The sequence below is a fragment of the Amblyomma mixtum genome, chromosome 2 (assembly GCF_055824585.1).
Source record: "Amblyomma mixtum isolate Tamu chromosome 2, ASM5582458v1, whole genome shotgun sequence".
NCBI lineage: Eukaryota > Metazoa > Arthropoda > Arachnida > Ixodida > Ixodidae > Amblyomma > Amblyomma mixtum.
Genome location: NC_143013.1, coordinates 68,024,363 through 68,168,541, shown reverse-complemented (window position 1 = coordinate 68,168,541; position 144,179 = coordinate 68,024,363). Strand labels below are relative to the sequence as shown.

At 45.0% G+C, this 144,179-nt stretch overlaps 2 protein-coding genes across 3 annotated transcripts; both read left to right on the top strand.

Moving 5' to 3' along the window:
* The first annotated feature begins 47,013 nt into the window (after positions 1-47,013).
* On the top strand, positions 47,014-63,446 carry LOC149359646 (uncharacterized). Its single transcript, XM_089571791.1, has 5 exons — positions 47,014-47,160; positions 51,423-51,484; positions 59,103-59,210; positions 59,695-59,721; positions 63,372-63,446. Exons 1-5 carry the CDS (start codon positions 47,046-47,048, stop codon positions 63,444-63,446), a joined length of 387 nt encoding a protein of 128 aa, XP_089427917.1. The 5' UTR covers positions 47,014-47,045.
* A 10,012-nt stretch (positions 63,447-73,458) lies between these two features.
* On the top strand, positions 73,459-141,992 carry LOC149359645 (hepatocyte growth factor receptor-like). 2 transcript variants are annotated; one of them, XM_089571790.1, is made up of 17 exons: positions 73,459-73,662; positions 91,775-92,974; positions 94,640-94,825; positions 98,901-99,032; positions 100,569-100,742; positions 109,334-109,482; positions 113,662-113,800; positions 117,416-117,552; positions 119,262-119,453; positions 121,240-121,351; positions 122,579-122,821; positions 123,816-123,952; positions 124,971-125,162; positions 127,520-127,628; positions 129,988-130,215; positions 133,417-133,633; positions 141,502-141,992. In XM_089571790.1, exons 2-17 carry the CDS (start codon positions 91,823-91,825, stop codon positions 141,648-141,650), a joined length of 3,648 nt encoding a protein of 1,215 aa, XP_089427916.1. In that variant the 5' UTR covers positions 73,459-73,662; positions 91,775-91,822; the 3' UTR covers positions 141,651-141,992. The 2 variants fall into 2 exon arrangements, with proteins under 2 accessions (XP_089427916.1, XP_089427915.1); XM_089571789.1 differs by lacking the exon at positions 73,459-73,662 and adding an exon at positions 80,023-80,062.
* The last annotated feature ends 2,187 nt before the right edge of the window (positions 141,993-144,179 follow it).

The following is a 144,179-nucleotide window of genomic DNA, read 5'->3' as shown; positions in this document are numbered from 1 at the left end:
AGTAACTTTCCACGCATTATCTCGAACGTTTGCTGTCAGCTTTGAATTGAGCCCGGCCGAGAGCGGCTAGCATACGATTCGACGACCGCCGACCACGCTTGTTGCTACGCCGCCACCGAGTGATCCAGTCCATTGTGGGGTCAAGTGACCTCAAATAAAGAGTTTTGTCTAGAAGCCATTTTCGCTTTATTCCTGCTCTCCGGACTGCAGTCACCACTATGCGACAATATAATGGGCATAGTAGCGCGGCGATTCATACGTCTCACGTGATGCCATGAAAAGTTCATCAGAGAACGTGGGTCAGTGCTCTGACTCATCTTCTGCACTTTGATCTTTGTGCCTATTCAGACGAGGTTAAGTGGGCCTACATTTTACCCTTATCACCGACCGAGATAACCGTTCTAAGAAGGGCAATGCCTGTTAAGCAAAGAGGGACGATGGCAAAAGTTGCTGCAATAAGTCAGTCTATTCATTCTCATAGGTCATCAGATAACGTGTTTTGGGGTTATCTTCGAATGTGATCGGCCCTCTCTTGATTCCAGGGCACATATCATGCCTGGGAAAGATATTGATAAAACGTCCAACACTTTCGCACGCTCTATATTTAGAGAACACGCACCACTGAGTGCCAGAAAGGCTCTTAGCAGAACCTTGATGACACTCAGCGGTGCGTTTTCGTTGGGAAGTTAAGGTAATTCGGCTTTGATTTCTACAGCAACCTGCTGAGTGCCTGCGGTGCAAAGAAGGCAAAGTTTCGTTACCTCGCCCTTACTGATGTAATACTTTAACAACAAGTGTGGTCGCAGAACTTTGCGTCCACAAAAGATGGAACTGATCACTTCACGCAGCCAGAAGCGTCGAAACACTTTGCTAAAATTGTTTTTCGCTGCGTGAAATTTGTTCTCTGAAGGACATTTTTAATACTGGAGCCTTCATGAGTCTCGGAGTCTCCTCTGGCTGGAGTTATGAAACGTCGACGCATCTTTCGCTAATTTATATTGCTATTCTGGTAGGAACGGCCACAGTCCGCGGTGGGCGCGTTAACGGCATAACATCCGGAACAAAGGCCATTAAGCGTAATTAGCGATCAACTTTTCGCGCTCTTTCACACCTTCTTGTATGGTAGAGAACTGTTCTGGCAAAACAACAGACAGCGCTCTTCTCTAGCTCCTTAGCCGAGAGGGCAAGATAAGTGCGGGGGCGATGGCCCCGGAACAGCTGTTTCAGCGCGCACAGCTTGAAAGAAAGAAAACAACTGATTATTCCCCGGTACAGTCTCCTCTTTCGCATTGCCCGCTGCTGTTTCTCTTCTCTTTTGACCTCTTGCAGGACTACGAACGCAGTGGCCACACAAGTGATTGTCGTGCTTCCGAGAGGAGCGCTCTAAATTTGCCCGAACACTGGCCTCACCGGAATCAAAGGGCCGGAGGTGTGGTCTATAGTCGAAGACAAAAGGAGTGCTTTAATCGCAGCCGAGATGCATGACTGCCACCAGTAAAGGGCAGGGAATAAGGATGGCACGCGACGGGAGCAGCAAACGCTTCAGAACCCTTGCAAGACTCGGGTGGTTTGGATGCAGTCCTGCATTTCAGGTTTCCCGGATGTCGTGGTGGAAGATATGTAGCGTCTGCTTTTTTCTGTTTTTGACACTCCTCAAGAGCGTTATTATCTAAAGCAGACGATAAATTTGAGGGTAATTTAGTTCATTGCTCCGATCACAGCATGCAGGGTCAAGAATGCGTGTGCACAGCTTCCTTTCTACTGAGTGTCTACGAAAAAAAAAAACAGTACTTAAAACACTTCGAAAAATGAACATTCGTGAAAAGTTTATGCGGAAAGTCCCACGTATGGTTAATAAAAATAATAAAGTAATGGATCATCTCAGAATATTTCGGGGGTATCAAGTTAACTCTTACTGGATGTTTTTTGCATGCTCATAACACCTGTCTGTCTCATACACCAATTTTTAATTCGAATGTACATCACCAATTTTTTCCTTTCAAACTAGATCCTTAAAACGCGCGCCATGTAGGGCACCCATGGCCCAATAAGTAATTAAAAACTAAGAAAGCACTACCCTCGAAATATATCTGTATATTTACCTACGTTGAAGGCTACTGGGAAAGCGTGGACAATACCCGTGTAAATTTCGAGGAACTGACTTGCGTTGTGAGGATATCATAAGCCGTATTGCTGCTTAGTAAGGCCATTTCATATACCATAAGACATGAGAGGCAGGAGTGACGAGCCCTCAGATATAGGAAGTAGGCACTATAACTTCTTATCTGCGGGTAATGACCTACATAGCAGAAAATGTTACCCGGGTAATAATGCTAAACCAACTACACTATTTGAAGAGCTACGTTCCAAGAGAACGAAAGGATAGCACGGGGCAGCAGAGTGTCAGGTGGGGGAATCATTTCAGAACGTTTGAGGGGATAATGTGGTCGAAAATGGCGCATTAGAGGTTTCATTGGTGGGGTATGGGAGATGCCTTTAATTACCTTACGGAGAACTTCGCTGGATTAACGATGATGACGATGAAATACTCAACTGAAAGGAGCCAAAAAAAGTGCCCCTGAGTGGTACACTGAACAACATAGTAATTCGTACGACTGGAGAAAAACGTATCTTTATTACAGTGTGCATTGCCAGTATCCCAAATGTTCATTAGTTTATCTATATTGCTCATAACAGTCCTCAAAAGGAAGTTAATATTTCAAATCAAATGTAGAGGGAAGTGTTCGTTCAGAGTGTTAAGCCCGATGCTCAAAGGCCAAGAAAAATATTTATTGAAGAACAAATGAAACAAAGATACTACAATAACAGAGCATGAAACACACAATAAAACTGATTCTACGACACATTAACCTGCTGCATTGCTTTCAGTGATTAGAATTAAAAAGTCGCTTTTTCCTGCGAAGTTAGATGTCAGCCACAAACACTGAAGGACAAAAATATACCTAGCCGCTGGGCTAGACGGCTTCCTTAATCTTTGTTCCGAGGATTGTGCGTAGGCTTGATTCACCTGAGTCGGCACTGATGGGAAGACGATATGAAAGTTCACAGACACAAAACAAGATTATTTTGAGTGATATGGGAGAGGCCTTTGTCTTGTATTGGGCGTTGTCAGCCTGATGATGATGACGTGTATCCTTAAAATGCACGCATCCCCTTTCATCTTTTTGTTGTTTTGAAAGCAACTAAGACAAGTACAACAACACAAGCGCTCAACACATGTGTCAACAATGCTAACCGTGCTGGCAGCTTCCATGGTACAGCAGGCTGCTTAACGCTTTTTTACCTGATGAATGCCTTATAAGGAGGTACATTTTCCGAAGAGTGTAAGCATTATTTTTTCATTTTTTTCCCCTCGTGTCACTTATAACAGCGTGATGTCAACTTGACGTGCGCCATTGACATTTGGCTCTGGTTTGTTTTACGCCAAGTACAATTCTCTTTTTCATACCTTGTTTTCAGTCTTTCCACACTTACGGTCGCCACTAGGGAAGTTCACAAGGGGTACCCAATCTCCTGCTCGAAGATTGAAAAATGCCATCTTGAAATAAGCCGCTCAGAAGGCATTCCTGCACTCCCTCATGAACGTGTTCTGATCAGTTGCACAAGTGACCAGGCGCTACTTTCCTTTGTCTGGTTATGCGGGATTAACGCTAAAAACAATTCGTCCAACGACACGAACAATGTCTTTTAGAGCGTTAGCTAACCTTAGTTTGTTTTTCAGTTCCGCTCGGTTGTTTTTCAGTTCCGCCCCGCCGTCGTCCGCGTCCGCGGCGCTGTCGGCAGCTAAAGTTGAAGAGAAGACGATGATGATGATGGTGAAGCGCCAACCACGCTTCTTCGTCATCGCTGATCGCCCGCGCTTGAATCTCCCCTGTCGCTGCGCCGTCCAATCTGTCAGCCTAAACCCTATTACTACTCCTTTTCCTCTAAAAATGCTCCTCTTTCCAGCAGTTCACCGCCTGTGTCCCGGCCACTCCCCCGTAGTGGGTATGTGCCATTTTATTTGAGGCCAACCAACTAATCTTCTGCTTCAGCTCTTCGCACCAGTTAGTGATTCCCTCCCGAGCTGCCTTAGCCGCTTCGTGTGCTTGTGGTGTCTTCACCATTAGTAAATCGCCTCTTAAAGTAGAATAATGTTTTCAGTGCTTTAGCTCTAGTTATCTCGTTCTTCAGTTTCGCGCCGTCGGTGTCAGCGCCGTCTGCAGCGCACACCTTGGCATCGCTTCAAGATGTTGGGCACCAGTTACCACACGTCTTGATTTGCATTGCCATGAACTGCTTTGAGATACACTAGCCATGAAACAAGGCAGTTGTATGGAGGCTGTAGTCGAGCACATAGAAGTCAGGCCTCTCATAGCTCCCTCATATTATGATATCGCTTGAGCCCAAAATACACTCTGGCAGTTTTGTGGGACAGCACGTGCTTGCGATCCGGCCGACGCCCGGAGAGAGCGAGAACAGCCGTAGGGTGGGGCGATGCCACGCGCTTATCTGCTAGCACTTCAGAAACATGCGTAAAGCGCTGAGCTCCCAAACAGAAGATGTGTTCCGTATTATTCGGTGCGCGACCTGTGCAGATGAAGCAATTAGTGTCGTGCCGCCAGCCAGCCTCGGGCGTCTCGGCGCACCGAGAACTGCTCAAGGAGGCGGCGGACTGAAACTGCCTATCTCCATCCATTTCGTTCGAAGCACACGAGGCGGGGCTGGTCGCTGGCAGAGGACCACGCGGAAAGCGACCGAAGGCGATGACAAGGACCGCCATAAACGTAATGGTAATGGGCCTAGCGCACAACCCTTTGATATGGCACTGTGCGGGCAGTAGAATGTGGCCTTTTCCTCGATGACAAAGTGGAGCTGCTGGCTCCCGATTGTGGACCACCTTTCAGGAGCCTCCTGATGACAGCACCCGTTAAGTGAACAGGTCATGCATTATGCGACCAAATAGGTGCTGTTTTCGGCCGTGGCGACAGTAATGACCGCAGAACTGGTATTCCAAGCGTGATTTATGAAGAAAGAAGCCTCCGGCGGTAACGCTTCGCGTAAACCATGCCAATATGGTTGGGAAAAAGCAAGCAGAAGATATGCTTCTAACGTAACCCCCACCGGCACGTATATGGTATCACTTATCTCTTTTTCATTTTAACTTATTACATGAAGTAATTCCAAAATATATACTGCCATCAATTATTTTACACCAGGGTAAAATAGTCAAAGACTAAAACTAGACCGAACCCAAGATTAATTGTCACTAAACGAAGGCAACGCATAAAAGAAAGCAAGAGCAAATGAAATTTAATATGAAAAACGAAACAACCACTAAATATTAAATACATATAAAAATCATGGACACAACAGCAGAGAGACAGATTACAGCATATTAAAAATCAAGCTTTATATAAGTCCTGAGGGCATCTCTCAGCCGAAGCACCTTTGCGTGGAGCTGCGAATCTTTAAGGACTGCTCCATCGAAGCAACGAGGAAAAACGGATGTGCCAGTGACAAGAACGCTGGGATATAAATATAAGAACTTATTAAACAACAACAAAAGTGATGAGAGAAAAAAAATGCAAATATATATCAGAGCATACGCAGCACGCAATAAAAAATAAAAACAACAACAAAAATAACTATATAAAAAGGCAGATTAGCTCGATACGGAGAAGTATTTGAGGTCAGGTTTGAATATGTGCGTGAATGATATTGCTTTCAGAATATTAGCTATTTCATTTCTTAAATCTATATCAAGAAGTGAACGCGCCATTTTTTTTATAGTTTGGGATTTAGAATATCGGCAGTTCTCATGAGCTTTTTTTAAATCTCTTATTACCTTACGATCTTTGGCGATCTGAATGAATTTGTGACAATGCAATCGTTGTTTATAAAGCAAACTAGCCAGCTAATTTGGCTATTGGCATAAAAAAAATCTGTCAGTTCAAACGTTAAATTGAAGATGAACGTGCGTAATGTTATGCCTTGTTCTCTATTCGTTAACAGATGAAAAGGGAAGACTGCTGCCACATCTCAGTTACGACGGTTAAGTGTTGGAACGGGTGGGAATTCTGCAGTATTTCTTGCAACTCTTGGATCGTCTGTATATCCATCCCAAAACCGCGGTTGAGTCGTTTCAAGCTCAAGGGAAACTGAAGCTGTCTCCGTCGAATTAGTGTTCTTATAAAATAATCAATTCTCTGGCTATTTAGGAGTGTGTTATCGTTTTTCCACGAGCAAAAAAAAAACATTCATGGTTGAGAAAAGTGATATTAAACATTTGCCCAACACTCGAATCAAAATTCTGAGACCCACACCGAGAAAGTCAGGTTGCTAACATTTTGAAGTAAATGGTGGTGCAGCATAGCCTCTGAGATCCGCGTTTAAGATTAGTGTTGACGCATGCGGGTTTTGCCCAGCCCTGTGGTTCTCGTTTCATTCGAGTGGCAGTACTCCCATAGCCAACACTGATACCTCCTGTCCATGAAAGTGTGCATGTAACTGTCACAGATCATTTCACCAAATCTGCGGCCTCCAAAAACTCTCAGGAACTGAAACAATACTCCTATTTTTTCATAAAACAGAAGTAGGACATCCTGCACATCATAATGATCATCATGCGCTGGAATGCGACGTTCATACCAGTTTCTTTTTGGGGCTTCTTCGCATCAGTGCCGCGCCCATGTGAAGGAGTAGTTCATACACACGGGCACGCGCCCTGATCACGCAGGAGCAAAATACAAAGTCGAGATGATTGAGTCATTACCTCGCGACGGACGTCGAGTACCCCACCTCTTATTTATGTCGAGTACAGAGTAGCCAATCAAGGATATACAAATGCTTTGGCACATGTCGAATTAGCGGCGGTCAGCCGCCTGCACAATAACTCCCAACTGGGCGGTAGCCGGTCTGTGCCCCTTAGGCTGCCTGCTTTGAGTGCCGTTAGTGTTGGGAGTCGTGGCTCTGCATGCTAATTCGTTTGCATTGCCACAGGGAGAGACAGAACGCAGTGCCAATTTCTAAGCGCGTGGCCAAGCATTGCACCTGCATTCCCAACACGCACAGGGCGCTCATGTCAATGCTGTTTCGATTCATATGAGCACCAGTACTTATTCGTTGCTAACTGCAGTGCCACACTCGTCTCCAGTATGATGCCTCAATAATGCTGTGTTCATGTCTCAATAGAGATAATTGCATAATTAGATCCGCATCTAAATGGATGCGATGGCCAGTAACTGGAAGTGGGATGAGCCACATACTGACAGCACAAAAATAAAGGAAGCGGTATTATTTAGCGCTCGTAACCTTCCCATGATGATTTGCTACGCATAATGGCTCCTTCTTGAGCTTCTTGAGCGTCTGCTGGAGAATCGAACGAACCTCCGAAATCGTGTCTAAACCGGCGTGCATAACAAAAACAAAACATTGTCTTTCGTGCTCTAACCAGCGTGTCCAAGCGCTGTCGTCTATAGCGTTGCGAGAGGTAATAAAACTATCACGTACACCGGTAGACTCAACTGACTCCAGGTAACCAATGTAATACACGCCGTCGGTGTGGCTGTTTTTGTACTTGCATGGATTTTCTTTGCACGGCAGCATGCACAAATTAGTATATAAAGGTCGATTATCACCATTCGTTTGGAGTTTATATTTGGAATTTTAATGGAGGCGGAATTCTAGAGGCTCGTGTACTGTGCGATGTCAGTGCACGTTAGAGAACCCCAGGTGGTCGAAATTTCTGGAACCCTTCACTACGGCGTCCCTGATAGCCTGAGTTGCTTTGGGACGTTAAACGCCAATAAACAAAACTAATGCTTATGTGCTACATTTTTTACAACATATTGCAACAAGTGTTGCGACTTTGAAAACGTGAACTTGGTGTGAAACACTGGTGTAACATGGTATTTTCTTTCGATAGGGAGACAGCGTTTGAGCTGGAGAGCAATCGCGCTCGCGAGGACGTCGGCACATGCAAGCTAGAGGCAGCTGCATTTGACTAGCCACTAGTTACGCTCTATGCATTTCACCGCGACGGCAGAACGGAATGTCATATTTAGTTGGCTTGGCCTTGGTCCCCTCGGAGCGCTAACACTGAAGTATGGCGCTTTGCGTCACTTCGTGTTTGCAAGGTCCTCGTATTTCCACCTGCGTGTACGTCGAGACACAGTTCAGTTCATCTGTTGATGCATTCAAAAGGAAACTTAAAAAAAAAAGGCCGAAGAAAACGTCGGAAAACAACTGCAGGTGATATTACTAACAATGGAGTGCATATTGCAACCGCGCAAAACGACGCAGGACGAAGAGAGGAAAGCACAAGACAGGACGTCCTGCGTCGTTTTGCGCGGTTGCAATATGCACTCCATTGTCAACCACCAACTAGCCCGCCTTCACTTGTTACAGGTATTACTAACGACTGCAGTGGTAGCCTTCTGGTAGAGCATCCGCGTCGCTTTCGAGGGGGCTGGGTTCGTTGCCTAGTGCCGCCGGATACCCATCTTTTTTTCTAATGGGTCGAAGATTTCCCCGCCTTGGTGCCGGGCTCTTCGGGGGTGAAATTCATGGAAAAGGGCCACAGTGACCTTTATCGTATAAGGCGGCTTTCAGTCCTTCGGAAGCAGATATTCCATCTAGGAAGATAAAGAGAAAAGTGGTAGAGGAGGCAGAGAGGTTAACCAGAAGAATGTTCCGGTTGGCTACCCTGAACTGTGGGAGAGGGATGAAGGGGGGAGTAAAAGGATAAGAGGAAGTAGAGCAATGCGGTCCGTAGCAAGCATGACAAGCAATGACACACTCGCTGAAAGTCACAGGCCGGCGGAGCTGTAGCCGGCAGACCTCGAGGGCTAACGACCGCTGAGACCTGAGCAGAACAGATCGACAGCCCTCCATCACTATTATCAGGCGCTCACGCATCGCATATATTCCACAGTGAAGAATGAACGCAATGGCTACTTTCCGTTGCGGCTGATAATGTGAATAACGACGTAATGGAATGTGAAGTGACTTCAAAACAGGGACAGGAAGAGGGCAGAGTGGGTAGGACACAAACGGGAATTAATGGCGTCCTAGCCGAAATCAAGAGGAAAAAATGATTTTTGGCAAGGCACGTAATGCGAAGGCACGATAACCGATGGTCTGTAAGAGTGGCGGACTGGATTCCAAGAGAAGGCAAGCGCAGCAGGGGTTGGCAGAAAGTTAGGTGGGCGGATTATATTTGAGAAGTTAGCGGGGACAGGATGGCCCCAGCTGACACATGGCAGGCAATTGGTAAGATGACTCTATAGATGATGACTCTATAGATCAAGAAAGTCGAACTAGCTCATTGTTGTTTGTGTGTACTGAAGTTATGATAACAAAAGATTCATGAAAAATAACGTAATAGGAATCCATTACTTCTCTATAACAGTTTAGTCACTTTTCACTGCTACAATTGACCGCTGAAATCTGTTACATTTCATATGAAGTAATTGTAATTCGTTACTTATTTTCGGTCACGCATGCAAGACTGGTTTGCTCAGAGAAGTTGCATTTGTTTTTACGAAGTGGCGCCATAAGCGCAGAGAAACAACAGCGCTTAGCCATGCTATTAACTAAAAATGGTCGCTTCCGGCCTGCTCCGCTTGTGCTACGCGTGTCGGCGTTGGCGGAGCAGACCATTGAAGTACTGAGAAAATTATATGTTCCTTCAAATTTTTGCCTTTAATTAATCAAATTTAGGTCTAGGATTTCGCTGCGTGCAGTTTTCTATGAAAGCATTCTAACATCACGACGACAAACGTGGTGACAAAGCACAAGTCACCATTTCCGCGTTTAGACATAATAAGCTAAACACAATCGCGAAATCACAATGCACGCGAGACGCCGATGAGTTAAAGTGGGGGAAAGGCGCTGTGCACATCTTGTAATAATTATATCATTATAGATGAAACTAAACTCTATCTCTTTGTAGACATAACAATCCCGTGCCAACTGCTCCCTGGATCAAAACAGGTTTTCAATGGTCTTCGTTCTTTTTTTTATTTTCGCATAATCAATTGAATCGTCAGTAACTCATTCCACCTGATGGAAAGAAAGTTTTCTCTTGATCACTTGCGAACGACAAATTGACTGCTTGACCTCGCAAAGAGCCTACGTTAGAGCAATTGCGGTGTCTTCGTTAGGAGCGTAACCATCTTTTCGTCCCTGCTACTTGTCTACTTTACTTTTTTTTTCAGCAAACTGCACAGAACTACATGCTTTGGGAGGAATCATTCCCCTCGCTGGGCTCCTTTTTCTGCTGAAAGCTTATCTGTCAGCAAAGTCCTACTCAGGGCAATTTCACGAAGTCGCTTAAGCACACACAAAAAAAGGCAGAATCGAGACGAGAGAACTAAGCTTGACTAAGAAACGGGCATGAATACTCATAGTGCCCTTAAATGTCATGTTTAAAGCTGCAAGCGAGTATCTCCAAAGACGTAGACAAAGATGGACGTTATGCAGGTTTACGCTTAATCATCATCACCATCACTATTAGCCTGACTACACCCACTGTAGGGCAGTGCGCGTCCATATTATCTATGCAGCCTACTCCTATCTTTGTATTATGCCTTCATACACAGTCGCATCACTTATGGGATTATTGCATGGGGAATATTTATCATTGCCATTTATCGTCTCTGCAACACTTACCAAACCAGGCCATCCGCATTATTACCCGTAGCCCTTTCTCAACTAATGCTCGTTCTTTATTGCATGAGCACAATATTTTACCAGTTCACCAGCTTTTCCAGTATCACCTTGCAATTATTCTTCAGGCTACTGCATGGCACCCTACATTTTCAGTTTGTACACCCCATCCTGCTGATCAATCACAACCCTACCAGATTTGCAGCAAGAAACAATTTTCTGCTCCCCAAAGTCCATACCAGTTATGGCAAATTAACGTCGTCTTTTCAGGCAATTTCATTTTGGAATACGTTGCCACCCACTCTAAAAACATCATTTTCCTTCCCTGCATTCAAAAATAAGCTGCAGTTATTTTTGTTGGAGTGCTGATGTGTTATTCTCTTTTTGTGTATATTACCTGCGTTATTGTGATTTTTTACTCTGTTTTTGTGGTGAAGTATTGATTTGATATTTTCTATATTTATAATTTCTGCTAACTATGCTGTAATAATCTCTTGTATTATTGATTTATCGAGCGTCCCAGTGCAGTATTTGACTTAGGGACCCTCGTCTGTACATTTATGATCTTCTGTATACTTTTTGGACCAATAAATCATTATTTCAACAAAAAAAAAGATCATTGATCAAATGATCAAACAATTCAACAAAAACCTGTCACAGACATTCATGCTCTGCGTTGCTTTTTTTCTAGTAACAAACATGATTATGAATGCTATCTAGGAATGAGATGAGAACACATAACTGCCTTCTTAAGCCCTTTCAGCCCCAAATTCAGACTAAGTGATACAAAAAGTTGACACATTGGCTAACCTGTCTTGCAAGCTCAATTAATATTTCTCTTTAAACACTATTATTTTCAGTGCCGTCTTAAGCCTTCAATATACTTGCAGCCTTGACCATCTGGAATCAAAAGACATTATCAGGCTCCTGAATTATCTTCGCTACTCGCCCGCACAACTTTAAATGTTCTTTCCTCCTTGCTATGGCTATAGACGAATAGAAGAATCTACCATCTCATGTGTTTGCGTCCGATTTGTCACAATTTGTTTTCTGTCCTTGCTTCTTCTGTGTTTTGTCATCCTTTGTACAGAACCGTACATTTAGGATTGTGTAAGCGTGGTCCACGGTATGGTATCCCGCTCCCGCGTGAGCCTTTACGGCCAGGAGTATTGTACAAGTCAATAAAATAAAAAGGATTATTCGACACGAACACAAATCAAAGGTCAGTGCTATCTCTGTGGATATTCTTGTATATTAAGCAGCGGAATCAGTAGACCTTGGCGGGTAGGCAAATGAGTTCTCTGAAACTTGAACTCTCTCATAAACTGCCAGCTATTCTAATACAAACAAAATTAAATAACAATCTCGTGGCAACAAGTTCATAAATTCTGAGTGTAGTACGCGAGAGAATGGGGGAAAAGAGACGGAAGATTAGTCCGAAATAAATAAAACGACGCCAAAATAACGTTCATAAAAATGCAATAAAATGGACGTTACCTTGCAAACTGTTATGGACCTGTTTGTGCTTTAGTAAGGCACCCACAATAGAAGCAAGCGTTACCCAGCCTGAGATTTTTATCGCGAGGCAAACTGACACACATTACTAGGCTGCCTTCCATCTCATTGTTGCTAGCTGTTCCTTCCGGTGTAGCGAATGCAGCGCCTCGCCCGCCCCCTAGCTTGGAGGTGCGCCGTGCGCAATTACGCGCATTATCGCCGCATTAGCATTTTGCTACAACGGCCGGCAATCATCCGCACTTCATCACCCTCACGGATATACTTGGGGAAACGCGAAAGCGAACTCGGGCCCTGGCTGAGAAGCGTGTCAGACAATCAGGCGCAAAAGGCGTGATTTATGGCCGCCTTAGTGGCGAATGTTAGCGGCCTAAGTGCCACCGTTGCCTGCCGGCCGCTGGGTTGCGGCGACACGCACATGCCATTAATGCACGCTGCGCGCCAAGGCATTAATGGGCTCGAATCGCCACGAGCAGCGAAGAAACAAGAACCGGCCATGCGTCTTCTCGCCTTGCTGCAGTGAGCGAAACATTGTCGATAGGTATGCAACGACAGCTCTGAGATATCAGTGAGCATCTTGACCGGAAGAAACACAGCAGTGCAACGGGCAAGGTAAAGACGAATGCTTCGCTCAATCATTTTTTTATGGCCGGTGCTATTTAAAACTGTTCCTATCTTTTGTGTAAGGCACAAAATTTTATAAACGTCCATGTTATAACAAGGTCAGCGGGGAACCACACGAAGCCAATCCTTATAAAGAAAGGTCTATAGACAGTCTATACAGGGTCTATAGACAGGAAGATAGCTTCTGTCTGTAAAGTCTGTAGACCTTATATCGACAAATTCTAGTGATTAGTCATTAGATAACATAAACAGGCAATGCAGTACAATCTATACATTTATAGCCATACAGTTTAGTAGAATTTTGCCTCTAGATAGTCTATAGACTATTGCCACTGCCACCTAGTATTGCCAGGTGGCGCATACGAAGTAGGGCGACGACGACGAAGTAGGGCTCGCGCCGTGTGGAATATGTCGCTTTTGTTGCCCCAGCTTGCCTGCCTTCCCTTCCGTGCCTGCTAATAAAGCCCCCTTCGTCAGCAAGTACGCTACACTATCATTAAACAAAAAGAAATATCTATGGAAGGCAATGAGTTTTATAGACTATTGCCTTCTATACTTATATATTTTTGTCACCTGATAGCCTGCAGACTGTCTATAGACAAAGGTCTACTAAAAGTGAATATCCATAAATATATAGATTCTTTATAGGATTTGTATTGACTATAAACTATTCTCTAGGATTTTTCTATAGGTAGTCGATAGACTTTATAGGCAGATGGCTATGAATAGTCAAAAGAAAATTCTAGATAGTCTAAAGAAAATTTTGTAAGAGAATACTCACTCGAGAAAAACTAAAGGGCTAGATTGGCAACTAACGCTGGTATGCCGCTCTGGCGCTAAATACAGTGCCGAGGCAAGAGGCTGAGCCGGTCTCAGGGCTGTCCCTCTCTCCATCTCTCCGCCTCTTCGATCTCTGCCCTACATTGCACTTCTTATGCCCCACCAGAACAGGCCCCGTAAAGCTGCTTATCCCGGCCTCGCAAATCTTCCCGCCCTGTCTGCGTGGCGGGAGAGAGGCGCCCCAGGGAAGCGTCAACAAATAAAGCTTGCCTTCTCTGCCTTCAATACTCTCCACCCTGCGTCAGCAACCAGCGGTCGGTCGAGGCGACTGCGTTCGCGGAAGTGGCAAGTCGTGTGAGCGCGCGACTCTGCTGCCTGACTGTTGTTTAGGAAGGCGGCATGCATCCCTGTAGGAAAGCGTGTGCATGGTTTGCTCTTCTCCTTTTTTTACGTGTACATAGGTCGGCAGTTACTAAATTTTCCGTGGGCCGTCTTGGTTCTGGTTCATGGAGAAAGTGAACTTCAACGCTGTAAGCTGTTCATAGCGAATTTCTTTCACGCGGTGTTCTCGAAGTTTAGCTTTCGTTTTTGCAGGGTCATTCACGGTTCATCAGAGTGGTCTTATGCGCACTTTTATCTCTTCAACCTTTTTCAGATCTGATCGCGAGAAGCACTTAACTCGCGCTTACTCCCCTGTTGTCAAGAACGACTGGCGAAAACGCAAAATTCAAAGCAACAGTGAAAGAAACGCCCCTTCCAAGCTGTCTAGAGAAGTGCTCGCGACGAAGTGAGAAACTTAAATTTAGGATTGAACAGCGCACACAGAACGAGGACACAGAAAAGAAGCGTCAGGACACGATCGCTGTCTATCAACTGAATGATTCTTTGCATTAACATATATATGTACAAAATAGCAATCTGACAGGTGCACAAATTGAGGTCAGCAGGCTTCCCTGACGATGTGATCTTGCTCGCGTGCAGTAAGGTCCTGAAGAAAGTTAAGGCTTCTACCAAGCGACAGGCATCTGTCACAACCTGTCAAAAGGAAAAGAAGAATATCGCGGTCATACCGTATGTCCGTGGTATGTCGCATCGCCTACGACAAGTTGGACGTAGGTATGGAGTAGAAGTTATGTTTTCTGCGTCCATTAAGCTAGGCAGCATTTGTGCTAAAGAAAAACAGAAAAATAGCTGACAAGAAAAGCTGTGCACATAATGGAAATTGTCAAGTTAAGCATGAAGTATTCTTTCTTCCGTGCGCAAAAGGGGTTGTGTGCAGAGTTCCATTCACATGTGGCAAGAATTATATCGGTCAAACAGGAAGGTGTCTCAACATTAGGGTACTTCAACGTGAAAAGTCCTTGAGAAAAGCTCCCTCCTAAAAACTAGCACTACATCACAAGGAATGCAGCCACAAGCCCGTTTTAAACTCTCCTTGCATGTCTTTGTTCAGTGATGCTTCAGCTTTGTACAAGCACAGAGAAAAATTAACTAGAGAATTAAAGAAGCCTACCTCATTCACAAGAATTCTGATACGTGCGTAAGCACCCCTTCGGTCATCATTCATCCCCATGAAATCGCATATCTGGACAAAGCTGTCTGTAGTCAGTGATCTTATCTGCAAACCTGCGCACTTGCTTGTCAGATTGCTATTTTGTACATATATATGTTACTGCAATAAATCATTCAGTTGATAGTCAGCGCTCGTGTCCTGTCGCTTCTTTTCTGTGTCCTCTTCCTGTGTGGGGTGTTCAATCCTGCCATGCACCAGCTAGCTCAACTCTCTGCACTTCTAACTTTAGGAAATGGGTTACATTCGTTTTCTTTAAGCACATGTTTTAGGTTTATTTGGTAGACGCACGACTGCGCTCCGATAGATTTTAATGTAATCAGGTAATTTATTCCGCGTACGGAAAAGTACGGAAAGCGTGACATGAAAATTTGCATTCAGGCAGCTTGAGGTGCTCTCCCATCTTCCTTACATGATAATTAGTGATTGGGGCAAAAAAAAAAAGGTTTGCAGAATTTGAGTTAAAAAATATTTCAACAGGTGATTTACAATGTATCTCGCACTGTCAGCACGCACATGACTGATTTTTGCACCAAAAAAAAATCGCGGAATGTGAACTGATAATTGTACCAAAATCTCAGAACTAAATAGCAAGAATCTGAGCCCACAAAGAAAGCTTGAAAATCAATAGCACCGGAAGGGAGCTACTTCGGTCAGTCAAATTAAAAGCAAAAGAAATTGAGCAAACCACACACTGTAAACATTAGGGTCGAAGTACTATGCATGGCATAGCGAAAGAAACAAGGCACGAAAATGAAGCATTTGAAATTTGAGATTTCAATAAAAAGAGAACACTACACAAACAACTACTTAACTTAGCGCTGCAAACATATAGCATTTTTTACAGATATATTTTCTTTGAAACAGAGCCCAGAGTTGAAGAATTGTACGACGCAGCCTTCATTTTTCGTAATATGTTGGGTAAAAAGTCCAGCACAGTATTCAGTGCGTCTTGTAGCATGAGACCGGAGGTTAACGTGGCCTAGCGCACTATCCCAATCAAGTTTTGTCACTACATCTGCGCAAGGAATCTTAAAACTTCAGTTAGACGGCAAAAATTTCAAGCATTTGCCGAGCTTCTATTTACGTGCGTAGGTCAACAGGCTTACCCTTCTATAACTACAGTGTATATAAGAGTATGCAATGTATGTTGGGAGCCAGTTTACGCTGTGTGAAGTTTCCTTTTCTCACGGTGTCAAATTCCTGCCATAGAATCAGCCCGACAGTAATTCTGGCAGCATAGATTTATCCCCATAGAGAAATTTATCTGGCACTGAAACTTATGCTTTTAACCCCTCTATCAAATGAAAACAATCCTGGTCGCTTCGGTGTTGATATTTCATTAAAGTGAAAAAATTTAGTGCCGCGCTAAATTTTATGACAGCTATGCACGCTTACCTGGCCTCACTTTGACAACCTCGTCCCTATGGTGTTCATCATCATGAAAAGCTTCCCCTCGGCTGTGAAATTCTTGGAAAACAATTTGAAATTCTCTGCAACAGCCTCTGTTCAGTTTGACGAAAAGAGCTCTGTGCTTCTTCACCGGTTTACGACTCCCTACGAAGTATGCAATAAATACTATGCTCTTGCTTTGGGCTGGTATCAGGAGAACTAAAATAAAGCTGATTCTACGCTGACCCAGAAAAACAGAGACGGCGCTGATAAACAGTTTGTAAAACTGACGGATCGAGCATAACAATAATAAAATTTATTGCTTCGCTCATAAAGGTTTGCTTTAACTGTGCCTTTGTTTACAATTTTCTTTTTATATTGCACTAGTTAGAACAGAGAACAGCTATTTCGAACTACATTTACTGATCTCTGTCATAAAAAGAAGTCGCAAATAAACCAACCCCGCGCGGTTTACTTACTTCCCATTTGCTGGTTGGCTGGCGCGGCGTGCCTTTATTGCTCGAAACGTTAAATAGGTTCTCTATACAAATACTTGGAGAGGAGCGCCGTTACGATATATTGTGTCGGGCTTACTGAATGCACTCAGGAATATCTTAGAAAGTGCCGCATGCAAAAGTACCAAGAACTTTACGTGATCCACGAAATTATTTATAAAGCGCCTCACTTATTGGATGACCCCGCAGCGGTGGCTCAGTGGTTACGGCGCTCGGCTGCTGACCCGAAAGGCGCGGGTTCAATCCCGGCCGCGGTGGCCAAATTTCAATGAAGGCGAAATTCTAGAGCCCCGTGTGCTGTGCGACGTCAGTGCACGTTAAAGAACCCCAGGTGGTCGAAATTTCCGGAGCTCTTCCCTACGGCGTCCCTCATAGCCTGAGTTGCTTTGGGACGTTAAACCCCAATAAACCAAACGAATCACTTATTGGATGAACGTGTCATATTGCCTTTTATACCGGTACGCTTAAATTAAACGAATAATCTTTTAATGGCAGTAGTGGAAGCTGCAGAAGTAGGTGTTGAAGAAGAGCATAGAGAAGGGAACAAAATTGTGTTTGAAACTTTAAAAATCCCCGTGTTTCTCTTTGAATTATCGTGCTTCGTTTTGGTTATGCAAGTAATTTTCCACAGCGGCGTCCACCGATGTGCAGCAATACAGCACCTGGAGACCGTATCTTTCCTTGGACCTCGACATACCTGCGGCAGCTCATTTCCTATCAGCCTGCCCTTCCTGCAGAGAAACGTTCATGCGTGTTTCCTGCGACAAAAATTTATGCCAAGAAACTGTCGCACTAGAATTGACCATCACAGTTTCGCTAAGGAAGATGAGAGTTTTGCGGTAACCTCTGTTTCTGCAAGACAGCTGTGACTTCTTTGAGCACCGGTTATGCACTCCGTATAGCGCACTGCACGGTGATTGAGATGTCATGGTACAGCAACCGAGAAGTTGAGAGAAAAATAAATGCACTATAACAGCCAGAAGGCATACATCCTGTCGCCTGGCCTCATTACCACTGCGCACGGCTGCTGCCTGCGCATTGCATATATGACTGAGGCCGCTCGCCACTGAGTTCCGCGTGATCACCGGAAGGCACAGAGACCTGGCTGAACACTGCGAACGAGCACTCCATATAGGAGCACCGCCTTGCCGCCCTGGAGGGTTCCCACGAGAAAATGCATGGAGTATAGGCTCATAACTACCAAGGAGAAACACGCGATGGTGATGCCGAGAAGCAGGATTTGAGGATTGTAGCGGTCACTCCGCTGTCCGTCGCCGCATAGCTAAAGGCTGCCAACCTTCCGTCCATCGCCTTCAGTTATTGGTCGCAGCAGGAAGCGTGAGCATTTAGCTGTTTTGACCTAACTTCCCAAAGTCCATATCATTTATGGTAAATCTACGTCGTCTTTTCAAGCCATTTCAATTTGGAACACATTGCGACCCAATCTAAAAACATCAATTTCCTTGCCTGAATTCAAAAACAAGCTCAAAGTATTTTTATTGAAATGCTGATGTGTTATTCTCTTTTTGTGTATATTACCAGCGTTATTGTGATTTTTGACCTTGTTTTTGTGAAGTATTGATTTGATATTTTTATATTTTGTATTTATCCACTAACTATGCTGTAACCATTCCTGTATTATTGATTTATCGAGAGTTCCGGTGCAGTCTTTGACTCTGGGACCCTCGTCTGTACATTTATGATGTTTTGTATATTTTTTGGGGACCAATAAAGCCTAACTTTCTTCAACTGTAGAATGAATTCTGTAAAACGTAAAATTAACCTTTCTGAGTATTAGACCTGTGAAATGAAAACAGTATTGGTATTTATTGCAAACTGGTACATTCACTAAAGAAGCGAATTTACTTTAATAGCACCATTGATTCAACTTCAGTTAAGGGAAAGCGGGAGCGTAAGGCCATCAAGTGCTAAGCACTCGAAGGATCAAAAAACGGACTGGATGCACAGACCACACGGTACCGGTCAGGCAAGGCATGCCTGCCATGTTTCTCTTTTCAGAAAATGAGTTTTCGGACCTCTTTATTTTTTTTTACAACAATCCTCATGAGCAAACCAGTGCCGATGCTGGGTCATCTGACACATCTCCTGCAAGCTCATCTCTTTTTAGGTTAGCTCTTTACTGAGTCGTTGTTGACTAAGTGTTGTGGTGATTCTAACGAAGAGGCAAGAGTAGACCATTCTTAAGGCGTGAAACCTTCTCAAGCATCACCTAGCTGGCGGTTGGTGGCGACAATTAGAAGCCTGAATTCATCGCTTCTTGTTTAAGAATAGATACGTCATTACGAACATATATACATGTGAAAACTTCGTTTCGCAAGCAGGCACGGTTTACAGAAGCAACGCCAATTAATTCATGTCTTGTGACCATGTACTCTTCTTTTGTGTTAACAACCTTGTTTCACCCGTTCTATATTAGTGCACACATTGCACATTTTCGCTAGGGCTACATGTTATCGTTTGAGCTGTCTAAAGTGCCAGACTTGGATCACGTAGCTTCCCAGTAGCAATGTCAAGCTAAGTTTTTGATAACACTTAATATATGCCTTGTTCATATGGCAACGATATTTGGTCTTACCATGAAGTCTAGCGAATTTGCGTCCAACATCACGCACCGCTGCATTTTGCGGCTGACGACGTTTCCTCGCACGCTCACGCGTGCTCCGAAAATCGGCTGCTGGCTGCGACTTATCGGACTGCCTCGCGTCTGCCAAAGCGGAGGAGCACGGCCTGCGTAGCCTTCGTTCCGAGCCAGAGGGAACATGAAGCGGCCACTGCGAGGAACGTACGCACGGCCTAGTGACGTGGTATTGCCTTAGCACCACGGCCGGCACTTCCGTTCAGCCGGCAAATGAACAGTTAAGAGCCCAGCCCGACGCGACCTTCACTTTCACGCCTAAAAAAGATGAAGCCGACACGGATGCGCGCAATGCTCTCGGGCTTGTGCTGAATGTGCCATTGTATGAGGATAACAACCAGAACAACAACAACAAAAGACGGTCTGCTCAAGCCCTCCGTGGTTGAGCTCCAAATAATAGCTTTAAGTTCGTTGTAAAATTCTTTTTCTTCCAGTTGTAGTTGTCCGCAACCGACACACATGCATGCACGCATACGCGTGTGTGCATAGCTAAACAACGACCGTTAAAAACGACTCCCAGACTTTCCGTAGCATCCAGATGCGATATACCATTAACAGCTATAGCGCAACCCCCAACAGCGCGCAGTCCGCCCGAAAGCGTAATCGCATAACGTAATCAAAAGCATTCACTCCCGTATCTGCATAGTTAATATGGTTCATGGCCCTCTTCATAAGCCACATGGCCATACATGGCACCTTCTCAAGCACGGCCCACTCCCTTATCTACATAGCCCCAGCTCTTTTTAATCATACCAGATTCGAAATGGCGCTTCAAACCACGACCATTCTGTGTGACCACATCACGGAGGAACGGCAAATAAAAAATGTCATCATTGAAGAAATCTACAAGGCCGGAAGTGCATTGCTTGTTTCAGCTTTTAAATTATCCAACGTAAAATTCTATGGATGCACTTAGGTTACTGCGGTTATTTCATTCAATTTGTTTCTACTCACCGCTTCGGTTATCAACCACCTCGAGGTTGGTAACTTGTAAACAGTTTATTTTATTGCCCACGGGTGCCGCGACAAGCAGATAACCTCCGAGTTTTGGCTTGATGAGGCCACCAGGTGAGAGTCTGCAACTTCTAAGGCGTAACAGGTTTCGCGTGGCCTTTATATAATAGGCCAAGCCCCGAAAGAATTATCAATGTGCAGCAAGAAAACGTGAGAGTATTTGGTTGCTTCACTCTAGAACGATCAACATCTGTTATACACTAAGAGATGTGAGACTACTAAGCAGCAATGAGTCAAAAGATCAGCGTACAGAGCTTTTCATAACGATGACAAGAAATGCTTCGTGGTAGCTTCAACGCAAAGACAGCCGGCTCCTTCAATTGCGGTGACATTTCTGGCAGCCACTGCGGACAGCTGGGAGCTCGTTAATTTTTTTAGTGCTGCCAGTATTACTCTCGCTCATGCCCTCTCTCATTCCGCACCTCCTCCGCACCGCTCATTATCCTTCGGCGACAGGCTCGAGGATGGTCTTCAATTAGCCGCAGCGGCGCCGGCGGCTTCGAAGTGAGCTGGCTTTCGTGTGGACGCGGACTCGCGCACACATAATTGCCGACTCACGAGACAGAACAGCTCTGATGCGAGAGATGCGAGGCTCTCCCATTGCGTGCCAGCAACGAAGCCTCAGGGAGAACTCAAGTCAAGCCAAGTCAAAGCCGTATCAGCCTGCTTGTCATTAGACTGACCGTAGCCGACAAATTGGCACGTGAGACGAGTAAAAGACGTCTGCATACCTTAAGATGCCCGCTCCGAATCACGCAACCGTAGTCAGCTTTCTGCAGAAAACGCACGCGAGCGCCGTCTTCGCCATCGAGAAGGGCGCCGTAATGAGTCCGAGAAGAAATAAATAAAGAAAAAAGGTAGCAAGGGGTGCGATAACGGATCACGCCTGCTGCCGAAGGTTAGGCGTCTGGCCCTCTCTTAATTGGAGATCATTCGCCGTTTGTATCTTAAGGGAGGGCTCGAGTGTATGGGCTGGTTCGGGTGATCTTTCCTGATTACACTTGGGTGCTGGTTACCCGGGTGTGTTTACCGAGTAGGTTTTTTTTTCTCTCGCTTTGTTAGGACTTGTTTGTATAGATTGGGTAACAGTTAGGTCACGGACGAGCGGCATGGACTGCACGCGATACTTGGAACGCATACGGTTAACGACGTAAAATCTTCGTGCTGATAAACACACAAAAACGTTTTGCACGCGAGCATACTGTGGTGTAGTTTATGTTTTATGAACGTGATTTGCAGTTTAGTTGCTGCCTCTTTCAGATATGCATTGGCACATTAACTTCTAGGGATTGGTGAAGCTGCAAGTGCTTGCTGATGTAGACGGGAAAAATTGGAAGCCGGCGAAGTGGGCATGAGAAGAAAGGCGCATTGCTCTCAGCCAATGTGGGACGTGGTCCGCGCCGTGAAGTAAGGAATTAAGAAGCGGTGAAATGAGGGACGAAGGAAAAGACCGCATAGTGTGGGGGGCTCCGGAATGATGTCGACCATGTTGCGTTCTTTTTACGTGTGCTCATAGTCTTTGATATTAGAAACACCCATATGCAGACAGTTTAAAAGGAGCGCAAAACTCCCGTTCTGGAATAATTGGAGCAATCTCTGTTGACGCACCTTTGAGGCGTCAAAGTCTGCTTGAAGGACTGTGGTTTATGGGGGGTATAACGTCCCAAAGCGACTCAGGCTATGAGGGACGCTGTAGCGAAGGGCTCCGGAAATTTTGACCACCTAGGGTTCTTCAGTGTTGGATATCGCCATTGTAATTTGCAATTCTAGTCACAAGAAAGCAGAGTAATACTTTTCTCATATAACTGCCATCAGGCACGAATAAAAAAACTGCCAAGCGTTGCGCGAAGAGTTTCACATAGAGTTTCTCACGGTCATAAAATGATTTCACAAGTTTGGCTAATTCAACTCTCAAAGAAAACAGTTAAAAATGCAAACTCATTCTGTCAATTAACTACTCATACTTTGAGTATACTGATCCATGCAGTTGCAGAGCACTTGGTATGTAATTTTGCTTTTTCCTTTACCTGTCTTCGTAAGTAGCTGACGCCTACGAAAAAATCCGGTCACTAGTCGCCATATATGCCAGCCAACTATTCACTCATAGTTTCAGAGGTGCTTCCGAAAACTTAAGTTACTTTACGCTTCAAAATCCGCTACTTCAAGCTTAGTATTATAAATAAAACACGCAACACGGGAGGGCATCGGCGATGAAACATGTACAATATACGATGAGCGGTGCTTCGGCTGTGATTATACAGGGTCTGTTCTGAAAGTAGCACGACTCATTTTTTTAAATAAAGTTTATTCATGCGAGTAGAAAAAACGATTAGAATTTTTCAAAGTAGCACCCTTCCGCAACTACACGCTGCTGCTAATAAGTTTTCCAGTTTTCGTACGCCTCCAGGAACGCCTGGAGGCGTACGCCAGGAACGCCTGTTGAACCACCTCTACCGATCCGTGATGTTTCCCCTTGGGCGTCGATTTTATTCTCGGGAATAGAAAAAAGTCTGGCGGGGTCTAGTCGAGGCTGTAGGGGAGCGGAGGAAGCGTTGCCGCCTTTTGCTGGGCAAAAAATCGGGGTCCTCATTCACATGATGAAGAAGATCCTGGCAGATCACTTTCCAGTTGCCCTTTTGCTCCTCTGACAACACTCCCGGCACCAACTTCGCGCACACTTTCCTCATGGCTAAGTTTTCTGTCACGATCTGAAAAACTTGGGTTTGCGGGATGTTCAAGTCATAAGCAATCATTATGATACTCATCCTACAATCACTGTTCAGTAAATGTTTCACTCGCTACACATTTTCGTTGGTCTTGCTGGTCGAAGAGCGCCCTGGGCGGTCGTCGTCTTCCACTCTTTCCTTACCTTCTCGGCGCAGCTTGCGCCACTCAGAAAACACCTGGTCTACCCATGGCGGCGTCACCATAGGCCTCCTTAATCACGTCGTGAGCCTCTTTGCCCGTTTTATTAAGATTTACACAAAATTTGATCATGTATAGCTGATCCGGTAAACGCTCCAGATTCTGCATGACGAGTCGTTTCGACAGGGGTTCCCAGTAAAAGCGACCTCCTCTCTTCAACGGCCGAGAGCCGACTGCCGATTTTCCCCAGCATTCCCAATATCCCCCTTCAACGATCCTGCACACGCAGACCACCTCTCGTCCGCCCGTTCGCCCAGGAAAAAACCAGTCCTACTACTTTCAGAACAGAACCTGTATGCTGGATCGTGAACGGCGCAGCTGCTGGTGCCGGGTAAGTGCATATCAGGTTGGGCGCAATGCTTTCGCTGCAACCAGATATCTCATCTTGTCCACCTCCGCTTAGCGGGTGGAGTCTTTAAGGCACACCCTGCTGATCAGACATACGAGATGGCGGATGCCAATGGAGACAGAAGTACAGAAGAGCAGTTTAGGCTTACGTGCGCGTTGACACTGCTGGGATCGCAAGCAGCCGGTTAATGGGCGAGAGATTCGTTCTACGAGATGTCGTCAGTGTAAGCATTAGTTCGTAGTATGTGTAGCAAGTCTGCCAAGGTCAAACGCATTTTACTCCTACTGCACAATGATCGTCTGGCGCGGCTTGAAATTTAAACACACGCTCTCTCCGATCCTCCTTTCTTGCTCCCAGAGCATAGTACATTTTTCACAAGGTCCGAAATTATGCGAAACGAACAGTTGAGGGTGTTCGTACTGGCTTTTGATGTTTTCCAAAAAGCGTCACAGCCCAGTTGCCGGGGCCATTTCTTTCAAAGCTGCTGTAATATAAACGGTAGTCCAAGGCGGTGAGAAATTCTGGGATTCAATGGCGGTTGGTCGACTTGACGGTATTTCTAATTATAGTCTATGTCTGCACCCTTTTGCTGTTTATGTTCATCAGTATTTTCCGCCTTTAGGACTCAAGCTTCTTCGTTTTCTTGTTGTAGTCGATGCAGTCGAGGCGGTGCAGTCGAAGCATAAATATTTTTCCTTTCTTTCTTGATTCTAATGGAGAAGGAGTTGGCGGCCCGCAGGGTTCGTTGTTTTGTTCTTTGTGTATTTTACTGTAGCATTTTCTGTGATATTAGAGCCAAATATTCGTGTATACATTTACCTTATCCATTAAGATCTACCACGTTTGACTGAATCTTCTATAAAATGCAGAACGTGTCAGTTTCGGGTACAATTTTTTATGGAGGTCGAGCACGATAATGTTTTTTTTTTTAACATGCAAGAAATACGGAGTTGAAAACATTTGATTTGTGAACTTCACAAAGCATTTGCACTGACTGCCATATGAGCGCTCGACGAAGCGAATGGCCGAATCGCGCCGGAGTTTTCAGTCATACTTCTGGATAGAAATTTGATGGCGGTAGTATTTACTACACCGATTAAGTTGTAAGACCCAAGGCCCCATGTTTTCAAGAGCAGAGACTTTTGGGCTAGTTGGTGCTTAGCGCACAAATACAAGCGCAAAAAAAAAACACGGACTGAGAAATACTTTAAAAAAGCGCTCGTCAAAAGCGCTCGTGTTTTCCAAGTCTGTCTCTGTCCGTGCTTTTTTTTTTGCGCTTGTACGTGTCTCCCATGTTATCATTTAAAAAAAAAGATTAAGTAGAGTGTCCAATGTTGTGGATTGCAGCTTCTGAGATCTACTCACAGGCGTGCTCTAAATATCTTATGACCAAGCAGATAGAGTATGGGATAACATTTAAAAAAACACAAACTTTGTTCACTCGGGATGTATTGTGACCGTAACGATCGAAAGAGACGGAGGCATTTGTGCTGAATACATGTCGTTCATATGGCCCCATGGAGAAGGTCGGGATCCTGTATGTAAAGCAGTCTTCAATTACGAGCTGTTTGTGTGCGCCTAACCTCGCGCGTTTTATGTAGTACTTTCACCAGCCAAGCAATGAAGGAACCTCGTTCGTTAAGAAAGTCAGCGAGCCGTGGTATCGCCCGACAAATAGCGCACCACGAGCAGCAGACAAAAAATAATTTATTACGGGCAAACACAACAATACTAAAGTGTTCAACAAAATAAATGCGGTCGCAAAACTCTTGCAATAGTACAGCGCTAAAAAAAGCACTGAAACGTTCGAACGCCTCCGCGATACACTCAACTCCAGAACGGAGGAAGTATCGCCGTGGTTCTAAGCAGTTTTTTTTTTGTTTTTAAGCAGCTGTCCTCGAGCCACTGTTCAAAACAACACTGTACACTGCGAATATGCACACACAAAAATACTAAAACGATTACGTGAAGGTTCTCCTGTAAGAGAGCTTTTAAAGCTACAGGAAAGCATATTAAAGCAATAAAACGCTCCGCGAACGCGTTCGGACGAAAAAGCAGGCCACCATCCTGTAGCAACAGAGCGTAGTGGACTAATTGGTGATATATACAAAACAACGGTAACCGCTAGTATCTGTTTCTTTTCTGTGCCTTTCCTTTTTTTCCTTCGCACTTTTACATTGTATTAATACGCTATTCTACGCCGACACGGTACCAGTGACGGTTGATGTAGTCGTCGCAGTAGAGTCTGGAAGCGAGCAGCTCCTGCTTGCACCATCCACGAAAACCTCTTGGGGGGGGGGGGGGGGGGGGGGGGGGGGGGGGGGGGGGGGGGGGGGGGGGGGGGGGGGGGGGGGGGGGGGGGGGGGGGGGTCCTGGCAGGAACAGCTCACTCGCACTGATCATTCTCGGGGGCCGCTTATTGGCAGTTATCCATCCACCGCCGAGATCCCTCGGATGCTCATTGCGCTACCGGCGAAGAAGTCATGATTTTGCTCACAGCGCAACAAGAACGGGACATGAGACGAAAGAGTAACACAAACAAGCGCTGACTATCAGCTGGTTTTTATTGAAGATCAAAAGGCGTATATATACAAACATTAAAACACTTATCAACAACACAGAAGTTATCTGGAAGGCACGTGGAAGGTCAGATAACTCAATTCCCTCTCAGATAATGCAATGGAAGGGCTGGTGATAGACATCGTGCCCTTGTGGTGAATATAGAAGGCCTACATTACCTTGCGTGTTAGTTCATCGCTGTGTCGGAACAGGATGCGCGTGTTCTTGTAATCAGGAACGCATCTGCACTCCTTGCATTGAAGCGTAGACTGGGAAAGGGGTCACCTTTTGCTCTCTTTTCTGCGTAATATTTCTCATGCTTGAATTGGCAGTTCCTGCAGTAGTTGCCTGTGTGGGAAAGGGGATCATTTATTTTGTGCTCTCATGCTCCATTAGACGCTTATTGACACACCTGCCAGTTTGGCCTATGTACATGGCACCGCATGAGAAGGGGACCTGATATACCACCCTCACCTCGCAGGGTATCGACGGCGACACATGACGCACCTGGCAAGGTGTCTTTCGTTATACGCCTTTCCTTCTTCAATAAAAGCCAGTTGATAGTCAGCGCTTGTTTGTGTCACTCTTTCGTCTGGTGTCCCGTTCTTGCTGCGCTGTGAGCAAAATCATGAATACTTACCAACTCCCCCAAACTTCCGCCTTTCTCGCGAAGAAATCACCGGACATACGCGATAGCATTGCACCTGGGCGCACCCATTCACACGAAAACAATGACAGACGCGCGTTCGTATCGCACAACGTTAGGCGCAGTGCCTCATAACATTGACCGGCACGCAGCCTGCCACCCAGCAGCTTTCGGGGCACAGTTCTGCGCCACGCTGCATGATATTAGAGCTATGCTTCATGAGCAGCTTGTGGCACAATGAAGCCATTTAAACAACAGCAACAAAAAAAACGGGCTTTCTTTTGGTCGTCACATTAAAAGTGACCTATAATAGCCACTGGTGCATGGTAGACCCGCTGAGTATTTCTAATGATGGGCTTCAAAACATGCCGTGTTTGACACCCATGTAGCCGTGCAGGTGCACATGTCACGCCTGCCAATTCACAAGCGCAGGTCCGCGTCTCAGCAGAGTCTTTTTTAACTGGTCGTGCTAAGAGAGGTGCAGAGAAAACTAGTTTGACGACTCATGTCCAAATCACGTCGGCCGTGCGGTGTAATTTCGGCATTGTTTGTTCCTCTTTCGTGCTAGTTCATATCTCAAGGTACGTTCTAAATTGACCAGCAGTCAAACCTTCCTGTGTTCCTATAGTGGTGCCACCTCTGGTCTATGGAAATAAATAGTGACAAATCTGTTCTTCTCTACTTCACATTATAAAAAAAGTATTATATAGTTTTATAAAATTAATAGTCGTCCACTGGTGCACGCGAGCGAAATAAATATCTTGGTGTCACCCTTGCTAATCGCCTTTCACGGTCAGATTGCATAACCAATATTTGCTCGTGTGGTTTAAGAACTCTTTTGTCTTCTAAAACAGAAATTAAAACAAGTTCCGTCTGATCTTAACCTGCTTTTTTTTTCGACTCCTCAATTCGTCCGGAACTAGAGTATGCTTGTGTGGCATGGGCTCCTTTCATAGAAAGAATAAAAAGAAACTCTAGATAGTCCAGACAACAGCCGTCCACTTCATCTTTAACGCCTATTATAGCTCTATAGATCCCTCATTTCTGATGGCTATCAATAACATATCCACTTTAGAAAAAGAGAAGAGCTCTTGGAAGACTTAAATTCCTATACTCACTGTATTTAAGCCAATCTAATATAAGCCCTGCTCCCTACCTATGTTCCCGATCCCCACGCCAGACTCGCTATAGCAACAGACATGGCAACACCAACGCACCAGCACGTTCAAATACATTTTTTTTTCTCGAGAACAATCAGAGCGTGGAACGCTCTGCCTTTAGTTGTCTTTTCGGCCCGTGGTCTTGCTGTTTTTCAAAAAAATGTTTTATGTTAGGTGCCAAGTTAGTTTTAGCTGCGCGTGTTATTCATGTTTCTTTCCATTGATTGTAATATCAAAGTGTTGGATTTCCGATTTTAAAATTTTACTCCCCCCCCCGCTTGGTCTATTCGACTGCAGTAGGTGTAAATAAGTAAATAAATGGATGTGTGAAGTTTTGGGAGGTCGCACCGTGGTTTGCAGTGCCGTCGGCGCAGTTCCCCATGTTCGCCATGCTGGGAAGATTGGTATAGAGGACGCTATACTGATGGAGAAATGAGTGAGTAATTGCGCCCACGGCATTTTCAGTGCGTGTGATCGTAGTACGCGAACTTCTCGTAGATCTGGTAGTGTGAGTGTTCCGGATGCTTCGTTTGTTGATGGATTACCGCAATATGTCGCATGACAAGGAATGTCGTTGATACTTTGCGGGGTTTAACATCCTGAAGCGACACGTGGGCTATAGAGACGGCCGTAATGGAGGGCTGCAGAATAGTTTAGAAAGGCTGGGTTTCTTAACGTGCGCTGGCATCGTAAAGCAAACGAGCGTTTTCTGTATTTTGCTTCCATCAAGACACGGTCGCCGCATCGGCATCGCATCCGCTAGCTTGGGGTCATCACCGCAGCGAAAAAGCCGCCAAATCTAAGCTGCTGATGACATATAATGGGTCCAATCTTGGCTAATGCAGATGGAGTCACGTTGATAATGAGTGCAAGAAAAGCTGGATAGCTGGCAGCAATGTGCACGACACTGCAGGGAGTCTCTGCTGTATGTAAACTCCGTTGGTTTCTGCGAATGGTGTACCATAGACTTCAAGCACAGGCTTGACGGTTGCTCGGTGGCTGCGTACTGCCAGAGAAAATGTGTTTGTTTTCTTCAATACACTGATGGCCTAGAATCCATGAGAGAAGAACCAGTAGTTACTTGTGCTGGTGCATGTCGCGGTTTAGGAATCCAGTCATGTGTGTAAGGACTAGATTATCTTCTACTCTATACGCGCGCTGCAGCTTCTATTTTCCTCACGATCAAGTGGTTCAGAAGAACGTGTTCAAGGTAGTGAGACAGGCACCTTACTGGCTTTGGAGTTTTTTTGTGCGGTTTAGTAATCTGAAATTTTATCCGTTTCATTACAATTGCACTTTCGGCTGGCGGGCCAAAGTCACTTAAACCTGAGTTTTGACGTCATCAGTGTTGGAGTTGGGTTAACAGAACCTCAATTTAAAGAAAGTTTGTCAGTAGTTACCTTTCCGACAGGTCGTGCGGTCGAAATTTTCGGGGCAGGTACTGGAGTTTTTGGTTTGGTTTGGTTAATGGGTTTTAAGGTCCCAAAGCAATTCAGGCTATATTAGCCGCTGTAGTGAAGGACTGCGGTAATTCCGACCAATTGGGGTCCTTTACTGTGCACTGACATCGCACAGTAAACGGGCCTCTATAATTTTGCCTCCATCGAAACTTAACTACCGCGGCCGGGATCGAACCCACATCTTCCGGGTCAGCAGCCGAGCACTACAGCCACTGAGCAACTGTTGCGTCTGTATTGGAGTTTTTGAGCAGGTTAAATAAGCCCATTTAGCCGTTATAACTACGGCATGTCTCGTTGTCGTTGCCTAAGCCTGGGTACATAAAATGACGTTGTTCCGCAGGCATCAGCATGCAGCAGGTCCCGCCACCCCCCCCCCCCCCCCCCCCACACACACACACACACAAAATATGGCAGGGGTTTAGGGATGTGGAAGGGGTTGAAAAGGAGGAACACCAGGTAGGACATCTTTGGCTCTTCAGAACGCTAAGGATATTGTTTTTTTTATGTTTATCTTCTTTAAAAAAAAGCAGGAAGCTGAGCCAAGACGCCGTGAACCTGATCTGGCATCTGTTCCTTAGTGAATACAGCATTATACACCCCTTGTGCACATGAAACACAGAAGCAAGCATGTATTAAATACCTAAATACTATGGAGATCTACACAGAACTTTCAAACCAAACACAGCGTAGAAAATACTTGTCTACACATATAAAAACAGACAAGGGAATGGGATGAGGGGCTCGTTATAAATATGACAGAAGCCAACAGCCACAGAAACCAAGGGGCACAGGGGATTTTTTTTTTATTTTGGGGTGCTGATCAATTTATAATATTACTGAATATGTTATTCAGTAATATTATAAATTGATCAGCACCACAAAATAAATAAATGATTAAAAAAAATCCCATTCAGAGGGGATTTTTTTTTTATTTTGGGGTGCTGATCAATTTATAATATTACTGAATATGTTATTCAGTAATATTATAAATTGATCAGCACCACAAAATAAATAAATGATTAAAAAAAATCCCCTGTGCCCCTTGGTTTCTGTGGCTGTTGGCTTCTGTCATATTTATAACGAGCCCCTCATTCCCCTTCCCTTGTTTGCTTAATTGCTTAGCGAGGGCCTCGGTTCTGGCAGCCTTGATGCCATAGGAAGCATAAGAGGGTTCTCACGCAGCTTTCACCCGCTCCGTTCGATGACGTTCTACGTCACACCTGCGGTAACTCAGGACGTTCTACGTCCGCCACTTATGAACGTGGGTGGCGCTGGTGAACACTCTGAAGGTTAGGTTACTTGTAAACATAAATACCCCCGAAAGCAGAAGATTTGACAGCCGTCGCCGTAACTCAGAGGTAGAGCACCGGACGCGTAATTCAGAGGTCGTGGGTTCGGATCCCACCGGCGGCATGTGGTTGTTTTTTCTTCTGCTTTTCTAATCAATTACCTTTAAGCGATAACATATTCAGTAATATTGATACAGCTCAGAAGTGGACGAAGAAGAAGTGCTTCGCCATCTCGCTGGTGACGAGGAAGAAGAAGTGGTTCGTCTTCTTGCTGGTGACCGCTCGGCAGACTGGAGCAGTTCTTGTGTCTCTGTGTGCTTTGTAATATTCGTGACAAATCTGGTGGAGGTGCTGGGTACGCTTCCAGACCCGCGTAGGCTACCGACCAATACGGATCTCACCCCAGTTCACCAGCGCCGCGGCCGCCGCCTCCGTGGAGCGTCCCCTGAATTTGGACTCCTTCCGGCTGCAACCAGGGCGACGCAACCCCGGCCTTCGGAGGCACCAGCTGCCATGGCAACTGAGACCACGCTCCCGGCGCACATCCTCTGTCATCAGCCACGAACACCCCCGTCGTTTCATGGCGACGTGTTCGAGGACGCCGAGGATTGGCTCGATATATTCGAACGGGTTGCCCGTTACAACGGCTGGAGTGACAACCGTAAGCTCCACAATGTCTATTTTGCACTTGAAGAGTCGGCTCGGACATGGTTCGAAAATCATGAAGCTTCGTTTACGTCCTGGGAAGCTTTCTGCCGCAATCTTAAAGCCACTTTTCCGAATGCAGACCGTCGAGAGCGAGCAGAAGCTGCGTTACACTCGCGCAACCAGCGCCACAACGAGAGTGTACGCATGTACTACGAGGACATGACTCGCCTTTTTAAGCGCGCGGATCCCAACATGACAGAAGACAAGAAGCTTCGCCACCTCATGCGGGGTGTCAAGCAAGAGCTCTTCGCAGGACTCGTGCGCAGCCCACCAAGCACTGTGGCAGAGTTCCTCACCGAGGCGGCAACTATGGAGAAGACGCTGGAACAGCGAGCCCGCCAGTACAATCGCGACGTCAACACCTTCGGGCCTGATCCCATCTCCATGCCTCCCGGTATCGACGCAGCCTTTCTACGCGAGCTGGTCCGATTCGTCGTCAGAGAGGAACTGCAGGCCTTCCGTACGCCGTCCGAGACCCCATCTTTCACGCCACTGAGCGAAGTCATCCGGGACGAGGTGCGCCTGGCAGCACAACAGCACCAGATTTCCGAGGTTCCTCGCCAGCCTGATGCAAGGCCCACGTATGCGTCCGTCCTGCGCCAGGCCCCTGGGTACGACGTCACTGCCGCGACTCCAGCAGTGCTCTCGTCGAGCTCCCCTCGTGGTGACGCTCCGCCAGCCTATCAGCGGCCGCGAAGAGTGAAGTGTGGCGTGCCCCGGATCGTCGGCCCCTCTGCTATCACTGTGGCGAGGCGGGTCACCTCTACAGGGCGTGCCCATACCGCCGCGTGGGCCTGCGTGGTTTCGCACCGGACGACCCGTGCCCTCAGAACGGTGAACGACCGCAGGAGATAGCATTCCATCTGTCGTCGCGCCAGAACCGCATCACGTCAGGCCACCAGGAGGCTCGATCACCGTCGCCGCGACGCTACCGTTCTCCAAGCCCCCGTCAAGCCGCAGGCTACTCCGGACGCCGTTCTCCCAGTCCACGCCGGGAAAACTGATTCCAGCGGCCTCTGGAGGCAAGGCCGCTGATGCCGGGACTTGTGAAGATCCTCCTGCGCCACTACCACGCGACGATGTTTCTCCGGGAGCGAGTAGCGACAGCATCCGACGCGCTACCTCCGATTTGTGCGTCAAAATTGACGGAATCGACGTGACCGCTTTGCTGGATACTGGTGCGGACTATTCTGTCATGTGCCTGGCCCTTGCCGTACAACTGAAGAAAGTATTGACGGGGTGGTCGGGGCCTAGCATTCGCACTGCTGGGGGTCACCTGATTATCCCTGCCGGCAGGTGCACAGCCCGTGTCGATATCCGTGGTTTTGTGTACGTCGGCGAGTTTGTAGTCCTCCGTGAGTGTTCGAGGGACTTGATCCTCGGTCTTGACTTTCTCCACACGAACGGTGCTGTCATTGACCTCCACGAATCACGGGTCACGTTCTCGACGAAACGGGCCGTGGCACGCACTGACACAGACGATTCACGGTTCACTGCTCTGCGACTTGTTGACGACGACGTAATGGTGCCACCCCGGTCCAGTGAGCTAGTTCTCGTGAGGAATGATTTATTCCACGACTACGAAGGTGTCGCTGATAGCCACGTACCCCTGCTGCTCGAGAAAGGAGTAGCCATCGCTCGCGGGCTCGTCCAACTACAAGACGGTTGTGCTAGTGTGCTCCTTACAAATTTTGCCAACGAGTTGCAGCACCTCGCCAAGGGCACGGCTGTCGCCTTCCTGCATGACTTCGCTGTGGTGCCTCAAGTGTGCGCCCTGGAGACAAGCCCTGAAGACCAGGCCCCACCATGCCCTGTCCTTCCGTCCGTCAGAATCAATCCCGATTTGGCGCCTGAGCAGAAGGCTCTTCTCTCGGCGCTTCTAACCAACTTCGCGGGTTGTTTTGCCACAAGCTCCAGGGTCGGTCGTACGCCTGTCGCAAAGCATCGCATTATCACCGACGAGACTACACCACCCGTATGCCAGCGCCCATACCGCGTTTCTTCGACGGAACGCGAAGCCATTAAAAGGCAAGTGGACGAAATGCTCGCCGACGATGTCATTCAACCGTCGACAAGTCCATGGGCGTCACCGGTAGTCCTCGTGAAAAAGAAAGACAACACCCTGAGATTTTGTGTCGATTACCGCAAACTGAACAACGTGAAGAAAAAGGACGTTTACCCGCTCCCCAGGATTGATGATGCACTCGACAGACTACGTGATGCCAGGTTCTTTTCCTCCTTGGATCTCAAAAGCGGCTACTGGCAGATAGAGGTGGACGAGCGAGACCGCGAGAAAACTGCTTTTGTGACGCCTGATGGTCTATACGAATTTAAGGTGCTCCCGTTTGGACTATGCTCAGCGCCGGCCACTTTCCAACGCATGATGGACACTGTCTTGTCTGGGCTCAAGTGGCAGACGTGCCTCGTATACCTGGACGATGTCGTCATTTTCTCGCCCACCTTCGAGCAACACTTGGAGCGGCTGCGCACAGTGCTCCGGGCGCTCCAATGTGCGCAACTTACGATCAAGCCCGAGAAATGCTATTTCGGTTTTGAGGAGCTTCGTTTCCTCGGCCATGTTGTCAGCGCGCGCGGTGTTCTCCCAGATCCCGACAAGACCGCTGCTGTCTCCAGTTTCCCGCGTCCCACTGACAAAAAGACCCTTCGCCGTTTTTTGGGACTGTGCTCTTACTATCGACGATTCGTCCAAGATTTTTCCAAAATAGCTGAACCCTTAACAGCACTGACCAGAGACGACACACCCTTCTTGTGGGGAAGCGACCAAGAGGATGCTTTCGTGGAGCTCCGCCACCGCCTGCAACGTCCACCGATACTCGCCCATTTCGATGACGCCGCAGCAACTGACATACACACTGATGCTAGCAACGTAGGCCTTGGGGCGGTCCTGGTACAGTGGCAGGATGGCGCCGAACGAGTCATCGCATACGCAAGCCGTACACTTTCGCGCTCGGAATGCAACTATTCAACGACTGAGAAAGAATGTCTTGCGGTAGTCTGGGCCATCAGTAAGTTCCGCCCATACCTATACGGAAGACCATTTCGCGTTGTCAGTGATCACCACTCGTTATGCTGGCTGGCCAGCCTCAAAGATCCATCTGGGCGGCTGGCGAGGTGGAGCCTCCGTTTGCAGGAGTACGACGTAACGGTCGTGTACAAGTCGGGGCGGAAGCACCAAGATGCGGATTGTTTATCACGCGCCCCAGTGGACCTTGCTTCCCCGGAAATCACTGAAGACTTCTCTTTCCTTGGTGCTGTTAGCGCAACCGATATGGCGCAGTTTCAAAGGGAAGACCCAGAGTTAGCGCCGCTCATCGCGTACCTGGAAGGCTGCGACGGTCCCCGCATTCCTCGTGTTTTTCTTCGTGGACTCAAATCCTTCACTCTGCAGAACGGCGTCCTCTACAAGCGCAACTTTGAGAGCAACACTGCAACATTTCTGCTCGTAGTCCCGTCCGAGTTGCGACCTGATATCTTGAGCGCTTGCCACGACGAACCATCTGCCGGCCACCTGGGGGTCAGTCGTACCTTAGCGAGGATTCGGCAGAGGTACTACTGGCCAAAATTACTTCCATCAGTGCGGACATACGTCAAAACCTGTCGCGACTGCCAGCGCCATAAGTCTCCTCCCTTCAAACCCGCAGGATTTCTTCATCCCATAGCGCCTCCGAAGACGCCTTTCCAACAAGTGGGAATGGACCTACTCGGCCCTTTCCCGAAGTCATCCACTGGAAAACGTTGGATTGCTGTCGCGACGGATTATTTGACGCGGTACGCTGAGACAACGGCGCTTGCAAACGGAACTGCTGTCGAAGTGGCTACGTTTTTTGTACACAACATCGTGCTGCGTCATGGCGCTCCTGCGGTTATAATTACTGACCGTGGAGCTGCTTTCACAGCCCGCTTGACTCAGGCAGTCCTAGATCTGACCCACACCAGCCATAGGCGTACAACAGCGTACCACCCACAGACAAATGGTTTGGTAGAGCGCCTTAACAGAACCCTGGCCGACATGCTCTCCATGTATGTGGATGTGGAGCATAAAACATGGGACCAAATTCTCCCATACGTAACGTTCGCTTACAATACGGCCCTGCAAGAGACAACGCGGCTCACGCCCTTCCAGCTTGTCTTCGGTCGTCCAGTTGTTACTTCTTTGGATGCCATGTTACCCGTCGACCCTCAGTGTGACCTAGAGCCAGATCTTGACGTCGCCACTTTCGTTCAGCGGGCTGAAGAAGCACGTCAACTGGCCAGGCAGCGAATACACTGTCAACAGCACGCCGACGCTGACCGCTACAATCTCGGACGGCGATTTGTTACGTACGAACCAGGCGACCATGTGTGGGTTTGGACACCAGTTGGTCGCCGTGGGTTGTCCGAAAAATTACTGCGCCGATACTTCGGACCTTACCGAGTTCTCCGCCGCATTAGCGACGTGACGTACGAAGTTTCACCGGCAACCCCAGGCCGCCCTTCGCGCAGACCACCGCATCCGGATGTTGTGCACGTCGTTCGTATGAAGCCGTACCACGACCGTCCTGCTGATTGTACTTGACGCTGAGTGCCGCCGGTTGTGTCGTGATAGCTGTGTCTCACTTTCCGTGTCTAACCCATTTTCCCCTCTGTAAAAGCGGCCCGCCTCGAGGCGATGCTGCAGGGGAGGGAGCAATGATACAGCTCAGAAGTGGACGAAGAAGAAGTGCTTCGCCATCTCGCTGGTGACGAGGAAGAAGAAGTGGTTCGTCTTCTTGCTGGTGACCGCTCGGCAGACTGGAGCAGTTCTTGTCTCTCTGTGTGCTTTGTAATATTCGTGACAATATTATAAATTCATCAGCACCACAAAATAAATAAATGATTAAAAAAAAGAAAAAAAAATCCCCTGTGCCCCTTGGTTTCTGTGCCTGTTGGCTTCTGTCATATTTATAACGAGCCCCTCATTCCCCTTCCCTTGTTTGCTTAATTGCTTAGCGAGGGCCTCGGTTCTGGCAGCCTTGATGCCATAGGAAGCATAAGAGGGTTCTCACGCAGCTTTCACCCGCTCCGTTCGATGACGTTCTACGTCACACCTGTGGTAACTCAGGACGTTCTACGTCCGCCACTTATGAACGTGGGTAGCGCTGGTGAACACTCTCAAGGTTAGGTTACTTGTAAACATATATACCCCCGAAAGCAGAAGATTTGACAGCCGTCGCCGTAGCTCAGAGGTAGAGCACCGGACGCGTAATTCGCAGGTCGTGGGTTCGGATCCCACCGGCGGCATGTGGTTGTTTTTTCTTCTGCTTTTCTAATCAATTACCTTTAAGCGATAACATATTCAGTAATATTATAAATTGATCAGCACCACAAAATAAATAAATGATTAAAAAAAATCCCCTGTGCCCCTTGGTTTCTGTGGCTGTTGGCTTCTGTCATATAAAAACAGGTCACATTAAGAAGAAATTTAAATTTTATGCTACAGTTATTTAAACACAGACAAAAGATCCAGAATTCAGCGAAACGAAACTTCCAGGGATGATGCCCCACGAAGCTATGCAGATCTTTTAGACAAAAAAAATGTTTTCATTGCTTTTTAAATAAGTTAACTCAACATTAGAGTTGCAATGTAGTGAAGCTTATGTAGTCAATCTGTTCGGAGAGCCCACTTCGGCGCTCTACAGGAATGCGGAAAGGCCTCAATCCCCCAACACAAACAAAATAGCATGTAAGGCTGTGCATCGGAGGCAGAATATCGTCGGGAGCGCAATGCTGACATCTTCTTACGGAAGAGCCCTGTTTGTTTCCCGTTCAAAACGATGATTAAGAGGGTCAATTATGAGTTCCTAGTTGCGGCATTCTACACGGTAGGTATTACGTTCCGTAATAAACTTGTCTCGCTCTCCACAGTGCATGATCGAAGAGGACACCTCCCGCGAAGAAAACATCGTTTTTCATCTACTTTCAAAGCAAACATAAGAAGCAACACCATAAGGTGGCCAGTGTGATGGTGCAAGAATGCCATGACGACAATTTTGGCACAGCGTAGTGCTGCGGTCTCACCTGGAGCGTAAATTGAAAATGAGAGAACTTGGCAGGAAGTGATTGAACGGGCGTCGTTAAATAAAAAAGAAAAAAATACTTGTGCGACCTCGTGAGGCCGGAATTCCACGTTATAACACGACAAGTTTATTTAGGCATGTTCGTGAAAGCTGAATGCTTCAATGTGGAGGAGCCTGGTAAGGACTTATAAACCCAGCGAAGGAACAAAATATGATGAATTTGAAAATAAAAATAAAACTTAATTTCCTAGGCTTCGGCAGATGCGTAATTTTCTGCAGCAATTAACTTGCGTCTGCGTTGCTACAGCTTTTAACACTATTCTTTTATGTGCTGGATTTCTCCTTTATTGTGCAACGCGGAGCTGACGTGAAACCTCAATCTACCGTTGTTTCGTTACTCTTTACTCTTTTTCATTTTCTTTTTGTCTTTGTGGATCCTGGATAAGTGATGAATCGTTTTCTGGCCTTCATTTATAGCACATATAATCACTTTCAATAATTTTCCATGGAAGACATGGGAGGTGTTAAGAGTACCATCGTGTTCGAAGTTTTGGCAAGGTGCGAAAAGAAAGATGGTATCGGCGAGAAATTGGGGAGGATGGGGGGCGGAATATCAGAGCAGCAGGAGGGTTTGGATCAGCGTGGTAACTTGTATAACGCGCTGCGGGTTTTCTTAATTACCTTGACCTTAGGATGCTAGATAAGACTTGAGATGCTAGCAGAGCTCACCGCCTGAGGCGTAGCCTGATGGTTGGTGCGATCACTGTGCACTGGCCGAAACGCTGGCGTCGGTCTAAGGAGTCGCAACATGACGTACTGACAGAGCCATAAGAGATGCTGCGCTCTAATTATCTCCTAGTTTTAGCGTTACACTTTCGCACAGTTATTTCGCAGGAAACTCCCATGTATTAATGTTCTTAGGCTCGCACAACTTTTCTTACCCTCTACTTGAGGCAAAACGGAGATCTATCGAACACCTTCATCCTCTACAGCAAATTCTACAACGATGGGCACTTGCCCTTCCAAGCCACAAAAGTATACGCTAACAAACTGCTAAGTGTTTCCTTCTGCACAGCACAACTACTCGGTATTGTCCGGCAAGCTGACTTCAACGGTTTTTTCATGACAACTGCGCACCCCATGACTGTTACGGACTTGCGGTATATGCATTCTTTAAAAGAATTTTACGGATGTTGTTAACACTTTTGTAGGTACCTCAGTAGAACTGATCCCGTGTAGTCAGTGATTGACTCCATAACTGAAGCATTGAAAGCGCCGCCTAGCGACGGTCTTGTGCCTCAGACCTTAGTCAGATGCGCGAGTCGCCAAAGGGCGGCGCTAGCTACCTTTTGCGTATGTCAGTTAATGTATTCACTATCGTGTTCTCTTGTACACACGGTGCGACCAAGACTTACGTAGCGCGTCGTAAATGTCACGCTAATAAATTTACTTCCAATGAATCCTTCGCACTTTTGATGAAATTCGAATTGTACGAGAGAGCTGTGCAACAGTTAGGTGCTAGAAGATAACGCTACTGTTCATTTATATATTTGTATAATGCCTACGTCAGACGATATTATCCGAGGTAGATGTAGAGTGGTGCGCTGCTTGCATTGAAGCCGATACAAGAGCTTATACGTTCAAAACATGGCGGCTTATGATGCGGAGCCAGCGCCCTCTTCGAGGTGCTCAGACAACTAAATAATTACGTTATAGTTAAAAAAGCAATGTCTTCATAGGCATGTGATTTTTGGTGGGAGAAATAAACACCTGAAAGTCTCAAGGTTCAGCGCGACTCAGGAGACAAGGACAAAAAAAAAGGAGACAGGTCGAGCGCAGACTATCGACGCTATCTTTATTAGTCAGCGTTCGTCGTGTCTTCTTCCTTCGTCACTTGCAACCCTCAGAAGCGTAGCTGCAGCGCTTTCTAGACGCACGGTGGTGTCACATTGTCACATTGGGCGCAATAATACAGTTATTGGTATAGTTATGGCTCCTTGTTTGAGCATAGCTCTTAAGCATCCGAATGTGCGAGCAAAAGGATCCTGAGAGAATTGTGCCCATTGAGTTTAGCTCACGCAAACGGAGGAAACAGTGCAAATTTTTATTCTAGGTCAATCTATCAGTTGAAAACTGCAACACACACGACTCGGAATAGTGACACTACAAGAGGTTGCTGAACAGACCCACCAGAAGAGCTTAAACTTTGCACGAGCAGGGAACGAGCTAGTTGCCTCCTTTGCATAAATGGCATAAGAGTGCTGTAGATGACCTGCACTTTCTTTGTGAAATTATGGCTCCCGTATGAACACATGAAGGATAAACATTTTATAGGCACTCAGTGGAAACTGCGTACTACAGTACCGAAGTGACTCTAACACCCTACCGCTGCAATGGGATGCCAGCAGAGAAGTTTTCTCTTTGACACTTTCCTACGGAGCGCCGTGTTTTTCGAGTGCTCTGCGCTTTTCGTATCGAGCCACACCATCTTTCCGAAGGCAGCAGCGTAAAAACTGTGATTGGTACGTCTCAAAACAAGCACGCACCCGGAGCCGACGGGAATGTGGTACAATTTCTTTCTGTGTAGTAGGACAAGGACAAAAAAAAGCACTCGAATTTAACACTCATAAAAGACGAACAGCCGGACACAACAGCTAGCGCACAGCAAGACGCAGAATATTCAAGATGGAGGGCATAAGAGACGCTGGCTGCTACACTGAGGGAGCGGGAATATATAGAGTACTATATAAAAATGCGTTGTACTTTCCAACCAATTGCAGAGAATTGAAAAAAAAATTCAGCGAGTAATTAAAATTTTGTTTAAATGGTTACAAATTACAAATATGAAATCAATTATATTTAGCTTTTTTGCGTTTGTCCGCATACTTCATTCTAGCGCTTCAGTACCACAGCCTTACTGATGTCGCTGGCACTTGGTTATGGACAACATCCGAGCTCCGCCTTCGCGACCTATGTAAACTGACCTTGTATTACCTTTGCAGCTTACTCCGAAATAGTAATATGTAGCTACATTAAAACACCTGCGTAAGGGGAACCTTTCTTCGTATAGCTCATACCAGTGCCTCGTTTCCCCGATAAGAAAGTCAGCTTAGCTCTCTCTTAAAATAAACGTTTCGATGTTTCCGCTTTCAAAATTTAAACATAAGCAAAGCTGTGCATGGAACTAAACCATTCTAATGCAAGCGGCCCGCAAAAGCGAAAAACTAGGCGTTGGAATTTTTACATTTTGCTGCAGCGAAAAGGCATGGGAGTCTTTTAGGGTAGCTGATTATGAGGCAAACCCTTTAAACTGAAAAGGCCGTTCTTGACCAGTATACATCAATGTTCAATGTAGATTACCCGTTTTTGATAGTGTTCGGAATACAGCTACCGGCTTTCAAAACTCTCCATGAGTGCAGAAACTTTTCCTTGCCTGCAACGCATTGAGTTCGCTTGTGCCTAAGGCTGTCTTTATGAATTCATATAACTCCTGAGGTTAAATTGATAAATTTCTTCGTTGGTTAGTGGTTTTTAGATCGCTGCTATATGCCTTCCTTTCGCCTTTGCCATTCTTATCAACGAGATTTTTGGAGAAGAAAAAGGTTCGACCTGGATATTGCGTTCCGCAGTTCGGGTATGGGTGCGGGCTATGCGGGGCTTCTCTACGACGCATTTGAAGACTTCACCCAACACCGATGATGACGGTTTTCGAGGAGGCAGTAAAATATTGATACTCTATCACACTTCTCAGTGTGGTAGGCATTAACACTAGTCTTGCCTGAAGGTCACTATCGTAGAGAGAGCTTTCCCCGTTTTTCCTTGTGAACAGCTACCGCACCAGACACCAAGGGAGATGGCGAATCCGGCCAAGGTATCAAAGCTTTAAGTCATATTCACTAACTGTCCTTCAGTTCCGCTGACAAATGCAAATTGAGTTTTTTGCAGGTAAAGTGAACCACGTGCGGCGTTTACCATTTAACTCTTCGTTATTCATAGCCAGGGCTGGGCCAGCTATAGAGAAGTCATCGTTTTGCCGATTAATATTCGGCGCTTCTGTACTTGACGTCGCTGGTTGTGTTTCCTGCTGTAGAACGTCATGTTTGTCGCATCTAGCTTTTGCGAATTCCCTTTTCTTATCCAGGAAATGCAAACCCATCATGGCGATATCTGCCTTTATGCTTTTTAAGTCCACGGAATCATCTAGAAGCCAGCTTGCATGAGACGATAGACAATCCTTCAAGTAAAATCGTCTAACAGCTTAGTTTATCCGCATTCACCTAGAGGGCAGGTGAAGCTCTACGAAAAGGGTAGAGCTTCAAGTGATCACAACATAGTGAGCTATAAAAAGGAAAATTATGCGTATAACTTTAAGAGGCAGAAAGAGAGCAGAGGAGGCCAGGGAAAAAAACGCGAGCTGATAACATCCTACTCGATATCAAGAAGAAACGGGCATGGACAGGGCTTGTAATGCGAAGGCGAGATAGCCGATGTTCCCATGACGCAACGGACTTTACTGCACGAGAAGGCAAGCGTGGCAGGGGGCGGTGGCAGAAAGTCAGGTGGGCGGATGATATCAGAAATTTGTTCAGATAACGCGTCCGCAGCTGGCACTGAACAGTGTTATTTGATCGATATGGCACAGGCCTTTATTCGTCTGTGGGTGTAGTCTGGCTGCTGCTGAAGACGAAAAGAGATGGATTTCAAGGGGCTACAGCACAGCTAACATTCGCTCCAATATGGCCTTGAAGGTGTCGTGGGAATTTATTTTGCTGTATTCACATGTTGCGGACAGTTCGAGGAAGCAGCTATAGTCAGATAAATTTTTAAAAAAGCTGCAAATACCTCGCAAAGAAGGCTCTGCAACCTATGGCGTCATCATATTTTTATGATGATACGGTCAGTTCCATTGTACCTGCTAGCTGACATGGCATGTGCAAGGAAATCGACATGGAAATCATGGTCGTGTCATGGTCGTGTCATTAAAATTGGAGGGCCTTTTTTGAAGGCCATTTGCTTTCTCTTCGAGTGGTACACAACTACACTTCGCTTGCTTCTGCTTTGGTGACACAAATATTGCCCCCATTACCCGTGCACTTGGTATGAAGTGATAATTCGCTAAAATTTGTGGAGTCTTTATTTTTTTAAATGAGGCAAATCCAGAAACCACATTTAAGTCAAATTTTGCTCTAATGGAGAACTCATCCATAGATTTTGCTTTTGCAAAATCTTTTGGTACGAATGATGCCAGTAACGCCTAGGAAGCGTGCGCGCTTTTCTTATGTGAAATAAAAAACTAGCAAGATCTTGTGATGCATGGACCCAAAGGAGCCAAGTCCCCTTGTTGAAGCCGTCTTTGTTAGTTTCAGCCTCGTTGGTCGGACTGTTTGGAACGTGGTTTCGTTAACTCCTGACCTATAGCGCTACTTTCTCACTGACTACAAAGGATATGAAGAGATCATTAGCAATACTTTCAGCCAGGACATGAAAGGTAGAATTTTAGTTTACGTCGAACTTCGATTTCTCACATGGAAAATTTTATACCCAGCCATCTATATGAAATGTTAACGCTGTCATTCGTGGCATAGCACCTCCAACTAGGTAACTTTCATGCAATCTCACAAAACGTACTCTTTAATCACAGGATATAACGCTCCTCAACCTGATCTCTTCCTCATCCTCATGCGTATTGCGTCTATTCTACCGACGAGGTGGATTATACATCGTTTAACTAATAGCATATTAAGTATCAAGCTGCGGAATGAACAGTACAGCCAATTTTACTTCTTGCTAAAAATCGATTATGTGTCTTTTCATAGCTGCGTTCATGAATGTCCGGCAGGGAAAAAAAAAACGCATTCAATGCTCAGAAAACTGGACAGAAAGATTTTCCCGCCACTCGATTGAAAGTCGTGGCCTCTGCACCCAAAATGACTGCATGATCTTCGCTTAGAAGTGAATGGCAGTGTATCGGCTCTTATGAAACTCTACTGAAGCACGGAAATTCGTTCGGCAAAACAGCTGGTCATACCAATAGCTCTATATCATGCTTTTTCTTTCTCATACACAGCTTCTAAAAGCCCGGTTTTGGGCGAAAGCATCCTCTTTGGGATTCGAACACGGTAAACTTTCCATACAGGCTAACTTCAATTTGTCCTCACCGTCCATTCCATATAAGCCTTCTTGCTTACTTGTTCAAATGTAGCAATTACTTACTACGTAAAAGATCAGGGGGGTGAATGAGATTAGTAAGTTTGCTGGGATAGAGAACGGGAGAGTAATGGGATAGGACTCCATTTTGCAGTGGCCGTAGTTAGGCTGATGATGGTGGTGATGATGAATATCTTAGCTACCTCAGCTCTCGGCTAATTGGATCGATATGGTAGAAGGACTCGTCCTGCCGTGGCCGCAGTTAGGATGATGATAATGATGATGAATCTCAGTACATCAATCACCAACTTACCAGTATGCGCATTTAGTATAGTTACTGAAGATGAAACTTGTCGCAGGAACGAAACCCTCACGCAACGCCAAGAAGTAAGGATTGCGTACAAGCTCAGTAGGCAGCAGCAGCTAGACGTGTGGACGTGAATGAAAGTTCTTGAAAGGATTATGACCTTAGCAGAAATCTCGAGGCCCTTTGTCTGCAACATAGGACGTTTTCTTCTTTGCCTGTCAAACGCAGTTACCATCTTTGACGCATTCTGGGCGTCTGCAGGTCACTGACGGACTCAAAAGTAGAGTCATGGATTAAGTGTGATTCGCCTCGGGACTCTTGTGCCAACTGTGAGCAGTATGGCAGCCACAAGAACATTGATGTTCAAGCACTGATATGACGACAAGAGAGAGAGATAAAGAGGAAAAGGGAAGGCAGGGGTGCTAACCAGAAGGATGCTCTGGCTGGCTACACTGCACTGGGGAGGAGGGATGAGGGGATTGAAAAGAGAAAGAGAGAGGGGGCGAGGGCCACAGACACAACTGGTCCTTCAAGCAAGTCGCTCTCAGGTAGTAAAACAGTGGCTTGTAGGCCTTGAGGGCAGTCGACCACTGTGGGCATGCACGGTCCGAGAAACTTATCATCTCTAAAAGAGCGAGGATCGAGGCGGTCGAGGCATAACGCAGCGTGCGTTCGTCTTTCGGTTGCCAGAACAGGGCACTCACACAGGAGATGTGCAATTGTTTATTCGCAGCCACATCCATGACGACAAAAACACGAACAAAGCATACAAGGCAGGCGCAACGAGCAAGGGGCCCTATGAGAAACATGGAAAGCAGAAGGGAACACACCCACAAAAAACGAAAAACCAATTAGTGTCACGCTACAGCAAACGCTGAATGGACGTGGACAGAACAATGGTTTCTCCAGGTTCATACTCAAAGATATATGGCCTTCCGTTAGAGCTATCAGGCCGTACCAATATTACCGGCTAAGTTGCCGGTTTTATTAATGAACGTGTTATTGCAGAAACGGTAAATTCAAATGCCAAGATGAACCTGCTCACTCATTTACTTAAAGGAACTTGATATTGATACTATAACCAGAGCTATTGATTGCGCGCAAGATTGTTTTCAGAAATCATACAGACATTAAACAATCAATATCATCTTCTAGAATATTGAGAACGGGTTTACCCTCGCCCACGTGGCTCGACTAATTTGGGCCATTCGTCGGGAGATTCGAAAACCGCGCACTTGCAGGAGGGCGCGCAGAGCAACGTCAATCCAAACGCAAACCCTCGGTGACGCAGGTACAAGGAGACATTTTTTGAAGTGGCTTTTACTAAAGGCCGGCTACAAATCTATAATTGCAACCAGGTGGTTATTGGTAATGGTTACGAAGTCAAGTACTAGAATTTAGTTAATAAGTTTACTAGTTAGCATGATTCGCCTGTTTCGACGTGCGCCCAAATGGTATTACTGTGCCACAAAAACCTTCCCTTTACCTCAAAAACTCTATGTTTTAAAATGCTGGTCCTTCTAAAAGAAAACGCCAGGTACATTAGTGGACAATAAAATTTGCAAAATGAAAGTTTCAAAATGTTAAAATGTGCACGCGAGAAACACAGCGCTATGGTCAACTCAGCTGACACACCGCAAAGTGTTTTTGAGCAACGAAGACGCTTCATTCGGGTAAAATTTCGAAACGTATTGCCCCCAAAACCTATTCAATCTTAGTTCTTTTACTTTACTTTTCTCATAACTCGAAGCTATTAACATCTAGTTTCTTTCCCTCTTTCCTTCTTAGACAATTTGCGTTCGCTTTCCCTTTGATTGCTTTAAACGTACCGAAAAACAAAACAACAGAGCCATGTTCATTGTTTGAGTAATGCGTCGTTAACTATCCTTTCTCTATAAACAATCGTTGTGAATGGAATATGATGCTTAGAGAAGAAAATGCAATAGCGATAAAAGAAAAGTGGAGTCCTACCTACTAATCCGCAGCTGGTCTAGCAGGTCATTTAAGAGGACCGCTTATATGAACAAAGAAAGTGAGTATGAATTATTCACGTACGATAGTCTGTAATTCTCGTCTTAGTCATTATATTTCCCGGAGTAGCACTTGCTCACTTAAAACAAAGATCTGTGCCCCGTAGAGCAGCGCGTTGTCTCTGGTAATGAATATAAAAAAAAAGAGACCCATTCTTCAAGCATTATCTACTGCAAAGCTAATGCACTGCCCTGGTGTCGCATTCATCCTTTCTACACAACTTCTCTTTGTTTTTTGTTTTAATAAGGACATCAGTAGGCGGTGAAATAAAGAAGTGGTTCGTTCTGCTGCTGGCCTCGTTTTTTATAGTGTTTCGGTTTCGAGCATACCAGACAGCCGCAAATTGCGCCTCTTCCGACCTCTTTTTTTTTTTTCGCGGTCTGATATGTTCCCATTACAACTGGTTTCTGGAATAATTATACCTCTCTGTTGGTTCAGCAGTATTGTTAACTATGGCTTCAATGAACGGCGATAAAACTTCCCTGATGTTTTTCTCCAGTTCTTTCCTCGTTTTCTTTCTGCACTTAGTGCCTCTCATGAATCTCGATTCCGGACTTTCCCTTTCTTCTTGGCAGGAGCGAACTTTGATTTCTGGCGTTTTTCTGGGGACCAGTGCATTGCGCGTCTATCTTTGGCGGTGGAACTGTGGTGAGTTTATCGCTGTCCTTGAAATGTTGGTGGCAGTGCCGCTCTTCGCACTAGCAGCTCTTCTCATTGAAGTAAGCAGTGCAGAACGGCGTTTTACCAGGGAAAAGAAAAACTACATGCCAGACGCCAATATATGCTGTAAGTACAGACCAAATGTCCAACTTTGCTACCTTGTGCGAATTTCAGCTACAAAGCCAGTGGCGTTCGTCCTGTCTTCTCTACCCTCGTCCGTGCCCTTTTTCGCCGCTGGAATGTCTCACAACTATTAGCAACTATTGTTTCCGAGGTGCTATCCCGTGTACAATAGAGTTGCAACGTCTAAAGAGAGAAACGCACTCTTATTTAGAACAAAGATCTGCTCCCTGTGTTATCTTTTTGTCACTGCTTTTAAAACAACGAGAAAGGTGATAAGAGCTGCAGTCCGGGGGGGGGGGGGGGGGAAACAGCGCATAAAATTCGTATTGTTGTAACACGGATATGATACTATCCTCGCTTTTGTTGGATTTAATTCGCCATTTCGACTATTTCAATGACACCTATAATGCACTACTTTTGACTGTTTTTCAAAGCACTGAGCCTCAAGATCCCGCAGACGGATGGCATTATTCCCTACTAATGCGCCACTAGGGCCGTCCGTGATGTCTGCCCTCAGAAGTCGACAAAGTCATTTTTAAGTGACTTCTCTTGATGCGAGGAACATAAGATTGTTTGATAAATTCTGATATCCGATGTATAATTGGGAATCAGAGCGCCTAGTACAGTGCTGTGTAACCTGGCGGGCTCGCAACACCACCATCGAAGCTGCAGATGACTCATCCACTCGTACCGCACGGGGTGGCAGTCTCAAGGTGTGTCTGGAGTGGTTTTCTTAGTTTCGATTTTATGCGATAAGGCACATAGTGGGGCGGTGCTGGTGCAATAAACGAACGACATATTGCTTATCTGTTTGCTGTTCGGGGAACGTGTTCTGAGCAGAAGGAGGCCACTCGAGAGATAGGCCAGCTGGCGGGCTTCCAGATTGGCTCGATTCCGACATAGCCCCATAAGGCCCCCGGAAGGTGTTGCATACTCTTTCCAACCGTCGCTTCTAGGTGCAGCAGAAAAAAACTATGCGCGATCACCATTGGAACACTGCACGGGCTCGCGCCAGCCCGAAGGCCCAGGCCCGGCCCTCGGGCCGGGTCATGCCTGAAACTGCAGTGTGTCGACGGGCCTAGGCAGGGCCTGGCTTCAAGTGGCGGCCCTGGGCCGGGCTCGGGCCCGTATATATAGGGCATGCGCCCGGCTTTTCATTCATTATTTTGGGATGAACTAGAGTTGGGGGAATCCTGGGAGAGACACGAATGAAACAGGGTTACGGTATGAGCTGGGAAATAAGATTACTCGATGCTTATTTACTCAGTTTTAGTATCTGTTATCGTGACATTTTTCTCAGGTGACACAAATTCTAAACACAGTTTTTCAACCGCCTGCTGCTTGTAGCTTCTCGGAAATGAAAGAATCGGGGAGTTAGACTCTCGCCGTAGATTTTGTCGTTGGTGTGGATTGAGAGATAGTTTAAATAATTTAATTGTAAAACGAGATTAATTAGCCTCAATCAAACTTCATTGCCCAAATAACTTGGACGTGCGATCTCGGCCGTGTTGAACCCAGCAGGGCATGCGATAAAACAGAAGTCAAATCGCACTTTCCAGCAACTCAAAATCAGCAGCGAAAGACCGCTCTCTCTGGTTCGAGACTACTGCACTACTGCTGCACTACAGCGTTCTTAGTGGGAGCATTGTAAAGCTGGGCATACGGCGAATTTTCACGAGTGCATTCGCTTACTTAATTACGCAGAATCACGAACTTGGGCTGTGTTAGCTACCAGCGTGTACAGGCTGTCGGTTCTGCAAAAAAGCGCTTCGAAACTGCTGGATTTTGTGTTGCCCCTCGCAACTGGACCTTTTAAGCTTGATAGACACCGAAGTGGAAGGGCTTTCATTCGACTGCTCGACGGGCCGCTGTTTGTTCTCCGATTGTCACTGATTAGGTGCAGTCGCCTCTTCTCTACTCTGTAATCTATATCTCTACTCTATGAGAAACGCTTTTTGGAGAGATAATACTAGAGCGGGTAGACGACGACGACGACAATGAGCGATGGAACGAGTGGGAGGAGACGAAGACGACACCGAAGTTCTGACTGTGTTCTCTGCGCCGCTCGCAGCTGTTCCTTTCTATCTGTAAATATCTGTATATATATTCTTTCCCGCAAAAATATTGATTCAGGCCACTTCGACTTTTTCATCAGATGCCGCGACACAAAGAGACGTAACTTCTACATCATTGAAACGCGCCCAGTACCGCCATGAGCTCGGCCCTGATGGCGGTAATAGTAATCACAAACTCAATGTTATTACTAGAGCTGCGAAGGGCTTGCTATATTTAAATAACGCCTGCTCTAAAAAAGTGACTTAATAAATGTCTAGAGTTTTCTGCCAATAGTTTATCACGCATATATGCAATCCTTTTGATTTCCCTCTCTGAATTTTAGAACTACTCGAAGACGGGATTACTGTTCAGTAAGCCGAACAAGTGAATCCGCCTCATCTTTTCTTGTTTTTCTGTGTTTACCAAATAGATTTCTTCAAGCGTTACTGCGATTTGAACGCCTTTGCTGACCTCTCCTTTACTGGTGCAGTAGGAGTTTACTTGCATACATTCAAGAATTCTTGCGGTCCTGAGTGAACAGGCCGGGCTGGGCTCATTTAGCAGGTCTGGTCTGGAGCCGGTCTTGGGCCGTTTTTGGGCCACTCTCGGGCCTGACAGCGAGGCCCGTGCAGAGGTCTAATCACAATTGGTGATGCATGGATGCCATTCATCCCATGCTTCCTAATGCAGGACAACTCTGCCCCATGGCTATTTTGAAATAGGTTTCTCAAGAACAAAAGAGCCTAATAATTAATTAGTTAACACGTCCGCAGCTTTAGGTGCTTAGAGTATTCGTTTGATAAATATTCCGGTGACACAATTTTTTTTTCTTTTAAATATGCTCTCTAGTGGCTCGTCTTAACAATATCTTAGAAATCACATTGCATCAATATTTTGGAAGCACTTTTCGCTTTTTTGTGGCGCCTCAACCTTTAGCACAATTTTAGGGAGCTAGAGATGCAAAAGCGCTCGAAGTGTAGCGTTCTTCAGCAGATGCACGAGGAGTAGAGTAGGTGCCGGACCACCTGCTCGAATGCCTTCTGGCACTGGGCGTCAGATTAAGCAAATATAGTGTGGTCAGAGGATGGTTCAACGTATTTTGAGATATGTTACTTGTTTTTGATTACTCACGTGAATGCGTGCTGAATATTTAATATCCATAATGCGGCAAACAAAAATCGAAGCACATGCGCTGCGCAAGGAAGAAATCGGGGCTTGATATTGGCTTAGGATGCAGTTACACGCAGGCCTAGCACTTAAATGTATGAGAAACAACTACAGCCGTTGCATTTATATCGCGGAAACACCCGAGAGAAAAGGCCATAGCATTTTACGTGTTCTTTAAAGCTACACTCATTCATGCCACTATTATGTGCTATGAAAATGCAGCTTGAATTGCAGCAACATAAATTATTGATTTAACATATATGTGACCCGTTCAAACAATGTTTTTCCCTGTTGATAAGTCTGTTGATAAGTCATATGCGTCTGATAGCTCTGGTTAGTAAAGAAATAGAGCTGCATTGTATTTGCCCCAGAATAATGCCCGAGAGAGGTATTGGATCAATGCTATCAGGTTATCTATAGGCTCACAATGCTTTACTATAGACTTGAAATAATCAAGAAAGTAAATATTCCAAGGCTCTTAATAACGGCGTTCACAAGACAAGGAATATCTGTAGTAACGATCAAAAACCATGATGGAGTTAACCTGCCTTCATTAGTGGTTTTTTTTTCTGCATACCTTCTTGTGCAATTACATTACCGCACTGCACAAGCCCCCGAAACTTTGAAAATCAGAGCTGTGTGGCCCGCGCAGTTGGAGTGCTTCCTGGCAGCGGTCGAAACCCTTCACCTTTATCAGGGCACACTATTCGATTGCACCGTTATTGCCCGGCAGCACCAATAGGCCCCGCCAAAAACATTCTTTGGCGGGTCAGTGTATAGAGGAGAATTCCTGCAAGTGCGTTTTCAGAGTAGGCTTCGGCGGATAGCCAATGCCACCATCGAAAGCAGAAAAAATAAGTTTAAATCAGCTTACCTAAAGAAAGGCGCAGCGGGAAATACCTATGAAGAAATTATCCTCCAATCTTACAGGTGCTCATTTCTCATCAAAGAGTCTTTCCAATCCGCCTCAAATTTTTTTTATTTAAAAGCGACCTCATAAGTTGTCACCGTTTCGTTTGATACATCCCTTTTTGTACTCGCAGCTTATGAAGAAAAAGAGATTGCAAGAATTTCTGAATGCTACTTCAGCCACCTTCCATCAGACGTAAGTCACTGTCGTATAGAAAAGAGAAGTGAAACTGAATAGTTCACGACATCAGATGAACAAGCGACGAATAAGTAGGCTTGCTAGAAGAGAAAGGGAACCCCGACCTGGAGCTGGATTAGGGCAGAGAAGTTGACAAAATGAGCGGTAGCTAGCTAGTTAAGTTTAAATGAAATGAACATGGTGCAGCGAAAATGCGCTTCTGCTCCTACGTACCGTTTACAGAGAAAGGATAATATAATCACAAGTGGTAAAAGTCAAATGATATGACTGCCAAAAGCAACAGCAACAGCGCAATGAAAAAAGCGCGTGACCAGCAAATCAAAAACCAGGTTTCTTTATATAAAAGAGCCACTGAAGGCTCACTTACTCTCGTTTGAAGTCCGATTTTGTGCAACGTTATGCTTCCAAAATTGTCCTCTCTTGTCCAGACTTTTCCTTTGGCGCCCACTGCTGCCGCACCGTGTTCTTTTCTATTAAACTTCAGTTGCACGTTACGTCTCATACTGTATACTTGTATACTTCCCTGCCCTTAGTTCTGGCCGAATAAGCAGTTCCTTTTCTTTCCCAACATGTTGGACCATCTGTCCCGAATCTTCACCCTGTCGAATAAGTAGGCTGAAGGTGGAAAATCAAAACAAATGCTATAAAGCCGACATGACATTAGTAACATTGTTTGGTTACTTCTGAGTGCGAAACGCAATAATCCATGTGATTCATATTGAGATACTGAATGGATTGAAAAAAAAATAACGTTTATAGGCAGGGCTAATACTGACGTCTAATTTCAGGGCATCACAGAAGGAAACGCAGTTAAGTCGGCATGACATGCGTAACATTGTTTGGTTACTTCTGAGTGCGGAACGCAATAATTCATGTGATTCTTGTTGAGATACTGAATGGATTGAAAAAAGAACGTTTATAGGCAGGGCTAATACTAATGTCTAATTTCAGGGCATCACAAATATGTCGCTTCAGCTTCACTGTATACAGCTCCGTTGAAGCAAAACCAAATTGACTTTGCTGCTTTCTTTTTGAGTCTGCACCTCTGAGCACGTGAGAGGAAAACAGAGCAGCAGTGGCATGCTTTTTAAAAGTACTTCCTGTTGGGCTAGTTGGTTCATCATAAATTTTTTGAATGGCACAAAAGAACTAACACAGGAAGACACGGAGACAAAAAGCGCGCCTACTACCAACTGAGTTTATTGCGGAAAACACCACCTTTATACGCCAGCATATTATCGTCATCAGTGCATTATCATAGCCAGGACAAGCAAAGAAGAAAGAACAAAAATATAAGTACAGAAAAAGATCATATTTATGCATAAAAGCCAGTGAAATGCTACTCACAGAACAAGGCATGAAATAATTATGAACACAATAACGAGATGAAATGACTTGAACTACTCGTTAACATCTAAAAAATCCAGTTCCCGGCCGCTGAGTTCAACTGACGAAGTGCTTATGCACGTGGGCCCTTCTTTTTCTATGTAAAATGCCTCGATAACTTCCCTTTCTACTCGCTCCCTACCTTTCCCGATAAACTTGCCTCTTTCAGCACCGGTCCGCAATCTTTACAATCTCTGCAGTGATCAGGGAGGTTCCCCCTTTCATTGTTTTTTATCGTCCGTTTGTGTTCACTCGCTCTCTCATTAAAACAACGGCCTGTTTGCCCAATGTAGACACGCCGACACTTGAGTGGTATCTGATAGATGATTTCGGTCCTGCATTCCGTGTAACGCTGCATATGCTTGAAGCGCACTTTGGGGGAAGTTTGTTCATGGAGCAAATCTTTCCAAGCTTACAAGGTGCTGAAAACACCATATTCACTCCATACCAACCCCCTATCTTTTTGATGCCGTGCGCTATTTGGTGTATGTACGGAATTACCGCCACGGGCCTCTTATCGCACTGCTTGCTTTGTAGATCACCGCTCGAAGCGAGATTAGTCTTCTGCAGCAAAGTTTCGGAAACAGCGGTTATCACAAGGCGGGGATAGCGTTGTTCAATCTCTGAAGCTGCTTGTTAAAGCCAGCCTGCAAACAGTGATGACATGATTTTGAGAGAGCGGCGCGTAAGCACGTCATGGCAATACTTCGTTTCACCAGTTTAGAATGGGCACTGCTGAACGGCATGAGGCTTTTCCTGGAGCGGGGTTTATACAGACAACACATACGATAGACACCGGAGAAATCAAACTGAACGTCCAGAAACTGGATCTTACCCCCTTGCGGCACTTCCCAAGTGAAGATGAGGCCTTGGGAATCGTCTCTAAAAACGTTAAGAACATCAGCAACCGCTTCGTCAAAGTTAGAAGAGGCAGGCGTATCAAAAATAATAAAATAATCATCAACAAAGCGGAAAACTCCTGTAATAGGTGTCCGGTTTAACTGCGCACAAATGCGCTGGCCAACAAAAGCTAAAAATATGTCCGTTAAAATGGAGGAAATAGATGAGCTAATGCAAATTGCAGTTATTTGCAAATAAACCTTCCGGTTAAAATCAACAACAATGCATTGTAGATAAAATTCAAGCAAACAAATAAAATGGTCACTGGTGATTCCTATAGCGTTCTGGAACCTTACTTCATCAAAATCATTTATGCTCTAACTAATGGCTGTACAGAGCGGTGTACAGCCAGTGTACAGTACCGAGAGAGAGCTTTAGCTTACGGAGTGGACGCCGTTATCCGCTGTGTGAGTGAAAGTTCTTGTAGTAATCCGCTGTTGAAGCGCGTCGCAAAAACTATAAGAGAAGCTGATCTTTCTGTAATTAAAGGTAAAAAAGAATGACGCTTTGTTGTCATTCCCAACTGCCTTATGCGAACGAAATCTGAGCAAGGCATTAAAAAGAATTTTAAACCAATCAAATTTCGTCCTAACAAGCAGAAACAGGTTGCTTTAAAATTATTAGAGGATCTGAACTTACAATCTGTGCGTAAGCTGGTAAGCTCTGAAAAAAAAAGGGGGGGGGGGGGGGGGTTTGAACGCCCATACGCCTGAGTGTCCCTAGGAGGGTTATTATATCAGAAAGGGGGACATGGCAATCAAACCTGTCTAAATTTGTTCAACATTTTTTGAAGCACCTTTCAGTGGATGACCCTTTTCTTATTGAGAACTCTTATTCGGTTTTTTAATTGAAATGACGTCTGGATTGGACAAAGCATCATGTGTGTTCTCTATAGATGTAGAAAACTTGCATTACTCTGTTCCTCACGATGGCCTCTTTACAGCCATTCGTGATAACATAAATGATTTTGATGAAATAAGGTTCCAGAACGCTATTGGAATCACCAGTGACCATTTTATTTCTTTGCATGAATTTTATGTACAATCCACAGTTATTGATTTTAACCAGAATTTTTATTTGCAAAGAACTGGAATTTGCATTGGCTCATATATTGCCCCCATTTTAATGCACATCTTTTTAGCTTTTATTGAGCAGCGCATTTGTGCGCAGTTAAACCGGGCACCTATAAGACAGCTTTTCCGCTTTGTTGATGATTATTTTATTCTTTTCGATCCGCCTGCCTCTTTTAACGAAGCTGTTGCTGATGTTCTTAACGTTTTTAGAGACAATTCCCAAGGCCTCACCTTCATTTGGGAACTGCCGCAACGGGGCAAGATCCAGTTTCTGGATGCTCAGTTTGATTTCTCTGGTGTCGATCACGTGTGTTGGGTGTATAACCCCCGCTCCAAGAGAAGCCTCATGCCGTTCAGCAGTGCCCATTCTAAACTGGTGAAACGAAGTATTGCCATGACGTGCTTACACACCGCTCTCTCAAAATTATGTGATCACTGTGTGCAGGCTGGCTTTGACAAGCAGCTTCAGAGATTGAACAATGCAGGCTATCCCCGCCTCGTGATAACCGCTGTTTGCAAAACTTTGCTGCAGAAGACTAAACTCGATTCGAGCAGTGAGATACCAAACAAGCAGCGCGATAAGATTCCTGTGGCGGTAATTCCGTACATGCACAAAATAGCGCACATCATCAAAAAGATAGGGGGTCGGTATGGAGTGAATGTGGTGTTTTCAGTACCTTGTAAGCTTGGAAAGATTTGCTCCATGATGAACAAACGACCCCCAATGTGCGCTATCAAGCATGTGCAGCTTTAAACGGAATGCAGGACCGAGGTCAACTATGAGATACCGCTCAGGTGTGGGCGTGTCTACATTGGGCATAGAGGCCATTGTTTCAATGAGAGAACGACTGAACACAAACGGATGATAAAAACAATGAAAAGGGGAACCCCCTTGATCACTGCAGGGATTATAAAGATTGCGGGCCGGTGCTGGAAGAGGCAAAGTTTATCAGCAAAGGCAGGGAACGAGTAGAAAGGGGAGTTATCCAAGCATTTTACACAAAGGTGGGCTCACGTGCAAAAGCACTTCGTCGGTTAAGCTCAGCGGCCGTGAAATGAATTTTTTAGATGGTCATGTGTAATTCAAGTCACTCGATCTTGTTATCATGTTCATAATTTTTTCTTGCCTTGTTCTGTGAGTAGGATTTCAGTGGCTTTTATGCATAAATATGATCTTTGATTGATCTATGATGATATGATCTATGGTGACGCACTAATGACGATAATATGCTGGCGTATAAAGGTGGGGTTTTCCGCAATAAACTCAGTTGGTAGTAGGCGCTCTTTCTGTCTCCATGTCTTCCGGTGTTTGTTCGTTTGCGCCATTAAAAAATTTTATGCTTTTCAAGTCGTGTCTGCCTACGCTGAGCGCGCTTAAGTGCTGGCTTTCGCAGTTTCAAGTCCGCGTTTAGGTTTTTCTAGAAATATTGACCCTACACAAAAGTCCTCTTGCAAAAGTCATGAGTTCCTCAAGTTCAACGTGCTTTAAGTGCATTGCATTTCACGTCTAGATTGATTAAGCAGCAAACTCAGGAAATATTCAACTAGACGAGAACGAATGCTGCTACATGATTATGAGCTGATTCTCGTCTAGTAAGCATACGGCATGCATCAACTCTAATCTATATTTCTGCCATCACTTGATCGCGGCTGTGTTGATTCCAACGTCCCCTATTCACACAAAATGCTTCACGGCAAAGCGCATAATTTACACTGCTGAAAACTGCCATCAAACTGTTCCGCGGAGGAATATTGTGCTGCAGATTTTTATCCATGCTCGTGAAATTAGATATCAATAATGCGTAGAAACCGGGACATGGAGCGAAAACCGATATCGATTGTACACAAGCTGATGAAAAGATCCCATTCCAATCTACCAGCGACGACATTGGTTCAAAGTAATATGTACAGTCGCAATTCTACACATAGCGGGCTATTGCTTGTGATGGTTACCTTGCCATAGTAGGCGAAAAGCTGTACCAAAGCATCCTTTTTTGACGGTGTCATACTTCTAGTACTCCAGTGTAGAGGAGCCACCAGTGTTTCAGGTGCGAACGCAACATCCTAAACGATTCCTGCGTGTTTTTATCTGGGCTTTCTTACATTAATTAAAGGTGCACTAAAGAGGAATCTGAACTCGCCTTTTTTACCGCGGGAACTCGATCTACACGTTCCGAGCATTCTTAGGAACTCCGAATTATTGTCTTGTTCGGCCGATCTCCATAATTTAAATCAGATCAAACGTCCCGGCTATTGCATTTTTTTTCAACTCGTCGTTGAAGGTAGGAGGAATCATCTAACGCGTGGAGTGTCTTTCAGGCAATCTCGTGGCGGCCTCCCTTTTGGTTTTATTCTGTACAGGCTTCCATGAATAAATAGATCCAGTCAGAGACTACAAGCGTCAAATTAGGCCCATGGCAATAAAAATACGCGTGGACTCTTTGCTTTCGCCGATCGTTACGCATCACTACGCCGATGGCCGATCGGCAAGCCGCCGCGGAACTGGCTGAAAGGTTGGTTGACTCTTCCTACCGTCAGCGGAGAGTTCAAAAAAAGGCGGGAGCCAGGAAGTTTAATCCGAATTAAATTAAGAGAATCGACCGCACGGGACAGTAATTCGAAGTTTCTAAGAATGCTCGGTACGTGTAGATCGAGTTCTCGCGGTAAAAAGACGAGTTCAGATTCCTCTTTAGTACACCTTTAAAGAGCACGTGTTATAAGACTTCCTAAATTGCAGCATTAGACGGTGCCACTAGAGTTACTTAGAGCTTTAGTGTTTATTATTTCCACTCTTCCTCCTGGATCTTATTTACGAGGGGAAAGCCTTTAAAGCCTAGATATATTGTTTCTTCCATTCACTTGTCGAGTGGAAATCAATAAATTTTGCGTATAAACTGCAAGACTGACCACTCAAGCATCGACCAGCCAATGGCACATGCACCCTAATTTGAACCTGTGTGAAAACTGCCGCCGCGAGTTGATGATATGCTTCGGAAAATTGCATTTTACAGAAGATTAAAATAAAATTCTAGTATCGGGACTCTGCAAGACACTGAACATATGTTGCATCCCACGGTAGAAAAAAAATTAATTATAAAAGATACACACTTGATTCTCTTTGCAGAATCTCGCCTGGTTTATGGACGTTCGAAGTCAAGAGAAGGTCGTGCGGTTCGCCATACATGTCTATATTGCTGCTATTCAGCAGTAATACTTGGGTCTACACACTCTGTCGCACACGCATCCTTTGCTCGGTTTCAAGCTTCGCATTATGTCTTGTTAGGCTTTCGTAAACCTGAGCAGTGGCGTACCTCTTTCAAAATACTTATTTGTGCTGGTCTTCTTTTCTTGGAATTTCAATTGCTTTAATCATGTATAGCTGGTTTTCTTGTAATATTATCGGTCAATTTATTTGTGCTTGCCAGCACTACGTCCATGCTAGAAACCTCGTTTTTTCAGAGAGCTTGAGAATTATTTGGGCAAACTTTGGTTTTTCATTGCCCATTGAGACCTCAGTGAACCAGCTTTTATGGATTTCGCTACTATCGTAATACAAGCGACGAGCCAGGAATCAAAGCCATGCCTTTCTGTTGAGTTACAGAACGAAAGTTCCTATGCCATTGACGTTCATGGTTTTCTTGTTTCTTTGTGGTATTAGGCTTTATCCGTGTTTGCCTCATTGCTTTTATTATGGCTGCAATTGATTCATTGGTGTAATCTGAGTTATAACTGCTACTTGAAGTGTGTCCTTGCAATTCGTTTTGCATTGCATCGTGTTCTCTTTCTCGGTCAGTTCTATCTTGGATCTTCTCAACGCCATCCCATCCCTATTCCTTCGCTCATTAAAAGAACACACAGCCAGAAAATGCTCGAAAGGAGTATTGGTATTGATTTCTTTCAGAATTCTGTTTGGTCTCCATTAATTGCCGATGCAATGAATCCTGGAAAAGTGACTGTTTTCGTTTGTAAACACGTATGCAAGGTATACGCCTTGTTAGTCCATTAATGCTGGCGCCACTACATCGTGATTCATGGGTTACTGTTACAATGGGCCCTTTCAGCTTTGTGCCTTGGTTATTCCCGCTATTGACTTCTTAAGTTTGCTACAGCAGCTTGCCTTCCATAGATAATCGCAGGCAGTTGTATTTCAATACGCAACTATAAAGCTTTCTTTAAGTACCAGTCAGCAGGCTGGTCGTTCAGCGGCATCAAGCCGCACCAGGAGAGAGAATTTAATTTTTTTTCAAATTGTGCAGTTCTCTACTCAAGTTCGAGACTCTGTAACATCGCTCTTCAACGGCATGAGCATTGTCCAGACCATCTTGCTGTTCTGCGAAATCAACAACGACGATGGCTACTCCATGGTATGTGGCCATTCATTGACTAAAGGGGAAGTGCGCCGTGAACTGCCTCACCGACGCTGCTTAAAAACGTCGGCGCAGATCAAAACGAAAGAATGAAGTTCTTCCATACTCTGCGGAGAGTAAACTAACGCCCCCAAATAAAGGAAAAAACATGAAATTTCAGAACGTGAATAAATTCATGCTTTTGTTGAAATGAATAATAATAAAAAGCGAGCTCCCATTGATTTCTTCTATATACTCGCTACACAACACCAGAACGCGATGGAGAGCGCTAATCGCCGAAGCTGTTGAACAAATTATGTGCTAAGTTTTGCATATCAACTTTGCAGAACATAAAAAAATTTTAGTTCATCTGTTTAAAGGCAATCCTGTCGTCACCATAAAACTTGGTAAAGAAGGAAATCAAATATTTTTTAATTAAATACAAACTGTATTGTTTAAACTGTGCGCCTTAATTTCGATCACATTTCTTTTTATTTTGCAGATCAACGCATGGATCAAGGAGCTGCCAGTAAGTCTCGCGCCTTGAGTCGAGGAGTTAAAAGTGGCTGCTGAGATTGCGGCTCAGTAGGGACGTTTTACTGCGGTAGCCTAAAACTCATCTGTCAGCCGCGGTAGTCGAATTTCGACGGAGGCGAAATTCTAGAGGCCCATGTACTGTGCGTTGTCAGTGCATGTTAAAGAACCCGAGGTGGATGAAATTTCTGGAGCCTTTCACTACGGCATCTCTTATAACCTGAGTCGCTGTGTGTGTGTGCGTGGGCGCGCGTGCTCGCGAACGGAGTGGAGCAAATTGTGACATCTTACGGGCACACTCTGGGCCCTGCAAGGGTGAGGAGTGGGCACACACATATGAAGACCTTCCTCACATCGCCATCAGTTACAAGCCCGCACAGTATTGGAACAAAAAAGGGACGACGAAATCGAATCCAAAGGCGCAATAGGAAGGCGATCAACGTAAAAGAGAAATAAACTAAGAATAGTGCAAACGCAGATGATTTGTCGCGTCACATCGTATGATTACCTCTGCGTTTTTTAATGGTGGCATCTAGCGGCAAACCCGAGCCATTAAAATCTTGATGGTAACAGTCTTCCTTTAATTTTTGCTCTATTTATATGAAGATGCTATTAACATACCTAAAATCAAGACCCCTGATAAATAATTTGAGATTTAGTTGCACTTTTACATCCGTTTTGTTGACCCATAACCCCCTAGACCTAGTTAAGACGTAGGTTATATTGCGAACAATTAATCACATGATAACAAAAATAAGTAAGCTGTGCAGAATGGAGACACCAATCAAATGCGCTTTTGTAAACACATCAACACTGACTATTAGTAAGCGTAGCAATACGAATCACCTCATGCTGGTCGCAACATTACATGACGATCCTGAAGACTGTTTTTTTTTTCACGCTGAAGTGCAAATAATAGTATTGTGTGGCAAGTATATCTGCATTCTGTGCCTTGTACGGAAGGAAAAATTATTTCATGCAGCTTTTCAAAAATTTGCTTCAGTTACTGATCTGCTGTGTTCGTAAATGCCTTTTTCGGCTGAGCTCCCTCGAGATAACGATGCATTTGAACAAGCCCGAAGCTGTTCGTTACATGACAGAGAAAGCAGATACCCTTCGGTTCCCGTGTAAGCTAACTAAACTGAAGGAAAAAGAAAGTTGTGACTCTCGTATGAGCATTAAATTAAATTTCGGTATTCAGGATATCCCAATTTAAAATCGTACTCGCTCATGCACAGGATGAAATGCTATCTGAAATGCAGATAACTCTATATGCGGAGCTACGCGGACGTGCTCTTTTATATGTAGCAGTCGCTCCTTAGTTACTTACTTGACCTTTCGTCTACAAGTGATGCCGAAGTCAGGATCGATATGTTCCTACAGTATTGAGGAATCGGTATCATGTTGCTCCGTTTAAAGGAGTTTGCCCTAATTTTTCAGAAAAATATCATTGACAAAGTGACTGTGCATGATTATACCTACCTATTCATCGCTTTGATTGACATTCAGTAGGGCATTCTTGTGGGCTAGTTGGTTCATGTCGAGGAATGTTTCGATTGCGCGAATAGAGCGAGAAAAAGATACAAACAAATGAATGCAACACCACGATCGCAGGCCGCCAAATGTTTATTCATGGAAGCAAAAGCACAGGTTATGTAAGGAAGGAACCCAAACACGCTGCCACCTTTGTAACTCACTCATTAACAAAAAATCAGCAGCGCACATCCTTTTAAAAAAAGAAAAATATGGAAAGGCAAAAATATTCACAAGAAAGCCACGTAACATTGCTCAAGTCCGAACGAATCGCCAGGGGAAAGCAGATAAAACAACACTAAATGCTTCATTAAAAGAACATAAATTAAGCTGTGAAGATGGAAAGATGTAAATCAACAAAAAACAGATTAAAGGCAGAAGATTGTATAAAAAGCGCTATGGCAACGTAGATGTCAGAATAAAAAAAATCAACAATAGTAAAGCCAAAGGTGAGAGGACAAGATGGGTACTCCGCCGTCTTAAGTAGTTATATTACGCAGTTATGATCACACTATGATGAAGCGTAGATGATACTATGATGAAACTTGAATGACACGAACAACTGAATGATAAAAAGTAAGCTGCGCGTATCGTTAAAAAGCGCCTTTTCTACAGAAGTCTGCGATGCGTCGGAAAGCAAGCGTATGAAATGGGCAGAGCCAGTACTTGGGCCGTGGCGACTTGCACAAGTGACGTCTTGCACAACCTTCAAACGTTCTTTGCTTGCTTCTAAATAAGTGAGAAGAATTTGATGGTTGAGTTAAGTTATCCGTACGAGCACCTGTTGGGAGAAACAAAAGTATAACAAGAAAGAATATTGCGAGCACTCATGACTTATAACTTCAAAAGCGATACCGCAAATGTTAAATGTTAGCAGAGACTTAAAATTTCTACTCACAATGGTTGCAGAAGCAATAAACTGGCAACACATGGCGCTGTCACAGACCCCCCTCTTGCGCAAACCGTCTTGTCGCCTAAACAGAAATCGCTAAATAGATTTGTTACATTACAAAAAAATGCAGTTCGAGCCATTTCAAACTCTCCATATAATGCCCACACTTCCGACCTATTCTTTAAATACAAGACTACTAAACTTTCTACGCTTTATGAGCGCCAGTTGCTGGCACCATTGAACTCTGAAATCCATAAAAATATAACAACATCACGAGCCGTTGCAAACTTGCAGATTAACATGTCATCTCGCTCCACCCGCCACCATGAATATTGCCACGTTCCGCGACCACGTACTAACTACGGTGTCCAGATGCTTCGATGCAGTCTGCCTAGTACACTAAACAAATATAAGCTAACGGAAGGGCAGCTGCAGGTTCTAACCAAGAAAAATTTATTCGACCTTATTAATTAACCCGTACTCTAAGATTTGATTGTATTTATTAACTAATGCACTGATTCACTGTTTTTGCACTTATCTTGCTCGCATATGTTTTCCATTGTTCCTTGTTATTCTTCCCATCATATGTATTTTATGTACTCCCGAACTGTCGTGCTTGCTGCCATGTTGTTCGGGGAGACGGGGCCAGTCAAGCTGCCCTTGACGCAGCTTTTATCCCGTCGCCCTCGCCACACCTCGTACATGCCCTGTACTTGTTGTGGGAAATAAACTGAAACTGAACTGAACTACATGTATGTGTGGCCGCTATGGCGCCTACATAGTGGTCCAATACTGTACAGTGAAAGAGCTTCTCCTTTGCGGTAGCTTGACCGCAGTTACATAGCAAGGCAACAAGGGTCCTACAGTGCCTCGCGACTGCTTCATTTTGATGCGATACTTACGCATACGTCTCGAGGTTTGCCGCCTTACGTTACCCTTTTCAATAGTTCTGATGCTCAGGCGATAGTCATCGCTGCGGAAATCTTCCACGGGATTATGTTGGCCATGTACTAGTAAAGTAAAGAAAATTGTTTTGTTTCAATAATACATTACTGCAGGAATCACCAGGTTCTTATGCTTTGCTCGAAGTATATACTTACAAAGTCGCACAAAGAGTGCAATAAATTACATTTTAAGCGTCCAAACGAAATAACTGCGCCAATCCGATGAGATCGCATCGCACTGAACTCCCGCTTATTATTTTTTCATCCTATTTACAGCCGGAGAATCAGCAAGATGCTTACGACAGTGCGTGGCACTGTTTTACGAACCTCAAGGAGATCTTCATCAGCTGAAAATAAGCGGTTCGAAATAAAACCGTCTGTGTTATTTCTTTTAGCACCTTGTCAGATTCTTGAAAGAGGTGTTCCGGGTGTACTCATCCCAATTGTTTCTTTTTTTCTCATACCAGTTGGGTAATGTCGCTCTGGTTTACGAACTGTTTCCTATATTAGGAGGATACATAAGTTAGCGAAGTTGGAACTCACTTCATATATTTTTCATGTTTTTGTTATAGGGCAAATAATTGCAGATAATTTTACAGTTCTAGGAGTAAGATCCACATCACCGGCCAGTGTTCTCAGGCCTGGTCCGGTTGTTTCAATAGTGATCAGCGGCACTAGAAATAACTTGGGAAGCACAAGAGTGCGCTTGAAGGTCGGCTACTACTCATGACGCAGAGTGATGCCGCACGCGCCATATACTTACGCCTATATGAAGCATATGAAAATAATTCCGTTGATCACACTGCAACTCTTGTGGCTTGCGATATTGTCAAAATGCCCATTTTGTTATCCTTATTTGCAGTGTACTCCATCTCGGAGGATTCCGTTAAAAGAATTGATCAAAACCGTCCCCACTTCGTGTTTCTCATGAGTTTGAACTCGCCCTGCTGTCATCTGCAGCTAGACTCCCTGGTTAGCATAGCTGGTAGAGCTGCTGGTCTTGAAGGGCGGCGGTCCCATGTTGGAGCCTGAGACGGGGACGAATTTCGCTCCAAGAATGAAACTTGTGAGAAAGCTAGATAGCTTTCATAGCTAGCCCTACCACTGTGCTTGGGTGAATACTAAGAGGTATTTACTTGAACCTAGAAATAGCTATGTATCCCCTTAGATGGTTGTGATTCGTTTTTGAGATTGCTGGTTAAATATGACGATCGCCAATCTAAGCGCATGGCGCCATTGATCTTTTACCTTTTCAGCTGCATTTGCAGGAAATGTGTTCTTGCTGACTTTAGTTTCTGTAGTGCGACACTGTTCCTTCTTTTTTCACATGCGTCGAACCTAACGCTTCATATTATTGGGGCAAAGCCCTGCAATAAAATGACATGTACTTGGTCCCAGTTTTCGCTACTAGCGAAGCTTTGATTTTCGAGTTCAAAGTGAACGCTTTGATAAAGTGAAGCTTTTGATATTCGAGTTAGGCTTACTACAGGAATGGGTATTTGTCGTGTGCTTTTATGGACGTGCTAATTGAGAAATAAATATTCTAACAGGGTTCAACTTGCTGCCATTTGCCATTGTTTTCATCCCTGTTATTGAAGGACTGTTAGAGCGCTTTCAGTACAGAAAGAGCGCTAGAAATGGAACGCCAGGAAAAGGACGACAGACCACTGGGAGGCTTGAACTGATTTTTATTCAAAACTAAACGAATATATAATCGTGAAAGAAGGCGGAACATATAAGATTGCAAAGCTTTGAACTTCCAAATCCTCTCTTACATGTAAAGTCTCTTTCATGAGCTCAAGGAAGTGGCTTACTGCAGGTATTAAATTTCAATCAATTTCAATTTATTTTCGAATTTCTTTTACAGGAAATACAAACACTTTTTGGACCCACAGCCAGCGGCTCGTTCGGGTCCAAGTACACGAAATACGTAAAAGCAAATTCAAAAACGGCGGACATATACAGAAAAGCGTAAGCGTAGTACAAGATTAAAAGCAAAGCAGTCTAAATAACACTGGTAGATAACATTTGGCGCGGCAAAAAAGAAAGAAAATAGCTTTGAAAACATGACAAGCAAAAAGAACTTTCGGACATCAAGTGTTAGTAAAAGCTATCGTGTTACATACAAGGTACATAATAACAGAAAAATGTGACGAAAAAAGAATTTCAGGTTAAATCAATTATTTCAATTAAGTGTTTTTTAAACATACCAGCAAAATTGTGTGAGTTTTTAAGAGAAATGGGTATCGCGTTCTAAATTTTTACCCCAGCAGACTGCACTAAACGCTCACCATATACATTGCGGATGGGAGGGAGGTTGAAATTGCCGAAAGAGAGGTTTCTAGTGGACCGAAGCGGGAGATGAAGTATTGATGCATGAAAAGGGTGGTTGTGTCTTACTATGTTGTGAATACATACAGAGATTTTTAATCGGTACAATGAATCAAATGGAAAGATCATTGACTTTCGAAATAACGGTTTGCTGTGCTCATAACGGTTAGACTTGTTTATTATTCTTAATGCACGTTTTTGAAGACGGATAATAGGATTTAAATACGTATGGTAAGTTCCACCCCATGCTTCGACACAGTATGATAGATGGCTTTCGATGAAGGCAAAATAAAGCATTCGTAATGTAGAGATGTCAAATAATTCCTTAACCTGATGAAGAGCATGACATCCAGATGCCAACTTCCCGCAGACTGCCTCAATTTGGTTTTGCCAGTGTAAGTGGCTGTCAAATGTGAAACCTAGATATTTAAATGAAAACGTGTGTTCTATTAGTGCATTATTTACACGGATTCTGACGTCAGTTGGGTCGATTACTTTTCTTCTTGAATGGAATATCAGGTATTTAGTTTTTTTCGTGTTTATTGTCAGCTTATTAGCTGAGAACCATTGCGCTATTTTATGTACTTCTTGATTCGCTTTTTCCTCTAGCTCTTTCATTGTATCTGCCGTTATAATTAAGCATGTATCATCAGCATACATCAGAAGTTTTGAACAGCTGATAAATGAAGGTAAGTCATTAACGTATAAGGAAAACAATAATGGACCAAGTACGGATCCTTGCGGAACTCCAGTGTAAAGCTTGTGCGGTGAGGATGTAAAGGAATTCATCACCACAACTTGTTCACGGTCAGTGATATAACTAGTGAGTAGGTCGGAAATATTATGACGAAAGCCGTAGTGTTTTAGTTTTGTTATCAGTATAGAATGATCAACTGTGTCGAATGCCTTTCTTAAATCCAAAAATATTACTCCAACTAACATGCCATTGCGCAAAGCCGTGTTAATTTTCTGGGTAAGTGACAGAACTGCTGTGGAAGTTGAATGGTGTGGCCTGAAACCGTGTTGTTGTGTACTGAGGATACCGTATTTATCTAAAAACTTGTTGAATCTGTTTGCAAGAATTTTTTCAGATGTAATTGTGCTAAGAAGAGATATTGGCCTGTAGCAATTTGCGTCGTTCCGGTCACCGTCCTTATATACTGGTACTACCTTCGCTGTTTTCAATACAGACGGATACTTGCAAGCATTAACAGAATGGTTAAAAAGCGAGCACAAGACGGGACCAAGGATGTCAAAATTTTCTGTCACAGCCCTATTGCTTATGCCGTCTAAACCTGTCGCTTTATTCGTCGGCATCGTTAAAACAACAGACGGAGGGCCCGTCATTGTTTAAGTCCGGAAAAAGCTTCAGAAGGTCTGCTTGCTTTAGAAACATGCACATCACTCATTCTGGCTGGTGTCTGTTAAAGTGTGCTTGAGAGGGCCCTTTCTTTCATTAAAGATGTACCCACGTGTTTCAGTGAGCCACGCACTGCAGACAGTGTGATTGCTAGCCGCGCCTAAAGGACGCCACAGTTTTGTTTATGCTCCGTAATCAGTCTGTATGGAGATTAATTGAGATTATTGATATCTTGACATCTTTAATCAAGGGAACGAATACGTGATCCACCCATGAATTTACCTCGGGGTTTGAAAAGTTCACAGCACGTGTGCAACCTTGATGAGCCCTTTTTCATGGCTGCACACTCGTACCATTTTCAAGAATAAAAAAAAGTTGCGACTCTGGCAGTCATCTGTCGTATTTATTTTATGGTGTCGAATTTCTCAGGCTCCTTGCTGACGCTGTGTAGTACCAACTCGACGGTTATCCCCTTTGGTTGCTTCTTGCAACGCCAAGCCAACGAAGGCTCAGCACGAGGTCTCGAGAACTGTGGTAAGCAGTGAAAATCAGACTGGAATGGTACAGCACGTGTTAACACTTGGTTTCTAGGAGTTCCTATTCTCAGCCTTTGTTTTTTTCTTACACTTTTAAAACCACAAACATGGGATAATAAACTTTCTCCTCCCAGTTGGGGTCTGCATGACAAACTAAAATAATCTCCATGGCTTTCGTGGTAAGCGTCATAAAGGAAAAGCAATACTCGTTGAGTTTACGCCACCAAAAACTGTAGCCAGTTGTCTACCTCGCTTATAACATGGTCAACAAAGTTCCACCAGGTTGCTGCAAATACCGGACATTGCATTCACCTATAACCGGTATGGCGGCATATATTCATGTTATGTTCCCTTTCTGAGGTTTCCAGGCTACAAGCCATGCGCATATGGATAAATTCATAAAAAAAAATTTTAAGGTTTCTCTTAAGCACATGGAATTTGATATAAGCTGATAGCTTGGTCTACGTCAAATTAGTTTAATTTACAGTGAAGTTTTGAACAGCCAACGGGAGTAAACGCAGCATTTTCTTATATTCACAAAACACCAAGTGTAGCAAAATGCGCGAACAGAAATAACTGAACCACACTTTCAAAATTTCTGTACCCCCCCCCCCCCCCCCTCACCTTTATCATTGTATTTGTTACTTCTAAATATTCCCATATGCTTCCCTTTTCGACTGTCCTTTCTTTCATCAACAGCAAATCCCCTCCAACATATCTGGGACCCATTCTATGCGGAGGACCCCTGGTGTTGATGGCGGGATGTATAAGCTCCAGTAGTAGTATACACAGCTGTATCTTACCGGTGGTCACCTATGGGGCACAAACGTGGAGGCTAACGAAAAGTGTTCTGCTTAAGTTAAGGACAACGCAGCGAGTTATGGAAAGAAAAATTATGGGTGTAACGTTAAGAGACCGGAAGCGGGCAGTGTGGCTGATGGAACAAACGCGGGTTAATCGCACCCTAGTCGAAATCAAGAGGAAGAAATGTGCTTGGGCAGGGCATGTAATGCGAAGGTAAGATGACCGCTGGTCTTTAATGGTAACAAAGTGGAGTGAGAGAGAGAGAAAGAAATTTTAATGCGAGAAAAAGGTGGAGATGTGGAGTGGATTCCAAGAGAAGGCAAGCGTAGCAGGGCGCACCGGAAAGTTAGGTGGGCGGATGAGATTAAGAAGTTTGTGGCGACGTGGTGGCCGCAGCTGGCAGAGGACAGGGTTAATTGGAGAGACGTGGAAGGGGCCTTTGCCCTGCAGTAGGCGTAGTCAGACTGATGATAATGATGACGAGTGGTACATGTCTTGGCTTGCTGCGTTAGATGATGATGAGTCATGAATCATGTCCAAACTAGCCATTTAGTTGACTGAAAGACTGCAGGGCCCTTGAAAATGGAAGACGTTCTCCCACACAACGGCAGAGACCATTCTGGCTTCGAGTATAGGATTTACAAGCTTCAATAAATGGTCGCACCTCATCCTTGTGAGACCGGTTATGTCCTCTGCAGTGCAAATTTCTTTCTCAATGATCTCAAATTGAGGCAATCGTGTGAAGCGGCGACCATTCAGTTAAAGAACGGGATCTCATCTACACACCTGGTTTCCTGCCGAACGTTGTATGTTTTGTTTTCCCTGGAATCGAAAACCGCTTTTTAATAATGGAAAATGTACAGAAGAGTAATACTGGTGTAAACAAATCACTTGATCGTTCCCCTTCACAACTATAAAGAACCTGAAGTAAGCAATCCGTATAAATTTAGAAGGACCATTAAATAAGTAAATAATTGGTCGGCAATTACCGGCAAGGAAAATTACTACTGGCGCTGACTACAAACAAGTCAATGTGTTTTCCAACTTGCGCACAGCTGTATATTGATACAGTCGATAGTACCGGCGAGCTCTCCTGCCACGTGGCAAAGCTGCTCTGAAATAAATTTTAAAATGATGAGCCCCTGTGAGAAGCTTTTTTGTTATTAGAATGAGTAAGATTTGTCGGGGCGGGATGCAGCCAATATTCTAGTTCAATATTACGGTGCACTTTCGCTTAATTAGTTGTCGCGAAAGTAGCACACTCGAGCGCATCGCAAGTGGCAATCGCAAAAAATCTTGAGAACGGCAACAAAAAGCTCTTTCAGATATTTATGCTGAGTTAGGACCCATAATATAAAAAAATGGTGGCAATAATTGAAAATTGCACGCTTTTCTGGTGCACAGACCGCACCAAATTTATAAAGAATCTCATCCGCTGGTTCTTTAGAGCATGTAAAGAGAGGGATGTTGTATACTAAGGTTTACAGCATGAAATGGACAATTTTCTTCCCTATAACAAATTCATGCCGCAAGAATAGTACAGGTTTATATAAACTATATAACACGGTGAGCGAATCTGTCAAATAGGTGATGATGTAATAGTACAAGCAAATCCGATTGCTGGAAGAGGAGTTCGGTGAAAATTTGTTGTTGAAGTTCAAATGGCCAAGTAGTAGCTGCTTATGTTTGGAGGGATTAGACTCGGTAACAATGGTTTCGGGAAGATAGATCCATTCTTATATGGCTATGGGGTGTAGAATTGGTTGAAGGCGTTGGAAAAACCATGCAGACGCTGTATGCTAAGGGAGTCAAATAATTGGCGAGATGAGCGTAAAGGAGCATGTAAGAAGTTTTCGCGCAGTGCAGGATAATTAAACCGAATACTGGTAATGATAGCATCTTCGTAAGGCATTGAGTGAAGTGCAATTCAGATGGTACTTACGCGCGGTTAAATATCCCTGTTAATGACTACAGGCTGCTGCTGACAAATACAGGAGTGAAGGACATGGACCTATCCAGATCAAAGGGCTGCAGAGCTCCACAGCCCGATCCTCGCAAAGACGCAACGAGAATACAGACGACAAAATGCGCCACTCCTAGACAATTCGTGCGAGGTTGGTCTAGCAACACTGGCGGGTTTGTTAGCGACATAGTTCATGCCGTATCTGCCGCGAAAAACGCGATACTACAGATAATCGCGTATGTATCTAGCGCGAGGGCTTTATCTTGGCTTCTCTCAGTGTCGTTTGAAGCCTTCACGTGAGGTTCGCGCCAAACACGCTGACGAACCAAAAAGGCACGGAAGTGAGTTCGACGGGTATGCGATAGCCCTCAATCCTTCTATCATTTATGCGCGCCTTTTGACTTATTTTTGTTAGAAGCCCCATACAGAATTCCAACGTTTTGCTTCAGTGCAGCTGACGCTATTTCTCGCGTTATATGTGCATGTCAGGGTTTAGGCTTTCTTGCTAGAGGTTTAATGAAGCCATATAACTACCCAGCTTCTAAATTCCCAAACTTCAGCGCCCTCGAATCCTTCTTTTCATTTAATTGCAGTGTCGAAACCGTACCTGCTTGAAATATGGGCAAAAATTACCAAGGATCGGTATTTGTTTATATTTCCTGGTGTTGAGGGTGAGGTCCGGGATTCCTTATGATCTTGCTAAGAAGTGACAAGGGCAGACCCCAGAAACCAGAGCGACTGAGCATATCGGTTTGCTGCAACCTGCGTTTCACAACAAGCAAGATCGAATAGAAAAACCTGAATTACAGACAAGCTAGAATAGTCAGCCTTGAAGACTGAGATTGAGCCCTCTCAAGTTTTCAAAATCTGTAGACGGTTCACGTTCTTTTTCAGTGGACTTCTGGAAAAAGCATGTGTCGTTTAACCGTTGCTTATGCTCAGAAATATTTGAAATTATTCGCCATGCACCATAACGTTCTGTTCGACGTAGATTATATCTGCTGTTTAAAAAATAGTTAAATATTGCCGCCAGGCTTTACTCAGAAATTCGAAACGCACAGAATATGAGTCAGCCAGTGACTGCACATAAGCACTGACATAGGACGGTTTGATCAAAACTTCGGTTCACGTAAAAAATGTTTCATTAGAACAATGTAAGAATTTACAGGAAAAATTAGGTGTTAAGCCATTCTGCACATTGGGTCCGTCTGTATGTCCTGCAGCATCTCCTTTTTATATGCTTAGGTTCCGCACAGTTAATATTCTTTTGCAAGTAGCAGCTTCCCCTTCCGATTGCCAGGCGAACTGTACGAAACTGCCTTACCGTCTTGCTTTGTTAGAAAAATATGCAGCAGCCCAAGATGCGATCATGGAACGCTTACGAATAAAAGGGTTGCTCCGGAAATGAGACATTTTTCATCCGGAATTTTTTCATAAATAAATAGAGACATATATTTTTCCTTTAAGTTAGAGCAGGGCTCAAAAAACTTCTGAAAGAGAATATATCAACTGAGACATCTTTTGTTGCTTTTAGAAAGCGTTAGGACAATTCTTTTAACTGCCGACAATAATTGTGATAAAGAGGCGCATATATATCAGGACCAAATTTCACGCAACGCTTTTTCCAGTTTCGACTAAGCTCTTTAGCAATCTTATTAGGACAGCCGTCGCCGTAGCCCAGAGGTAGAGCACCGGACGCGTAATTCGGAGGTCGTGGGTTCGGATCCCACCGGCGGCATGTGGTTGTTTTTTTCTTCTGCTTTTCTAATCAATTAGCTTTAATCGATAACATATTCAGTAATATTCTAAATTTATCAACACCACAAAATAAATAAATTAATTAAAAATCCCCTGTGCCCCCTGGTTTCTGTGGCTGTTAGCTTCTTTCATATTTATAACGAGCCCCTCATTCCCCTTCCCTTGTTTGCTTAATTGCTTAGCGAGGGCCTCGGTTCTGGCAGCCTTGACGCCATAGGAAGCATAAGAGGGTTCTCACGCAGCTTCCACCCTCTCCGTTCGATGACGTTCTACGTCACACCTGCGGTAACTCAGTACGTTCTACGTCCGCCGCTTATGAACGTGGATGGCGCTGATCAACACTCTCAAGGTTAGGTTTCTTGTGAAACACAAAAACACCCCCGAAAGCAGAAGATTTGACAGCCATCGCCGTAGCTCAGAGGTAGAGCACCGGACGCGTAATTCGAAGGTCGTGGGTTCGGATCCCACCGGCGTCATGTGGTTGTTTTTTCTTCTGCTTTTCTAATCAATTAGCTTTAAGCGATAACATATTCAGTAATATTCTAAATTAATCAACACCCCAAAATAAATAAATTAATTAAAAATCCCCTGTGCCCCTTGGTTTCTGTGGCTGTTGGCTTCTTTCATTATTATGACCATGTCACTCTCCACGCCTTATTCATATTATACCCTGACGGAATGCCTGTCCCTCCAACAGCAACAAAGATTCAGTCGCTGCCAATTGGACTTAATGACAAGTGTTTAAATGCCCTGTAAACAGCACCATAAAGACCAAAAAAAGAGTGAAAGAGCGTTCCATGTGTTTTTTGTGTGTTTGATAATTCGTGGGCCACCTATAAACATGATAGAATCTGTTCGAAGGGGATAGGGGGAGGTGGTAGAGACTAGTTTGATTAAAAGTTCCTAGGAAAAAAGGACATGCTATGGCCGTTTCCGAAAGCCTGGTACAAAACCTGTGGCAGGAAATTTTCATTCTTACCGATAAGAGAGGTCTATCCTAATGCAGTGAGTGACGGGATGGCTTCACCAAACGATGAAGTCAACGAGCTTGTTTAGCCGGTCCAGTAAGTTCATGGTGGCGCTCTTTTGAGCAAGCAAGGCTGCACTCCAATAAATAAGGATTATTTTCCTACTTTTCTGCTTTCATAAAATTTGCAATGGTGGTCAGATTGATGCAGCTTTCATTGGATATACGTCGATCGCGGCGAACTCAAGGTAATTGGAGAGAGGTCTCTGTTACCTGACTAATCATATAAAATTTGTTAACACTATTCCAAAATTAATTGTAACCAGAGTGTTGCAACTGTAGAAAAATCTTTTATCAAGAGAGGCATAAAGTTCGCTTCCTATAACAAAACGCTGTGCACAATAGCGAAGGTAGCAGGATGCCACAAGTGCACTGAGGATAATTTGTCGTTTAACTAAGACTAGAGCTGGTTAGGCTAAGCGCACGCAGCTGTGCTCGACGCACGCACCGTTTGCGAGCGACGTTGTCGTTTTCCTGACAAATTGTAGTGCTTCGTTGCGAAATAATCCCAGGATTTCTTGCGGCACTTCCTGCAATGTTGTTCGGAACGTCAGAGTCCCTCCCGTCTTTTTCTTCTATGAAGCGTAGTCACCGCAGCGCCGCCACCGCCGCTAACCGAATATATACTCATACATATGGTTCCCTCTCCCACACGTTGCTCCCCCTATCTGCACTGAGGCGCAGCAGGTGAGCACCGTCTGTCCACAGCTTTATCGCAGGTCCTATCAGCGCCCTCCCAGACTTGGACAGAGGAGACGTGTTCACCTACGCCGCTTGAGACAACGCAGGTGCGTATCACGATAGCACTGAGAAGTGTGAAAGGTTCGTTAAATTATTTAATTCGTTCGTGTAAACAGAACAGACTGAAGCAGATATTTTTGCGCGTAGAAGATAATGCTTAGAGATCTCCAGAACGATATCATGGAGAATCGTAGTGCAGATGTTCGCATCGAGCACCGTAAACATCGCACAGTCTCGCCGTATTAAAGCTACATCTTTGCCTGGAAGCCGGCATTTGTTCGTTAACTCTGTGCTTCAGTCTGTATTGTTGTGTTAAACATGGAAGCTGTTTTTGGTAAGCAATATTATTGATCCAGACTGGCCAGCAATAATGCTTTTCTTAGGCGCGCTTGGGAAAGCACGAGTTATAGATATTTGTAATTTACCTTCTAGCTATCTGAAATAATATGTAAGGTATAAAACGGGTTTTATTTTCAGGTACCATGCCCGCATCGAGTACTGATCAATTCTCGATAACCATAAGGCCAAGTTCGGCGCTTTCTATGCTAGTGCTATGCAATTCGCATTAAAGCACTGTTGACTGGAAAGACATCTTTAATAGCACTTGTAACTAACTACAAGTTAGTAGTTCTGAAAATAGCTGCTCTTGTAGTCTCAGAGGAGGACGCTTATCGAAAATTTGGCTATTGTGGATATATGCAAGCTTTCGTTCCAAGTGCAGCGAAAAAATTCACTTGTTTTCGTAAGCTGCTTCGACTAAGTATTATATACCTCAGATTTCGAGGTGAGCTTACGTTGAGAAAATCTGTACTTCAAGCAACCTTTGCATGACCCTAATACTCGGTTACGTTTCGGTCATATCTGAATTGGGAGGATCGCATGCAGTGCTCCTAAAACGTTTGAAAGGCAGCGCGTCGTAGGCGAGTTGCAAATAATTTTTCCGTAGGGACACAACCGCCATAACTCAAAATGCAGCGAACGGAGGGACCTAGAACGAACGAAGGCCTAAAGCACTCCACAGCTTCGCTGATTTTATCAGGCAGCTTGCAGTCTTATCAGGCAGCTTGCGCGGCAGTTTTCCTTCCACGTTTTACCGTTAAGGCCATCAAACAGCGTGTTCGCGTGGTACTTGATTCGGTGTCGGAAAGGGTCCGTTGTGTTCTGCAAACTGCGCAGTGACTGCTTTGGAGCACATTGCCCCTGTTTTCAAAAGTTTGAAAAGAATGTGATGTGTGAGCCTTCAGACACTCTCCAATGCTTAATGTCTTTTAACCCTAAGAGAGCAGAGCACTGCATATTTTTGGATCACAATCTTCCGTCCATTTTGAACAATTACCAATAGTTCAACTGTACAAAACCTGTTGAGCTACTTAAGCTTTTTTCCAATCTATATTCCAGATTTTGGTCCTGACTGCGCATCCCTGTTTTTTATGCTTTGCATTTGCCCACGGCGATTTTTTTTTTCATTGTTTTATGCAATATGTTTCGTTTCCTAAATTTTTGCTGGGATAATGCAGGCTTTTTCTCTTGTACTTATGTCATTTTTTTCCCTCTTTTCTTGTAAAGCAAAGAACTTTCGTGTTTACTATTTCTCTAGAGGTCTCATTTATGCTTCTTTGTAAGGGTAGCCAGGGCCTCTTCAAGGTGCTTGAATACAGCTTTTAGCCCAGGCCTCCTACCAGAAGCTCTGGTAAATAAAGACCAATTTTCAATGTGGAAGCTCATAGAATTAGTGTTTTATAGGGACATGAGAGGGTTAGATTTGCAAATACGCTGTGAAGAGACCGCATAGTACACTCAATGAATTAACCATAGATATTGTATTTCGGCAATGCCGGAACTTCTCTTTGTCAATTTTGCCGGATCGGTATGGAACAATCCTCCCTTTTGTTGATACAGTTTGGTAAGAAATTGCTTCCACCGATAATCATTTGCACCCTAATAGCTTTGACCTTGTGCAGATAATTTTTGTGAAGAGACAGTGTTATGACAACTACACTTGTCGACGGAAAGCTTGCAACAAGCTTACTGCAGCGCTATGTTAGTCTTAGCGTTCAGACCCTAGCGGCGAAAAAATGAGTAGGTTGGAGTCCTGGAGGAATACCATGCGTTGTTCAGCACGTCGTCAGCTAAGCGATGCTATAATACAGCATACTTCAGCAGTATATGCTGAGGTAGTGGTCACGCGCACCCGAAATAAATTTTTTTTCTTGCAAAAAATAAAAACGCAGCAGTGGTGCAAATGACTGAAACCACATTTATTTCTGCGTGCGTGTTGGCTCTTGCCCCGTTCGTAGTTTTCAATCCTAGATCTGCTAAAATGAAAAAGTATAATTTTTGTAGAAGCGACGTTCTCTTCCGCTCCCACTTTCGCCAACGCCACTCTCCTGAAATTCTCGCACACAATTAGCATAGCCCAGCATGCTGCCCTTCGGGCCATCCGTCGCATTGTAACTGCCAAACATTCTGAAACCTCGCTAAAACACGGGGATGGTACTGTGGTCCAAGCCCTACCCGATCGTGCTGTCAGCTCATGCACCGCGGCAAGTTTCAGCCTGTTTTTCAGTCTGAATGTGGGCAAACCACAATAAAAAATTTGATGCATCGCATCCGTACAGTGTTTTGGAAAGCTTGTTCAGGAAGTCATAAAAAGACTGTAAAATGGATCGCATTCTATGAAGTGAAACAACCTGGTAAGTATTTCTTCCACCGCAGCCAGTCTACAATGGACATGAATGTGACCAGTATGTGGCTCTTCTTTGTGTGGTTTCACTTTTGTGTACTGTGCCACTGTGACAGAAGTACCACTTGGAGACCGAGTTTTTCCCTAAAGTGTGCTCTTTAGAACCAGGTAACGATGGGAGATGAATGTTATGATGGGTGACTACAAGAACAAAACAACTAACCCTATAGTCTGCATCGGTCAGTATTCTACAAACCGCGGGATATAACATCTGATCTTGCATAGTTTGAACTGTATATACCTGGACATTCAGTCCGAATGAAATAGACAACGTACCAGATGAAGGTACCATAGTTCTTCGAGGCATGCTTGATAACAATTCGTGAGAACCGAACCATCAGCCAATAGTTTAATCTACTCATCCGTTGCGTCATTGCAAACAATTCAGGAATAACAAGGAGAACCCTTCACAGGGCTAGCTTGTCTTGTTCCGAGAAACTCACTCTTTTTTTCTGTTAAGCACACTGCAAAAACTGCTCCACGGTAACCTTGTTCCTCAAAGTGTGAAGTTCATTTGGAGTCAAACTCAGCGAAAAACATCAGTGCATATGCATCACTTCTTATATGATATGCTTTTTATGAGTAAAACTCAATAAATTTACAAAACGCTTTACAAAAACGTGCCACAATAATTTCGCCCATAAATTAAAGTCGAGACCGGCACGCTGCGCCGTTTTCGACACAAGGCGTGCACCGTCATGTGCCGCCCATGTGCAGTGCGCCATGGTTTGCAGCTTGGAGAGGGAAGGGGGAACGGGCCTCTTAATTTTGACCCCGACAGCCAGTTTTCGATTTAAGCACTTGCATTGTCCAAACATGGTGATGCGTTGACGGATCGTACACCTACGATCTTCCCCATGTTTGATTGCACTTTTAGTGCAGGGATGTATTTAATGGCGACATTTTCCGCCTCTCTTTTCCGCCGTCCATACCGCGAGAAAATGGCTATTTCCAACTGGTCTGTTTATTATACCTGCCACGTGATGAAAGAGAAAACAAAGTAATAGATGCAAAAAAATACTGAAAGAATTTATGCGCCTTGCCGTGGGATGACCGCCGAAGAGATTGCTATAGCAACAGATACCCCCATTACCTCCTCTCTTTCTAACGGTATGGAGGCCGTATAAGCTTTTACAGAGTGTATTTGCTCATTTAGTACTTAGCTTCTAATTAGTGGGACATTAATCACAACAATATTGATAACACTTTCTAAAGCATTGCACGTGAGCTGCACAAGAAACAGAGCAAACATTTACTTAAAACACACGGTACGCGACCTCAGTTTTGTACGCTTAAGAATGCAAAATATTCTCAGGAGATGACCAAAGAGAGGCTCTTTGTAAACGTTGCAGCTTTTTGTGCTTTTGGACAAGTGTCTTTCTTTGTGATGTTTTCTCTGTTGTCTTCGGGCGCAATATCGATTCAAACTCATAGTTTTTCAGCGCAACAGCACACACAAGAAGGACACCAAGAAGCACAACAAGAAGGACGAACTCACCGCACGGGGTCTTGTCCGCGCTCGCACGTGCCTGCAGCATTTCCGTTTCTATCTTTAAGTGTTTGTGTGCCTGGTCGGCTTGACCCGTGCATAAAATCTCTACAAATACGCTTGTGCATACACTACTGACCTCATACCTTGCATAAGCAAGACCGACCTCATCTAAAACGCGGAGTGCAATTAAACGTAAATTAAGATAAAAACATGTTTGCGCCTAAACGCCCATAACCAGCGATGATTCTAAGCAGACATGTCGTACGTGCTACGTCATCGCTGGGTGCTTAAAAGTGACATAACGAAACAGCAGCATAACGGTTTCTTTAATGACAACCTCCTTTGTGTGGTTCCGTGGGTACGCAAGGAATCAAAGCATTAAACAGCACGCATGTATTCTTGCAGAGGGGTAAACTGCAACATGGATTAGAACGCTATTTTTTGTGTGTGTACATTCAAGGAATAAATGAGCGCATACATAGGCACGCTGACAAGTGCCAGTCAATACGTAGGGCTGGCAAACGCGCAGTGGCTTGCAAAGCACGCCGCGCGCAGCGTGCACACCTGACTAGCGAGGGAATTCAAGAGGAAAAAAGAGGTGTCAAGGTAAGACTCAAGATATTACGAATAAATAAGTTTTGCACAGATGATTCACAACTCACTATAACGGCCAACACAGCGAGATGACTCCATTTGCCTCTGGTCAAGCCGGCAATTTGCTACAACCCAACTGCAAGGCTCCACAGGGTCAACACAATCTTCAAGATGTCCCAATTTACCTTGCTCAACAAGTACGTCACAAATATATCTCAGAATATCCTTCTTTACTTACTTGGTGCGTAGCAGCATGCTAGCCTTGGGCTACGCATGTTGCCTCTGGTCGCGTCTCCTCACCGCATTGTCACTGCGTGGGAGCGAATATGGTCAACAGACGGCCCAGCTGGCAAAAACGACCCTGCCCTGGATTCGAGGAGCGCCACACTTGATGCGTCCTTAGCAGTTAAGGTATTTCTGTCCACCTCAAATTTTAGCAAACCATAGAGAGGCACCACTGAATACCTTGAAGAGTGAAAAGTTGTTGCTGAATAAAATTTGTTCCTAACATGTGATTGAAATTGTGTTTATGATATTGAAGCAGGTGCAATTCTGTTGTCATTGTCTTTGCTTCTCTGTTTTATGGGTACACTTTCTCATTGCTTCAAGATTATCGCCAGACACTGCGTCCATTTTTTTTTTGCCCATATATTTAAGAGCGCTCGAGTTTGGCTGACTGTAGAGTAACACGGTGGCGGCTGTGACGCCTCTTGCAAGAAAAAGGCAAGTTAAGCCCAGTTTATTTACGAAACTTGGGTTATTATGAAAAATCCCATTCGGCATATGTGCACAAGCCAGACGCTCCGAAGAGGACACTGAAGCTCCTCGTTATATTCGGGTCGATGTAAATCAACGTGATGGCATATGGATGCAAAAGGCCCCTTTTAAAAACAGCTGGTCGGCACCGTCCTTGCACTTTCGTTATCCAGCTTCAAGTACAGACAGACACTGTTGCTTGACGCCAAATGAGATGCGCGAAGGTCAGTGGGCGTCTGAACGAGCTTCACTGATGTGGAAGCTTAATCAGCTAAAACACTCGCGCGCCGAGATACGACTTGTTTTATCGCAATAAACAAGGTGCTCTATGTGCGTGAGCAAAACGTGATAGAACAATAGTGCAAGGCGAGAGGAGGTCGCCAGTAAGTCGGCAGTAGTGTGTCTAGTCAAAACGGCCCTTAGTTTTTTCTGTTGACTGGCCGAAAACGTGGCCTATGCAGACTGCGTTGCTACTTCAAACAGCACTTGTAGCGTTTGTCCTGTCTGGATTCCTTCTGTGTGGGTCTTCCTTTTGCGCTAGCCCTTATGTCGAATTATAGCAACCAACTAGTCCAATTAAAAGCCTTGGCACTTGTACGAATAAAACCACTGAATTTGCTGCACTGTCTCCTTTTCCCTTCAGAAAGCCACTACTCATATCCATCATTCTCCTTGTTCTCATAAAAAAGAGAGGGCGCTGAGCTGGCCTGTTCAATGTTTGCGACAGTCACGTGACCATATGGCGCAAGCAGTGACGGTACTGATTCCACGTGTACCCTAGTAACAGATAAGCATGAACGGTCTTATCATTTCTTTGTCAACGCTCTTTCGGACCGTCAGAAAAGACCTTCGCGCCATTCAGGTAAGTACTGAAAGCAGGCAGAGCCGCAGCGGCAGTTCGATTCTATTTGTTCCCGATTGTTTTACACGCGGCCTGATAACAAAAAAGTTTGCTTCGAAGTTATATTTGGTACGCGACTTTTGTGGTTCAGCCTGGTTCTTGCCATGATTGCTGTTATGCATGAAAGCGGCACATTTTTTTTCTTGTGGCATAATACTTCTTTAATTTTAGGCAGCTTCTGCATGGACTAATGCAGCATGCATTATACTTCATTTAGAATTTGCTACCGTGAATTGTAAATTTCTGGAGTTCCAAGTAGCAGGACTGAATATAACCTTATTCCAGGTCAATAGGGCGATGTTGGCGACTAATTAGATGTGCGCTAAACCAGTAACATGAACACATGTAGAAGTGCACGTTCGGCTTAATGCGCTTATTAGAAAATATCTGAAAAACCCTTCATTTTGTGATTCAGCGGCAGCTGTCGATCTAAACAAAAAAATCCAGTTAAAGTCAGATAATGATCAGTATCTTGTTTACCGAACCGACAGTAATAAGCAATTGAATGTTATTGTAACTACCGGTAATATTATGCATTGTTTCAGCTCTCCTAATCTTGAGAAATTTTTCAATGGTTATTTGTCGTGTTCCTGAATAGTCCCGTGTGGGTATGTGTAGTTGAAAAAATCAAGCTATATCAAATACAGCGTACCGATTGTGGAGTGCTTAAAATAGTAAGCAACTTGCCGCATATGGCATCACCATTGATGTCCGCACCGAGCCAGTGTGCATATAAATGTAATCATCTCAGCCTTTAGAATGAATGACCGGTACGAGCTATACAGAGATAGATAAGGAAAACCGTTAACAATTTTTGCCTTCTATTTCCGTGGCTTCAAAGTACTCGACAATCACAAATGTTTTATTGGCTGCTAACCGGATTCAAAATATACCTTGACTGGCTACTCTGCCATATCAAACGCTGTGCTCTAAAGTAAAACATGTTTTTCCTGAGTTTTTTCAGTAGAAGGATGTTCGAGATTGAATCACGTTATTCTGTGCAGGGAAGAAAAAATAAGCGAATATAAAAGTCGAACATCGAGAGAAAACATTCTATTGTTAAGCAGTCTTTTTTAGCACTTTTTACAGTTGCTTTTGCCTCTCGCTGCTATTGAGCTGTTTTTGCGGGAATGCCGCAAAAAGACGATTGCACAATAAGGGCACGGCCAACACGGCTGATAGGCGGCCATTTAGATAAATGTTTTAGGGGAATCCCCCAAGGGGGAGTAGATTTGTAATAAGAGATTAATTACTCAATGGCTTCCACCCAAGCGCAGCCATGCGGCTACAAAGGAAAACTATACGGCTTTCTCAGAAACTTCGCAGTTAACGAAAAATTCATCCTGGCCCGGGGTTCGAACCCGGGAACACCGCTTCGCCGGAGCCGTCGCTCTACCAATTGAGCTTTGCCAACTGGGAAGGCGAGCTTATGGTAGGGCGAGAGCGAATGGATCAATAACTCGAAGTGGGAAGAGTAATGATCGGATGTTTTAGGGGCCATTTAGTGTCAGCACAGACTGCATCACACAAACACTGACGAAGTAGACTAACATAGTAAAAATTGATTGCTGTAGATCGAAGAGTTGAGTTAGTTGGTACCTTATTTGACTACGAACACAACGCCTCGACAAGGGGCGAATGTATTGTGCCGTGGACTGCTTCCGTCTAGAGGCCACAGTCACAGGATGTGCCAAGCGCTGGTCCTTCCTTCTTCGTCTCTTGTAATGGCGCTGTGTTTGTAGTCAAAAAGTTGATTATTGCGTTTCGCGCTATGTAATATGCAACGTCCGGAGAGAGTACATGCAAATGGATAAGTATTTACCAGTTTTTACCAGCATAAGCATTTGCAGTGATCGTCGACTACTTTCGGCGAATGTTGTGGCCATGAATTCCTCGCATAAGTTTCTTTTTATGGCTAAAAACATGTATTGCACTGCATGAGAACTGCAGAATATAAAATCAGTCAGCAAGCATGTGTTTAGATGGTTTGAGTGGTAAGCCGTCGAGGCATATTTTTCACAGGGATTCCGTGAAGCACGATAGAAACACGGAATCGCGCCATCCGGCTGATGGTACGTCATTTTATGATGTAAAGGCAACAGCTGACATTTTTAAGACTGCCGTGACCACCCCCATCATCAGCGCTGCGTGGCAGCCTCAGTACGATAGGGCAGTTGATGATGATGTCCTCGGGCTTAATGGCACATACCGACGGTAGGGGATTGGCCATAGGGCAGTTCCCGCCTCCTTCTTTCGTCTTCTACCTAAATCGCGGTAGCGCTGGCCATTGCCATGCTGCACCAATAAACTGCGTCTTTCTTAAAATGTTTCCGATTGGTTTCATTTTATGTATTTTCTTTTTTTCTTTTATTTTTTGCTTAGACGTTTGCCTAATAGGGGCTGAGGCTAAAGGCACAATGTCGCCTGACAGGGCCTTAGCCCTCTACTACATGACAAACATGTAAATTACAAAAGTCAAGCGGGCCAGTACAAAACAGTATCGTTGAGAAGGACATACAACGAAGTTCATACAAAGCTAATTAAAACAGATGCCTATCAGTCCAGTGGAAGCAGACATCTAACGCTCGTAACTTTAAGCCTAATGTGAACAAATGGAACAGCGGATAGAGGAGGAGGTGATATGGAAAGGAAGAGCGGTAACTGTTCCATTAAGTCTGCATTGGTCTCCGCATCTTGGGTTTGAGCCCGCATCCTTGTGCACAGTAGATGAACCTGAATTGTTGCTTGAGAGAAGGATTGAAGGAAGTGAAAACAAAAAGTGGAGAGAAAGGAGGACAGGTACAGTGCATGCACGCCGTAGATTATGCCTGGATGGATTCGGCTGACTTCCTCTTGGGCTAGCGTTGTTGCAAATCACCGTGCTGCATGGCTCAGTCGCCACTTTAATGAGTATGTGTTGGCATTAAGAAGCAGGAGGATAGTGCACGGACCAGTGTACTGGCACCAAATGGGCCAGTCCATGGCTTGCAGGAGTCATGACGGCGTTTCTGAGAGACTTGGGGGGCGGACAACCGCGGTGCAGGTGGCTTTGAAGTGTGGACAAAAGCCGGTTGCATCATACAAGTAGCAGAGGCACGTCGTCCATTTGAGGCCACGCAGGAGGGAGTCGATCATGCGCTTGAAGGTCGCAGCGGCATTGCAGAGGACGAAAGGCGTGACTTTAAACTGGTACCAGCCGTTTGGGGTGGCAAAGGCGGTTTTCTCACGGTTCCCTTCCTCGAGAGGGCTCTGCCCGTATCCTGAGCGAAGATCTATCGAGGGAAAGTATCTGGCTCTGTGCAAGCAGTCAAGAGCGTCGTCAATTTGGAGCAGGGAGTAGACGTCTTTCTTTGTGATGTTACTCAGGTGGCATTAATCGACGTAGAATTGCCAGGTTTGATCTTTCTTTGTGACAAGCACGACAGGGGACGCACAGGGACTACTCGAAGGCTCGATAATGTTGCTGGACGACATCTTTTCTACTTCGATCTGGATGACACGGCACTCAGAGAGAGTCACCCTATCGAGTCGTCTATGAACAGGGCGGTCATCGCCGGTGTAAATGCGGTGGGCGATAACAAAGGTTTGCCTGAAGGGACGGCCATTAAAAGAAAAAATGTTGCTGTATAAGGACAAGAGGTTGTGAAGACCTGTGAAATTAGCAGGGCACAGATCGTCCACAATCATCCTGGAAGTATGATCCGAACGGGAGGGCTGCGATGCAGGGCCGTTGGAGACATCAGTCTTTGGGTCAGCAACTAGAGTACAAACTGCGCAATTGGTCAATGGGGACAGGTGAGCAAGTGAAATGCTGGTGGGAAGAACTTGAGGAGACAGGCTGATGTTCAGGACAAGCGAGTTGGTGCAGGTATCGGTGATACGGACAATGCTGTGGGGAAAGACGACGTTACGCTGCAGAATAATCACAGTAGTGATAGGGCAAGGGACGTAATCTCCATCAGGGGCGGGAGAAGGCGACATAATGATGTAGACGGCAGCTTCATGTGGGAGACGAGCAAACTAAGTGGAGTGAAGGCGAGGTGAGCTGCTGGAGTCGTCATAGCAGAGGGGCAGATCCAATCGGAGAAAGCTAGAGGAACGGTCAATAAGAGGTGAATGGGCGGCTGAAAAGTCAAGGCCAAGGATTACGTCCAGAGGGCACCTGATGAAAACGGTTAACAGAACTGGAATATGACGTCCGGTCGTGCTGACTCGCGCAGTGCACATTCCAGTCACGGCAGCGGTGCTGCCATCGGCGACGCGAACGAAGGGCATGGCGGCGGGCGTTAAAACTTTCTTGAGGTGGCGGCGCAGAGATGAGCTCAGGACAGACACTTGGGCGCCAGTATGAATGCAAGTGGGACCTACAATGGGCGTAGCAATATGATCTTATGAACATATGAACGAGGAAAGCCCCTTGATAGCTCCACCAAGCCTCCATGTGATCCCATAACAATCCCGAATTCTTCACACATTCTCATCCAATGCACCCGTTCAACCAATCAGGCAGTATTTATTTGAGTCCCGCTGCGGCAAAAACTGCCCAAATTCCTACCATCTATACTGGAGCATTACAGCAGCTTTGTCCTCTCAAGGGTCAAAAGTGGTCGAAGTGGACGATCTATGAAGGAGGTCGACAATTTGGGGAAGGCTTCAGTATATCGCATTTATTTTCTCTTGGATTTCTGTGCTACATGCTTGATTATACTATTGGATTTCCTGCACCACTAATAATAATTTAGAGCCAATATATGCGATGAACCTGATGGACTTGCACGCCTTCGCAATATAGGCTTGATAATTCGTGGTTCTATATAGGACACTTTCTCATTGCTTGATGAGCAACAAACAGGATTCACTGCCACATAGCGTTATGTACTAGTAGCTGAATATGTACTTCGTAGAAGACCTCCGTCACAATGTGTCTCTACACTCGGTTTTGAAGCGAAAAGCTTCACTAGGCTAGTCAACACCGGGTCTGGCGTGCACCGTGATCAATTTTAGCCACAGCGGCACATGCGCGAGTTCGCCGCGCGACGTCAATGGACAGGCGCACGTGGTCGGCGGAGCCGCCGCCGAGCACGGCTCCGCCGGTCGACCTTCGCCGTCGTTCGCGCGCTCTGCGCGCGTTTACCGAGTGTGCATCGGCGCGCGCTCGGCTTCCTCGTATGATGCTACTGGCAGCTACGTGTTTACCACAGTTACCCCGCATGCGGAAGGAGGGCTATATAGCGCGCTTGCCTACACCGTTATCGTGGTGCTCCCAGTGCATTGTGCACGAAATGCGACACCCATGACGTCAAACAGTGTATAACTGCAGCTTTTCGCTTGTATATCCAGGCTTAACCAGAGCTAAGCCACTGCCAATTTTTTCATTCAGAGGAGTGGCCTAAATTTCAGCAAGCTGCCATAGGTTAACATCTTGACGCCTTGCTTTACTCCGAGTCAAGTGATTTCTTTAGCGCATAGCGGTATTGAATTTTTTTTTCCAATTCTAGCGGATCGCTAGCATCCGAGTCACACTCAAAGATTAAAGGTGCTTTGAAGACGAATCTCAACTCGTATGTTTACCGTTGGAACTCGATCTACATGTTCCGAGCTTAGAAACCTTGAATTAATGCCCTGTGCGGCCGATTTCCCTAATTTAAATCCGATTAACATAACGGCTCCCACCTCTTTTTTTTTTTAATTCCCCGCAAACTGTGGCAGGCGTTAACCAACCGTTCAACCAGTCCCATGGCGGCTTGCCGCTCTGCCATCGGCGGAGTGATACGTAGTGATCGGCGAAAGCAAAGAATCGACGTGTATTTTTATTTCCGTGGGCCTAATTTGCAGCTATGTAGTCTCTGACTAGAGCTATTTATTAACAGAAACCTAAAAAACAAAATAAAAGCGAAAGCAAAGCCACCACGGGACTGCCTGAAAGGCACTCCATGCGTTGGTTGACTCCTCCCACCATCTGCGGGGAATTAAAAAAACAAGGTGGGAGCCGGACGTTATTCACATTTAAATCAGAGAAATCGGCCGAACAGGGCCATAATTGGAAGTTTCTAAGAATGCTCGGAACGTGTAGCTCGAGTTCCCGCGATAAAAAGACGAGTTCAGATTCTTCTTCACTGCACCTTTAAACTTTCCTTCCACAGGTCGCAAATTGAATTTCTCAACGTAGGGTGGTTGTTTCCCACCCAAGATGCACCATCATGATTTTTGTTTACTCACTGGTAACTTCATTGCCATACTTTACGTTTTAAGGCTTCTCATCTTGGTTTCATCATTGTCATATACTGCATTCCGTCAGAATGTAGGGCCCATACACGTGTCATTACTAATGCGCCGCTTATATAGACAAATGTGATAACGCGTTTGTATTGGCGCTACGGCCATTATATTCGAGCGCACATAATATTCTGAGTTATTTGTCAAGGTAAAATCATTGCATACACGTAAATCATAAATACAGTGGGGTCTGCTTCGTGTGTGGGGTATATTCATCGACATATCTATTATAGGTCGCAATCACATACATCGTTCTTACGAGAAAGTGTTCTTCTCTCTCCCCCAAAAAGTTGTGAGCTCCTGCTCGTGTGCTTTGCCTTTTTTGACAGCAGCAGTCTTATGTCTGACCCCAGGGCACAAAGTCTAGTTACCCTTGATTCGTCCCAATAATCGGGTGTGTCCTTCTTTCGTCAAAGTGCATAACTTGTTCTCCATTTTGCTCGCCATTCAACTTATCGAAGGCTTGGTTTTTCACGCGGCCTCGATGAACACAGCACATACTTTCTTGAAGATTTGGTATAGGGCTGCAACCAAAGTGTAGTTGCTTAAAAGTTTCGAAAAAAAAATGTGTGCAGGGTTGCACTAGGCCGTTAGCATTCAGTACCATTTCTAGCGTTTCATCTGGGGACGAAAGCTATGCATGCTCAAGAAGATGTCATTCGCGGGGTGTGGGGAATCATAAAGCTCAACATTTTCAGGAAAGAGCACGCATCTACAGTCTTTGCCTAAACTGCCATGGCCTTTTTTTTTTTTGGCTCCGAGAATGTACTTTTGCTCGGTAGCTTCCGCAGTGGCTGAGTAATTTGGGCGCTCTGCTACAGAGACAAAAGTCGAAAAGTCAAATCCCATACGCAATGTATTGATTTCAACAAAGGCAAATCGCTAAAAAGCCTGTGTGCTTTGCGATATGAGGACACGTTAAAGAGCCCCTGGGGGTCGAAATCAGTGCTGAGATCAGCAATACGGCGCTCTTCATAGCACATGTGCTGCTTCGTCCCCTACAACCTTAATAACCCTAACCATGCATTAGCTTAGTCAGCAAGAGTTGTCAGTGCTTACCAGGCAGAATAACATTGATAGATTACACGGCGGTGATATCTAGAGAGGTGAAAAAAAATTCAGGGTCGTAATCATCAAAGAAAAAGCCGGGCATATTTTCTAATCCTAGCAGTACACTCATAGTGTAAAAATGCCCGTCCATTGGACTGAGATATCTCGTAGTGCGGCCGTACCGATAATGGAGAGAGAGAGTGTTTATTTCCCAAGTCCAGATCGTCAAGCACCTTTTTTTACGGCGAAGCTATCTGGAAACTACAGAGCAAGGACCCCGTGCGCGAAAATCTACCACAAACAACTCCTTCAGCAGTACGGCCCCACTAAGATCTACCCAGCGGACGTCAAGGCTCGAGTTCAGAATAGCGGCGACAGTTTCGCTATCAGCAGTAATTTAAGTATCCTATTTCCCAGTGGGACTGCTCTGTATGTACAAGTGCCCGCAAAAGTTTTCTGAACACGAAAATTGCAACAAAGCCTAATTACTGGGCGCCCTAAACATTCATTCATTCATGAAGTGTGTGCTTTGTAGTTCTTTGCGCCACCTGGAAAATGCAACCCTAAGTGCCTGTCGGCGATTTTAATCAGGGAGAAATTTGATGTGTTTCGTAATTTCGGCATTCCAAAAACTTTTGTGGGCACTTGTACTATGGGCACCAAAACGTTTACGCAATCGTAGTCTTCAGAAAATTATTAATTTACCACTATCTAACAGCCAAGCCGCCTGACATGGTTGCTAGTGAGAGGAGCACGCCCGTTCCCCGTCATAACTTAAGACATTTCAGGCTGGTGACTTGACATGGCTGGCCAGAAATATCTTTTTTCGGCACGCACGCATCTTGTAAGTTTTTGCTGTCGATGGTACGTAGCGCTTCTTTTGTAACCATTAGAAGACGGCACTGTGGTATTGGCCACGTGGTTACACCGTGTGCTTGCGATTACATCCCATGAAATGCAATGAGAGCTTGTGTCTACAGAAGTGGTCAGCGAGGCACCCTGATAACTACAACCGCCTGAGCATGGCCCGGCGCTCACACTAAAAAGCGAATGAATACGTATGAACAACAACAAAGCCAACAGCAGCTCGTTAGACGTCAGTGCGCTCAAGTTGGTCTCCGTGGCTTCTGAGGTTTAAGGTGAGGCTTACTCCTCAGGAGCGTTCCAACATCACTTTTTCATGTCCGCCAGAGCAGGCCTCTGCTGGCTGCAGAGGTTGTCTTCGTATCACCGGCTGGCATGGACTATCTTTTAGACGCTAATTAATTAATGTACCTTAGCAGAAGCTCACTTTTGTCCACCATTGCCCATGATGATCGTTGAGAACTTTGAAGCCGCGCCTACTCCAAGCACAGGACAGACCTTCTGCTTTTAGGCCACGTTTTCAAGCCAATTTTCGTGATGCTGAATGGTTCCTGTCACCTTTCTCAGCTGCTCTGGAGCACTATACACCAAGAAAGCCCTTCATTTGGAAAATGCGGACTTCTAGGCAGATGAAATGTTCCGCTCCTAACAGCCTTTCCTTACAGCGAGGCTTGCATTTTGAGCCCTATGAATACGAAGGCCAGCAGTGTGCGTGAACTCTTTGAAGAAATTTGCATGAATAGTTTGGCTATGGCTTCTAGGAAGAACGTAGATGCCTATGAATTGTTCAGTACCCACGCGGAGTATTGTAAGAGCGGTTGACTTGTTAACTGCTTCGATAACCCACGGCGCCATAAAGAATACCTGTGTGAGAAGACTTCGTATTGCTTTGCTGGTGCCTGCTTTCTGGCCTCTGTTGCTTACGTCAGACACTTTATAGATGATGGGTTTGTTTACTAAGACTTATAAAAGTCCACGTTATGCCATTCTTCCGATGACTCACTAAGAGCGTGCTGTGCAGCCATGTTAGTCACTCCTCCTGGCTAACCGCCGCCATTGCATTTGCAATTTTTTTTTAAATTTAACTCTGGCATGTACTGTACATGCAGTCCTCAACTATACAGACCTTCGTGAATTAGAAATACAGAGTAAATCATCAAGAGCAAAGCAAACAGAGAATACCTAGCAAATGAAAGAAAGTAAAGAAGTGCACAGCGGGGCATAGATCCCTGAGGGCGGGAATACGACGAGCAGACCAAGTTTTCTACCGATAACTGTATCAGGGCATTAAGCAGTATTCTTGGTAATGAGTGTCAGCATTTCACCAAGAATTAGGCGAATTAAAGCAGAGTTTTAGAGTCCTTGACGTTCCACGTAAACGGCGCTCGAACAAGGATCATGCATTTCGTGCCCAGAAATTTGTTCTTATTCAGGAAGAGAGAAGAGTTTTCTAAAGTGCGCAAATCTAAGTATACGGTACTGCGTACATGTGAACCCAATGCATGAACAACTTTATCAGGAGTTTAAACAAAACCGTAATCTAGAAATATTGCTGAGATACGTAGAGCGACTAACAGTTCGATACATGCTAATCGCATGCGCAGAAAAGGTGAGGCCGCCAAGCCTGGATTGTTAGTAGAGATAAGAGCTTTTGCTGAAGGTCGGTATTTTACCATTAGCTGGCACTTCAGCCAGTTTTCTTGCACCAGCATTCTTGCGACGAGTTGTAAAGGCTATAGGAGCCTGAATTTAGAGCATTGAAAAGGAAGGAGAAGAGATTCTGCGCGTGTGGTGTGGATCGGCCGCTACCCTTGCCCTATAAGACGGGCTTCAAAAATACTCTTACAGTGTGCTCATTTTAAAAGCCTATTGCCATGCTTGCCCCTTTAAGAAAAATCAGCAGACTGAGCAAGCCTGGTCGATATTGTTTTTGCAAAAAGATACTGAAAGCCGTCAAGAAAAGTGGCAAAAATATTACTACGGCCGACCTTGCTGCTTCGTGGGCAGCCATTACAATCTATTATATTTGTTGTAGTCGGCGGTGAGAACCAAAAAAAAAAACAACTAGTCGTGATCTAGTGTGGTCTCCCCTAAACAGAGGACTTGGACTGGGAAAACAGTAAAGTGCTTGGTGCTTTTTATTTTCATACTGATGATGATTATGGTAAGGTGCATTTGGTACCACGCGCCGTCTGATCTTCGGGGGGTGACAGTGATGACTCTTCTGACTCAGATTAGGTACAAATCACTGAGTCTAAACCGGAGGGAGATAGCTCGTCTTCAGACGAGAAGCTATATTCCCCAAGTTGCGACACTTTGCATACAGGATGTCTCAGAGCTCTGCCCATGGCAACCGTACTCAATAACGGTTCCATAAGTGCACTAAGAAGAGTCGGCGTCCCAAGCAGAGAGCAGACATGCGTTGCATGTGTGCAAAATGCGCCAAAACACTATCGGTAGTTCCGTGCATTACAGATTATCACACGGTGAAGGAATAATGAACAGATGTTGCAGTTTCGAGCGTTGCAGCGACCAAACTACGCTCCCAAAAATGTTTTGCTCTTATTAATATTTTTAATCTTTTTGTTCGTTCAAAATTACCAAAATAAACATTTGGCTACCCGGGAAAGCTTTTACAGAAAAAAAAATCCACGCTGTGAAAAAGGGAGATCGCAGAGAAAACGTGTTCTCATTATACTCTCAAAGCTCACATCAATGATAATGTTTTTATTTGTATTAAGGTAAGGGTAATATATAGCCTTCCTGTGTGCATATTTTAAGCGAAACGTACTGTGAAGGCAATAGATTATTTTATGGAATTTTAAGCTTTGCCAGCGCAGTGACAATGTAGAAGTGTTCCGGTATGCATACAGTGTGATATGGACCTCTTTAGGAATATCAATGTAAGCACACGCTGCACATTCACATGGGAAGGCCTGCCAGTGCTATGAAGAAATTTTGACGTGCGACGTGTGGCACAAGATTTTGAAGGTAACTCCACGATACTGATCCCATGTCAAGATTACTTGAACTTCAAAGCATTCATAATTGCTCGAGTTCCGTGATGAACAACATTGGATTGATCCGATAGTCGTGATGGTCATGACAAAGAAATGCCATCGTCAAGAGTTCACTGTCGTACAGAACTTAATAGTGCCGAGAAGTGTGCAAAGAGCGGCCATTTTTTCTTCTCCATTCTATGCTTCATTGTTGACCGCTGCAGCCCCAGACGCTTTGAGCGCCAAATTCACTTCAGGTTTTGTGTGTTCATGTATTCGCCAGAAACGGATATTCGAATAGCAAAATGTATGGGAAATTATTGGCGAATATGCCACGTTAAAAGACATTGGGTATGAAACTGCAATCATTTGTAATTTTTTTAGAAATTCATGAGGCTGATAATAGACATAAATATAGATAGACAAACAGCCGTTGTTGGGTGCTCTTATTCATATTTTTTCTGTCTTTTTCCTCTTCTTCCAGATAACGCAGTGCCATTCTGAAGCCTACTGCATCTGTAGTGACTCAAAAATGTATAATTTCTTACCGTTCATAACGGTCTCTGCGACCTCAATATCCCTTCTTGTCCAATTAAATTTTCTGATTATCCTCGTCAGCGCTAGCAGAAGTACAGAGTTGTGGAAAGAATTTAGGGCTCCAGAAGGGTACCTCCACAACGTTCTGCACATTAGCACGATGGAACGTAGCGACGTGATAATAGTTGGTGGACGAAACAGGCTCTATGGACTTTCAGCAGAAAACCTCTCACCTGAAATTAGTTGTGCCACGGGGCCCACTAATGACAGCCTGCTGTGCCCCCCCTACCCCCTCCTCTGCGACAGCCAAAGATTTTCCACGAACAACGACAACCAGATTCTTCTGCAGATAGGCTCCGAGCCTCTCATTCTAGCATGTGGAACAACATCGCAAGGAATGTGCTCAGTGCACGAACTATCGAACCACTTAAGGGCTAGCAAACCGATGGACAAGCAATTGCCTATCAATTACGTCGCATCAAAAGCAAGTACCGTCGCTTTCTTTGGTAGCGGGAGCAACGCGAACGTCTTATTTGTTGCGTCGACGTATGACGGCCGGCCTCTTCACTACCACCCTTTTGCAGTGTCTGCCAGGGTACTGAATACACCGGAGTCCTTTAGCCTTCGTTCATCTGCTGGCATAGCTAAGTCTTCCATAAACAGGCTCGGTTTCGACAAAAATCTTGAGCTTTCTCGCTACTTGTACGGCTTCAGTTACAAGGGCTTTGCTTACTTCATCGCCATTCAGTATACAGAAGATTCATTTCAGACCTCCGAGACGAGACTTTTACGTGTCAGCGAGAGTGATCACTCTTTCGGAACACACACAGAGCTGCCAATAAGATGTCCAAGAAAGGCTGACGGTACGGAGGGCCAGGCCACGACTGCCATCAGCGCGTCCCTGGAGCACTCGACTGCTGGGAGCAATACCAGCAATAAAGTCCTTGCCGTTGCTTTCGGAACTCCCTTCGACGGTAGTTTGGTCTCTTACGACCCGAGCCTGGGCTCTGAGCTCTGTTTCTTCGACATGGACAGCGTGGAAGCTGCTTTCAACGAAACATTTGAAAGTTGGGACAAGGACAAGACGAAGGCTAGAATTATGAAAGTCTTCGGAAAGCACCAGATACAGTTCAATTTCGCTCCTTGGGTAAGTAAACGAACCTTTTTTTTTTTACTTTTTTCTGCACAGAAAATAATGCTTGAACCAGTTCAAGCTCTGAAGACATTTCAATATTTATTGCCAATAAATAGCCAATAACAATGTAACAACAACTGAAAACCTTCAAACGTTCTCTTAAAGTTCAAAAGACCAAGAAATAGCCCATAGGCCTGGGCAAAGAAACTGGAGGTGCGCAATAAATTTCACAAACGTGGCTTCCTAACTATGTGCTTGTGTCTTCCAAGAGTTTTGTGACTGATCTCGTCAAATAATACTTTTTCTACACTCCGTTAGGTTCATATTACATTAAGTAGTTTCAGTTAAGTAATTTCAGGACTATGGAAAGAGTATCCAAGAATAGGTGGCCCTAGTGAAAGCGTTATTGGGAGCGCGCAAGAAGTACTCGGCTCCGGCGGATATCCTCAACAAAGAGCAGGCCACCACGCTCAGGCGACTACAAACAGACACCTAACCAAGCAGAGCCATGTATCATAAAATGTGGCCGAACTAAGATCCCCACACCACACGCGAAAGCGTTCGCGTGGTGTGGGGGCTACGCCACAACGTACCACGCCACCTGGAGATGTGAAAGAAGCCCTTTATTACCAAAGATAAATAGCCCTAGACTAGAGCATTGGGAGGCCCTCCTACTGACTCCAACCCGAGCACACAGCTTATGCTGGTGACGAGGGCCAAGGCATCGGCGGAGGCCAACGGGATCCTGGAATAGGGAAGACCGACCACTGAAGCTCCACATCTATCTATCCCCCACCCCCTACTCCCTAACTCTTCCTTTTGCAACGATAAATGTTTTTACTACTACTACATAACAAACATGCCGATCCTTGTTTTCTTTTCCAGGGCGTCTAAAAAGTGATAACTCTTCTAGTGTGTCTTGTACAGCACTAGCTGTTAACTCGAAAGATCCCGGGTAAAACGAGCTTGTCGTCGTCGGCGTAGTAGCAGTAGTTGCAGTCAAAAAGCGTCCTTGCAAACAAGGGCGACCAGGAGAAAGAAGGTTGGGGGGTACCACACAGGAGGCGCCACCCCACCAACGTCCATGCAAACAAGCGCGCCACCCCACGGGCGTGCAAAGGTGACCAGCCTGGGCACATAGGCCATGTCTTCTGACCCGCGATAGCGTTCTCAATATGCGCGAAGGACGCAGGGACAGGCGAGCTTGCGTTCGTAGTTATTCCGCGTCTGTACTGGCAGGTAGTGCTGCCGAATCGGTAGCGCACTCCACACAGTCTGCGTACTTTTGTGGGTGGTCATAACCGCATGGCATCTGGCTCTAATTCTCCCCTAACCAGCCGTGTAGTAGCCATCAAAATATTTAGTCCCTGCTTTACATTTTGCTTTCAAAGGCATTTTCTTCAATAAAAAGAGTTGCGTTGTACATTCGCAAAAGGTTGCCTGGAGGCCGTCACTTTTTTGAATCCTTCAGACCTTGCTATCAGAATAATTCTAAAAGTGTGCCTAGTGGCATTAAAGGAGACCTACTGGCAGACAATATTGCAAAATGCAATTTTTTTATGCATACAAATGCAAACAAGGAGCGAACGCTACATGTTGCTAGGATATTGAAAGCAGTGACTGGTCTAACAATAAATTACTACTTATAGCTCTGCCTGTTTTTTGCTGTGCTTGCAGGAACAGAGTGATGACAGCAGGGAGGCCCGCAAACCAAGCGTGAATAGTTACATCAGGGGCCGAGTCCCAGTCATCGGCCATGCCACTCTGAAATTCAAGGAAGGACTTGTGACCTCTCTTACAGTAATGCAACAAAACGGAGTCATCGTTGCATGGGCGGGCGACAACAGTGGCTACCTCCACAAAGTGAGAATAACACTTTTTTGTAGCGAAAGCTACACTACTATAGCTTGGTCTCATTTCACCTTGAGCCTCCGAATGACCTTGAAATCACCTTGAGATAAGTTATGGCTAGTGTTGATATGCACGTATACCTAACCATGTGGGGTCCACTTAGTGGACCACCTTTGACTTTAAACTTCGAACTTCAACTTTGACGTTGATATTTGACCTTGAACTTTGATCTTGAACTTTGACATTGAATTTTGACCTTACAAGTTGTCAGGAGAGGTAGTAAGAAAGCCATGTGGTAACCACGTTGTGTCACGTGGTTCAATTCACTGTTGTGACGTAAGGTATGGAGCATATATAAGTAGAGCTGTGCGCTTGACTTAGACACTATGGAGGAAGGAGACCGCACTTATCCGCGTGCACCCATCCACGTTCCCTTCGTCAGGCTATGGCAACGGCGTCAAGATCTTAGTCTTTGGCATTGGCCTCACCATCAATCAGTCTCTGTCTCCATCAAGCCAATCAATGAATACAAATAAGCGGCTGTGAACTGGTGGAGAGAATTAAGATACAATAAAAGATGTACCAAAGATAAACCATGTTTAATCATGAGAGAGACTTTAATGAATAACAGAGAGGTCTGCCTGGTTATCACCCTAGCATGCTACTTCAGAGCATGTTATGAGATTACGCTTGTGCTGCCACTGGAATGTTTGTCCTCATGTATGCCCCATTAATTGCAGAGCACGGTTGTAACAATGATCTCACTGTAGCTTCAAACCACGTGCTCCTCTCGTATCTATGGGCATGAATGTGCATCGTAGCTTGCTTCAGAGTGGAGCATATTGATTCAAAGTTTCCGCTTTGACCTTCACTATCATTCGGACAATGCTATTGTGTTTGTGATAAAGGTACAATGGCTTTGCGGCGCAAAAATACTTGTTTTCGCATTCCGGAATTTTACCCGCATTGAAACTGCATTCCAGTGTGTCAAATGGCAGAAGTAATATCCGGCTATTTTGTTGAAAGATTTAGTAAAATATGCTAAGTTCTATGTAAATGGCCTTGTCGTTTTGCGTTACACCCACGTATTCAACGGTATATTTGCAGAAGTTCTAAAATTAAAGAATCTGAAGCGGCGTATAACGCCGGTTTTTACGACCTATATAGGGAGCCTCAAGTGATGAAACTTGGGGTCGTTAAGGCGTTCTCCTCCTCTGGTCAGCACAGGTAGGATCGCGCTTGCGTTAAATTTGAGTGCGTAAGCACTAATCAGACGGGTATCAAACCCGCGCAAAATCGTCCCTTGTCTGTTCGCAGCTGGCCCAGCGCGAGCGCACCGTCCCGCGGCGCTCGTCCCGCGATTCCTCCAAAAAACTCTCAAACCCACTTTATCACCCTCCTTTGGACCCCCGAACACGATGGCCTAGCTGGTAACGAGGTGGCTCACGCCTGCGCCCGAGGTTTCACTCTCTGGGCGCAGGCCGAGCTCACTGCGTGGTACCGCCTCCTCTCCTTTCATGACATATGTGACCAACATCACCTCAGTTGCCTTGTATAAACCCCTGCCCACCGCAAAAACTGCTCGGTATTGCTAGATTCTGTGGCGTCAGCTTCAGACTCAATCTTTTCCCACTCCTAACAACCTCCACCGCATCCACCCAGCTGTCTTTCTCTCCTAAGCTTGTAATTTCTGCCCGGCCAGAGACTTGCTTCTCTTCTAACAATTTGGGGCCTCGAAGCGTGTGGATTTAGAATGGTATACCGATTGTTGAAGGCATGGTAAATAGCTTATGTACGTAGAGCACTGTACCACTGCAGTGTACTGCGGTATTTCTGGTAATGTGATTTTAAGTTGGAAGATGTTAAAACACGTCTATTGTGAAAAATGCCTTGATATGTTGTCCTTCGAGTGCGAACCGATCTTGCTGCATCCATATGGTTGTACAACGTACCGTATACATTCAAGGAGCTGCCGGATTATTTTTGGAGACAAACACTCACAATCATATACCTGGCGCTACTGCTAAGTTTGAATAACTGTGAATCCTTCATATAATTTCTTAACAAAAATTAAGTGTGACCGTAATACAGGCTGCTGCTACTGCTGCCGGACGGCGCCCTACCCGCCCAATTGTGGCTTTGGCTTGTCTGCGTCCTGTATTACATTCCTGCTTTTAGTAAAGTATTAATAATATTATTATTACTGCAATAAATAACACGTGTAAAAAAAGTTCATCAGTTATGTGGCGCTAGTAGGTCGAGCTCCCGACCCAAATAACAGCTCTTCGATTCTGCTTGACCAAGTTGTTCTTTTCAGTGAAACTGCTTTTCTACGTCACTGCCCTATCGACCAATCAGTGTTTCCCAGTCACAATGAGGACGCTGGATTTTCCGAGCGAACAACTTAATCTTATCCTGTTTAACGCTCTATCAGCTACAATCTCCTTTAGCCATTTCTGCTGATGCGCGTTAAAAATAGCACCTCGTATAGACTTAGGCCCTTCTAGTCCCGGAAATGAATTCATCAGGGATATGAATTCGCAGGTTCATAACTGCTCTGGCATGATAATGGAAGAGCTGCATTTGAGCGTGGGATCATCGTGCTCCCATCCCATCTGTAGGCTGCCAGCACAATAACGCCCACGCAGTTACACTCTAGAGCTCTTATCATGCGCTTTCTCGTTACCCCGTTATCATGCAAACACCCACCTAAAAGCCTTCCTGTGACAACAGCGTCTGCATGTAGCGGTGAACCATTAGGCAGCAGGGCTAACGACGTGGTCACGCGCTCCGCACTTCGTAGACTAGTGCGGCTGACCGTGAGACTTAGCGTCAGTTTCGTGAAAATCGGCAATATGGAAGGTTTAGAAATTTTGCTTGGCGTTTGGAAGACAAGGTAGTTGCGATTTTTGACAGACGCATTTACACTTAGAGTCTGGGCTAAAAATAATCAAGGTTTCCAAGAAGACGGAATGTCCTATAGAGAAACCATCTTAGTGCTGTTGAATGTCGCGTGGCCTAGTCGGCAATGTTTCTTTGTTCCGGAAAATTAATTATTCAGTGAAGAATAGTTATCTAACGTTCTCAATATCGGCGAAGAATAAAGTATATATATATATATATATATATATATATATATATATATATATATATACAGAAAGTTATTGCAGATCTGCAGATAGTTTTGAAGAACAGCTGGCTGCAATGTATGCGTTAAGGTCCCATTTACGGTGCTTAATTTAGCGGCCTTGAAAGAAAGGCCGCAAAAAAACAGGTGCTCGAGCATATCTCTTGCCCATGCGCACGGGAAGCCCACTTCAGAGAGAGGCAGATTTTATTTTTCAAACGCAGTTCGGAGAGAGAGACAGAGAGAAACTTTTTAATGAAAGAGCAGAGAGTTTAGCCGGCGTTTAAAAATCACTGGCATGCTACTCTCCATGGGAAAGGAAATTTGGGGGATAAGGAAGGAAGTAGAGTGGTGCGGGTAAGGTAAAATGAAAGAAAGTATAACGGGGAAAGATGAAATGCGGCTATCAAATGCGTACTAGGGTGCATAAGCGAGAAATGATGCAACATACGAAATGATGAAGTGCATAGTACGCATTTCGGGGCTCTGAAGTAGTACCTCTGTCACGTTAAAGCTTTTTTTTTTTTTGTTTGCGGCCTTTGTTTAACGCTAGTAAACAAAGCTGCATAAATGGAAAATTGCTGCAAAACGTTTCAGCCGGCTCTTTTTAAAGGCTATCGGCGGTTTACGTAATGTCACTTTATTCCTTAAGTAATATTTAAATGTTAAAGTTATAGTAATTATGTACACTAATTTTTTTTACTAAATAATTAGCTTCAAGAACGAAAAAATATTGCCGACAAAGTCATGTGAGTTCCAGTACGACTACTTTGGTTTCACTCGCCTATGACAGGACTGGTACACCCGGGATGTGTGAGAATGACGTTCGTTTTCTGGAAATAACATTGCGGTTTTATTCCACGAACAGCTCGTTTTCTTTCATTTAGAACTTCGACCAACATTTACAGCTGCATAGAAAAAGTTCAGGTGGGCCGGTGCATAGCCTGCTTTTTATTTCAGGTTAAACTGCACGGTGAGTCTTCAAAGCTTCTGTTCTGGACGGACTTGACACACGGTGAAAACATTCCCATCGAGAAGAGCACAGCTCTAGACAGCAACGGAACATCTGGCTATTTCTTGACGAGGGACAAGGTAGGAAGGTTTTTTTCTTTTTGCTTCCGGCTTCTGGCCACGCTTTTTATTCTAACTACATGCCCTTTTGAAACATTTAATTCCCTCTCTGTTTCTGTTGCATTCAACGTCTGATAATGAGAAAAAGAAAAGGTTTATCTCCCATCACCCGCGGTACTGGGGCACGGCGATAACAACCTTCCACTATCTGGCAAAAATAAATCAAACATGACCACAGTAAGCAGGTCATCAGTGTATCTTGTTCCCTGCGTGCAGACACTAAAGCAAAACAAGCCATAGCGGTGCAATGCCTAGAGGGCCGCTGCGTTCAAAACATTCTCATATAAGATAGGAAAAGCCGTGTCAATATGGAACGTGACCGAACAACAACTACCTAGAGATCATGATCAAATATAGGAATGTAGCGTCCGAGATGTCCATTAGCTGCAATATTTTGGACACAGTTTTGTGCTCCTCACTTTGCCTTTACAGAAACATTTATAATGGCGAAGCTCTTGGCCAGGTTGCAGCTAGTTTAGAAAATACGAAAAAAGCTTAACAATGCTTTTCTCAATGACTAAGGGTTTCATGCTCACGCGAAGAATTCCTTAGACTTACCTCCATTATAACAAGCATAACCCCGAGCGTGCATGTACGCGCTAGGCTGAGCACCTGCCAGGCTTTTCTAGGTGTTTGTTCTCAAAGTAAATTAATCGGATAACATATTTATTGGATAATACGGCATTATTTGAATCAAACTAAAGATAATGTACATTTCCTAGTAACCTAAGCGTTTCAGAATAGTTGAGACTGCTGCGAACTTGAAAAGGAAGTGGATCGTGATTACATTCACTTATTTTTTCTCTCTGCGCACTTCTAAATACCTCCAGCTACCACCCCGCCGCCGCAACAGCTCTGGGTCAATATTTTAGAAGGTGTATTTAAAAGGATGTAAACTATAAGTTTATTTAGTGAGAGTCTTCATCCCAGACACGCCACCTCTCATGCTGAACAGGAGTGTAGGGCCGCTAATTTGGTGAGTTGGTGATTTATTTTTGAAGCTTAGCACCCGCTTAAACACCAAAGACAGAAAAAGAACCTAGGACAACTGCTGGACATGCGACATGACCGGTTGCCCTGTGTGCAGCTTCTATATCTCCGTCCTTTACGCTGGTGCCAAGTTTCAAAGGAGCTGTACCACGCCAAACATTCGTGGGTTGTACTCAGGCATCACATTCGAGGCAATCTGACGTTTATCCGTGTAGCGTCAAGGCATAATTACAACCCCGTCCACCTAACAACGCTGTTAGGTTCCTCTCTTTCTGCCGACGCTTTCCCATAAAGAAGGCATGACGCCTAATGATGTGTTCAACAACGTCAACGTACCTATCACCCCAGTGTCGGGAGAGAAGCGTGAAAAACATTATTACCTTTGTTTCGTTGCGCCTCAATGGTGGGGTGTGTAGACATAAAATTAGGGTAAATTGACATTCTCCTTGCATATTTTGTTCAGATATTGCTGAAACGGGTGCACTTGTTTGCTGATCCTGAATAAAGGTGATCAAGTTTCCCGTCGGATCGTGCGGCATCTACACCACGTGCTCCAAATGCCTGCGAGGCCACGAGGACCCACTGCAATGCGGATGGTGCGGAGGCCGCTGTGCACACGCAGCGGAGTGTCCCCAAGGCACGGAATTAGTGTTCGACCGCTGTCCCGTCGAAGTCCACACAGTAAGTTTGAAATCTCAGCAACTAAGTGCTTTGCAACTATTGTTTTTTTCTTCAAAATTGTCCGCAATCAGGAAAGCAAAAATGAGCTTCCGATGTACTAGATAAATCGAGAGGCACTGAACAACTGGGGCGACTTTTCCTGCCTGTTAATGTGTGGGCAAATTAAAAAATACTGGCTTCCTTACTTTGCCAAGCATATGATGCGGCTTGGCTCATAAAAACTCTCTAAATATGAAAATAATGTGAATGAGCAAAAGAAAAAAAACTGACCCCTTACTAGGCGTGAACGAATATTCGTAAACAGGGTACGAATTTAGAAGAGCAGTTGGTTTTTTTCATTCCATTCATATTTTCAGGTGCTGTAAGAATTTCTCGCATTTAAACCGAAACGGTTGCTATAAAAAAATTCGGATCTCGAAAGTGCATTGATAAAAATAAGTTTGTTGTCTGGGGGCAAGAGAGACGAGGATAGACGTCAGGCATCCAGCAACAAAGCGGCCGTGAAAACTGGCCGTGTAGCCCACACAGAGGCGGTTAATGGGTTGGTAATTGGTTTCTCAAAAAAAAAAAGCGAAATGACGCAATAACGGTTTTACTTCTTGGTGGACACCTCAACCGAGCAGTGAGTGAAGAGATGAAGTACAGAGTGAAAGAAAGAATAGAGAAAGAGGTGGCATAGGGGCGAGCTGTGGAATAATTTCGACCACCTTGGGATAATTAACGTGTACTAACAGTCCATGGGCGCCTTCTGCGTTTAGCTTCCATCGAAACGTAGTAAAAAAACTGATGACTCTGCTCACAGGCTATTACATTTTGTACGCTTTTCCCCCCTGACGCCGACGAAGAACTGCTTTTCACACGCAGTCAGGCGACCATCGTGTGTGTGCACACTGTGCCAGTAAAATGAATTTTTTTTTTCGAGGAAAAGAAAGGCGCAGTAGCCCTCTCACCTCTCCGTGGAATGCTCCCCCGCGCCGTCACAGAAGCGATAGTGGCTCGAATGAGTGCAAGATAAAATAAAGAAAGACGTACCACAGCGCATGGCTCCACATTAATTTAGACCACCTGGCACTAAATTTCGACGGTTGCATGACGTGCGCCTACGTCGTACAAAACCGTTTCTCTTGGCATTTCGCCTCTGCGGAAATGAAAGCCCATCGCTGCCGAGAGTTGATCCCGCGTTCTTGGGTTCAGCCTCTGAATGCTCTAGCCATTGCAATGACGCGGCAGGTGGGCCACGTAATAAGTTCTCAGACACACAGCCTCACGACGGTGAATAGCTGTCGGTGGCAGGCGCTGCGCAAGAGAGGGTTCGGCGTTGTAGAAGCTACGAGAGGTGGGTATTGGGCAGCGTGTGGAATACAGGGAGCCCTGAGTAAGAGGTGGTGGAGTATTCAAGAGTACATGGCAATGGAGAAGTGATATATGGTCCATTCAATCAACGGGATGATAATACATAGTTGTGACGTGAGTGGCAATCATCTAAGGAGCGTCACATGTTAACGAGGTCATTTCTTCACCTCTTGACTTGAACGAACGCGGGACTCATGAGGCTGCAGCCTAGTACTCGCAGATCGAGACGCTTCCTTTAATTCTTATTTGCAAAGCCCATGACTACTTACCGCACCCGGCGACGCCGACATTATCAAAGCTGCACCCCAACAACTACAAGCCTTATCTTCCGCCCCACAACTGCGTATTGAATCCTTCTGCTTAAACAAGGCTAATGGCGCACGCCCACATTCGTTACCCCCATCCTTTCACCGGTGACTGTTTACTGTACCATCCAAGTGCGACAATAAAACCGCTCCACCGAATTTGTACAATGAAACTTCCCACCCACTAGTGGCGCCTGCAAACGCCAACTAGAATTCTTTCAACTCCGCACCTCAGTGCCCCTAACCGTCCGCCTCCTACCTTATTACTGCTTATTTCGCCCGCTGCTGCAACTTTGACGAAGCTCAAGCCGCGTACCGCTAACCCCAACCAGCCCACCTCATGGCTACCTAATGCCCCGTCTATTCCTACCCTGCCAATGCCGCCCCCAAACCTCATAATTGTAATGTGATTGCTACAACCGACTCTTTTAACTACCTTAGCGATGCGTTTTCATGGTACCGCGATCCTCCTCTCCTCGCCATCATGTTTTGAATCTAAGTGTCTTTCTCCTGCCTGACGTTCGTATCAGTGCAATCCCATCCGTGGTTTCCTGAGCATCAACATTATCAACGTTGTTATCATAAATGAAAACATATGCGTAGTTGGCACAGCAACCTTCGTCGATATGGTAAACGAATACCAAGATAAAGTGCGAAAGAATATTTTCTTCACTCGTTGAAGCCGGGCCTTCCCCGTGTTTGTTGGTCCCAATGGAAAGTCCAGAGGATTTGCAAGCTCGGCGCTTTATGGAAATTCCCTGCAAACATTGGCGTTGGCTGGTTTAGTCATATATCTTCCAAGCGGGGTGAAAAAAGGAAAGCCGTACGGTGAAAACTTATCCAATTACTCTATTAAGAAATGAATCTCAGCACTCATGAGAGAGGAGCACCATAAACGCAACCGGCAGCTTATCCACTTAGTAGGAGCTACTAAGCTCTCCGAATTAAATCTACAATTCGCCCCTCCCCTCACAAGATGTCGTTGGAATTTATTTGACAACAGTGGCATACATAATGTCCATTATTTTTTAGTACTAAGTCATGGACGCTGGGTCGAATTGCGTACTATGTAAAGTGCTCTGCCGGATCGCATGAGGTCCTCTGTGTATCACAGAGGTCCTGCCATGAAAGCTACGTGGGTGCTAAATGACGATTAATATCTTCGTGTTGGCCGATCAGTCATTCATCATAAAAAAAAACAGCAGCGGAAAGGAAGAGGGTACGCATTGAAGAAACATACACCACAGGACAAGCGCTTGTCATCTGTTGCATATTTCTTCAATGCCGTACCCGCTTCCTTTGCACTGCCATTTTCTACGTTAAATACGAATTTAGTGATATGTAGGCGCTAGACATTACGCCGTACAGCGTTCTTAAATATCGCAGTTTGACGAATACTACCGACACTAAGGCATAAGATGCTGCTGCCACCTTCTACAGAACTCCATACTACTCCCTGTGCTTGTTGCGCGTGTACAGAGCAACACGATAAGAAAAAGGAAACGGTGACAAGCCCCTTTTACGAAGGAGGAACTACCACTTAAGCCATAACAGCCGCCACGGTGGCTGAGTGGTTATGGTGCTCGGCTGCTGGCCCGAAAGACGCGGGTTCGATCCCGGCCGCGGCGGCTAGAATTTCTTTGGAGGAGAAATTCTAGAGGCCCGTGTACTGTGCGATGTCAGTGCACGTTAAAGAACCCCAGGTGGTCGAAATTTCCGGAGCCCTTCACTACGGCGTCTATCATAGCCTTAGTCGCTTTGGGACGTTAAACCCCATAAACCAAACCAAACCAAACCAAACCAAACCACTTAAGCCATAACTCGCCACACGCATAGATCTCAAGGCAGAAACGTTGTGTGAGGTTGACTTCTGATTCGGCTGGTATTTAAGTTTCTTCACATGACTCCGTCACTGCGCCGCTAAAATTGCCATTATGCTGAACGAAATGTGCTCTGATTGGAGCAACCGATAAAGCCTGCAATATATGTGCAGCTGACTTACGACTTCCGACTAATAAAGCAATCTCGGTACACGTAGTTCAGACCTGTACATTGCTTCAGGCATACCAACCACACAAGGCTAAAGTAACAAAGCCAGCTAACTATCTACGTATCGGACGAATGAGATATGTGTTGAACATTTCGCCCATTGTCTCCATGCTTACTGACTGGTGATAAAAAATGTTGTGACGTGTGGGTTCTGTTTCTTTCTATTCCTGTTTTTTTCTCTCTGTGGCGAATCAGGTACCCTATTCGCGATAGCTTTTGGCGCGGCGTTTTGGCGAGCTCGTTCCTCATTCGGAGTTGTTGCTGACAGCTGTTTACCCTAAAAGAGGCTGATTCTTCTGCGTCGTTTCCTTCAGTATGAGCATAGGCTATCTTTGCAAACAAGGAACTTAGCGCAGAGCCGCGGGCACGTGCCTTTAGTCAGCTCCAGCGAAAGCTGATGACCGTGCACGCGGCGATGTGCTCTCAAGGAACGATATGAGATGTGCGTTCCCCGTCTTTTTTCCTTGTTTGTCCATCCTGAATCGCTCATTTTGCATGCGCTCGCGTAGTAGAAGACGCTGCCGCGCAGGTAGGTTTGTATCACTGGACATCTATCACAACGTTGACACAAAACCAACGACAAGAAGCCTGCGTCGCATTTAGGAAAGGACCTCTCTCTTCTAGGCTGTCCGAATTTATGGGGACGCTTAAATTATCATAAGCCTTTTATGTGTCTTGTACGGTAGTATATTCTTAACAGGCCTTAAGCATGAGTTCTGGCAGAATGACCCTTCAGCTTTCATTAGCAGAGCGGGCAGCTTTTTCGGTGTATCCATTGTTCTTTGGCGGAATACAGCAAGGAAGCCAGAATACGTTTCAGAAACACATTCGAAAACAACCTCACTTACTCATAGTACTCAAGAAAACCGTAACCCACACCCCTTCTTTTATTGTCTGAACTATTATCAATACAATCCGCGTTGCATTTTGGGGGGCCTTTAAGGAGACTAAGAAAATCTACATTGAATTTCAGTCCTTATAACCGATTAAATGGCTTTTTCTAGTTATGATGATAGTCGTGCGGCAGCAAACAACGCATTTATTGTGGAGAAAATTGCATTGAAAACACTGCCACCCCTCGATTCAAATTTGTGACATAAACACCCAAAATGACTTGGTGATCGGCATTTTTAAGTTGATAGTGGTATAGCCATGCATCTGCGACTCACGCACAAAAAGCTCTACCACACTGCAGTATGCTTTCAAAATCGGCCACTTGTAGTGGCGAGTGTATTTCATTTCTTGGCCATTAATAGCTTACAAAAACTCCGTTTTCAGTGAAAGTAGCATGTTTGGCCTTGTAGTGCGTCAGTCTCTTGACACAGGCTAAGTTCAATTGCCTTCCATGTTGCTTTGAAGTAAGATGCTGTTTTACAGCTATTGGCTGATTGCTAAGGCTGTTGGCATAGGTGCTCCCAATGTTAGCAGGGCGAACCAAGGATAAGAGCACAGTTTTCTTATGTGTCACCGGCTACATCGATTCGAAGTTAGAATATCTATCGTAGTGCATAGTCTCCCTTCAAAGGAAAGAGGATATGGAGGTTACAAAGCTCTTTAGAAACACATTGATGCACGCGTGGTAATTCCATACCTGCAAAACTTAATAAAGCTTGCGCGCTACTCATGTGATTAAAGAATCATGCGACATGCCATTTATCCAAGGCACTAAAGCCGTTCTAAACGTATCTTGAAATCACTTTCTGTCGGGACGGCAGCAATTCCAACGCTTTGACCTCATGATTTTGATTCTCAAAAGAAGTTAGGCACTGTGTTTTCGGTATATTTTTTCGGGTGCTCAAATATTTTGGATCTCGCAGATTTTTCAAAAGTGAACAACGGGTGGACCAACAGCGTGTGCTGTCGTTGAAAAAGGCGCGTCCACCCCAAACGTTCTTGCGTCGTGCTTGTTTTCTGCCCACCTGTGCCTTAGCGGCGAGCAGCTGCGCAGAATCAGTTGCCGCGCCCTATGCAAGCAGGAAGTCAGCAAGAGTTGTTTGAACAGGCATCAACACTCCCATGCTGCTTATCTTGAGTGCGCAGAGGTGTAATAAATTCAGATACTTGGCTTTCTGTTCCTGGAGGCATGGTGTAAAATGAGGCATGCAGCAAGCTCCTACGTGGCCATTGCACTTTTATATCATGTTTTTTTTTTTCAAAAAGTGTGCCCAGAAGCAGGTAACTTATTTTGTTTTAAGAAGCCGTCGCAGCTGGAAGAAGTTAATTAAGTTTCGGTGGTATCTATTTAGGTGGTGTTGATCGGTGGTTGCCAGAATTATGCTCATATTCCGCCTTAAATTAGCCTACCTCTCCCAAACTTTCAACCAAAAGTGCCATAGAAGTGTTACGAAAAAAACGTGCAGTAGAATAATAGAATCGGACTGATTCAATTTCTTAAGTTGTCTAGCAACATTATTGAGGGGGGATATTGAAACTGATGAGTTGCATAAAATCCGTGTCGGTAGCTAGCTTGATCACTGGGCACGCAGGTACAGAGACAGACTGAACCGAAACAGAGTCGGTCGGTCGGTCGGTCGGTCGGTCGGTCGGTCGGTCGGTCGGTCGGTCGGTCGGTCGGTCGGTCGGTCGGTCGGTTTATTTTCATGCACGAACTAGCCAGGAAAGCTGCCGTTCCTGACATAATAACTGTAACCGGTAGGTAGCTTCAAGAGTTGATTAACTTACACATTTGGGAACAGTTGGACAAATGCATCATTTAACATTAGAGAAGACTCGCATTTACACGTAGGCTGCTTAAAAAGCCGCAGGAAAACATTTGCAAACGTTATTAGTTAACAATCAGTTTACAGCCGGTATTTAAAGGAATTAAAATTTGTAAACCCACCAGACCCCAGAGTTGCCAGAAGTGTAGAAGGAGTCGATCGATACACCGAATCGTGATGACAGTCATCGGAGCGTTAAGAACTCTAGAAAAGAGGTAATGTCAGTTACCGGCTACCGACCTGACACTCAACACCCAGAACATTTGCCCACGTCAAATATATGATCACTAGTTGAAGTCGCGTCTAAAACCTCGGCTCTCCTTTTGGTCTCTGATTGCTGCGGCCATAACTAAGTTCTCATTATTCGACCTGAAACTTCAAAGGTTTCTAGTGCAAGACAAAGTTGAAGCATGGTTTTATATCTGCATTGCTATTAATGCCGATCACATGTGCCTAAAATGAGAATCAAGGCCTCTCCTGGCCCCCTTTCTTGCCCTTCCCTACTCACTAGATTTTTACCTATCCCAGCTTAGTCTGCCCACAAAGGGCGCGCCGTACTGCGCCGCGTCTTTGAGGCTGGGTGTCGGAAGCCCCGCGTGGGGTCGTAGACCACCCAGGGCGAACCACGGCGGACCAGCATTACCAGCCGGAACAAGGCTATCGCATAGCTCCCATTCGAAAACGTAAGATCCAACGGGCAGCTGCAGGACCGCGCCGCGTTGCGGAGGTTATAGGAAGCGCCGTGTGGCGCTCCAACCTGAGTGATTTAATTTAATGCGAGCGCCCGCCAGAGGTCGCCACATCACTGATCCTGGTGAGCGAGGCATCCGTGCTTCTATCATTGAAGTACGGGTGATTTGGTAGGCATTAATATTTGAGGAAGCATTGAATTTGCCTATTATAAGCGGAAGGGCGTCTCGCAGGTATGGTGGTTTGGGGCAGGGCAAGTGGCGGAAAGGCAAAAGCGTCAAGCGGGGCTTTTTGGTACCCTATGCAATGAATCTAAGATAGGTGTGTTCTTTCCTTGGAAATGCGCACTTCCGCTTATTTGGTCCTGAATCTAAGCGACACAGCGACGACCACGCATACTTCGGAAGCAACTAGATGCGCGCAATGCACACGCATAATCCCTTGAAAAATCGGGTCAGGTTCTTTCCTTGCTTGTAACCGACGTGCGAGCACTAAACGAAAAATGTGCGATTAGCTGCTTCTACAGCTAGCGTCACTTTTTAAAGCGAAAGCCCCACTACGGGACCTCGTGCTTCGATCGCCGGGTGCCTCGTTTTGACCTAAAGCTTAGTTAGAGGTCAAATCATGAAAAGGAGAAAAACAAAATCAATATCCATGACTGGCAGTCGAACCTAAGGCTGCGTGAACTAATCACCTTTAGGGGCCCCTCAGCGAGACTACTAGGATATGGCCGTGTTGTTTTTTATTAGCAACACTTGTCAAATTTGCAAATTTGCAAGAAATAAAATTAAATTAAAATTAGTATGTGGGTCGCTGCTTTTCTAGAAGAAAAATTTTGAACAACACAGTGCGCACTCCTGCTGCTTCGCTCAAGCGAAGAAGAGCCAAAGGAAAGAACAACTGCAGTGGACACAGGCAGACCCAGCTGGTTAAACGGAAGTTCTAACAGGCGCCTCTACCTGCTCCGTACCGCGGCACTGCCTACTCACCGTCGTCTTCTGCGTAGCACAAATCCATGCTTTCGCTCCAATTTGAACGTATCAAACATTCTCTGTAGATTTTTTTCTTATCAGCGCGCTCGTGATGTGCCATGTTCACTAACAGCGCAGGCAGACCTGTTGATGATGATTAAAACATTTTATTGCAGATAATATAGGCAGTCGATCTCACTATTCCAGTGTATTGAGAGTTCGTGTAGATGCACTTCGAGGACGTTAAGGAAAAGGGATGTTAATGAGCGTTAAAGGTCCACCATGCGCATCCTCCGGCGAGCAGTCGGCTGAAGCGGGTGAATGAGGCGACTCGGAAGAAAGCACATTGCGTACTACACAGCGGTGGTACATTGCGGTGATACACACAGCACAACGCCCAGAAAAGCGAGCTTGACACCTCGTAGAGCTAAACCTTTTAATGCGCAAGCTGACCAAGAATCTTACCAACAAGGCTTAATAAGCATACGTACTGTTCTTTCCAGGTGTACCCGGGGAGTGGGCCAACGTCTGGTGGAACTCTGCTTACCTTCTTGGGAGACAACTTTGGGTACTGGTGGCGCGAACCATCCAACAGCATCGAGATCACCGTCGGCGGCCAGCCATGCCAAATCATCAACTGGGTCTTCTCACTGTAAGCTTACATTTTAGGATGTGATATCATTATGCCTGATGCAGTCGTTTAAGAGTTCACTATAGGCGATCTCTGTTATGGACTACTGCAAACCGAGGTGTTTTAAAGCGCCGCCAAGAGCGTATAAGAGTGACGCCACGATTCGACGATTGTCGTTTGCTGCAGGGAGAACCCAGTCGACATAGCTTTTTGGATAGATCCTGCTAGGAAGCACTTCATGCTTTATTCTGAGACGGCCACGAGAGGCTTCGCTCATACGTCGTGGACAACTGTTGAGATAAGAGGGCACAATCTTTGAAAACCACGTAGTACATAATCCAGAATCAGAACAGCGACGCAAAAAGAGGTTGCCATGCTAGCCCACGACACAAGTTCTAAAATCTACAAGCGCAGTGTATGATAACCAGGTTGTCTGCTAAGCATAAATTGGCCAAGAGTCCTGTGCATAGCTCTGCATTCAAACAGGAGAAACAGGGTTGCCCTTTGGAGCACATAGCAGAGAGAAATTTTTATTGTTACGACCGAAAGCTACGCAGACCAACTGAAACTCACAAGCATGCGGTGCCGAAGTGAGAAAGCCTAAGATAGCAGGGAAGTATCAGAACATATGAATAGTGACCACGTAGAAAAATATTACGTTCAAAAGCGCATTTGATCCTAAAGCTGGTAAGTGTATTCAATGAAACGACTTACCTTAATAATAAGGACTCTGTACGAAAGACAATAATAAGAGAGTTTCAAATTGGGCTAGTTGGTGGCAGGGGGCACCAGAAGGTTAGGTTGACGGATGAGATTCACAAGTTTGCGGGGATAAAGTGGCTGCGACTGGCACAGGACAGGATTAATTGGAGAGATATGGGGAAGGTTTTTTTTGGATATTTGGCATAGTCAGGCTTATCAGCATAATCAACTAGGTAGCATGAAAGGGCAGACGAACTACAACAAGATATCTACAAAACTCAGTGCGCATAAAACTTTTTGGAGTAGCAGTTTCTAAAAATGACATACAAGAAGTTTAAAAGGCCCAAGTGAGTATTCACATAAAGGTTATGAGTGATAGGTCTACAGATATAGGATTTATCCAAAGCGATCATAGAAATTTCGACAGGTATAAGCGTAGCCATACTTGGCGTCAACAAAATTCTGCGCCACGCAAGAGCCGTACCCCACGTTTTACGCATTACAACACTGGGAAGTGCATATTGACCGCGGTGTTGCTTCGACGTAGTTTTCATGGTTTATTTTTATCAACGAGAGTAAACAAAATTCATAAGCATGAAGTCCCGTAGCAATTGCCCGGAAATGGAGATAATTCACTGAGGAATACGCTTTTTCGTACAAACTACGAAGTGATAATACGAACATCAAATTCGGCACCCCTCACAGGCCTTCAGTGAGACATTTCTGGCCGCTGTAGACATGGAGTGACAATGGAGTGCCAGTACCAACACCAGCACCTAAGGACTGTAATATTTGATGATCGCAGCGTGGCGCCAGTAGAGCAGTTCTAACTTTGGCACCTTCCTACTGAGCCCCAGGTCTTAGCGTGCTGTGCGCTCTTCGTTCTAAAACAGCTCCGTTATTACGGAGGCAGCACCGCCAAACCTGTGACTGCAGCTGAGGTTGGTTTGATAAAAATGAAATGCCCACACGTAACCGCCGATGTAGGGGAACCGACTTCGGTGGCGCCGTGAACCTCTCTACTGCGCAGCCACCGGACATTTATGCGTGCTGAGCCGCGGAGGCCGCCACTACAAACATAAACATCCGGTGGCTGCAGAGTAGAGAGGCTCAAGGCAGTGCTATAATTGGAACCTCAACAGATAGCACGCGGCGATAAAGCAACCAGGCACCTGATATCACGCTGATACAAGGTGAGCAGCAGCCCGTAACAAACTCACACGTAAACAAGGCTGCCAATGCCAGCAGTTAGTGACTTCAGAGCTGCGGCTCCGCTGCTTTGAGAGGATGCTCACAAAAAGGCAGTTTTTTTTCTTTCTGTTCAGAAAAGCGTTGGAAATTCTTAAGAAAGCTGCGCGGCTAAATAATTTTAATTACCAGTAGCTGTTGTAGTCCTCTACAGGGCTATGAAAACATTTGCTCAAGTAATTTATTGTGGCTACCATTCCTTGCCGTCCCGGTAAGCTCAATTTGTACGACTGCCTCGGTGAGGTGGTGGTACCGAGTTCGAACCCTGGAACAGAAGAATTGTTTTTCAACTAGGTATCGTTCCTACGTAGCTCCATGGCTGCGCTTGGGTGGCTGCCAGTAAGTATTTACCCCCGTATTACAAATGAACTCGCTATTGCAGGATTCCTCTGAATAGTGGACTAGAACCGTTCTCACTTGAAGTTATTGGTTAATTCGCTCTTGCCCTGGCACTGCTAGCCGTTACTATTAACTCAAGAGTGACAGCCCTTATCATGGTGGTGCCGTGTTCAAACCTACGACCAGGACGAATTTTTCTTTAACTACAAGTTTTTTTCAGAGACTATATAGCTTTCCTTTGTAGCTTTACGGCTACGCTTGGGGGCATGGCATTGAGTAATTATCACCTTATCAAAATGCTATGGTTCAGCACCCAGCGCCTAAGGCCATATCGCACCAACGGATCTCCAGCATAGCTCTACTTGAGCCTCTATTTCGGTTCTAGATTACCGCTCTACTACATTCCTCCTGACCCTACCTCCTTGTTTGCGTAAAGAAAAGAGGGCATATTAAGGTTTTTATTATTTCTTTTATAAGTTTTTATTTTTTTATTTACAGAACCCCCAAGAAAAGCTTTCCTTTGAAGCTGTTATATACAGCATGAGGAGACAGAAAAAAGATGTTTTACATAGAAGTGTTAAAACTCTCTCACAAACATGCCTAGTGTGCCATCGCTAAGTGAATTACGGTTAAATATAGTGAAAAGTAAAAATCTAGATGCCGCTGTTCAGGAATGTCTTTTAAGGAATCACCGCATACATGGGTTCGTTCACTCACCTTCCAGCAAGCTTCGAAAAAACTCAACGCACTCTATGAAAATTCAATTAGAATCTAGTTATAGGGAATCATATTATAGAGGTGACTATATTTTATATGCTTCTGATTTCCTGTGTAATAATTATATATTAATCACATTTTATAGTTCACTTAACCACGTCATGTGCAATAAAAATGAGTACAGGAAGCGGAGATATGCCCATTTTCTTGTTTTCCTCAAACTGATACCAGTATGGTTTCTTATTTGAACTTGAAATACAGCAATGCAGATTTTAAAACGTTCACATGGCTACGACCTAGCGTGTTGCGATGCAAGCAACCTCAAACACGCCCCGATTTAAGAAAATTAGTGAAGCAAGCCTACAGTGAATAAACCAGTTCAACGGTCCTCACGAACGTTATTAGATGAGCGCGAGCACATCCTTGTGCTAGAAACCTAATGGCGCTTTGTGGGCGCGACCACGTCGCATTGGAAGAAATTATTTATGCCATGCCGTGAAGCGACGACGGAGGTCGTTATGGCGCTAGGCGGCTGACCCGAAATACATGGGTTTCATCCCGGCCGCGGCTGTAGAACTTCGATGGAGGTGAAATACAAGAGCCCCGTGTACTGTGCGATGTCAGTGCACCTTAAAGAACCTCAGGTGGTCGAAATATCCGGAGCCCTTCACTACGGCGTCCCTCTTAGCCTCAGTCGCTTTGGGACGTCGAACCCCTATAAACCATAAACTAATAAATGGGGTCTTCAAGTGCGGACTGCGATTCCAACCATTCATGTTGTTACTAGAATGGTAGGCATCATCAGCCCAAAATCTTATCATCCCATCAGAAAATAAATGATCATTATAAATATTTAGAAGTGTCAACCCCCTCCAACCCCATACGCACACACACACAACCACAGAAGAGAAGACAACGGAGGGTTTGGCCCTTTCTCTTGTCTTGTGTGTGTGTTTTTGGCGCCTTTAAACATTTACAGTGAAGAGCTACTAACTCGCCCAAATTGAAAACTCCAGGAACATTAAGGGCAAGGCGCTCTTTAAAAGCAAGCCTGTCATTACAAAGAGTGAGTGGTACAACTATCGTTAACGACCCATTTGGTATAAACGAAGGGAAATGATGAGAGTTTATCTGTTTCAGAATCTGCCTCAGTAACAACAAGCACTAAAGTAATCCTTGTACTATATTTTTCAGAGTAAAATGCAAGACTCCACCTTTCAAGGAAGCCAAGAAAGTGGACATCGTGATAACTGTGAATGATACTAACAGGGACGCCAAGAAAAACTACGATGTTGTTGACAGTCACAGAATCCTTTCAGGCTTCGAATACAAGGTAAAAACAGCCGATTAAGCAAAAATAGCATTTTTTTTTCAACGAAACTGGTTGTTAAGTACAACAGTGATGCTAAGAAATCGTTAATAGTGCTCTTTAGGGGACCGTTCCAATGCTTCGAAAAGAAAATGGCAGGGCGGATTGGGTCGTACGTCCACTGTGGCCCACGCGGTCGACATCGGAGCCCACATCGCGTATCGGCGAACGGCCGACAGATTATTGACGGTCAAATGGACGACACGGTTGAGCGTGGCGTAATTCTACTTTCTAGTAGTCTGTGTGACTCTCCGGTCGTCCTAGAGGAAAAAAAAGGATGGTGCAATATAGCTTTGTGTCGACTGTTGGCAGCTTAAAAAGGTCACCGGCAAAGACATTCATCTGTTGCCCCGAGTCGATGACGCCCTTGACTGCTTAAAGGGCCCGTAATTATTTTCATCTTTAGAAGTGTGATCGGGGTCTTGGCAGGTCCCTGTGGCGGACGTTCACCGTCCCAAGATGGCTTTTGTGACACCGGATGGTTCATACGAACTTCATGTCATGCCTTTCGGACCTTTTATTGCTGTAGTAGCCTTCGAGATCATGACGAACTCCATTTCACGCTAATTGAAGTGGAAAACGTGCCTGTGCTGTTGTTGTTGTTGCCTCAAAATTGATGGCACATACCCACGGGTGGGGGGGATTGGCCATGGTTTGGTGCAGATCCAAATAGGAAGTGCCTGACACTGTCTTCTTCTCTCGATTTCAACACCACCTTCTGCACTTGTAGCACGTGTTGACATGTTTCAATGACACGGGGCTCCAACAAAGGAGTGTCGTTTTGGCATCGGCAAAAGGATAGTTTTAGGTCACGTCGTCTCTAAGGGCGGCGTGCTTCCTAACCCAGGCAAACTCTGAGCCATCGCTGAGTTTCCCAGGACATAAACTCTGAAGAAACTTGGCACCTTTCTCGGTATGCGTTCTTCCGACATTTTGTCCGAAATTTCGCTTCTATTATTGCGCTACTGACGAGCCTTCTTGGGGATGGAAACGACCTATCCGGTTGGTCACGTGGTTCCGACGACACCTTCATCACCTTAGATGTACCGTCTGCTCACTGCGCTTCCCATTTTCGGACACTTCGATCCAACTGCTTCCAAAGAAATTCAGAGCATACCAGTGGTGTTGGCAACGGTGGTGCACTTAGGCAACGTAAATTCGGATTTCACTAGTACGTCTTTTCTTACACGAGCCGTGCCCTGAAAAGGTCAGAATTCAACTACTGCGTCACCGACAAACAATACTTGGCCATGGTTTAGGCGATCGGAAAGTTTCGCGTCTACGTTTACGGCCACCCATTAGACAGCTTCTCTACCATTATTCGCTGCTTTGACTATCCTCCTTGAATTACCCTACACGCCACATCGCTTGGTGGGTCCTACGCCTACAAGAATACGATGTCCATGCCATCTACAGCTCCGGCCTTAAAAACAACGACCCTTTGTGCCGCCTGACAGTGTCAGCGCCTTGCAGACAAGTTACGCTAAGCTTGGTGTAGTTCGCAATGGATAAAATCGGCAGCTAGAAAAAAAGGACCCCTGGATAAATTCTCTTGATTCATTTCTCCCCAGTCCCTAAGCAGCGCCAGTGCCTCGTGCCCTACGCCGCCGGGCAGTTCACGTCAACATTTGTGACGGGCTCCTGCACTGCCGCAACTAGGTCCCTGATGACCAGAAGTGGTTGTCTGTCACCCCTGCCCATTTATGGTCGTCATTCTGCACCCTTTTCCACGATGGCCCACAGTCTGCTCATACCGGCGCCTTTAAAACATACACACGACTCCTCCTATGCTATTATTGGCGCGGTGTGTTCACCTACGTGCACCTAGGTGCATCTGCACCTCCGTTTTTTTGTCTCGTCAGCGAACTTCCAACCTACAATTTCTTCTTTCTTCCTCTCAGTGACAATGCAGCAGACTATGAGCCATTATTTGTTTGAACCGTTGTCAACCTCTGCCCATCGACGAGGCTTTCTGTGCCCGCGCAGCCTTCAGAGAATGGACGGGAAGCCCATGTCCTGCTTAGTTACCTCGGCAGGAGAGAACTGAATAAACACCAGGCGCTGGGTCACTACTGCGTCTCCGCTATCACAGGCCATCGTCGCCGCTTCCACCGGCCTTACTAGAAATGATGTCCGCGAACTACACCCTTCAGAGCTCGAGGATCTAGAACGTTTGAAACTACTTTGGCGCAACACTCACTCGGGAACAACCATAAGTAAAGCTGCAAATGAGCCTATTTGCTTCATATTTAACCTCATAAGTGCGCTACTCATGGGAACGAACAATACTGGACGCAAAAAGCACACATACAGACAGGGCGCAAAAGTTAAAAGGAACAACCATCTTCGACTGAGCACCTACTTTGCCGATACCGTTCTTGTATTGCATTAACGGGGGCACAGCTTGGAGCAGCGCTTTTGATTCATCCCCATATCAGCACCGGGAGCCGTATAGCCATATATAAACTCCCACGATGTGTATAGCCTGCCGAAAGGCGAGAAGTGCAAGCTCAGGGGAATGACAAGCTGGCTCAAGTTGTCGCTGGTCCTTCCACAAGTCTATGGGCTTCTTTTTGTTTCAGAGACCAAGAAAGACTCCACAATCTGTTTTTGTGTCGACTACAGAGAGCCGAATACCGTCTGGAAGCGCTACGCTTTGCCTCTAACAAGGACAGACGGAGCCCTGAACACCCTGCAGGGATCTCATTTTTGCACTACGCTGGACTTACGATTAGGAAGGTGGCAAGTTCCTTGATACGATGCAGACGCTGAAAAAACTGCCTGCGACACACCAGACGACCTCAACGACCTCTCCCAGTTGAACCGCCTCACATTCGGTTGGCCCTACGCGTCAGCCACGTTCCATAACTTAGTGGGCCGAGCATACTACTGCATGTTAAATGGTCTATGCCTCTCGTTTACCTGGACGGCATTGATGAGCAGATCCAATGCTTTGACACTGTATTGCGTGAATCAGTTGTTGTTTCTGTATTTAGAAACTACGCTACATTTGGTGATATTCATGCAAAAGGCATAACCGCGGGAAGTAACCGAGCGCTAAGGGTGGCACCGTCGTTCCCCAAGCAAAAGGGCCATTAACTGTAGCGTTATACACCGTGGCGCCGATACCGTACGCAACAGATTAGATGAGATGAGCGCTTCTAAATGGGCTCTTATCGGGTCTAATGAAATACATTTCATTACTGTTTACTCGGACGCTGAGTGTCTATGCTGTTGAGAGAACGGAATCACGTAACACCGCTTATTTTGTGTTCGCCGAAATAGTGGAAGTGCCCTAGGGAGCGTTTTATCTGCGGTCCGTGCAGTACAGGTTGGTTCTTGGAGCAGGTGCCGGGTGCGTGAGTGCCGGAGTAATCGCAGTGCTCCGGAGTCTGTACCTGCTGCTTTCATGTGCATCACTGAGTTCTCTGAGTGCCATCTCTCAGATATCAGGGGCACGCCGTTAAAGGCATGCTTGAAGAAGATATCGCTCATTGCAGCGGACTATCCTGTGTTAGAAGTTTTTGTTTTGGAAGAAGCCTTGAGCGTACCATGTGCTTTTTTTCTTGGTTTCTGTAGGTCGCATCACTCTCAGGAGTGCTGCCAAAATACGGACCAATTGCCGGAGGTACCAACATCACGCTGCGAGGAGTGAATCTTGATATTGGATCAGAACGAGTAGTGACAGTCGGTGGCAGAAAATGCCGGATTCACAAGTAGGTTTTCTCCCTTGCCAAGTTCAGAAAAAAACACTTTATTTAATCAAAGCGCTAATTGAAGTTTTTAAGAGAACTAAGGCTAATAGACTGCCTAGAGTTTCTCGAAGCCCTTGGCCAAACGTTTCACCTTTATTTTCATGTAAGAACGGCTGCCGTTCTATGTATCGGAAAACGCTATTGCTCCAAGGCAGTTCGCTGTCAAAAGCGAAATTTTATGTTCCTTACAACCGACAACGACTATGTGTAAGCCCCTCTACAGGACTGAGGTGTATGGTCGGTGATCGCTGTTTCTTGAAACCTTCGCCTCAAACTTCTTCGAAATGCTTGCTTCAACACTGCCCAAATAATTTTACGGTACAGGTAAAAACAAACCTTATCTAGACATTGACCAGCCTTTTGAAGAATGTTCTATAACAAGCAGTTGAGGTTTTCAAACCCAAACCTGCTAACTCTTCTGTCTGCACCTAATATTTCATACTTAGTTTGACCAATATAAACGTTTTTGCTACGAGTGATACTCATGTTTACAATCACCATTCGATCATTTCTTCAAGGCACCGGCCATTGTGTAAGGCATTCAAAACCTCATACAGGGACGCAGTGTTTCGGACTAGAAAAATAATACTGCAGAAGGAAGCATATAGAAAAATAAATGCCCAGTTTTCTCATAAAAATACAATATTACGGTACTTTACTCTGCCACGGTGCCCACAGCAGGCAAAAATAGTTAAAAGTGAGCAATCTAGCTGACAGCAGCGGTAAAGTTTTTGTCTGCGCGTGGGATTACCGAGCCGCAAATGGTGTTAGCTTTAGTCTGAATTTTGCCACCCTAATTGGCGCAGTCGATTTTCCGTGGCCCACTAAAGGTGGAATCAGCGGTTCACTACGAGCAAAATGTGAAGCGTAGCGCCCTACTGCGGGCAACTTCCACTTGGTTAGTTGATTGATGAGTGTGTAAACAGCCCCTCCTTCTATATTGATGATGCGTTTCCTTTTTGAAAATGAATACCGTTGTGCTATATTATGAATTTTCAGGAAATAAGACGTGCGTAGGCATCGACGTTTAGTGATCTTAACTATTCATTAGTCTTGTTAACGACGCGTTTGATGTTAATATTTCACCTGAAGGGACACTATGTAGTGCAGAAGTGCGCAGTATGGTTAAGTCTTTCTGTTGGAAAGCTGCAAGTCCAGCGTGTGATACACATACGTTAGCGTTTTCAACATCTAATATTTTTTGGCACATTATACGCTAGAATCATACAGCGTCAACAGGGGACTGAAGTGCATATCGCTGTTGCTGTTGCTGCCGCGTGCATATCGTTTTCTCTCGAAAGTGGGAGAAAGTGTAGCCGACGGCTTTCCGAAGCTTAAGTGCTAAGAGCTCCATTGAACGGTTTCGAATCCGACCTGTTGGGCTGCACATGTTTGACCAAGACTGTACGCTCCTCTCTAAACAAAGATAGCGCAGTTCACCCGCAAAACGTCACCCAGAATATATATCTTTCTGAAATAGAAATGCTGTACTGCCGCTTTACAGCGCACCTTTGCGTACTGGGATATGTTTGGTGTTTGGTTGAAAAATGTACAATCTCTTGATTTTGAAATTCACATCGATATTCCAGCTTGGAATAATTTCAACAGCTTTTGCGTGTTTCACCGAGTGGAAGCAGTACCTTTGAAGCTTGATCCTTCTCTCACCGCAGGGTCTACGGAACGCTGCTGGAGTGCTCAACTAGCGCTGTAGCCGCTAACCAAATACATAAGGAAATGCAAGTAACTGTGGCTATAGACGGCGTCAACATCCCGCATACTTCTAACGACACTCTGGACACTACATTTGCCTACATGCCAAACCCTGTCATCGAAAGCATCAGCCCTAGGACGGTAAATTACAGGTGTGTGTGCAATCACGAGTGCACTTAGGTGTTCAACAGCTGGTTAAGCCGAACAAGCTGGCTCACGTACTGAGGAAGACTTTACTGCACGAAATTCACGCTCAATACTTTTGACGAGTGGAAATCTTTGGAAAAAGAAAGAACAAGAAAAGTTTGCTTATTGTGAGAAACATTTAAGATACTAAAGTCCCTGCAAGTTTACTTCACTAAACTTTCGGCTTGTTGTTAGCTACCAATGCGACATGAGGTTTCAAGTTATGATGTACACAACTGAATTGAAAAATGAACGAAACTAAACAGACAAAGTCTTATTGTCACACATTAAGTACACAAGGTCAAAAATCTTTACAGGCGGAATAAAGGGCTGCCATTCATTCCCTTCTACCCAAGACCAAGCCTAACTGTTCATAAGCAGGACGCCTGAGACAAACAGCTACCGCTTATTTGTGAGGCATATATCACAAACCGTAAAATAATTCTAGCGTAAGGCATTGTTGACGCGTCAGTAATCTATTTAGGCGCTGTATTTTCTTGGGTTAGTCGATATTCTATTGTACTCGTTTTGGCAGTGCACAAAGGCAGAGACTGACAGTGTTCAACAATGTTTCGCATTTAGAAGGGCAGTAAGTTCGGCAAGTTGTTTATAATGCATGGCTGGTAAAGCGCGTAAAAAGAAAAACGGTCAAAAAAACAACAAGACAACAAGGGCTAACTCGCAACTGAAACTTTACGTTTACTGCCTACGTGACTGTCACTCTTTGTCTTTCAGTGTGACAATAACCAGCAGAAATCTGTTTTTCTTAACCTTGCACTCTCAAACACGTCCATGGTAGAAAGTGGTTGGTCAGATTGTTCTTGATAGTTACAAAGTGAACAAGGGAGAGAAAACCTCAAGGCACTTGCTAACGTTTCGACAAGAGGGCGCGTCTTCGTCTGGCTGGCAAGCGCCCTGAGGTTTTCTTTCCCTTGTCCTCTTGGTGAATGAGTGTCAAACATGATTTACTTACATGATCTTTGATGCATTAATTAACCTGCGACTTGTATAAACAACGAAATGCATTGCTTCCTGGGAATTTCTATTGGATGTCGCTTAATATAGTGTTTTCATAAATGAGCTCAACCTTGTGTTGAAAAATAGGGCCGATCAAAAGCGGGTTATTTTCATTGCATCTCAGCTCAGTAACACTTCCGTCAGGGCACATTTTTTCAGTGGGTATCATTTTTCCGCTCTTCGAAAAGCTCCCAAGAACTGCTTAGAACAAATGCTGATATTTTTGGCGTGGTCAATGCTGCACTTTCGTACTTTTAGCTGGATTATAATGCCCTTTTAATAAATACTTTTACGCCGTGCAAATTCGTATTATCTTTCGAACCAATATTTTTTCTGACGTGTGCGATAGATGTTTAAAGTCGAACGTTTCGTCTTCATTTAGTTCCTTAATCAGCATTTCGATCTCTGCTGAACTAAATCCGTGGCTTTTGTTTTCATGTCATCGCGCTCGCTTGCGCATCCTTTTAAAGTTTCAAAATTTTACCCAATGCTGCTTGAGGCTGGGATTAAGGAACATTTATATAATCCGAAAGCAGCATTTTTCAGACGTTATGATACGCCTCATCAGAGCCTAGAGCCTAGACTGGATTTCATCACTGAGAAATTTCTTTTTGAAGTGTGCAGACGTTATATAGATTGTGCATCAAGCAGCCTGATTGAAACGATCATATCACACTCAGAAAAATAAAACATAAGAAGAAACTGGAGCATAAGTTTCTGAACCACTTCTTGCAGTGAAAAGCCTGCCATTGAAGTGAAAGGTTTCCATTTGGATAACGTCTACAATCCCAAAATGGTGGTTCAAGTCGCTTCTCTCAATAATGAGCGGCACGAGCGCATCATTAAGGTAACTAGCGCACTTCTTTGCGCTATGTTTGATTTTGTCTTGCCTACCTGCTTGCTGATTATTGGCTGAGACCTTGGCCTGGAATTTTTGAAGGGCATTTTTTAATGAATGACAATTGCAGAGGGGAACATATTATTTCATTAAATTGCAATAGTGCATGCATGTTATGAATGTGACAGTGTTCATTAAGGTACAGTTTTAGTGAGACACAAAACGTTTCCTCTTGCTGAACGATGCTTACCGTTACAAGAACAAGAGTTTTCATGAAGCGCTCTTTTCCGACGATACGGCGCGTGCGAGCTCTAGTGTCGAACGTACGAGTAAATTAATTGTCGAAAATTGTTGTAGCGAGTTGTCGATTAAAGGAGAGAATCGGCAAGAAGTGTCGCCATATTTACTGCTTCGCTTGGAAATTTTCACTTCTACTGTTTTCAACTTTTACTACACTTTTGCTTTTCTCCTTTTTATTCAGTGTCAGGAAACAAACGCGAGTTAATGATGCCGTCGCCGAGGTCAAGAAGAAGAGAGCAATAACTGCACTGCATGCAATGTGAAGGGCTGATAAACGATGGTCGCTCAGGTTTAACGGAAGGCATTCCTAGTGAAAGCAAACATAGTGTAAGGCGACAGTGAGTTAAGTGGGCGAATGAGATTAGGAAGTCTGTGCATATAAGGTCGCCGCATCTGGCGGTTGAGAGGGTTAGTTGCGGGACAGGGATAACAGTGGGAGAAGCCTTTGTCCTGCAGTGGATGCCAGAAAGTTAATGATGATGAAATCTCTCTGTATAGCTGTTCGGTCTTTGTGAATAAAACTGAGCACACAGTGCACAAAACGTGAATCGCATAATTTGCCTAGTGGTCCGCAAAAAAATTTAGAAGCTGTATAGCTTTGAGGTTTTGAAAGCTCAGATTGCACAAAGCTCCATGAAAAGGATAATTCTTGACAGTGCTGAATGCAACTGCCCTTTATGCTACAAGTGTTGGTGCCAAAGTCCAAGAGTCTATAGCGAAGAACATTGTTTCAAGGACAGGGTAAATTCCCAGCGAAGACCCACCTTTTAATCACTCTAATATGTAAATGATCAAACTATAGAAAGATTAATTCTCCCGTCAATAAACTATATTTAATCCTGGCCAGATCATAATCATTTGCCACGCTAAAGTCTGTGAATCGCCGCTTTTTCTTGTTCCTTGTCACTATCAAGCGTCTTTTTTTTTCTCTCGAAGGCCTGTCACGTGCTGGACAAAGGTCAGAAGATGGTCTGTCCGGGACCGTCACTGGCAGAGTTTTCCGTGATCAACATCACTGAGATACAGGAATATGGGCGAAAGATCTCAGCGTTAGTAAGCTTCCAGATGGATGGCCTGCATCTGCCACTGAACATTGCTGGCGGTGAAGACTACTTCACGTTTGCCTATCGGCCAGCTATTCTGAGTGGCTTATTCGAAGAGGAGCTTCTTGAGAACAAGGTTTGTTCGTATCACCTGCATTGCGAACGTTCTATTTCGTTGCAACTCGCTTAGATACTTACAGCCCAAAGCTCTAATGGACATGTTCCTCGGTTAAACGGTTCTATGGTGTTGGCGTAACATGGCACTACGGTAATTAGAGACGTCATCCGTGACGTCGGCTCAGCAGTACGAACACATTGTTATCACGAGCAGAGTGGCGCCACAGACGAACAACCAGAGAAGACAAATAAAAACATGCAAACCATATGATACTCCCCATTGTAAAGAGCTGTCGCTGAATCAAGCGTTTTGTATTGCTTGCCGTCGTTTGAATTTTTATAAGCGCAATATCAAACTCAGGAGATTAGCTCTCTCAATAAACAGTTTCAACTTTGGTAAGAATATTAGGTTACTCGAGCTCTTTATGATGCAGTACAGATATACTATTTTCACTAGCAAAAAAGAGTCGTATCTATAAGCAGCTAAAAGGAGGAGCTGCACCGTTTAAACGCGACATAATTATCATCTTATATGTTCTGGATTGAAACTTTAATGCCAACTGAAGCATTCGCGCAGAGGCAATGGCGAAAAGTGACAAAAGAATGGCACTACTGCGCCTCCTTTATAATAATAATAATAATAATAATAATAATAATAATAATAATAATAATAATAATAATAATAATAATAATAATAATAATAATAATAATAATAATAATAATAATAATAATAAGGTTTATTTTCACCACTCGATACAAAGTGAGCGAAAAGAGATGGCTGAAGTAAAAGCTGCTGTCTCCGCAGCTTGACAAAGCCTCAGCATCGATCCGTGTGGCAACGTGCCAGAGTGGACGACTAATAAACGCACGGATTGCTCTCAACTAGTTAGGGAACGAAACCAAGGAGCCTTAAAGGAAAACTATTCCACTTGTTATATAGCATATGCTGCCAATTATTGCGAATTATTGGGAAGAATTGCTGCACCATTCAGAATCTTCTCCATTTCTTACAGGTCGCTACGCTTACTGCTGTTCTCCCACGTTACGGGCCAGTTGCCGGTGGAACTAACCTAACTCTCTTCGGGAAGAATCTCGACATGGGATCAGAGAGAGTTGTAAGAATTGGCGACAGCTATTGCAAGATAAACAGGTACACGCTAAAAACAACACACATTTCAGTAACTGCTCTGCGCTGCGCTGCGCAAGAGCAAGCAAATTTGTGCAAACTATATGTCCAGGTGTCATTGTTGTGTCACAGTGGGTTTTTCAGGATTAATTTGAAAACAGTCTTCAGCTTGATTTAACATCCCGCTCCGTAAAAATATCCCGCCTAGAATCCCTAAGCTATCCCTCGTACTTCAGAAATTTTCAGGAGTCCCTGTCATGCCGCCACCGCCGGTCCCGTCGGCGAAGCTCATATTTCTGTGGGCGACCTCCCAGGCTGTCTAGTGGTTCATGTCACCAGCAGAGAGCCAGTATTGCCAGTGCTACGTAGTAATTAGCGTGCCTTGTATTGGGCTAAATGCAGAGAGTATTCGCGATGGCAGTGTGCTTCATGCATGCCGGCAAAAGCAAATCATTTCTTGCTCTTATTTTCAGTTCAGCGGCTTGAAATTAGAGTCCTCGAAGAGCAAAACTACTTAACACAGTTTGGAAGGCTGAGCTTGCCATCATTTTCCTTTCGCCAGCCAATGAATGCTAGAAGAAATATAGCGTGAAAACCAAGAAACTCCCTAAAATTATGGCCCGTTACACGCGGCGCCGTGGTGTTTTTTTTTTTTTTCCAGGACGAGGACACGGGTTGTAATCAATTTATTGCATGCTTCTTCCTCTATTAATCCTCCTCCCAACCTTTCCTTTTTCACCCTAGAATAAACAATTCTAGCTCGTGCTTTCACCTGCCAATACTAGTATTTTAACACAAGATATTTTGTCTGTCGTGAAGGGCAGTATATACTTAAAAGCCCGATTGATTTATTTTGTCCTCCTAAAGCATCCAGCTGCTCTGTTTTGACCTTATTCACTACAACAGAGGGCAACGCGTCCACTCCGAATATATGTACTTTCCTATAGTCTCTCGGCGGAAACGCACATGCCTCGGTCTAGTGAAAATTAAGATGCTCTGGCGTTTCTACCATCAAGATTTATAAAACGTACTTCCATTACAGCGTCTGCAGCGCCTTCCTGGACTGTACAACGAGCGCTGTGGCTGCAAGAGAGGCTCGAAAAGGCAAGCGAGTCATGCTCATTATAGATGGCGTAGAAGTTCCATTCGTTTCGACGGGCGACTATAGCTCTATATTTACCTACAAGCCGGACCCCGTGATCTACGATATTAAGCCACCATCGGGTACATTCAGGCAAGTTGCATGCACTAACCCTTTCTTTGTGAAGCTTACTGAATGCGACGATATGCTCTTGCTGGTAGCCTGCTCGTGCTGTTCACGGGGAGTCATGGCGGCACGTAAATACATTAAAGGCAAAGCTACATAAGGCATCTGGAAGTTGCCCAAGCCACGGATATACCAAAAACTGTACAAGCTGCTTCTTTCTGCCACTTCTACTAACCCCTCGCTGTCTCCGAGGTGGTTTATTGACACCTTTATGCTGTCGAAGCCAAATGAAACTGATATATTAGCTCCCTAGTATAGTTTAAGAAGGTAAAAAAGGTTTGCACTACATGCAATAACAAACAAAATTATATAGTTTTGTAACAGAGAATCCTTGGTCACCATCACCTAAGCATTAATAAATCAAAAGTCTTAATTTTTGTTGAAGTAAATCATTGATATGTGTATAAACTAAAGTTGGCAGTAGTTCATGAAAGAATAAACCTAAATAACAGTAAATGAATTCAGTGTGCTAAACCCCAAGCTATCGGTGGCGCCTTGACTCAGAACTAAGCACATAACATGGCCATATTGCGCTCATAGTATTCCGAACTTCTTAAAGCAGCCGCGGTGCCGCACGTGGTCCGCTGTGTTTGAATTTGTAGTGAGTTACACTACTATAGCTGGGACGAATTCAACTGTGCGCCTCCGTATGACCTTGAAACTACCTTGAGGGAAGTCATGATTTGTGTTGTTATGCACATACACTAACCATGTGTGGTTCATTTAGTGGACCCCCTTTGACCTTGAACTCTGACCTTGAGATTTGACCCTTACCTTAGGCCTTGAAATTGAACCTTGAACTTTGACATTGAATTTTGACATTTGAAGTTGTTGACAGAGGCAGTAAGAAAGCCAGGTGGTAATCGCCTTTTGTCACGTGATTATATTCACAATTGTGACGTCAGGTATAAAGTATACGTAACCAGAGCTGTGCGCCACTGACCATCGATACGTCTTAGTCTCCATCAAGCCAGTCAATGAAGACGAATAAGCGGCTGTGAAGTGGGTGGGGGACGGATTAAGAAACATTAAGAGATGTACCAGAGATAAGCCATATTCAATCATTCATATGTAGCTTTCCCTACGAGAAACTCGGTTCGGCAGAGTTAAACCGCTGCCTAACTTTTTCAGATTATCTTAGCTGTTTCAGGTTAGATGCTTCCGCACTGAGGGTCATATCTTTAGCAACCCTGTTGGCCCACGCCTTCTCTTATATCTACTTCCACCCATTTCCATCACCTTACCACAGATTTCAGCTATTACCTTACTGCACAAGCTTCTGTTGGTTCGAAGTAAACTTGACATTAACATGCAACGCATTGATATTAGCGGACCAGCCAACTAGTCATCTTTCTCGACACGGTTATGCTCAGACCGGTTCCAGTAGCATCATCAAGTGTTCCAGATAGAACTAAGTGATTTGTTGCGAGAGGGAAAAAAGGCGAACGCAGTTAGTAGGTACTTTCCTTTCTTTGGCTGTCGCTCACGTGGCCGATGAGCACGTGAGCCATGGGAGCCAATGGTTTGGAGTTCGTATGAATTTCAAACTTGTTACTAATGGCACCAGTGCAGGAAGGCGCGTTCCCATAGTATTGTTTCTCACACGTACCAAATTTGTGAAGAGCTTACAGCCCCGGAGATTTTCTGAACCACACGGTGCGGCTTGTAATGCATTTTTCGACGTCAAAATATCCTGAAGGTAAGAATATATTTGGTACTGCCTGTTCAAAGTTGTAGGACTTCAGGGAATACTACAGGAGTGCCACTAAACGGCTTAGATGCAAATCATTTGGTTCTAAACTTTGAGAAAGGCTTACATGTGAGAGGCTTTCTGCCCCTCGATAACAGTGCTGCGGGAAAGCGACAGCTGTGATGGACGAAACAATCTTCCGTGCGTATTCGTAAGGGGTGTGGTTCAGGCCTCCGTCTAGAAGCTCCTGAGGGTACTTGCGGAACGAAAGCACCATTGGGCCTAATTGCAGTGGCTGGTTTAATGAGAAGTGACTGATGTCTTTACAGAGTGCGTCCCTGTACCATGTAATTCGCGTATTTTAGGCACTGCGTATTCTGAGCCTTCGAGTAAATGCAGGAGTGTGCAGTGGATAGTTAGTAAACGAGGACAGCAGACTAGACTACCTAAAATTTTGCACATTGCACAGGTGATTGTGATATATAACAATTAAGGTCAAAAGAATCAGCGGGAAATTGGAAGTTAAAGCTCCCGTATTTTTTGTCTCGGAGTATGTTAAAAAAACATAGCTGCCAAAGGGGATAAGAGGGCTATGAGCCGACCAAACTGATTTGTACTTTTTGTGTTCTTCCAGCGGACTTTCCTTCATAGAAGTCAGAGGAAAGCACTTGGACAGCATTTCCACACCCTTTATGCTGACTCGACTTCTGTCTTTTCACCACGAGGAGGATCACACCGGAGGGGTGATTAACGTTTTCTACTTTTTGAAATTATCGTATTGCAAGTGCACAGCTGCTCGAGCTACGAGAATAGTTGTTGCTTTCTGGAAAGTTCTAAGAATATGATTTTTTTATCGGTTAAGTACGCAATAAGCGATGATGATGCAAAGAAAGTTTTTATTAACCGAATGCACTGTAAAATTGCGCTCTTTGTGTGAACTTAAGGTCCGTACTTAAAACGTCATGATGGCAGTCCTTTAGAAAAGCGCCGAGGGTTTCCTGACATCGATGAAGTGGCCGTATAGTAATATTCTATGTAATGACATTGATAGTGTTTGCAATCGTTTCGAAAGGCTATGCAAGTATCGGCAGCCGTTTAGAGCGGTCATTGTGGCGCCGCAACTATCTTCACAGCATAGCAAGGCGTATTGTAGCAAGCATTTTCAATAATGAGGGTAAGGCTGTGAAGAAACAGAGCACAATTTTCGTTTAAACGATCAGTTCCAAACAACGTTGGCATCATCACTTGCCCAAGTGTTTTCACTGGTAATGTAGAAACTTTCCTGTTAATGTGAATTTGTGCTTTTATTGATGCCACCCTTTATGTAACACCCCTTTTAAGGGCCCTTTAAGGTAATAAAATGAAATGAAATGAAGTTAAGTGCTATAGCAGGGCGTCTACCACGCAGGGCGTCACGTGACCTTGCGACGTTATAAAAACGTGCCTGCCCTGCCAGGTGGCAGTTTAGTTAATGATTGGTCGCGAGAGGCTGCTCGGGAAGATCCACCTGAGTCTCACAAGACCTTCGGTGGCAGCACCTGCCATCGCGGGGCAGTGGCGCATCGCTTACGTGCTTCACCATTGAACCAGAAGTGATATGAGAACTGCCAGCGATCTATGAACGTAAAGTTGAGAATGACGAATTCAGCATATATGACATTAGCCATACAATGCTGTCGCGTCATACCCTTAAGGCGGAGTTTAAGTGCCCTCTCCACTTTTAGCGCACAAGCACTAGGGTTTCACATCTTTTTGCCTGAAGCCTGCCTGACCTTCAAAAGCGAGCCTTGAACCAAAACTAGAACCGAGGTTCCAGCCCACTTAATTGGGATATGGCGTAACCCCTCTGAATCCGTCATTTTTCTTCGGTCCCCATCTCGTAACGAAATCATTACTACTCTTATCATATATGAGGCAGAAACTTGTAGGATTTTTCTATAATCTGTGTATTTTCGCATCGTCATGATTTGCTACGCAATTTGAACATCCTGGGACAACGTTTTCTAGAAAACATTTTCGGGCTGGACCTTTGCTTATGTGATAGGACGCGACGAGGATCCCCTAGCCTAGTATTCTGTGATTGCAAAACATGGTTACTTCTTGCTTTATTCCACGCGCCATGGATAGACTGGTGAAATATCCCTAATGCCTCATTCAAGTTCGCAAAAGCCAAACCTGAAGCAATCAGTTCTTTGAATCAAGACAAACTTGAGCAAACTACTCGACAATTTATTCATTTATTTGCAAGTTTTCTGATGGTAAGCAATCGATATTTCCGAACATACAAGATTGACAGCTCGAATATAGATCCACTAACTGAAAAAAGTACAACGACAGCGGAAAGCAGGCAGCCAGTGTCACGCTTTTTTTTTAATTTGTTAGCGTTGGCAGTACTGCTGTGCATTTGTGGCAAGTGAGGTGGCTCACTTGCCACAAATGCACAGCAGTACTGCCAACGCTAACAAATTCCAAAAAAAGCGTGACTGCTGTGCATTTGTGGCAAGTGAGGTGGCTCACGAAGACGTCGACACTTCAGCCTATGTTACAGTTACCTCTTTCATAGCCTGCAATTATGGACATAAACGTTTTTCAACTAGAAAGAGTTAATGAACGCAAATTTTTGTGTATAGTAAGATTTCAATATAAAAATAATTATATCTGCAGATCTGACGTCGGCAGGCCTGCATTTTTTTGCTATTAACGTTTTTGCTATCGTCAAGAACGTTCCCATTTTTTCATGGCACTCTTAGCAGCTCGATGCGAGCGATGAAAAAACTTTTGGCGAAAGATTTTGCTACTCATCGAAAAAAATGGACCATTACCTTTAATATTTCCATAAGAGTAGCTTACTGTAGTTCATTATACAAAATATTTATCCAGGAATGCTGGACATGTATGAACACAGGGCCTTCTGAGAACATTTTCAATAGTGCCTTGCGCCTACTTTTCGCAGCACTGTGCTGCCTATCATTACATTGCATGCGAAAACAATTCTCGATGTTCTGGAGAAATGTGCACTTACAAAACAAGTCTACTGGGGCGTAAAATAATAGGTGCTTCAGCTTTCATGATTGTGATAAACATCGCCCACTATCCCCATAGGTATGTCGTGTGGTGCAAAGCGGCCGGAGGATGCTGTGCCCCATTGCATCCGTGGTGGACTCTTGTGTAGCCGGCAGCGCGAAACGTGAGGCCCCCGGGTTACGCGTCCTAGTGGAGCTGAGCTTCCAGATGGACGGCCTACAACTGCTGGCGAATGACGCCGGAGACAAGGGCCACGTCACCTGCGCTTACCCGCCGGTGCACCGCATTGGAGGCCTTCCTCCCCAGGTATTCATTAACAACTCTTGTGGAAATTTATATACTTCGTTCTCTTGACGCGTGTTGGAAACTGTCAAGTACTATGAATATGTATATTTTTATTTCCAAGGAAGGAAGGGAAAACTTTATTTTGACTAATGCTTTTTCCTGCGGTTTGGGGGCATCTTCAGAGACGTCTTGGTTCTACCCCCAGGAGCCTTCTCTGTCGAAGTCGTCCGCCTCTAATCAGTGGTCGGTTGCCCTCAGTACAGGGCTCCGCTGCCCACTGCCGCCCGTTCAGCTCGCTGCACCAGACCTTGTTGGTCTTCACAGCGGTCGCTGGACAGCAGAGCCTCCCACTGCTCCGCACTCGGGTTTTGTATTTTGGGGACCACGTGTATGTTTTGGCAGGCCCATGTGATGTGGTACAGAGCAGGTTCTTCTTCGCACCAGGGACATTTGTCCGCGTATATGGTAGGGTGCATTTTGTTTAGTATATGTAGGTTTGGGAAAGAGCCTGTTTGTAATTGCCTCCAAGTGACAGCTTCCTCTCTGCTGATAGATTTGTGCGGTGGGGGATATCGCATTCTTCTGCCTCTGTAGTTTTGTAGTATGGCCGAGTATTCCCTGGGTGCTGGCGCGAGTTCCGCGGTTTCATCGGATGCTTGGAAAGTAATGTATCCTCGAGCTATCCTGTCGGCCTCTTTGCTCCCTGCCACCCTCGTGTGCCCCGGTACCCTCACAATTTTGTGTGGGATCTAGTAGTTTTGTTCTTCGAGGTTTTTAATTCTGTCGCTCGCTGCGAGGAGTATACGGAGCGCGTGACGACCTATCCTGCCATTCATGTAATTTCGGCAGGCTGTTTGAGAGTCCGTGAGTATTGTTAGCGACCGCCTGGTTCTATAGTAAAAAAAAAACGCACTTTAACGCACACATAAACACGTAAGAAGACATACACACATTTTCGTTCCATTGAGGTTTTTTCATTACGCCAAAGAAAACTATATCATTTAGCAAACACTGAAAAAGTTCTTTTCAGACGAGACGTCGTTTTTGGTAATTCACATGGGAGCGTTTTTTACAGTCACCGTTTCGCATTCTCTCAAACCATATTGGCTCCAAAAGTCACTCGAAATGGGCCTGCGTTCTGCCTGGCTACAGTTTAGCTAATCTAAACATTACAGCCGAGGACAGTTTTTCTTTTATTTGTTCTATTAATGCAGAGTCGAACAGATTACGCCTATAACATATGCAAGAATGAAGTTCAGTTTTATGCCTTTCTATCTCTTGGCCTATTCGTTTTCTTTTCAGGCGCGAACACTTATGTTGTACTAGAAAATGAATCACTTCTATCTAAAAATTTTTGCGACTGTATTAATATTTGACATCGCGAATAGAAAAGCTAGGGCAAACCGTGAAAAAAACGGCACAGTAATGCGACGGGGTCATGCTGTCGAGGTTAAACCAATGCATGTTTTGGCAATGACATCCTTCTGGTTCCGTCATCATACATCATGTTAAAATCCACAGCGCTTGGTGATAAACACAGCGTGAGTTAGAAGTTATGGGGGAAAAAAGAAATACTATTAGTGAAAATCTAAGCCAGCCCTACTTTACTCTTCTTTTGTATTGCTACTACTTCATCCACTACATTTATGCGATATACTAGCTGCATAGTTCTTCGTAGTACGAACGTGTTATATTACACTCGCATCTTTTCCCGCTTTGCAACATGTCAGTCCTCTGTAATGCCCTCCTTGAGCAGCTGTAACGCCGCGTAAGGTCTGGCGTATCCTGGCTACACTTTGGGAACATTCGCCTGTCTGCACTTGACCGGAGCATAAAAGAGCATACGTGTCTCATGGGTGCTGCTATAAATTTCTATTCTGCTTAAAATAGGGCCTAAATAAAGCGCAAGAAAAAAAGTATAAAAGTCTACAAAACGTTTAAAAACGTTTAGACCGCTTGTCTCTTTTCTAAACGAAACTAACTTCTGGGAGTAGTCTATTTAGAAAGACTTCGCTATGCCCGTATTGATACAAGTGTGGTCACCAAGGGTTCCACGACTTTCTAGTGCGATGGCTTGCGACTGCTGGGTGGTTTGATAAGAATAGCTGCTGTTGCCTTTTCGACGTGTTTCAACTTTTATAAACCTCAGTACAAGAACGCTTCCATTCCTAAGAAAACTCGGTGAAATTTCGCCGGCCATAAAACATGCACCCTGATTTACCACCTAAGAGGCGTGTTCTCTGCCTCTGAGCCACCACTGCGTAGAGTACGGCTCGTGATCCATACAAGAGGTATCTGCCTCACCCCAGCGTCTTGCCGTGGTTTTGTTGCGGGTTTTAACTCTTGCGTAATTGCACTGTGCCGTCGATGTCGCGGCAGATTCCGTCCGTCCGCCTCTTCGTGCAACCCTTATGTCGCTATGAAGGGGTCAACTTGACACTATCTCAGAGTGCACTGCGGAGGCCACAACGCCATGAAAAAAAAAAACAATTTTGACAGCCCTCGAAATAGACATTATGAAGAGAAGCTCCTCGAGGTCTGTCTTTATTTATTTTAGTGCATAAGGTCAGTATTTAGGGCAGGCAGTGACCGCTGATCCGTAGCATGAGAGGGAAATAACTAGAAGGTTAAGAATAGGCCGGAGCGCATATGGCAGGTTCTCTGAGATCATGAATGGAACTTTGCCAATATCCCTCAAGAGAAAAGTATAGAACCGCTGCATCTTACCGGTATTCACCTACGAGCCAGAAACATGCAGCTAACGAGGTGGGCTCACCTTGCGTTAAGGACAGCGCAGCGAGCTATGGAAAGAAAAATGATAGGTGTAACGTTAAGAGGCCGAGGTGGGTGAGGGAACAAACGCATGTTAATGTCATCATAGTCGAAATTAAGAAGAAGAAATGGGCTTGGGCAGGGCGTGTAATGCGAACGCAAGATAACCGCTGGTTCTTAAAGGTAACGGAGTGGATTCCAAGGGAAGGCAAGCGTAGCAGGGGGTGGCAGAAAGTTAGCTGGGCGGATGAGATTAAGAAGTTTGTGGGGATACGTTGGCAGCAAATGGCAAAGGGCGGGGTTAATTGGAGAGACATGGGAGAGGCCTTTGCCCTGCAGTGGGAGTAGTCAGGCTGGCGATGATGATGATGATGATGATGATAAGTTCGGTATCATTATCCCTGCCGGCAGTGCATTATTTGTAACCTGGGACATTTATTCTCTACTCAGAAGCCGGACGGCAAGAATACGGCAGTCGACAAGGAGAGGCTTCCATTCATCGCAATCACTTTATTTCTTCAACTACTCCTGGGCATTGGTGTGGTCTACTGCATATGGATCCTCTACAGGAGGCTTCGCGCCCAAAACGTGAAGGAGATCAGCTGCAAAGACAGGGGTCTGGACCAAGAGGGCACCAAGGGCGCTTTGAGCGGTGAAAAGAAAAATGGTAAGTGAGAAAACATCAGGATGCACTCAGAAATTGATAGCGTATGGGAGAGATGCAGTCAGACGCTAATTAGATTCCTTTAAAAAGGAAAGCAAATAGCTTACCTACAGAAGAAATGTTTTTGAAGGTGATCAGCTGGGCAGTACGGTCACTGAATGCTTCCTTCGTTGCAAAAACACGCATCGTGGCTGCTATTTAAAGAATGTTCTTCATCCAGCTCTCCAAACAATGTGCATAATAAAAATTCATTGCAAAAAATTCTTCGAACATATATTCCTTAAAAAGGTCGCAGACTGCAGTTCGTAATTTTAATGAAGTACCATTTTCATTGTAACACACCTATTTTCTGCACCTGAATATTACATTTACGCGGTATCCGTTTCCAATCAGCAGTAAAGGTGACAGAAAGCATTGCGCCATTTCGGTCTACGTGTATATCTGTTGGACCTCGTCTTTCAGCATCTTCATATCAGAAATTAATCATCGAAGGTTGAACGCTTGATGCCATGTTCAGTATTTCGAGCATTTCGAGCGTTTCGAGCCGAGTTTTTCGAGCCCTTTTATTAGCTGCACCATAAAGTGTATTCCACTTCGCGTTGATGAATTATTCGATAACGCAAAGCCATTCGAGCCTGTATTGTGCAGAAAAATTTGCGTCTTCAGCTGGAGTCTTGTACGACAATACTTTTGCTCCGGTATAAGAGGCGCGGAGTTGGTGCGCAACAAGATACGCGTGTTCCTAGATGTCTACGTTACAATAGGGCCGAATGATTAAAAATACCTGCTGGCCTTGTCAATATCCAGCTTCGTCGCTGAGAGCCTCCAACATCTTACCAAACAGTTCTGAATAAAGATATTTTTGAAAGCGCATTTTCATATAGTGTAAGGTTTCACCATAATAATCAATATATCCGCAGATCACCCGTCGGCAGGCTTTCATTTTTTTTCCTATAAACGTTTTTATTGAAATATTTTTCAACACATAGAGAGAATGAATTACTACCTTCAATATTTCATCAGTACCTTACAACTTTCCAATAATCGAACATTTATGTCAAGAACATTAGACGTGTGTCTGCGACGTTCGTGGATAGCCGTGGCCTATACCTGTTCGGAATCTTACGAATGTTCTGACTGAATTCAAGGCGGCCGTAGTCCGTTCGACGCGACATGCATGCGTGATTTCTTTGTGGAGGATTGTTGGTAAGATGAAGGTGCGCTGCATTCGCTGCATTCTAGGTAAGAAACTCGTATTCATAAGAACGTCATCTTAAAGGCATAATGCCGTTATTCCCCGCATTGGCGTTAATGTGGCTAAAAGAAAGTGGCTAAAAGAAGAAAGAAGTTGGCTAAAAGAATGGAGTGTAAGGCAGTACATATCGAGGTTCTTACGTCCTGAATTGTTGATCCCGATGAGGCCAAACCATTGTAACGGGCAGCAACTGCCAGAGGGCGGCGTTATTGCTTCTTAAATTGTCAAACCAGCACAAAACGTGGTGGTCTCTGGCTACTCTGATTGGCCTTCTGCATGAGTGCCGGCGGAAACTTGATGTGGCAAAGACGTTCACGAACTGCTGACCAATTAGCCTCCGCCTTCAACAAACTGCGGCTGACGTAACCTGGGGCTCCCTCGTGGCCTTTTTTCTTCTGCGCGAGAACGGCGCTGATGCTTGCATCTCTGTGGATAGCAGTTTAGGCGTTCTCGTCGATGTAATCAAACACAGGCGCTGCGGTGACAGAGGGCAAAGTTGAAGTTGCACGAATGTTTGAAGCTCCGGTGTCTCCCATTTGAAGGGCACGATCGCATTCGTCCAGACATTAAGGTTCGGCGGTGCACGAAACTCGCTTGACAACCATGGGTAAACGCGTGAAATTTTAGAAATATGCATATGACTTAGCCGGGTGCGGAAACTGCTCTTGTGCCGGTATTCTGCCCGTCCTCCGCTGTTGCTCGCGATGTTGTCTAGAAAAAAAAGTTACTTACAAGCGGATCAGACCGCCGTATTCCGCCTTCAGGGCTAGCTCTCAAGACTTGGTTACATCCACCATTGTTCGAAACATTTTCAGATCATCGCCAGACTCCGAAGCGCCACAGTCAAATAATGTAAGCTTGCCTGAACAATACGTCATTTAAAGCACGCCAGTCCTGTATCCGTGGATGCAAGGATTTTCCAAACGCAATCACTTATACAATTTGAGCAACTTCAGACCTCAATCAAACAAAGGATTAGGCTGGCTTTAGGATAAAATACTCGACAAACAACGCAATCACACCATCACCCGAGTAATAGAGAGACGAGCAGAGTGTAAGAAACCACATTTCACTGCCTGCAAAAAATACGATAATGCATTTGATCAAGTCGAAGCGATAGCAGTCATGCAGGCATGGCGTATCCAGAGTGTAGAAGAGCCATATGGGAGGGTGCTGGACAATATTCATTCGGGCTCCACAGCAAACAGAGGCCTCCACCTGGGAAGTGATAAAATCCGAACAAGTAGGGGTGTCAGACAGTCAGACGTGAAAATTCCACGGATGTTTGTTCCCCGCGTGTTTACAAGAGGTTTTCCGACAATATGTGTTAGGTGAGTCAGGGGCGGAACTGCAGAGCCTAACTGAACCCGAAGGCAGTGAAAGAAGAACGTGGGTTTAAAAATAGATTAAAAAACATAGATAACTTTCATCAAGCCTATGCAGCATTAGTTTGGTGTCAAATGTATGTTTAGTCTCTTGAGTGAGTCCGTATTTCGCGAGTAAATCAGGCAAAGGAAGACATTTGATCAGGACCGCGAGAGGAAAATAGGTGGCCGAATAAGAATGGGATCAAGAGAATTTGGCGGGTGCTTTTGGATCATGAGTTGTGGAAATATGGGGTGAGAAGCCTTCCGCCCCGCACTTCTACTCCGCGGATGCAGCGTTTCCACTCGCTAACCGCGGAGGGGTTCGTGCTCAAGGGAACAAAGAGAGGGACGACAAAGCGTGAACACTCGTATGCTATTTATTACACTTGCATTTAATACAAAGAGCGGGCCATCTAGCTGCAGAGCATTAACGAGGCATTCCTCGGAAATAGAAGGCTAACGTAAGAAGGGTTTCTGACTTACCGGTTGGGGCAGAGGCGCGACTTTGGAGGTTTCGGCGGCGAACGTTGGTACGCGCCGACAGTGGCGGCCGGGTTTTCCCGTGCGCGCCACATTCTTGGGGCTAAGCCATCCTCGAGCATTTGCTGGGGGAGATGACGAGAGCGCGCGTTTGCTGCGTTCGCTTCGCTGCCTGGAACCAGAAGTCCACCGGCAAGGCACAACAGATCTCCGTGCGCTTGCTGCGGGAGGTGACGAGAGCGTGAGGCTGCAAACTGCTCGTGACGCTGGCCGGACCCCGAAGAGACTCTCAACGGCTCCGCGGAGCTCCGCGTAGCCTCCGAGGTGGCGCTCCCATCGCTGCTTCCGCTTACCCCATGAGGGAAACTTCCCTCCTCGCCTAGCCGCTGCTGTCTTGACGCACGGTGATGATGGTCGGCCTCGTCGAACACAAAAGGGGGGGGGGGACAGGTTTTCCACAGAGTAGCCCTCAAGAGAAAAGTAAACTCTAGATACATATTGCCGGTACTTACCTATGGGACAGAAACGTGGAGGCTAGAGAATGGCTTTAGATTCAGGACAGCACAGAGAGCTATGCAAAAACAAAATGACAAGGAAAAAAGTTAGGACAGGGTAAAAAGAAGACTGGGGCACATAAGAAGCGCTCCTAGCTGAAATAAAGAAAATATGAAATGAGGGCAGCAGTGAGTCGGCTGGCGATGATCAGATAAGATTAGAAGGCTGCAGTAGTAGGGCGGGTGCAGTTGGAGCCGGACAGGCTCACTTGCATGTCATTGAGAGGGGCCTTTGTCCTGTAGATTGCATATTAAGCTGCTGATGATGATTACTACTCTATCAATTGTGCGCTGCGAAGTGGCTGCTGAAGAGCAAGGTCTAAACGGCATTGCAGTGAACTGTAAAAGGCCATCTGGCGTGAACAATGCAATGTTGTCAGTAGCCGCTGTTGAGATCCACCGAAAAAAGTACTGGCCGTCGCACAGTCGGTCTGGGTGCCGTCGATTCGATATACGGGGTTAATGTCGTTCTTCGTTACGCTGCTGAATTGGCGCTGATTGACGCTGAACAGGATTGCAGCGGTCTTCTCGAAAAGTACGACTGATGCCACACCGGGACTATTTGATGGCTGATGACGTCATCGACGTCATCTTCGCTGATTCACTAATCTCTTTTTACAGATAACTGAGAAGGCCGAGGTGCAAGCTGTCAAAATGCAGCGCCAGTACTGCTCGACCCCTTTTTCAGGCAGCTAGATGCAGATGTATAGCATAATAATTTACAGGGTGTGTTAAAAGTATGCAGGCCACAAGATCTGATTTTGAGCAGCGTAGCGGGGCATATACGACTTCCCTAAGCCTGAAAATAGCCGTACGGTGCAGGAGAACTGTTACGATCACATCTGTTAATATTGGTAGCTCTTTAGGTGTGTTAAGAGCCGGAATATCGGAATATACTGCTGAAGAGCATACCGTGTGGCCTCAGAAGTTTAGACGACCCCCTCTGCTTGAATAGTTTCGCGAGAGAACAGAGCGCACAAATATTGAGCGTCGGCTAAACAGAGGCTATGGTCCTGAGAGAGAGAGAGAAACAGAAGGACAGAAAGGCAGCAAGGTTAACAAGGCGATGCCAAGCAGGCTGCCCTACACGTAGGGAGGGGAACAAACAGGGAAAGAAAGGGAAGAGAGCGGCAACGGAATGAGTTTTTCATGTGTCCTTTGACCACTATGCTACAGTCCTGAGAAGTATCCAAACGTAGGAGTGATTTCCACTTCGTTCCGTATTGCTTGCGTTCTCGCGCCGACTTTCGGTGAATAGATCGGCCGCATTATCTAGGAATTGTTGGATGCTAGGCGATTGTTGTTCGCCTAACTTTTGGCAAAGGAAGTAAGCAGTCACTGTAACTTCGCTACGGACGGCGGAACTGGTCTTTTTTAAGTAGAGATAGCGCTCCGTTTATATAAATAGTATGTTCCCGGTGTTGAGTCATTGCGTATTTCGCGAGTAAATCAGGAAGAGCTGGAAATTTCAGAATTCGCTGATTTTTTTAAATTTTCTCCTGAAATATTGGTATTTCTAGGTAACTTCGGTTCAAAATGTTTTATACACGACTTATTTTGGCAATGCTTTTCGCAGTGCCGATTCTACGCTTGAACAGACTGAGTTTTATTCTATGGTACCCTCAGTCCTTTCGCAAGCATCGGTGCCTATGCAGACCAAGATGCTTGAGCAGCATAAGACCCTAACGGTTTTTATCGAAGTGCCTCACGGCCGCGTGATGTTCAAGGATCGCCTTCCCGAGAAGGGCTTTGTTCCCTCGAAATATAGATGAAGTAGCAAAGGAGGGCATTGGTCGTTTGATTTTTAATGGAGGAGCGATTCCCAAGTTCACGATTCGGAAACATTACTGTAGACTTATGAAGGTCGCTGGATAAATAGGACCACTGACCACTACTCGTGTTGTGCGTCTTAATTACCGACCGCATAATAAGATGAGCTCCAGTAGTGCTAATTTGTAGGCCATCGCAAGTGCTCGTGAGTTTCTTGAGCAGAACGCCTAAGGGCCCATCGATAACAAATTAGCGTGGTCGTGTGTAGGCAAAAAAGGCAGAAACTTCGCGCAGGCTGTTAGGCACTTCAAAAGTCGATGGTTCCAACCCTCGCGTGGCATGTTGGCCTGAGCTTCCAGTCAAGTCTCTGTCGGGTGTTACGATTGTGGCTGGGAGACGCTGTTTTCTCGTTGATATCGTCATTTCGTGGTTGCATTCTGTCGTCTTCGAGCTTATATCTCTGTTCAATGTCATTGCATTAGATGAGGCGTAGCCATGTGTCCCCATTAATGGCAAATCTTCATCATTTACGTCTTAAGCAACCCCACAACAAAGTGGTGGTTTTTCCATTTTCCCCTACGGGCACTGCGAGACCTTCTAACAGCGTTCGCTACGTGAGCTGTGGCGTTGCTGTACGAACCATGAATACAACGGCGTCAGTGACCTCAGTGAGCGGCGGGGCATGTACTCGGCACGACGAATGCACTCCCTTACTTCTCTTGTCGCTGTACAGGTCGAGCCCACGGTTCGTTGTAAGAGACACATTGAGGGCCTATGCGTACGTATGTACTAGCACCTTCTCAAGATACCACTGGCTTCACCGCGCTGAAAGCATAGAGATGTGAGCAAGCGGTTCTTCAAGCGTCGTATTTAGGGCAAATTGCGGGTGGTTCGTAATAGGGCGGTTGTGTGCAAGCCAAGTTGGTATTGAAGATGACTTGCCGTGTCTTCATGACGGACATAGAAAGGCGACGGCGAAGCCCACGGCCTCAGTTCTTGCACTGCAGCCGTCGATCTCGGAGGGCCAAGCGCATGGAACACTTCATGTGTGATATACCTGCTTGAGCCCTAGTCTCTTTGACCTCTAGTCAAGACCGCCGCAATCTACGCAGTTCTTTTCGGAAGTCTTTGCTTCCTGCAAGTTAGTGCTTGAGGTCGCCGTGTGAGAACGTATTTCTCAAGCTTGTGCTGCGGGGTTACACTGGCGTGTCTGGGCTTTGAAAGTATTCGGGTCGTAACGCTGGTGTATTCATAAAGAGTTTTGGGCAAGTTCATGTTGGAAATCAGCAAAATGGTGGTCTTCTTGCCGCGGTGTGGTTATTTTTTTTTTTCTACTCGGACATGCCCGGTCGTCACGGAGGAAGAGCGGTTTTATTTCTTGAGATAAACGAAGCCCTACTCGTTCTGGTGTTGGATGCAAGAAAAAGCACGGATCTATTTGTCCGGAAAATGCCTGCAAAAGATATCAGTGCGTTCTTCTGAAGTTCTTGCACATCAGAACAGAAAAAGGATTCTCATACCAGCTGCTCAATAGGCCTTGAAAATTTCCTGATCGCCCTGCAATTATGCGTATCCTCCTTATCGTCCGGCCTCACCACTGAGTACTATCGCACGACCATAGGAGTTCGCCACTTTTTCTGTGTGCTAGAGCACTAGGGCGCGACAAGGACATGGCTCTAGGGGCTGCGGAAAGATCAGCAGTGAAGCCTGAGCTGCTGCCACCATCTTCAGTGTCATTGCTGGTTTCCTACCAAGCACACACAGTAAATGTCACAAGGCTGTGACAACAAGCACGGTGGCAGACAAAACGTCAAGGAGGCTGGCGATGAACCTGAAATATTTACTGAGAAAATTTTGCCCCCAAAACTAAAGACAAACCGAAACCAGCATCGCCACTAGAAGCAAGTGCTCTGATTTCCAGTTAAGCATGGTCATCCCTTTCGGCAGTACTCAATTCAAGAAGATGACTGGGAACTTTCGCTGTACGGCCGACAAAACATCTACAGTCTCAAAGACCATTAGAAGTTGTGCACTTGAATATGGACGTATCATAGCGCTGTTGTCGCATCCGGTGTACCAGTTAAGCAAAGTGGTAAGAGCGCGCTGTGGCAGTTAGAATCAAAGAACATAGAAATGTAAAGAATGTTTCACGGCAGTTTCCTCTTGTTAGTTCATTAACAGAGAGTTTGTTTTAGTGAATTCCTATGGTAGAAAACCTGTGGTATTTGGAAAGATTACACACTTTTATATTAAAATGCCATTAGCTTCTGCGGCGCTTAGAACTTTTCTTGTGTAGGGCTGATTTCGATCATTTCGTTGTGTGAACGGGTGTTTGTGATGAGTACTACTTTTTACTCTTAGGGTTTACTGTTGTTTCGTCATGCTATGTTTTATCATATTGCAAAAATAACTCCCATTATAGCACCACATTATTTTTTCTTACAGGATGCACACAAATGTTCGAGGACAAAGAACCACTTATCATAGGTTCTGGCTTCGTAATTAATGAAAAATTCCAGCCCATGTTAGAGATCAAGGAGCCGGCTTCCATCATAGGGGGCACCCGACGAACGCCAAGTCCTCGCAGGCTCTAGCCTCCTATATGGGTGAAGAAGTTCAGGTCATGCAGGAGGCTGAGCAGTTGAAATACGGCTTCTTCCCACTACGACCCACGGTGCAGCCGATATTGCTGTTCAGCAAAGGTGACGTAGTAGTCGGACCAGCCGTGGTTGAATAATAGTTTGGCGAGTGCTCGGCTGTGAAAGCCAAGCAACTCCAGGAAGTGCTGCAGACCGATCATGACGGGTCAGCACAACGTCTTTTCGATTCCGGCCGCGACGGTCGAATTTCGATGGAGGCGAAATTCTAGAGGCCCGTGTATTGTGCGGTGTCAGTGCACGTTAAAGAACCCCAGGTGGTCGAAATTTCCGCAGCCCTTCACTAAGGCGTCCCTTATAGCCTGAATCGCTTTGGGTCGTTATACGCCATAAACTAACCAAACCAAACGTTCCCTTTGTTGGCTTGGCTTGGTTTGGTTTGGTTTAATAGTGTTTAACGTCCCAAAGCAACTCAGGCTATGAGGGACGCCGTAGTGAAGGGGTCTGGAAATTTCGACCACCTGGAGTTCTTTAACGTGCACTGACATCGCACAGTACACGTTAAAAAAAACCAGGTGGTTGAAATTTCCGGAGCCCTTCACTGTGGCGTCCCTCCTAGCCTGGTGGCTTGGCTTGAAGTTGGGTACAGCACTTCCACCAAGCATTGGAGACAAATGGGACTCAAGTGCTGTATCCAACTTCAAACCAAGCCACCAGGCTCTCAACAGTATAAAGGCCGTTTCCAGCAGAGCAGCTAATTTACTCCCCAAAATACGGGCGGGTCGCCATGTTGATGGCATATTACTGTGCAGCGGATCTTACTTCCGGAGTTTTCAATTGTAATGTACCATGTAAAATGCGCCTTGTTACAGATACCATTACCTGAATATCCATTACTCTCCTATGCATGCATTGCCACCTGACACAGAAGCACAAAAATTTAATAATGAACTGAACTTAGAGAAAAAAAAATTATAACGAAAACAGGTCCGCAGCTGAAATTGCCAATCGTCGTTTCACAGCTCACATAAAATGGTAGAAAACAAATGAACTAGAAAAAGAAAACCGGGGATAAATGTGCGAAAAAAATTATGGGTCCATATGCACTTCTGGCTCATGCATTTTATGAGTTGTTCGAATGAAGTGGTTTCAACACGCGTATACTGTATTTTATAAGGTGTTTATTGTGTGCGCCTTGTTTTCATGGTTCCTGTGCTTACACAAGTCCTACGCAAAGAAGATGCGCTTTTAGTTCAGTCAGCAGCGTTCCAGTTTTTAATTTCTCTTCTGGTGCTAACGATTGATTTAAGAGCTAAACTTTAGTTTACGCCGAATAGCTCACTCAAGGCCTACTTCGCTGAACACAAAAAAAAAAAAATTAAAAGCTCAGAAGCTTCTCACTTTAGTGCAACGAAGGCTAGTAGCAACAAGTACGTCAACCTGTTTGACGCACTATACCGAATTTCTTCCACTTGACGGTACTGTCGAACACCCATATTGGACCGAATCCAGTTAGCTGTTGTGAGGATGTTGCTAGACAGGCATAACTTTAAGCACTCCTACGTGGCGCCAGAAACACTAAACATGGCAGATGATTTATTCTTGCTTCTCAAAATGGAAACGGCCGCATAAAAAACGAACAATTAGAAAAAAAAGAAAAAAATGCACGACAAGCGAAAGTCCAACTGACTTAAGGCAGATCAACATAAACGACGTGTAAATGAAGCGCTTCATAAGCCAGAGTGTTCAAGAGTAACGCATACGCTGTCAAATAACTTTGAAACTTTCTGTGATGTTAGGTGACATTTCAACTTCACGCCCATTTTTCATTTTATTTTTTTCTATGCCCGATTTGGGGTTCACTTTGCATAAATATTCCTTCCACTTTTTTCTCCCCATTCTTTATGGGGGACTCGTTCGTTTGCAGATACAGCCCGTGCAAAACTTGGCTGCATAAAGATGCAGACCTTTAAACAAAAATGCGCGGCCCAGGGAGGCGTTGGCCAGTTTCTGTCAGGCCACACCATGGCGCCGTTACTTTCGCGAATAGTGCGAGTGACGACAAAGTTTGCCTTCACTTTTCTCGGCCAGGTGCGTAGCACACTTCATAAATTACCTGTGCGTTGCTCGGGTGCTCTGCTGTTGACGCTCAGGACTAGGGGGAAGCCTAGCGCTCAGAATATACCACGGGAAGCCGCGGTATCGCTGTAGCACTCAACAGGCGGCCACAGAGCATCAAGGTTCCAAGGTGTCGAGGGGCAAAGACTTCCCTTCGTTCAACATCGTGCGATTTATTTTCTTTCTATAAAGAAACACGCGTTTTGCTTTGCCTTCTACTGGGCTAATTGCTAGTCGGACATCACATTAATTTATTTCTAGGACACTACAACAAAACGCGCCAGTGTTGCGTTATTTCAGTTCTCCTCTCCTTTGCGCGGAATGAATTGAACCTATGGGTGCTTACCTCACATTGCGCAAATGTGCAAGATGGAAACGGCCAACAGCCGTTCCTCGTCCCACCTCCTG

Bases quoted from the DNA above. Each gene is read 5' to 3' on its own strand.
- LOC149359646 (XM_089571791.1), top strand. From the start codon at position 47,046: ATGTTGGTGGCAGTGCCGCTCTTCGCACTAGCAGCTCTTCTCATTGAA. The intron at 47,161-51,422 runs GTAAGTACAGAC...TTGTACTCGCAG, and splicing joins GCCAGACGCCAATATATGCT to CTTATGAAGAAAAAGAGATT. The intron at 51,485-59,102 runs GTAAGTCACTGT...CAAATTGTGCAG, and splicing joins TCAGCCACCTTCCATCAGAC to TTCTCTACTCAAGTTCGAGA.
- LOC149359645 (XM_089571790.1), top strand. From the start codon at position 91,823: ATGTATAATTTCTTACCGTTCATAACGGTCTCTGCGACCTCAATATCC. The intron at 94,826-98,900 runs GTGAGAATAACA...TTTTTATTTCAG, and splicing joins ACAGTGGCTACCTCCACAAA to GTTAAACTGCACGGTGAGTC. The intron at 123,953-124,970 runs GTACACGCTAAA...CTTCCATTACAG, and splicing joins AGCTATTGCAAGATAAACAG to CGTCTGCAGCGCCTTCCTGG.